The 125,631-nt window shown below is 46.2% G+C and overlaps 7 protein-coding genes across 15 annotated transcripts; 3 read left to right on the top strand and 4 right to left on the bottom strand.

Annotated features, from left to right (window-relative positions):
* Positions 1 to 12,901: 12,901 nt before the first annotated feature.
* On the bottom strand, positions 12,902 to 42,352 carry LOC120308813 (zinc finger protein 260-like). The gene is made up of 7 exons (XM_039345330.1): positions 41,488 to 42,352; positions 34,235 to 34,826; positions 31,658 to 32,115; positions 25,896 to 26,147; positions 22,045 to 23,578; positions 18,688 to 18,697; positions 12,902 to 14,456 (listed from the first exon to the last, which is right to left on the bottom strand). The coding sequence occupies exons 5-7, from the start codon at positions 23,479 to 23,481 to the stop codon at positions 13,501 to 13,503; spliced, it is 2,403 nt and encodes an 800-aa protein (XP_039201264.1). The 5' UTR covers positions 23,482 to 23,578; positions 25,896 to 26,147; positions 31,658 to 32,115; positions 34,235 to 34,826; positions 41,488 to 42,352; the 3' UTR covers positions 12,902 to 13,500.
* LOC120308807 (zinc finger protein OZF-like) lies at positions 41,022 to 46,993 on the bottom strand (the record flags this gene model as incomplete). The annotated part of the gene is made up of 4 exons (XM_039345314.1): positions 46,820 to 46,993; positions 45,385 to 46,110; positions 42,433 to 43,652; positions 41,022 to 41,034 (listed from the first exon to the last, which is right to left on the bottom strand). Coding segments are annotated over exons 3-4 (1,143 nt in total), but the record flags the coding sequence as incomplete, so codon positions are not given.
* A 2,499-nt stretch (positions 46,994 to 49,492) lies between these two features.
* On the bottom strand, positions 49,493 to 101,564 carry LOC120308797 (zinc finger protein 260-like). 4 transcript variants are annotated; one of them, XM_039345294.1, is made up of 3 exons: positions 60,429 to 60,643; positions 53,174 to 53,299; positions 49,493 to 51,738 (listed from the first exon to the last, which is right to left on the bottom strand). In XM_039345294.1, exon 3 carries the CDS (start codon positions 51,649 to 51,651, stop codon positions 49,981 to 49,983), a length of 1,671 nt encoding a protein of 556 aa, XP_039201228.1. In that variant the 5' UTR covers positions 51,652 to 51,738; positions 53,174 to 53,299; positions 60,429 to 60,643; the 3' UTR covers positions 49,493 to 49,980. The 4 variants fall into 4 exon arrangements, with proteins under 4 accessions (XP_039201228.1, XP_039201227.1, XP_039201230.1 ...); XM_039345293.1 differs by having other exon boundaries at positions 49,493 to 51,741; XM_039345296.1 differs by lacking the exons at positions 53,174 to 53,299; positions 60,429 to 60,643 and adding an exon at positions 101,407 to 101,564 and having other exon boundaries at positions 49,493 to 51,741.
* On the top strand, positions 63,227 to 71,641 carry LOC120308809 (zinc finger protein OZF-like). 4 transcript variants are annotated; one of them, XM_039345317.1, is made up of 2 exons: positions 63,227 to 63,442; positions 67,425 to 71,641. In XM_039345317.1, exon 2 carries the CDS (start codon positions 67,709 to 67,711, stop codon positions 68,744 to 68,746), a length of 1,038 nt encoding a protein of 345 aa, XP_039201251.1. In that variant the 5' UTR covers positions 63,227 to 63,442; positions 67,425 to 67,708; the 3' UTR covers positions 68,747 to 71,641. The 4 variants fall into 4 exon arrangements, with proteins under 4 accessions (XP_039201251.1, XP_039201252.1, XP_039201253.1 ...); XM_039345318.1 differs by having other exon boundaries at positions 67,428 to 71,641; XM_039345319.1 differs by having other exon boundaries at positions 63,288 to 63,364.
* LOC120308806 (zinc finger protein 525-like) lies at positions 72,343 to 81,852 on the top strand. 2 transcript variants are annotated; one of them, XM_039345312.1, is made up of 2 exons: positions 72,343 to 72,517; positions 79,755 to 81,852. In XM_039345312.1, exon 2 carries the CDS (start codon positions 79,974 to 79,976, stop codon positions 81,117 to 81,119), a length of 1,146 nt encoding a protein of 381 aa, XP_039201246.1. In that variant the 5' UTR covers positions 72,343 to 72,517; positions 79,755 to 79,973; the 3' UTR covers positions 81,120 to 81,852. The 2 variants fall into 2 exon arrangements, with proteins under 2 accessions (XP_039201246.1, XP_039201247.1); XM_039345313.1 differs by having other exon boundaries at positions 79,758 to 81,852.
* LOC120308796 (zinc finger protein 850-like) lies at positions 94,674 to 101,560 on the bottom strand. 2 transcript variants are annotated; one of them, XM_039345291.1, is made up of 2 exons: positions 101,482 to 101,560; positions 94,674 to 97,562 (listed from the first exon to the last, which is right to left on the bottom strand). In XM_039345291.1, exon 2 carries the CDS (start codon positions 97,275 to 97,277, stop codon positions 95,481 to 95,483), a length of 1,797 nt encoding a protein of 598 aa, XP_039201225.1. In that variant the 5' UTR covers positions 97,278 to 97,562; positions 101,482 to 101,560; the 3' UTR covers positions 94,674 to 95,480. The 2 variants fall into 2 exon arrangements, with proteins under 2 accessions (XP_039201225.1, XP_039201226.1); XM_039345292.1 differs by having other exon boundaries at positions 94,674 to 97,559; positions 101,482 to 101,513.
* Positions 101,565 to 105,576: 4,012 nt separating the features above from the next.
* LOC120308805 (gastrula zinc finger protein XlCGF26.1-like) lies at positions 105,577 to 111,286 on the top strand. The gene is made up of 2 exons (XM_039345311.1): positions 105,577 to 105,842; positions 108,510 to 111,286. The coding sequence occupies exon 2, from the start codon at positions 108,790 to 108,792 to the stop codon at positions 110,092 to 110,094; it is 1,305 nt and encodes a 434-aa protein (XP_039201245.1). The 5' UTR covers positions 105,577 to 105,842; positions 108,510 to 108,789; the 3' UTR covers positions 110,095 to 111,286.
* Positions 111,287 to 125,631: the final 14,345 nt, after the last annotated feature.

A 125,631-nucleotide genomic window follows, 5' to 3' on the forward strand; every position in this document is an offset into this window, starting at 1 on the left:
GTCCCGTCCTCCTGCCTCCCACGCCTTCGCCTTTTCTGGGCATGACCCACTGTAGCGCCTCAGCTGTTGCCACCATCCAGCTCAGAGATGGCTTCTTTGAACTGCTGGTGCGGTGCGACCCCATAATGTGTGGGGTCGAGGGGCATGGACGCTCGCTGGCCCTGTCTGCAGTGTCTGATGGTGTCAGGCATCAGTCCCCCGGCCCTTGCCTTGCCCAGTCAATGGGACCCCCGCCCTGCCTCCACGTCACCGGTCGCAGGAACGAGCCTCCTGCCGACTGCCCCGTCTGCCGGATGACCCCTGGATCTCCCCCAACCCTGCCCACCCCCCTACCTGTGTATCCTCCCCATGAGTAACATAGGGTGACCACACACACCGTTGGCCACACTCAACCCAAGCTGCCATGACTACCACAGCCCACGCCCACCCAGTGGGTCCACGCCCACCCTGTACCCGGCGATAAGTAAGTGGGTTTTGGTTGCAGTTTGAGCACCTCGGTCTCTAAAGGCTCGCCCTCACTGTATCTAGCTGTCCTCTGTTGAACTTGATTCTGAGTGGGTAGACACACCCCCCCTCCAGCATCCAGTCCAGCTGTTGTTTCTTGTTTCTGGTCTAAGGAAAGCTCAACATCTGGGCGGTTTATGCTGTTTCAACAGGTGCACCCGCTATGCGCTGAATACTCTGGGGTTTCTCCTCAGGGAATTCCTGAGCTTCCCATATTATTGGCTCCTTAATGGCAATCAGGATCCTCAACGGCGGGGATGGGCTGGTTGCGGAAGAACCCAGCGGAGCCTGGTCCTCGAAAGGATAACGGAGCGAGGCTTTGCAGCGAAGGGGTCGTTTACGGACGGGTGTCCGCTTGGAGGATACCTGACCCTGTGCCGTCGATGCGGCGAAAGCTTTTCAGAACGCCGTGCAAGCTTCGAATCACAGATCTCCCATTCGGGTCGAAGTCGTCCGGAGTGCCCGAATGCGGGAAAAGTTTCCGGGATCCTTTTCGCATGTGCTCCGCCATCAACCGTCCACACGGGAGAGAAACCTACGCCTGCTTCAATGTGGGCAGAGTTTCACTCAGAAACCAGCACTGAACGCGGCATCGATAAACATCTGGAAAGACAGGATGACTCAGGTACGCGTAGGTGCTCCAAAGGCTGTGGGTGATGTGTAAATCTATCGAGCTTTGCCAAATTGAGCCACGAGATAAGTTCTCAACTTAAGATCGCAACTCTGAGGCTAAGCAGACAGTTGCTAAGCGCCAAGGTTGGCAACACAGATCTGAGCTAACACAAACACCATGCACAAAAATCTTGACGATCTGTGGGAATTCTTAGTCTTTTCCGAGTCACGGTTGTCCCAAAGTTGCTTTTCCGAGAGGCAACTGGACGTTCTGGGTTTTTTTGGAAGATCTTTCACTTCTCTCATCCAAGAAGCTGCTTCCTCTGACTGGATGATGTTTGTGGGTGGATACACAGTGCAAAAAACATCCTGCAGCCCCCCCACCTTTTGTCACCGTTCAGTGCCCTGAGGAAACAAACTCCAGGTGCCTCAATGATCTCCCTCTAAAAACGAGAGGCCTTTCAAACTTGGGCAACTTTAGACTTGTGACTTCAACTCCCAGAATTCTCCTGCTCTAAAAGAATGCAAATGACAGCGGTTCCTGCAAGGATATAAAATCCTTCTATTTACCCACCATCCAGTCAGAGCTGAAGAACTTTGTCTCGGATGAGAAGCGAATACTGCATACTAACTCACTGTGCGCCATGGCTCCTTGTGAGAGAAACATCGGATTATAATAAAGATCACAACCATAAAATATCTCAGTCTGGCAAGGGCTTCTTGCAGGATTTATTATTTATGTATGTATTTAACTAAACGTGTAATGCTGCCTGTTCTCCCCTACAGGTGACTCTGGCGGCTGACAGGTTATAATTTTTTTTATTCTTTATTTTTCCTCAGAGTTGACTGCACACATTCAGTTCATAATCTAACTATAGAACCTTCGTGCCTATAATAAGGCTTATTATTGTTTTACTTTGCCAATGCCCAAGGAGCTTGTATACCAATCTCAATCTAAAGACGTCAAATTCTCCTGCTTAAGTGAGGCTGGACTAGAAGACCTCCAGGTCCCTTCCATATTCTATTCTATCCTATTCCATTCCATTCCATTCCATTCCATCATTCCATTCCTTCCTGTTTCATCCCTGTTCTATTCCTGTTCTATAGTTCTGCTTCCATATATTCTATCTATATTCTATTTATTCCCATATATATTCTATTCTATTCCGTTTCGTTCTCTATTCTGTTCTATTTCTATTCTATTCTATTATTCTATTCTATTCTATGTTCTATTTATTCTATATTCTAGTTCTATCTCTAATTCTATTCTATTTTCTATTCTAGTTCTATATATTCTATTCTATTCTATATTCTATTCTATTCATTCCATTCTCTATTCCAGTGTTTCTCAAACTTTTTAAGGCCGGCGACCCAAACTGGTTGGAAGTCGAGGACTACTCACCGGGTCGTAGTCGAGGACTAATTCGCACTGGTGCATGGACCATTTGCACAATGGGACTTAGGCAGGCTCAGCATGGCAGAGACAGCCTGGACAATTCCTAGTTGGCTTTTGAAAGTCAATATAATTAACTCTATTCAAGAGAGTCTATTCTATGGGCTTTCAAAAAGCAATAGAATAAAAGGAGTAGCAGCAGCTCAGGAAAAGGGGGAAAAAAATGGCGGACTATTGGCGTTGTTTGGCGACCCCCATGAATGGTCGGTCGACCCCAAATGGGGTTCCCGACCCACAAGGTTGAGAACCACTGCTCTTTCTGTTCTGTTCCGTTCGTCTGTTCCATTCCATTCTCTATTATTCTAATTCTATTCTATTCTATTCTATCTATTCTATTCTATTCTGTATTCTATTCTATTCTATTCTATTCTATTCTTTACAACATTGCATAAAAATGTAAATTACAAGGATCTAACATGTACCTATCCAACATTTTGCTGGGATCTTATCATCTCTTCCAAAATGGTTCCCGCTCACCTGGTTGGCTGTTCTGTTAATCCCAAACAGTAAAATGTTGCTGAAACTACTGATACACATATATAAGAGAGATAGTGCATCGGCTTACAAACATTTGTTTGTGACTTGAATTTACAACAGGCACTGCAAAAAGCGGACTTACGGCCGTTTTCACTCTTACAACTATTGCGCAGCCCTGCGGTCACGTGTCCAAATTTGCGAGCTTGGCAACCGCCTCGTGTTATATGACGGTTGCAGTGTCCCGGGAGGGTCCCATGATCCCCTGTTGGCGACTTCTGACGCGGGGGAAGCCAACTTCCATAACACCGTGTTTCTAACTTAACACCGCAGGGATCATTTAAAACCACTGTGGGACGACAGGTGGTAAATGAGGCAAAAACTCCATTTAACGCTCTCGCTTAGCAGACATAATTTCGGGCTCATCCGTCGAGGATGTCTGTATGCTACGGTATTTGGGGGGGGTGGGCTGTTGTTTTTTTTTTCGCCAAACAGGTTTCCACCAAGTATTAAACTCCTCAAGGATGACGTGGGCCGGTTCGTCAAGCGTCCAGAGTGTTTGGCCTGTGGGAAAAGCTTCCGGGACGTTTCCCAGGTCCTTCGGCATCAGACGGTCCATACGGGCGAGAGGCCTTACAGCTGCCATTGAGTGCGGGCAATTTTCACTCAAAACCCGGCCCTGACAGACATAATAGAAGCATCTCAAGCGAAGCCTACGAAGGTATGGATGAAGCGTTTAAGATGAGGATCCTCTCCTTCCATGAAACTAAGCGTGCCTCCTTCCAAGACATGAGTTGGAATGGACCTTGTCGGTCATCTAGTCCAGGTTTTTCAAACCAGTGGTACGGGTACCAACCTTTGGTACATTGGCACCTGGCAGGTGCTATGCGACCATCTAGAAAAGTGGTAGCAGGGGAGGGGAATGAGCTGAACCGGTGGCAACACACGCACAAGCCTGAGCGAGAGAAACGGCCTGGAGCTGCAGGGCTGTCAGGGCTCAGCGGAAGCGCCAGGATCAGTGCCGCTTTCCCGCTGATTGGGTGTGCTCTTCAGGGCTGTCGGGCTCAGTGGAGCGCCAGGCATCACGCAAAGCTCCAGCTGGAGCTCAGCGCTTGATCCTGGTGCTTCTGCTGAGCCATGGAAGAAGCACCAATCAGTGGAAAAGCAGCACTGATCCTGATGCTTCTGCTGAGCCCAGAAGAAGCACCAATCAGCTGGAATGTTGCAGCTCTCCAGGGTCTTGTGATTTACATTCAGATGCTTGGCAACTGATTCATATTTATGACGGTCACTGTGTCCCAGGTCATGTGAAGTGACCAAAACCTGCTGCAACCACCCAGCAGACGGGGGGAATAAAAAACCAAACACCCCACCCCACCCTGTGCCAATCCTCAACAGAAATGCTCACAACAATGAAACCCGGACAGGAGGAAGAGCGCCGTGGGGCAGGCAGGTGGTCTTGCTCGGCTGTGGCTTTGGGGGCACTTTTTTCCAGTCCATTGTAACTTCGAACAGTCACTAGCAAACTGTTTGAAAGTCAGACTACCTGTGCTTCATCAATTTTTTTTCCTTTTTTTTTTTTTGGGTCATCAAGTTTTTGACACCTTGCTAGGCGACTGGTGGTACTCAAGATGTTGCCATATGCTAAAAGTGGTACAGGGTGAAAAGGTTGAAAAGCCCTGTTCTAGTCCCACCCCCTATACCAGAGTCCATCCCCGTTCCATGAGCGTACAGGGGCCAACGGCATGCCAGCAACCGTTACGCACAAACACTATCAAAGCCCCATCTGTGGGATGCAGTCATACACAAAAAACCACAAATTAAAGACGCTCTCCGTCCGTAGAAAAAAACGTTTCTCTCCACGACGGTCCCTGGTGCCCAAAAGGTTTGGGGTCTCTGCCCATACCATTTTCTGACAAGTGTGGTCCAATCTCTTCTTAAAAACTTCTATCGTTGATGCTGGCGACAGGACCTTCTCTGGGTGGCACCCTGCTTCTGCATTTCACTTCACCGATTTCGCACCGGCTGTCAATGTGTAACTTTGCAGTTCCAAGTCCAGTAGGTTGGGGGTTGCACCTGCCAGGAAAATCACTAGGTAGAGGGAGACATTTGACAGGGGGTCTTTTCTGCCACATCACTGCTTTGTATTGGTATAGCAGGGTAGGAGAACCTTGCTCTTTTATGACTTCACTTCGACTTTTTATGGCTTCACTCCATTCCTGAGCTAGCAGGGCTCAGCTTGGAAACCTCTCCCTTTCACCTCAGCATGCTGCTGAGAATTCTGGTATTTGAAGTTCACAAGTCATTAAAAGAGCCTCAGGTGGCCTACCCCTGAATAGAGCTAGATGGTACCTTGAGGTCTTCTAGTTCAGGGGTAAGGCAACCTCGGCTCTTTATTGACTTCGTGGACTTCAAATGCAGAATTCCTGAGCCAGCCATGCTAAGGGAAGGGGAGGTTTCCAAGCTGAGCCATGCAAAGGCTTCGAATACTTGTTCCTAATATTTTTATTTTTTAAAAATATAATCATACGGATATATATTACATCTAATATTATATAATTAAATATTAATATAATTACATTATAATTTAACTATTAATGTCCTAATTAGTATTATATAATTAATAGATTATGATATATTATATAATGCTACTTAACCCTGATTGGGAGCATGGTAAAATGCTGGCTCGCGTTTGATACGGGCTTGTAGCTCCTGTTTGGTTCACCGTATCAAATATAGCTAATATAGTATATGTAGATAGTATTAGTATAATTAATATATAGGTCGTTTGGTTTTTGGTTTATTCGTGTTTTCTCCCGCGTCAAATTGGAAGTGTCTTGGCGCATTTTCGACTGAAGTCTCATTCGTCATCGTTCAGGCTGATGTTTTCAGCTTCGTGCTTTCTAGGGAGCAATGGTGTGATCGGGCTGTTTCTTCTTCCTTTTAACTGAAGCACGAAGCTGAAAACAAACCATCCTGAAGATTGACGAATGAAGACTTCGTCGAACGTCGCAAGACACTCCAATTTGACGCGGGAGAAAACACGAATAACCAAAGACCTACTCAAACACCCTGCGAAAACCTTAGAAAACATTATAGGATTAGTAGTATAGTAATCGTATAGTATAGTATAGTATAGTAATGTATAGTATAGTATAGTAATAGTATGTCTAGTATACGTAAGTTCTGTATATGTATCGTATAGTTAGTAAGCACGTAGACTTATATATCGCCTCACATGCTTGCAGCCCTCTCTAAGCAGTTTACAGAGTCAGCCTCTTGCCCTCAACAATATGGGCCCTCATTTTAACCGACCCGGAAGGAATGGAAGGCTGAGTCAACCCTTGAGGTGTCAGGATCAAACCCCTGGCAGTGAGCAGAGTCACCTGCGACGCTGCATTCTAACACTGGGCCCCAAGGTCTCCTTATTTATATATTACTTATTCTTGTTTCTCAATTGCAGCGTTGTTGGACGTCTTCGTGGGATGCGCCTCCAATGTTGTTCGTTACATCTGGATTCGCATAGTTCTTAGCTACTGATGACTTGTCTGAATGGTCCGAGCCGCTGTAAGTGGGTTGAGGATCTGCTCTTTCTGTCTGTGCTTTTCTTTGGCTGGCATATTTCGACTTCTTTCTTACTGCTGGAGACCGCAACGGTTAACCAGAAATAGCCACCTGATGGGGCAACCCCTTCTTTCCCTGGCCGACGCAAACGTTCCCCCGAGAAACATAGTTGGCCCCTTTGCCGCAGCCTGGGACAGCCGGCCGTGAATGATCGCGTCCCGCGGCTACCTCCCGGCGTGGACCGGAAAAGGCGGAACGGCAAAGAAAACCGTCCAGGCCGTCGAGGGCAGATATAAATCTGTGCTTTATCTGGCTTCAAAGGCTTTCGGGCACGGCTGATTTGGGTCAGGCATACGCGGATCCACACGAGAGAACCTTACCCTGCCCGGACTGTGGACCGGAATTCAGCTACACGTCCAGTTTTACAACCACCATCCCCCGCTGATCCACAGGCGAACAGGCAACTCCAAAGGCACTCAGTGCAGAGAGATGTCCGTAGACTACAATCCGTGGGATTTTCGCCCTCCTCACAGCTCTCCCTCGTCCTCTCTTTGAAGATGCCGAGGGTGGATGGAACGGATAAAGTTGAGTCGGCCTGAGGAAAGCTCACACGGAAAACCCTTATCGGTAGGAAAGGCCTCTGCGATCCATTGACTTATCCTTTGACATTTCAGCACGTACTCAAAGCAGTTTGGCTTATTTCCCTGCACTGGGTATTTTTTGGCAATCGGACTTCAGCCGTCCGTGGCATTCTGCTTGCGTAAGAGAAGAGAAGCTTGGCTAGTAGATGAAGCTTCAGTTCAAACAAACCAACCATGCTGAATTCCCCCTCCTTGCACAGGTGGGCGGGTGGATGGTATACACACAAGACCCTGCCCCACCATATGCCTTCTTGATATATGTACGTAAAGCCTCTTTCTTATCTTTTTGACATCGCTATATTATTATTATTATTAATTTTATGCACATAATACTCATGGACGCTCCGTTGCCGTTTTCCTTCCTCCGTTCATAAAGGATAAGCCAACGTTATAATCACAGTCATGTTTTTAGGAGGCGGGGATGGGGGGTGGAAATCTTATACCAGTGGTGCCGAACCTAGGCACTCGTGCCAAGGCGCCACTCGATCCTCTCTGTGGGCACACGCGCCATGCCCTGAGATGGCAAACCGTCCCTCTTCATCCAGCTGCCGCTAACTCACGCGGGTCCCATGTGCCGATGCATCCAGCACACTGGCCTCTGTGTGCGTGGGCTGATGGTGTCAGCAGCAGTCACCCCGGCCCCTGCCTACCCTTGCCCTGCTACAATGGCACCCCCGCCCCTGGCCTCGCCTCGCCTTTGCCTCACCCCGTAGGACTAGCCTCCTGCCTCCTGCCCCACTGCCATAGATCCCTGGATCTCCCGTCCCCCACCCTCCCCACGAGCAACATCGAGTTGACCACAACCCACCTTGGCCATACCACCCAATCTGCCATGACCACCAAGACACTCCAACCCCCTTAGGCCATGCCCACCTGGCACCTGGTAATAAAATACCTATATTCCGGCATTAGGGCGACCCGGTGTATAACGACCCCACCGTTCGATGTCCCCCCCCCCGGTCCCGCAAGAACGATCGCGCCGAAGTCGTCATGCCTAGAAATTCCGTCTTATACGCCAGAAACTACGTTATTTCCGGCGTATAAGATGATCGACGCGAGTCGCATGCCTAGAAAGTCGTCTTATAACGCGAGAAACTTAACTAGTTATTTCCGGCATCATAAGACGATCGAGCATAGTCGCATGCCTAGAAAGTCGTACTAATACGCCGGAAACTACGTTAGTTTCTGGCACATAAGACGATCGACGTCGAGTCGCTGCCTAGAAAGTCGTCTTATACATCAGAAGCTCCTATGTCCGGCGTATAAGACGCGTATAAACGACTGTGCCGTATAAGACTGACCCCGCGATTTCGTAGGCTTGTTTTCAACGCTCTCAAAGTCTTCTTATTACGCCGATATACGGTAGTGTTTTGGGGTTGCGTTTGGCATTCTTCTCCGCAAGGTTCACCATTACTTTCTTATACTCTCAATGCCAAATATTTCATGTTTTCCGAGCGGTGTGCGGGGGCAGGCGGGGTGCTCAGAAATATCCAAATGATGAACAGAAACATCCTGCTGTTCGTTTTACCCGCGTCCACAACCGTGACCCCTCGAAGGAAAAGTGGCGGGTTTGATTTGGACTCCATCTTACGTTTCTGGAACAGCCATTTCACCCAACGCACACAACTCTGCCAATTGCCACGTCTTGGTGGTACGTGATGCGAAGGCAGCCCCTGGAACTGCCGGAGTTGGATCTCCCTTGCTTGGGGTTTACTCAGCTTGCCATCTTTCTGAGGTTGGTAAAACGAGATCAGATCGATGGGGGGGGGGAACCATACTGGACATCCATAACTGCTTCAAGGGCTATAAACACATGGGGCGGTATGTACTGAGGTGGCCCCAGCAGTGAGTGCAGTACTGAAGGCCACTTAGACTGACTGTTTCAGCAGGTCAGCGGTTCAAATCTCACCGGCTCAAGGTTGACTCGCCTTCCATCCTTCCGAGATAGGTAAAATGAGGACCCAGATTGTTGGGGCAAATGTAATATATATATACATTGCTTACTGGTGTACACCGCTTAGAGAGTGCTTGCACTTAAAGTGGTATATAATCTCATAAAAATAAATGTAGTCTATTCTATTGTTATATCTTTTGGCTCCAGATAAACCAGTGTGTCTCACCTTTTATGCCGTGACCCCCAACTGGTCGTATGTCAAGGACTACCCAACCGGTCGTAAGTCAAGGACTTTCCCGCCCGGGAGTGCCGCGCATGCGTGGTGCCGCCCCCTGCACAGCGGAGGGCGTAGCTGGCAAGCGGCAGAGACGGAGCAGTGCCCACCACCGCTGGGCCACCAGCTGTCCCATCCCTACGGAGATAAGGCACCCGCTGGGCCAATGCCGCGGCCAGCACCCTCCCTGCGCCCGCCGTCCTCCCGCCTCCCACCCCGTGCCCTCTTTTACTTACATTTTTAGTAGTTGCTCACAGGGAGGGTGGAAACTTCGCAGTAGCTCGCTTTCGCTGCAGACACTTGCAAGCACCGTTTTGCAGAATGGGAACTTTTTGGCGGGCTCAGCAGGGCAGAGAACAGCCTGTACATTCCTATTGGCTTTTGAACCCAATAGAATTAGACCCTAGTCAAGGAGTCTAGTTCTATTGGCTTTCAAAAGCCAATAGAATAAAAAGGAGTAGCACAGCTAAGGAAAAGGGTGGAAAAAATGGCGGCTGCGTTGTTTGGCGACCCCTATGAATGTCGTTCGACCCCACATGGGTCGGCGACCATGGTTTGAGAATGCTGCCCTAGGATCATCGTCAAAGGGGTCTGTTTGTATAAATGCTTGGAATACTGTAAAATTCTTCACTATGCTTCAGGAGGCCCTGAAGATCCACAGAAATTGGCATTTGGTGTGCGTGAAATATTTTCCTGGAATGTCTACACTGGGTCTGCAATGTAAAATGCTCACTGAAGAGAAAACCCTCCAGTTCCGGACTACTGGACACTCTTTCCATGTGGACAACCACCTAAGCCCGTGGTTCCTCAACCTGTGGGTCAGGACCCATTTGGGTCTAACAACCATTTCACGGGGTCGCCAAACAACACAGAGTCCTGCATTTCCCCCCCCCTTTTCCATAGCTGTGCTACTTCCTTTTATTCTATTGACTTTGAAAGCCCATATAATAGACTCTCTTGAATAAGTCAAATTCTATTGTCATTCAAAAGCCATAGGAAATTGTCCAGGCTGTCCTCTGCCCTGCTTAGGCCCGCCAAAAGTCCCATTGTGCAACGGTGCTGCACCAGTTGAGTAGTCCTCGACTTAACGACGTTGAGTAGACCTCAGACTTAACGACCGGTTTGGGTGGGTCGCGGCATTAAAAGTTGAGACCACTGTCCTAGGATTTATCAAGGTTTCGTTACAGGTAATCCTCGAACTTGCAGCAAGCATTATCTACTGACCACTGTAAAAGTTTGCTCCTCCGCCCATGTGGGGGGGGGGGGGGGTATCTGACCACATGTTGAGCCTTGGCAACCGTCTGCTTTTACCACCAGTTTCCATGAATAGTGCTCCAATCGATCACAGTTTACAGGGGGTTTGCCATTTTTTGCAGAAATACAATTTGGAAGAATGGCTTTATTTATACTTAGGACTGCTTATTGGCCAAAAATATCCTAAAATCAGATCCTGTCATATGGGTACCCCAACAGATGACTGTGGAAACCTATAATTGGTTAATTGAGGTTATGTGGCACTGATAATGTACCTAGTTGGTAATGAAAACGTCTGCAAGAAACAATGAAGCTCAGAGAGCACCAGGTCCCCACATCAGCTCTGGCGCAAAGACCTTGTCTGAGTGAATGAGCTTTCTCATTCCCACCATCAGCGAGAGGGAACCCCCATCCATCCTCGCTGGACTTGGTTGCGTGGGTCCAAGAAGGGATCTCCTAGGAACATGAAAGCCTTGTCTTTCTACAGCCTTCATCACCACCTCCTATCCAACCCTCCGGGAGGAGGCTGGGAAAGGGCTTTGACCGTCGTTTTAATAAAAGCACTTCTCTGCTGTGGACCTCTCGCTGTCTCTGCCCTGCTGAGCCCGCCAAAAGTCCCATTTGGCAAACGGTGCTGCACCAGTTGAGTAGTCCTCGACTTACGACCAGTTGAGTAGTCCTCGACTTACGACCGGTTGGGGGTTGCGGCATTAAAAAGGTTGAGAACCACTGCTTTAGGTCTTAGCGTGGTCTGTAATAGTCACTGGTGTAGCACTTACGTGAGCCTCCATCATGTGCACTTTAAACTACGCACACAACAGACTCACATTAACTGAATTTTGGGTTGCATGAAATTCAGCCCGGTATCAATTCACAATGTGCACTAAATTGATGACATGGTTCAAAGTCGCACTTCTTGTGACCTACGATGTACCGCAGTGATGGCGAACCTTTTAGAGATCGAGTGCCCCAAAACCGTCCCGTCCCTGCTCCGCCCCTCCTGTCCCCCCCTTCCCACCCACAGGGCCACCCACCACCTCCATGGCCTGCTGCAGATTGCCCAGGCGGCCCTGTAGCGCCATGGCGGCCACGTTCTCCAACTGTGCCCAACAGCATCATCGGCGTGCGACAAAGTGCGAGGGCAGAGTCTTGTCCGTGCTGCCCGGCTGACATGTGCTTGGCTGTGCTGCTCCGTGCAGGCTGCACCGGGGGTCAACTCTCCTCTGGGGGGGGGCTGCTGGTGAGGGGGCCACGGGGGGGGGAGGAGGCAAGGCTGGAGCGACAGTGCACATGCCCACAGAGAGGGCTCTGAGTGCCGCCTCTGGCACGTGTGCCATAGGTTTGCCACCACTGCTCTACCGTATGTCCTAAGTAAGATATGGCCCAATTCATCATGTGTGTCAGTGAGGGAGCAGGAAGTCACAAGAACCAAGATGGTGGCTGTTTTAAAGGACATCACATACACAGCTAAAAAGCAGTACAGTAGAGCACAACTTGACGTCCATCTTGACTTTTTTGATCCCCCCCCCCCAGTACATGCCCTGAAAAAAGTCCTGTTGGTTATTTTGAACAATACTTTTATTAAGGATTATGTTGTTTGTCCATCGATTTCGATGAAGACATCTTGTGGGTTATGGGCCATCAAAGATGTGTCCGTAGGTGGCTGATAAGACCAATGTTAGCACGGAATGTTCTGCCACATACTGAACAAAGAAATGTAGACACTGTTACTTCAGCATTTGCAGCTCTGGCTTTGCAGAGTACTCGCTTTTCTTGTGCCAAGATTGTCCTTCTGTGTTCATATGTCTGGCAACCCTGGTACACCAAGGTGCACCATGTTGGTCGATCATGCGCCGGAAGTTCCCAATGTCCAGGGACTTAAGAGAAGCTTTCAACGTGTCTTTGTATCACTTCTTTTGTCCCCTGTGCGATCGCTTTCCTTGAGACAGCTCACCATAGAAGAGCTGTTTAGGGATGCGATGATCTGGCATCCTTACAACATGGCCCACCCAGCGCATCTGGGCTTTCATCAACAGAGTGTAAACTGATGATAGGCCTTTTTTTTCCCTTCATTTTTCATATATTCACACACACACATACACACACATATATTTGTATTACATTTCTTTCTTTGATCTGTGAATATAATCTTTAATTCATCATCATCAATTAAGGATTATATTCACAGATCAAAGAAAGAAATGTAATACAAATGTATATGTGTGTGTGTGTGTGTGTGTGTGTGAATATATGAAAAATGAAGAAAAAAAGAAAACCCTCCAAAAAAGATAGTAAAAAAAACCTTTCCCTCTCCATCCTCAGCCAGCATATTCAACATCAACACTTTATCACTAAATAAAAAACCAGATGCATCTTCATTCCATCCCTTGCCCCATTTTCGCCTCTCTAAATCTTCTGTTCTCCTTATTGATCAACAGCAGTTTAATTAAAAAAAACACAGAAATACCTGGATGCCTTGAGTTATGACTGTTACAATTTATGGCCAGTTGTGAAATCACTCTGGCAAGTTACTAATGCAGCTGAGCAAGCAAAATACTCTCACACTCCCAAGATTTATACACTTTTGCTCGATTGTGTATTCTAATTCTAAGATGGTATTGAAAGTTAATTGATCAGACAAAGTAACATTTGTACGATTTCCCTTCTGTCACTCTGTGAAGTTCCAGGTGAGCAGTAAGGTGTGAAATTTGAAAAAAAAATGTATTCCACATTGTTCACATACCTCTACTTTGGACTTTCTAATGCATTTTAGCTTTGATTTACAATGAAACATTTTCACACGCTCTACACACTTGTAAGGCCACTCTTTTTAGTGATTTCGGGCGTGCTGGCGAAGTGATGAAACATGGACAAAGTATTTCCCACACTCCAGACATTTGTGTGGTTTTTCTCCACTGTGGGTTTGCTGATGCTTCAAAAGAGTACTTTTTTGAGAAAAACATTTATCGCACTCTGAGCATTTATGGGGTTTCTCTCCTGTATGGATTCGGCTGTGACAGCTAAGCTGACATGACTGAGCAAATGTTCTCCCACAGTCGAAACATTTGTAGTTTTTTTCCCCTGTGTGAATTTTCACATGAGTTCTAAGGGCTGATGTGGTAGAATAAAATTTTCCACATTCAATGCATTGATATGGCTTCTCCCCTGTGTGGGTTTTATGATGTTTCCAAAGATTTCCCTTTTGAGCAAAACAGTTTCCACATTCTATGCATCTGTACGGCTTCTCTCCTGTGTGAACCCTCTGATGCAGTAAAACGTTTTGTTTTCGGGTAAAGGATTTCCCACACTCCCCACATTTGTATGGTTTTTCCCCTGTGTGGATTCTCTCATGATTCTGACACCCATCTCGCGTAAAAAAATTTCTCCCACACTCCCCACATTGATAGGGTTTCTCCCCTTTGTGCCTCCTCTGGTGTGTCCGAAGTTGAGAAGAATTCGTAAATCGTCTCTCACATTCTGGGCATTCATAGGGTTTTTCTCCAGTGTGAATTCTCTGATGTAGCACCAGATTTCCTTTTCTGAAAAAACATTTCCCACATTCGAGGCACTTTTCCTTTTTCTCCCCTCTGTGTGTTTTCTCATGAGTCCGAAGAGTTGAACTCTGGGTGAAACATTTCCCACACTCAAAGCATTTGTAAGATTTGATTCCTGCATGAACCTTCTCATGGACCCAAAGACTTGAGTTCTGAGAAAAGCTCCTCCCACATTCCCAACACTTGTAAGGTTTCTCCCCTGTGTGAATTCTCTCATGGTTTCTGAGACTGCCTCTTTCACTGAAAAAATTCCCACATTCCAGACACTGATAGGGTTTCTCTCCAGTGTGGATTTTCTGATGTCTAAGAAGATTTGACTTTTGACCAAAGCATAAGTCACATTCCTCACATTTATGAGGTTTTAGTCTGGGGGGGCGTCTGAGGTTTTTCATGTGTTTTCCAGAGGATTTCTCACCCCCCAAAGCTTGACTGGATCCACTTCCCACATGGACCTTGCTGTGGGTCAAAAGGAGGGACCTGCGAGCAAAGGATTTCCCACACTCTGAGCATTCATGGTTTTTTTTGTGGTTTTCTGGAGTGCTGTTTGTGTCTGACGGGGCATCCAAGAGTTTCCCACCCTTCATTCTTTCTGGCGACTGCTGCCTTGTGCTGATTTTCTGTTATCTGTTGATAGTTGACTTGCAGGTAAAACTTTGGTTATCTTTTATCTGCCGTTAGAATGAAAAACAAATTGAGAATATTTCCTTTCGAGACATGTAGAGAATCACAAAATCTCAGCTTTGGAAGGGACCTTGAAGGTCTTCCAGTCTCACCCTCTGCCCAGGGTAGGGTCCCCAGTACACCCGAGACAGTGATGGAGGCCCTACATCTGTAGGAGAGATGTCCTCCACTTAGAACCACAGTCGGGACTGGAATTGTGGTCGTTCCTTGAAGCAGTGGTCATGTAAGGGGTCACATGAGCATTTCACTCCACAACCATAATCCCACATTCCTAGTTGCAATCATGAAGTGATCTTGAGGGTTCTTCATGGGGGGAGGGGTCGACAATGGTCTTGGGGGCATCTCGGGGATGGGGGAGGTCATACAGACCAGGAAGAGCCCCCCATGAGTTCAGGGGTGATGAAGTGGCATGCAAAGCTGCAGCCACTCCTGGAAGCCTGAGCCTCCCCAGCCCGGCCATGCAAAGCAGCATTAATTAACAACAATGCTGGGACTGTGTCTTAAGTGGAGGCCTGGGGCCCTCAGCCATTTCAGCCATCTGCCACTGACCCCAGAACTGCACTTCAGCCCACTGTCTCCGCTGCCACTGAGAAATGAGGCCTTAATCCCCAGACTGGAGGCCTTTGCAGCCTTGCGCCTGTTCCATACTGTTGCTAAGCAACGTGTCCCAAAGCATCTCTACCCTTCTTCAAGACCCCCTCAACTTCCACATTTCCTGTGCCAGGACTCACAGGGCCTCCACTGCCCACTTCAGGCAACCCCACATTCCTTAACTGGGACTTCGTCTGCTTGTGAAGTAGCCTAACAACCACAAGAGCAGGATCGCAGTTTTTAACCAAAGCGGTCACGTGACATCTCATTTAATGGCTGTTTCTCTCATAGAGTGAGATTCCATATTATTATTATGGCTCAACGCACAGTCAGCCAGATGTTCAGACTGGATTTGGCATTTTGTCTACCTACCAAGTCCTGGAATAGACAGATATGGATGTTTGATAGTATTACAGATATCGTCGCAGGATGGAAGCAGTTCCTAGTAAGGCCGCCTTGACTAATGGAGAATTTATTATTAATATTATTATGGGTCATCGCACAGTCAGCCAGATGTTCAGACTGGATTTGGCATTTTGTCTACCTATCGAGTCCTTACCCAGGACCTGGGATAGGCAGATGTGGATGTTTGATGGTATTACAGATATCGTTGCAGGATGGAAGCAGTTCCTAGTAAGGCCGCCTTTGCAATTGACTAATAGCGAATTTGTCAATGCCAATGGTGTTCAAGTGGTGCTCCAGTTGTTTTGGGATTGCACCCAAGGCGCCTATGACTATTGGTACTACCCTTGCTTGCTTTTGCCACAGTCTTTCTATTTCTATTTGTAGGTCTTTGTATTGTGTTATCTTCTCCAGTTCTTTCTCTTCTATTCTGCTATCTCCAGGCACTGCCACATCCACTATCCAGACTTTTTTGTCTTTCTTATCGACAATTGTTAAGTCTGGGGTGTTATGTTGCAGGTGCTTGTCTGTTTGAATTCTGAAATCCCAGAGCAGTTTAATTTTATCATTTATCATTTTCTCATTTATTATTATTATTATTATTATTATTATTATTGTTATTGTTATTATTGTTGTTGTTATTGTTATTATTATTATTATTATTATTATTATTATTATTATTTATTATATTCCTTTTTTAAGGCTTTCTTGTTTAGGGACTCAGTTCAGAGTGCCAGTCAGCAGCAATGATCTTCAGTTACTACTGCTAGGAGACTTTACTGATCTTCCCTCCTAAGTGGATGGCCCATATTTCATTTAAGGCCTGGTGCGGGGGTTACATGATGACCGTCCTGGGAATTTAATTTGGGCGGGGGTCTCTTAAGACCATGCGCGTAGTGGGGGGGCGGAGGGTTTCTGCAGAGTCTCACCTTAATTCCAGGTTGCTTCTCTCTTTGATCAGTTTCCAACCATGGTTTGTCGTCCCTCCCTCTGGTGCTCTGGTGAAGAACCCGGCCCCCTCTGCCTTGTGGCGGCCCCTCAGATACGGGAACTCTGCTATCGTGTCCGAGCCGAAGCTCCCCAAGGAAAACCCGGCAAGCCGAAGAGGCGGATCCGCAGCTACCTTTCTCCTGGCGGGGGGGGGGAAGCTCTCCTGGCGGGAGGGGCGCCCAAAAGCCGGAGGGAGAGCAGCCCGACCTGCCCCGAGCGGGATCCAGAAGCCTCTCCCGAGGGATCCAGCGCCGATCCTGCCAGGGCGAAGTGGGACACGGGGAGGGAAGTGGAGATCCAGCGAGTGGGAGGGCGGGGGCGGGGCTTCTGCTCTCCTCTCGGGCTCCGACTTGTGGCTCCTCCCCCTCCCTGCATTCACCAGCCGGGACTCCCTGTTCCTCCGCTGGGCGTCCGCCTCCGGGGTTCCTCTGCCCATGCGAAGAGTGCCCCGCTGTGCGCGGGCGGGGCTCCCTCCTGCTCCAGCATCTGGGCGGAAGCTGAAGCTCCGCGGTGGCCGCGAAATAGTCCAGGAGGGAATTGCGAGGATTGCGGCGTTTCCCGCAGGCTGGAGAAGAGGGCGGGGACGGGATGCGGACACCGAGGAAAAGCCGCTCCCGGGGGGGGGGAAGAAGGCAGGGGCCGCCCCAGACAGCCCGGGGCCCCCTCGGCGGCTGAGATGGGGGCAGAAGGAGAAGCGGGGCAGGGTCCTCCGTGCAGCCGAGGTTGGGGGAGGGCCGGGAAGAAGCCCCGGGCAGATCCTTTCTAGTGGATCCAAAGATCCCCAAAGTGGATCTAGGTAGCTGCTCCCGCCCCCCTCAATCTCTCTCTGCCTTTTCTAGCCTATGGATCCCTCCAGGTGTTTTTTTTTGGGGGGGGGGTCTCTACCGGCATGCCTCCTCCACGGATCTTCGCCCAAATGCAGTTTCCCCGCCTTTTCCTTCGCTTCCTCCCAAACCATCATCCTCTCCTGTCCGGGCGGGGATCACAAGAATCTTCAGCTGATCCCTTCTCGCCACCCGAAAGATTTCTGATGAAGGCACCCGAGTCTCTCGTCCATGGAGGGCTGCTCTTTATGTCCATTTCCCAATGTTTATTGTCTCTCTGGTCCCAGATGCTGCAGAAGCGAAAATTGGACTTTGAAGCAGGACAGGAAGAGGGTGGACAGGTCTTGAACTTTGGTGTTGGGGAAAACTCCTGAGATTACCACGGACAATCAAGAAAACAGACAAATGGATCACACAAAATAAACCAACCAGAATTCTTACTCCGGGAATAAATAGACCAGGCTCAAACTGCCATCAATCAGAGATAGTCTGGAACAATGTTTGCTTTAAGGAGAAAGCTCTGATGCTGAGAAAGATGGGGGGAATGAGAAGAAGAGGGCAACCAGGGGGGGCTATCCAGGCAGTGGCGATAGGGGATCCATCGGGGGACCTGAAGGATCCGGTTGGGGATAGAGATCATTCTGGAGAAGATTCATCGTGCAGTTGGTAAGAGTCGACACAAACTTGATGGCACAGAATAACCAAAACCTCTGGCCCACTTTGTCATACAGGTGGTCCTCGTCTTACGACCACAATAGAGCCCAAAATTTCTGTTGACAGGCAAAACAGTAAAGTGAGTTTTGCCCCATTTTAGGACCTTTCTTGCCAAAGTTGTTAAGTGAATCACTGCACTTGTTAAGATAGCGACACGGTTGTTAAATGGATCTGGCTTCCCCTTGACTTTGCTTGTCAGAAAGTTGCAAAAAGTGACCACACAATCCTAGGACACTCCCACCGTCATAAAGAGGAATCAGCTGCCAATCGTCTGAATTTTGATCACGTGACCATGGGGATGCTGCAATGGCTATAAGTGTGAAAAATGGTCATATGTTGCTTTCTTCAGTGCCGTTGTAACTTTGAACAGACACTAAATGAACTGTTATAAGTTGAGGACTAGCTGCACACTTTTTAACTTGTTTTTTGACCATTTCAGTTTTTAGAAAAAGCTGGTATCTTTTAGCTATTTCATGGTCAACATTTGCACATACAGGACTTCAGTTTCAAATTCTGTCTCCCAATAGGTTGTGTGTAATTCCAAGTGTCCTTTTGTACACTTTCAATCTTTCTCTCAACTCCACAGAGAAAAACTGAGAAACTAAATCCCTCTGCTGATCTCCTGACTTCCCCTTGTATTCTCCCACGTTCCTTTTTTCTAACAACTTCCATACGTGACTGTTCCCCTTTGCCTGCTCTTTTCCTCTCCCATACATGGCCTTCCTCTGCCAGGGCTTTCTCGGGCACCCGCTGGGCTTACATCCCTTCTGTATTCTCACTTCGATGCATCACTTCGATCACAAGGATTGTTGAGGTTGTACCACATCAAAACCAGGCCACCCAAACTTCAGCTCCTGCTCTTGTTATTTTTAAATTCTCTTATTTCTCAGCAAAACTCATTCTTTTTGTCCAAACCGAACAGGCTGCAAAGGAGAATTTCCCAATCAGACTATCCTCTTTTCTTTGCATCCTGAAGAGTTTTAAATTCAACCCCTGGTTTTTACCTCGGCATATAAACCTAGATTGCTTAGGGAGTGCACCTATTATTTGGAGAGGTATTGCTTAAAACAGAAGCACCATGAAAGTACGTAATACATCCATTTTTAATCACAGAAATTCTACCCCAATGGTAACAGTTGTCATTTCCACATCTTAACACATTCTTCTTGATTTCATCCCATGCCTTAACATAATTATTTTCATATACAATTTGTATTTTTTTAATGCTCAAGTTTCTTCCTGTTCCCTCATTTCTTCAAAACACTTTTTACCCGATCAATTATATTTGCTCTCCCATGTTCTTGTTTAGTTTGCCATCTTTGTCTTTCAGCTCTTAATTTTAAAATCAGCTAATAACCAACACAAAAATATTAATTTTTCCATTACCATTTTTGTTCCTTACAAAGAGATTTTTCAAAATTACTATAAAATTATCAGCAAATGCTCTTCTTTTCCCCAGGCTTCTGTCTGCTGCGCTGTAGGATATTTATTCCATGTTTCTATTTATTTCCTGAATTTGTTAATCCTGCCCAACTCCAAAAAGTCGGTCACTTTCCCTCTTTGCAGTTTTTCTCTCAGAAGCTCCTGACTTTTAACTGGGCTCTTGACTTGCCTTAACCCCATCTTGCCAGACCCACAGAGAGACCCTCCCTTTCATTGTCTCAGCTAAGAGGCCACACCTGGCCAGCCTTGGCCACTCCAGGAAAGCTCAGCAGTGCTGCATGGGAGACCACCAGGAGGTCCATGGGCTCTGGGCTGGCTGGGAGGTAAATACACATTCAAGAGGAAAATGGGATCTCCCTGTCATTTTAATAATAATAATAATAATAATAATAATAATAAAGTTGAAAGGTCATCTAGTCCAACCCCCTGCTCAGGCAGGAAACCCTATACCATTTCAGACAAATGGCTGTCCAGTCTCTTCTTAAAAACTTCCAGTGTTGGAGCATTCACCGCTTCTGGAGGCAGGTTGTTCCATTGGTTAATTGTTCTGTCAGGAAATTTCTCCTTAGTTCTAGGTAGCTTCTCTCCTTAATTAGTTTCCATTCGTTGCATCTTGTCCTGCCTTCCGGCGCTTTGGAGAATAGCTTGACTCCCTCTTCTTTGGGGCAGCCCCTGAGATATTGGAATACTGCTATCATGTCCCCCCTCGTCCTTCTCTTCATTAAACTAGACATAATTCCAGCAGCCATTCCTTATATGCTTTAGCCTCCAGTCCCCTAATCATCTTTCTTGCTCTTCTCTGTACTCTTTTCTAAAGTCTCAACATCTTTTTTACATCGTGGTGACCAAAACTGGATGCAGTATTCCAAGTGTGGCCTTACCAAGGCATTGTAAAGTGGTATTAATACTTCACGTGATTTCATTCTATCCCTCTGTTAATGCAGCCTAGCACTGTGTTGGCCTTTTTGGCAGCTGTAGCACACTGCTGGCTCATACTTAAGTGATTGTCCGCTAGGACTCCGAGGTCCCTCTCACAGTTACTACTATTGAGCAAGGTACTCCCTATACTATACCTGTGCATTTGGTTTTTCTTGCCTAAATGTAGAACCTTACTTTTTTCACCACTGAATTTCATTTTGTTAGATGGCGCCCAGTGTTCAAGTCTGTCCAGATCCTTCTGTATCTTAAGCCTGTCTTCTGGAGTGTTGGCTATTCCTGCCAGCTTGGTGTAGTCTGCAGATTTGATGAGTTCCCCATCCCCTAGTCCAAATCGTTGATGAAGATGTTGAAGAACACTGGGCCCAGAACAGAGCCCTGGGGCACCCCACTACACACTTCCCTCCATGTACATGCGGTTCCATTGAGGACCACATGCTGAGTACGGCTGGTCAGCCAGCTACGGATCCATCTGGTAGTGATGCTGTCTAACCCACATTTTTCTATCTTATCAAGTAGTAGGTTGTGATCTACTTTATCAAATGCCTTACTGAAGTCCAAGTAAATTATATCCACAGCATTCCTCTGGTCCACTAATTTTTTCACTTGGTCAAAGAATGCAATAAGATTTGTCTGGCATGATTTGTTTTTGACAAACCCGTGTTGGCTTTTAATAATGACTTTGTTTGCCTCTAGGTGTTCACTGATTTGTTATTTGATTATCTTTTCCAGAATCCTCCTATGTGCAACAGGATCGCAAGGCAATTTCTATCATCTCATATTATTTGAGGAATCTAAACTGAGTTTCCTTCTTCTCTTCGGGACCCCAAAATCTTAATATCCAAAATGAAAAGTAAAAAAATCAGAAATAAAATTTTAAATTCTGCTGAAGCATTTGTGGAATCTCTCCTGTGCGGACGCTTTGATGTACAAAAAGCACAAGAAACTGGGACAATAAATTGCCATGCTGGTTTCCTGATTTTGAAGGTTTCCCCACACCAAAACACTGTAGGATTTCCCTTCTGGGACTGTGTGAAGTTCCTGGTGAATTATAAGATATGATGTTTCAAAAAATGTTTTCCACATTCTTCACAACTGAAGGGGTTTCTTTCTACTATGGACTTTCTGATGCATTTTTAGCTGAGACTTACAATGAAAAGTTTTCTCACATTTTGCACACTTGTAAGGCGATTCCCCTGTCTGACTTCTGATGTGCTTGCGAAGTGATGAGGTTCGGGCAAAACATTTCCCACACTTTGGACATTTATATGGTTTCTCTCCAGTGTGGGTTCGCTGATGTCTCACAAGAGTATTTTTTTGAGAAAAACATTTATCGCACTCCGAGCATTTATGGGACTTCTCTCCTGTATGGATTCGGCTGTGGATTCTAAGGGAATATGAATGAGCAAATGCTCTCCCACAGTCTAAACATTTGTAATTTCTTTCCCCTGTGTGAGTTTTTACATGGCTTCTGAGATGTGATGTGGTAGAATAAAATTGTCCACATTCGAAGCATTGATATGGCTTCTCCCCTGTGTGGGTTTTATGATGTTTCCAAAGGTTTCCCTGTTGAGCAAAACATTTTCCACATTCTAGGCATCTGTACGGCTTCTCCCCTGTGTGGGTTTTATGATGTGTCCAAAGGGCTCCCTTTTGAGCAAAACATTTTCCACATTCTAGGCACTTGTACGGCTTCTCCCCTGTGTGGGTTTTACGATGTCTCCAAAGGTTGCCATGTTGAGCAAAACATTTTCCACATTCTAGGCATCTGAATGGCTTCTCTCCTGTGTGGAGCCTCTGATGCCTTCCAAGGCTTTGTTTTAGGGAAAAGGATTTCCCACACTCCCCACATTTGTATGGTTTTTCCCCTGTGTGGATTCTCTCGTGAAACTGAAGCTCTCTTTGTGTAACAAAACGTTTCCCACATTCCCCACATTGATAGGGTTTCTCCCCTTTGTGCCTCTTCTGATGTCTCTGAAGTTCAGAAGAACACATAAATCGTTTCTCACATTCTGGACATTCATAGGGTCTCTCTCCAGTGTGACGTCTCTGATGCTGCACCAGGGTTGATTTCTCGGAAAAACATTTCCCGCATTCAAGACACTTTTCATTTTTCTCCCCTCTGTGTGTTTTCTCATGAGTCCGAAGGGTTGAACTCAGGGTGAAACATTTTCCACACTCAAAGCATTTGTAAGATTTTATTCCTGCATGAACCTTCTCATGGACACGAAGACCGCCCGTCCGAGAAAAGCTCTTCCCACATTCCCAACACGTGTAAGGTTTCTCCCCTGTGTGAATTCTCTCATGCTTTCTGAGGGTGCCTTTTTTACTGAAAAATTTCCCACATTCCAGACATTGATAGGGTTTCTCTCCAGTGTGGGTTTTCTGATGTGTAAGAAGACTTGACTTTTGACCAAAGCGTAAGTCACATTTCTCACATTTATAGGGCTTTAGTCTGGGGGAGCTTCTGCAATCTTTCATGTCTTTTCCAGAGAAGAATTTTTTGCCCTCCAAACCTTGACTGGATCCGCTTCCCACATGGACCTTCCTGTGGCTCAAAAGGACGGACCGGCGAGCAAAGGATTTCCCACATTCTGAGCATTCATGGGGGTTTTTGTGGTTTTTCAGAGTGCTGCTTGTGTCTGACGAGGGATCCGAGAGTTTCCCGCCCTCCATGAGTTCTGGCGGCTGCTGCCTTGCGCTGATTTTCTACTATCTCTTGAAAGGTGATGAAAGGTGACTTGCAGGTGAATCTTTGGTCAGAGTTGTTTTCCTGCAGTGGAAAAAGAAAGAAGATGAGAATAATGTTTCCTTTTGACAATGGTAGAGAATAACAAATTTGTAGCCTTGGAAGGGATCATGAAGATCTTCCAGTCTTACCCTCTGACCAGGGCAGGGGTCCACAGTATACCCCAGAGAAAACCTCCATTGATTCCATCCCCACAGATCCCTCGGAGGCAAACTCTCCTGCTGTTCACTGATTCTATCTTTTCCTCCTTGGTTCTCGTCCTATGACGAGGAGAAAAAGAAGCCCTGAAACTTTAGGTAGGAGGAAGGCCCAGGCAAGGGATGTGGGCGTGTCTGGGGGTAGGGGAGGTCCAGGAAATCAGGCTCAGGTCAGCCATGTGTTCGGGGGGTGATGAAGTGGGATGCACAGCTGCAGCCACCCCTGGAAGCCTGAGCCGCCCCATCCAGACCATGGAAAGCAGCCCCGAATGACAGCAATGGCGGGGTTGGGCCTTAAGTGGAGGCCTGGGGTCACTGAACCCAGACCTGGACTTCAGCCCACTGTCACCTCAGCCACTGAGAAATGAGGCCTTAATCCCCACAATGGAGGCCTTTGCAGCCTTGCGCCATTCTCCAAGTCACGTGTTCCATACATGTTTCCAAGCAACGTGTCCCAAAGCATCTGTAAGCTTCTCCAGGACCTCCTTAAGTCAAACGTGGCCTGTGCCAGGACTCACAAATACCTCTCCTGCCCACTTCAGGCAACCCCACATTCCTATCTGGGATTCATCTGCTTAACGACATGTGAAATTGTTTAACAGCCACAACCTCAGGAGTAGAGGATTGCAGTGACTGAGCCAAACTCTCACGTGACATCTTTTTTTTAATAAAGATTTTATTGGTTTTTTCATCAATATATGTTAATTTTTCCAATCAACAAGTTGTCTGGAGTTTGCTATGCTAATACATGTTCAATTCCTAATCCTTCATTCTTTCCTCTAGCCAACAATAAAATAGGTCCCAAATTTGATAATAGTCTGTATCTTCTTTCTCTTTCAACCTCATAGTTAATCTGTCCATCTCTGCACATTCCAATATTTTCCTAATTATTTCTTCTTCTGACAGTCCTTCATTCTTCCAGTATTGTGTCAAAAATTATTCTCGCTGCTGTAGTGATGTGTAAGATTAAATATAATTTCTGCTTATTAGACTTTTCAGGCATAATACCTAGTAAAAAAAGTTCAGGTTTAAAATCCACTTGTTCACCCAATATTTTTTCTAACCACATATGTATCTTTCTCCAATAGGCCTTTGCCTTACCACATGTCCACAAATGTGATAGTATGTGCCTATGTTATATTTTCATTTCCAACATCTATCTGACATATTTTTAAACATTTTTGCTAATCTTGCTGGCGGCAGGTGCCATTTATAAAACATTTTATACAGATTTTCTTTGTATGAAGTTGACATTGTTAATTTATATTTTCTCTCCCATAACATTTGCCATTTTTCTAATTCTATATTATAGCCAAAAAAATTTGCCCATCTTGTCATTGTTTCTTTCACTTGTTCACTTTCCATATCCAAAATTAACAAAAAGTTATACATTTTCTTAATTAATTTCTCATCTGAGGTTAACTTAACGACCAAGACTCCAGTGCCAATTGTGGTCATAAGTCCAAGACAAACTGAGGATATACCAAAAACTAAGGCATCGCATAAGCAAAAGGGAAGAAAAGAGAATTCAGAACACATTTCTGATTCTTATCCTTTGTTTCTGCTCCTTGGGACTTTTGCATTTATGAGCTCCATCCCATCATGACTTCTTGATTCCTGCTTCCTTGCAAAACATTTTTTATTTTATAATATATTACAAAAAAAGGGGAAAAATAGATCCAGCAAACCTCAGACCAATCAGCCTGATATCAGTACCTGGGAAGATCCTGGACAAGATGATCAAGCAAGGAATCTGTGAAAGCCTAGGAAAAAAATTACTAGAAGCCAACGTGGGTTTGTCAAAAACAGATTATGCCAGAAAAAACTTACTGCATTCTTTGCCAAAGTGACTAAAATAGTAGAATGGTGAAATTCAATGGATATACTATACTTGGACTTCTGTGAGGCATTTGAGAAAGCCGACCACAGTCAACTTCTTGGTAACACACAAAAAAAATGTGGGATAGACAGCATCACCACCAAAGGGATTCATAACTGCGTGGACCAATCGCACTCACCATGTAGTCCTCAATGGAGCTACATTACGGTTTCACTCAAACACAATTTCTCTTTGGTCCAATAAAATTTTTAAAAATATATGCTTATTCTCCAAACCAAGATTTAACCAAGATTTGTTTACTCACCTTTAAAGTTACAACTAAGAGGTCTCTGGGTCACTTGTTCCACCCTGTGGGTCAAGGTCAGGTATGGCTCTTATTGATGACCAGTTTGATTTCTCCTTAATCCATTGGCCCTTTGTGTAGGAAGCTGCTTCTCCAACTGGACCACGATTTCCAAATTCTCTAAAATGGAGTCCCGGCCAAAAGTTGGTGGGTCCCGATCCAAGAACGCTCGTTCTCCTCTGCGGAGCTCACGGCCACATCCTCATTGGTCTCCTGCAAAAAGAAATGAGAAAGGCTCAGATGCTGACAGTAATCTGAATATAATCTGCAATCCACTTAGAAAAGGGATGAGAATATGGAATTATTTGTTGAGGATATAAAATAATGGAGATAGAATCCTGATTGAAGAAGATCTTGATGAGCCAAAAGGGAAGAAACCAGCAAGATGAAGTCCAACAGGGACCAATGCAGTTGTGAGTAGGAAAACTCAATGGAATGTGAGAGAGATCAGATGGGGCAGAGCATGTGTAGAAAGGGCTGCTCTTTCCTACTCTTGTTGGAGGCTGCAAGGCCATAAAGATTCCAGGTAGGCATTTCAAAAATATTTGCAATTAAGAAAAGCAGCCTTTTGGCCATCGGCTTATTTTATCACCTGCTCACAAGACCAGCCTCAAAAAGACATAGACTGGACACACTGCTTAAAGCAATGGAATTTTTTGGCAATCATAGAGCGATCCTGAACCCAAGAAGCAAGAGGAAATGGCAGCTGAAGGAGTGGCTAAACCAGGGGTGTCAAACTTAATTTCATTGAGGGCCGCATCAGCATGGACAGGATGGGTGTGGCCAGCTCTACATCGTTCGCGTCAAGGGTGCCTGTGCGGGCCTGGGCAGGAGTGGGACAGATCTGAGGGTCTCTGGCAGAAGGGGGTGGGACCAAACCAAGGCACCGTCCACTGGAGGAGCCTCACTGTTCCTCTCAGGCTATGCCTGGGGGCTGGATGGTGGTGCGGGCTGCCCAGAGCCCTGGGCAGCAGAGGTCAAATGCCCAGCCTGGCCCTCCAGCACCTGCGGCACCAAGCCGTTTCCAGACAGCCTTGTGGAGCTAAGACTGAATGCGTTTCAGCATAGATGGCCACCACAAAATTGTACATTGGCTCCTGGATGGCCTGGGCCAGGGCCAAGGCAGCGGGGGGGCCGTTCCCTCACTGTTTCCAGGATGGCTTCGTGGGCCACATGAAACCACTTCGCGGGCCGCATCTGGCCCCCGGGCCTTGTGTTTGACATGTCTGGGCTAAACAGAGGAGGAAGAAGTTAAAAACACATATTCAGAAGGAGCAAGACGGAGAGACCAGAGACAGATACGATCGACTAGAAGACTGAAACCTAGAAATAACTGAAAGATATGGAGGAGATTGGAATTTTATCAATAAATATAAATGGACTGAACTCTCCTTCAAAAAGGAGAAATTTTTTTTACCACAAAAATTAAAAATGGACATAATTTGCCTCCAAGAGAAATATATTAAGAGACATTTTAAACTTTTAGAACATGGGCAAACTTTATTTTACACTCGCCTCTCAAAAGAAAAGAGGAATAGCCCTTTATATTAAAGAAAAGATGAATCCCAAACAAATTTATGCAGATGAAGAAGAGAGAATACTAATGGTGGAAATCATGGTGGATCAAAACCAGATATTGATGGTAGCAATATACGCACCTAGTGATAAGCCTAAGATTGAAAATCAGGCTTGTCAGATGCTATATTTTTTCTATCCTGCTCTATGGAGTAGAGAGCTGATCTCTGACAGAAGGCCACCTGAAGAGACTAGAAGCATTTGAAATGTGGATTTACAGGCGGCTGTTACATATAAGCTGGGTTGACAAGATCAGAAATGAGGTAATAAGCCTGGGAAAGCCAAGGGAAATCATCCAAACAATTAAAAAATGAAAATTAGAATATTTCGGACATGTGATGCGACACCCAGAAAAATACAGCATACTCCATTTAATCCACCAGGGAAAGATGGAAGGCAAACGAGGTCCAGGCAGAAGAAGAACATCGTGGCTTCAAAATCTAAGGGACTGGTTTGGACAAAACTCAGCAGCACTTTTTCGTGTGGCTGCTGATAAAAACAGGATCGCCAACGTCTGATAACGGATATGGCACAAGAAGAAGAATAATGATAAGCAAGAATAATTCTATCAACAACTACACAAGAAAATATTGGACTTAAATTACCAAAATCTTTGTATAACGGGAGACTTCAATGCAATAGTAGATGCGACTCTGGACTACAAAAGCCATAAACAAGGGAGAAAAGGAGGAAATATACCACCTAAAGCGTTTTCAAAAATGAAAGAATTGTGTATCCAAGACATATGGAGAGAGAGAAAAACCCAGAAACCCACAATATACATTCTATTCAAATAGACATAAATCATGGTCTAGAATTGATATGATATGGACATCTTTCGACTTGAAAATGATAATACAACAGGTGGAGACAGAAACTAATGTTTGGGCAGACCACAACCCAATAAAAATAACCTGGAAAGGAACCGAGAAAAAACTACGATGGTCTCTGAATAAATCTACATTGAAGGAAAAAGAATTCTTACAACTAGCAACAAAGGAAATGGATTTAAAAAAAAAAATAAAGAAGGAAGAAGAAACATCCCTCCAAAATGTATGGGACACGGCTAAAGCATATTTTAGAGGGTTGGCCATAACATACACCTCTAAAAAGAATAAAGAAAAGAAACGATTATAGTTAAAGCTGAGAGAAGAACTTAAAAAATTGGAACTAGAGTTACAAGTAGACCCACAAAAGAAAACCCTCAAGAAACAAATGGAGATAATAAAACATAAATTAAACCTGGCTGAGATGGATATAATGGCACAACAGATTAAACGGTCTAAACAGAACTTTTTTGAAAATGCCAATAAGCCGGGGACATAGCATATAGATTGAAGAAAGAGAAGGAAAAAAGAACGATAAATAAGCTACAAGATTCAAAAGGAGAATTACAGTTCCACAATGTTGCAATGAAAAAAATCATTAAAGATTACTATGAGACACTTTATAAAGGCAGAGGAAGTTCCTAAAGAGAAAATTGGCAATTTATGTTCCAGCAGTTGATGGAAATGGACCGGGAAAAACTTTATAAATGCAATTCAAGCAATTTACCATAAACAAATGGCTAGAATAATTCTAAATGGAGATTATACAGAAAACTTTGACATCAAAAAAGGTACAAGACAGGGATGTCCAGTATCCCCACTGTTATTTATATTAACATTGGAAGTATTGACCAGAAATATTAGACAAGACATAGAAATTAAAGGACTGGAGATAAAAGAACAAAAATATAAATTACAAGCCTTTGTGGATGATTTTGTTTTTATCTTGGAGGAGCCACTTGAAACAGCTACTAAACTATTGGAGAAAATAGAAAAGTATGGAGAAGTGGCAGGTTTGAAAATAAATAGAGAAACGACTAAAGTATTAACAAAAAACTTAACAGGTAAACAGAAACTTCAACTTATAAAAAAGACAAATTTACAAATGGTTTAAAAAGTTAAGTATCTAGGAATCTACTTAACTGCAAGATGTATAACATTAAAAGAAGATAACTATGAAAGATTGTTGAAACAAATAAAATTGGACTTGGCAAAGTGGAAAAAATCTTAAACTGTCACTGCTAGGAAGAATAGCCACAGTGAAAATGAATATTTTACAAAAATACTCTTCTTATTCCAAACGATCCCTGTCAATTTGGGAAAGGTCTTTTTTGACGATCTAAATGCAACAATATTGAGATTTATTTGGCAAGGGAAGAAAGCACGAATTAAAGTGAAAATGTTACAAGAAGCTAAAAATAGTGGAGGATTTGGACTCCAGGATTGGAGACTATATTATCAAGCAGCCATCTTACCATGGCTTAAAGAATGGATAACGCTGAGAAACAAAAGACTATTGTACCTAGTTGGCATGCCTTCCTATGGTACGAGAAAAATAAAACACATAGATACTTCCAAAACCATTTTATAAGAAATGTACTTCTTTCTGAAGGGGAAAGAATAAAGCAGAAAATTTATATTAAACTACCTGAGTGGCTTGCAACAATGGAAGCTTTTGTCTACCCAAATTTAATTAATTATAACGAAGTTGTCGCCTATAAAGATATCCGGAACAAGGAAGGAAAATTGAAAGACAGACAAGATTTACAGCGACAAGGTATTGACTTAGCATGGTGGCCATATTTGCAAATTCAAACGAGATATAAAAAAGATGCAAAGACAACGGGATTTTATAAAGAACAGACAGAATTTGATCAAATATTATTAAAAACAGATGAAAATCTGATCAAGAAACTTTACAGATTCCTATTAAACTTGGAAGATGGAAGAAGAACAAGTAAAAGAAACAATGATAACATGGGCAAAAAAACTTTGGATATTCTATAGATTTGGAAGACTGGCAAAAATTATGGGATATGCCCTAAAGCGAAAAAGTTCTGGCTTAAGATACATACATGCCTGGAAAAGATGATTAAAATACAGATAGAACTTAAACCAGAACTGTTTTTGTTAGGAATATTAGCAGCTAAGTACGAGAAGGAGAATGAGTATTTAATATTGCATGTATTGACAGCGGTGAGAATAGTATTTGCCCAATACTGGAAAAATGAAAACTTACCAACTGAAGAGATCTTAATTAAGAAACTTTTAGAATGTGCAGAAATGGATAGATTAACCTTAGAGATAAAAGAGAAAGAAGATTTAGTTTATTTTAAAAATGGCATAAATTTTATCAATCGTTAGGAAAATGAACTAATGAGAAATGAATGTGATATGCCACTTTGAATATATATTAGTAAGAAGAATGATATGTATTGACCAACTGATACTGTTTATGATTATTGTTTATCATATTCACTACAGCTATTTACTATTATATTAATTAGTATTAACTGAACATATGTACCCGGACAATAGTCTGTTTGCTAAAGCTTGAAAATATAACTGGGGGGCAACCCCAGTGTTGTTCCCAATCCTGTCCCAACCCCAATCCCGACCCTAACCCCACCCCGAACCTTAATCCCTATCCTGGTCCTATCCCTTCTCCAACCTTATAAAACTCAATAAAAACCTTTATTAAAAAAAACCCCAAAAACTTTTGTGCTTTGAAAAAGATCCACCAAGAAGGGGCTGCCACATCACAGCCTCTTCAGGGCAAAACAAGGAAAATATAAAAGTTTCTACCCAACTTTTTGAAGCCAGACCAAAGTAAACATTACCTTACAAACAACGGATTTTATTTTTAGCTTTTTACATTGAGCTCAACGAAAGAGGATCTCTTGGGGGGTGAAGAAAATATGAACCGCGTTCTGTTATTTTAAACCTTTTCTTTTCCCATCTAAAACCTCCCCCCCCCTCCCCACTGCAATGAGGTCAGTCTGTGTTAATACCGCATTACAAAGCTCCCTTTTACTCCATTTTCTGCAACTGAAAGTGCGGGATCTGCATGCTCGGAGACCTCCTGCTCTGACAGACCACAGAGAGACCTTCTGGAGTAACTTTTCCAAAACCTTTTACCCGGAACCACCCGGAGCCCCACGCGGATCCTGGGCCGGGCGAGGAGGGGGCAGATCCAGCCCGGGGAGGGACCCCCCTTTGCCCCCCTGGAGGGAAGGGAGGGATCTACTCCCTGCAGGCGACGCCAGAACCGAATCTCCCCAAGAAAAACCCTGCAAGCCGAAGAGCCGGATCCGCAGCTACCTTTCTGCTTCCGGGGAAAAGCTCTCCTGGCGGGAGGGGCGCCCCAAAGGCCGGAGGGGGAGCAGCCCGATCTGCCCGGAGCGGGATCCAGAACCCTCTCCCGAGGGATCCAGCGCCGATCCTGGCGGGGCGACGGGACACGCGGGAAGGAAGCGGAGATCCAGCGAGTGGGAGGGGAGAGGCGGGGGCGGGGCTTCTGCTCTCCTCTCGGGCTCCGCCTTGCAGCCCCGCCCCTTCGCCACCTCAGCTCCTCCCATTCCCTCCCTTTCCCCCAATCTGCCTTCCCAGCTTGAAGCAGGTGCAGCGAAACCTCCTCGGTTCCTCCGATGGGCGTCGCGGTCCAGGTGTCCTCTGCCCATGGGAAGAGTGGCCCGCTCTGCACGCTGGTAATGAGGCTGCCCCTCCTGCTCCAGTTTGTGCTTTTATCAGCGGCTGCTGATAAAAACAGGATCGCCAACCTGATCGTCAACGTCCGATAACGGATAGAGGAGGAGGAGGAGGAAGAAGAGGAGGAGGAGGAAGAGGAGGAAGAAGGAGGAGGAGGAAGAAAAAAGGAGAAGGAGGAGAAGAGGAGGAAGAGGAGGAAGAAGAGGAGAAGGAAGAGGAAGAAAGGAGGAGAAGGAGAAGAGGAAGAAGAGGAAGAAGAGAAGAGGAAAGGAGGAGGAGGAGGAGAAGAAGAAGAGGAGGAGGAGAAGGAAGAGAAAAAAAGGAGAAGGAGGAGAAGAAGAGGAAGAAGAAGAGGAGGAAGAGGAAGAGGAGGGAGAAGAGAAGGAAGAGGAAGAAAGAAGAAGAGGAAGAAGAGGAAGAAGAGAAGAGGAAGAAAGGAGGAGGAGGAGGAGAAGAAGAAAAAGAAGATATATAGACTTTATTGGTCTTTCTTCCCAGCTGAATAGTAAATATTTAATTTAACGTCCAGGAGTTTTTAACTCCTGTATCTTCACATCTTACGTGATCTGTAACAGCCACTGGTGTAGAGGTTACATGATGATCCTCCATGCTGAGAATTTAAATTGGGTGGGGGTCTCTTAAGACCATGAGCATGGCGGGGGGAGGGGTGTTCTGCAGAGTCTCGGACTCTTTGGGTTGGTCATTTCCTAATCCCCAGAGCTCCCTGGAAAGAAGAGAGTTGGGGAGCAGCCCAAATCTCGTGCTTGTTCTCCCTAGAACAGGGGTAGGCAACCTTGGTTCTTTTATGATGGTGGACTTCAACTCCCAGAATTCCTGAGCCAGCATGGCTCAGCTTGGAAACCTCTCCCTTTCCCTTCAGCATGGCTGGCTCAGGAATTATGGGAATTGAAGTCCATAGGAGTCATAAAAGAGCCAAGGTTGCCTACCCCTATGATATATAAATAACACTTAGAATAGCCCTTAGACCAGGGGTAGGCAACCTTGACTCTTTTATGACTCGTGGACTTCAACTCCCAGAATTCCTGAGCCAGTTATGGCTCAGCTTGGAAACCTCTCCCTTTCCCCTCAGCATGGCTGGCTCAGGAATTCTGGGAGTTGAAGTCCACGTGTCATAAAAGAGCCAAGATGGCCTACCCCTGCCCTGGGGGCAATACAAAACAACGGGGAAACCGGCTTGAAAATACCAAGCCACTGCAGAGTAGAAATGATTTTACATTTTATTTTCAATTTCTTTGTAGTGCACCTTTATTAGTTTTAGAAAAAAATTTAAACAGGGAAGATATATCCTGTTTTCCTCAGAAGAACCCTGTGGGTTGGGTGAGGCTGAAAGACTAACAAACAAGGTTACTTAGCTGGTTTTTGTGGTGAAAGCGAGACTTGAACTCATGGTCTACTACTTTCTAGCCCAGTGCCTTAACCACTAGGCCAAACTGCTTCTCCTGATTTATATAGGTGGTGTTTATTCGGAATGACCTTTTAAGATGTGTGGACTTCAGGTCTCAGAATTCATGCTGGCTGGGGAATTCTGGGAGTTGAAATCCATATATGTTAAAGTTGTCAAACTTGAGAAACACTGATAAAGATGTACATAGGTATACACCAGTGTCCATGTAGGCACATAGGTGTGTCTAAGCCAGTGGTTCTCAACCTTTTTAATGCTGCGACCCCCAGCCGGTCGTAAGTCGAGGACTAAACTGGTCGTAAGTCGAGGACTACCCAACTGGTCGTAAGTCAAGAACTTTCCCTGCCCGGGAGTGCCGTGCATGTGTGGTGCCGCCCCCTGCGCCACCCGAGGCGTAGCTGGCAAGCGGCAGAGACGGAGCAGGCCGACCACCGGCTGGGCCACCAGTTGGCCCAGCCCAAGGGAGGTAAGGCACCCGCCGGAAAAGGGGGGAAAAAATGGCGGACAGCCTTGCTTGGCGACCCCCGTGAAATGGTTGATCGACCCCAAATGGGGTCGCGACCCATAGGCTGAGAACCACTGGTCTAAGCAGTGTGCATGTTAATGAAAGTTATCCGGCCTTCAAGGGGAAGGAGAAATGTAAGGATCCAAATACACGTTCAAGACTAGAACTTGTTCTAGGTCAGTGTGGCTGGCAGTGCCCGTGCTCACTTGCAAGGAGCAGCTGAAGAAGGGGAGACAAACCATTATAAAAATGAATAATTCACCCAGATCCTGACCGAGACGATTTGCCATCTCGCCGGAGCAGGAAGGGGGCCCATTGGTTCAAATGGACGGATACTTTCCCAAATAGCGAAACAAAGTCAATCGGTGAGTCAGATGGGTGGTTTCTAAATTTGATAATAAAGAAATAAAAATAAATATGTTCAGGTGGTCCTCGACTTACAATCATAATGGAGTCTGCCCATTATGGATCCTGGTCATAAAGTACCTTTGGGGGGGGGTGTCCGTCATAACTTCAGATTGTTGCAGGCTGATGGCTGCGTGTCCTGAACTTCCACAGCTATGTATGTGCGTCTCTCTCTCCAGCTGTGCCTGGGCTCTTGGCTGAAAGGGGGGGGGGAACGATCCAAACTCAGCCCTTCTCACTTGAGCTGGGAAGGGAAGACGGCAGAGACCCCCACAGGAGGGACCAGGAATAATGAAACCCCTTTTTTTGGCAGAAGAAGCTGAATGCTCACAAATGCACATTGGAGGGCGGTGGAAGAATTAGCAGCAGGAAACTGGAAGAACGGCCCCTTTTCCTAGTATCCGTTGACCTTCCGTGCAGCCCAGGACTGGATCTTCTTCCCAAGGAACCTTAAATCCATAAAGGTAAAGAGCTTCCATAAGACCTGCCAAGCATCAGAATACCAGACGCCTCTGGGGAACCAGGGGTCCCGGATCAAGGTGCTCACACAGGGTGGGGGTGAGAAGATGCCAGGAGCCCCCTGAAGTAGCCAATAGGAGCCGGGCAGATCTCAGCTTCTGAGCACATCAGCAACTGTCATAAAGCAGTGTTTCCCAAACTTGACAATTTTAAGGCATGAGGACTTCAACTCCCAGAATTCCACAGCCAGCAACGCTGGCTGTGGAATTCTGGGAGTTGAAGTCCTCATGCCTTAAAATTGTCAAGTTTGGGAAACACTGCCATAAAGGATATTACAGGTGAAACAAGAGGGAAAAGACCACTTTCAAACTGAAACAGCCAGGAAAACTTTATGCTGCATTCGAATGGGAATGAGATGCCATTTCATGGAGGACAGAGGAGAAGAGAATTAGCCACAGTTCAGGGCAACTGAGGGGTTAAGGTAGGTCTCGTTTGCTGAAGCTAATGAATCCCACAAAAAGACTGCATGAAATGTAGACTATGTGAAGTTTCTCTATGGAAAATAGGGTAATTGGTTCCAGACAGACGTAAACTGGGAAGAAAAATATTGAATATAATACGGTATATGAATCATAATGAAACATCTCAGTAACGAATAACAAGAATATCCTTAAAAGAATTTAAATGTATAGTCAAAAACCACAACTGTATACACAAAAGCCTTAATTGCACACACAAAAGCCTGACATGAATTGAATTTTAGGTCACATGAAACAACAACCTGGTAACCATTTAAAGTTCACACTAAATTGAACATTGCACAATATTCTTACAATATCGCGCCGACTCTATTAGAAACACCAAGCAGTCAAGAAGGATGAGTTTCTTCAATCCCACAAGAAAACTGCTTGCTCCACAGTGGAACCTTTATGAAGGATTCTTGAAAAAGGAGACTGGACTAGATACATGCATTGCTCTCTGTGGGGATCACACCAAACACGCTGGACAAGGATGGAGGATCCAAGAGGCCTCAGCTCCAGAATGGATTATTTGTAGCTCAGGGCTGAACTGCTGGGTCTTTGGTGCTCTCTGAGCTTGGTGGTTTCCATGTAGATGTTTCATTATCCAATTAGGGAACAGCATCACTGCTGACAATATCACCTAGAACTGATAATGTTACGTAGTTGGGTAATGAAACGACTGCAAGAAAACCACCAAGCTCAAAGAGCACCAAGGTCCCTACACCAGTTCTGGCCAAAGAGCCACTTGTTGTCTCAGTGCATCAAGTTACTCATCCCAGCATCAGTTGAGAGGGAACCTCATCCATTCCTGGCCTGGACTGTGGCTGTCAATCAAAGAAGGGATCTCCTAGGAAGCATGAAGCCTGGGGTTTCTGCAGCCTTCATCTATTCCATGACCTTCCTATCCAACCCTCAGGGAGGAGGCTGGGAAAGGGCTTTGACTATCAGTCAATAAAGGCAGCTTCTCTGCTGTGGACCTCTCGCCTGTGTTTCATCTCTCATGGTGGGAACCAACCACTCAGGGACACTTCAAAGTCCCAGCAATCTACAGCTGCCATTTTTGGGAACTGCTAGAAGATTTTGTTGGTGTTCCCTTTTAACTGGAGAGTAAAAATTGTATTTTAAGTCCTCAGAGTTTTTAATTCAGATTATCTTCGGGCCTTAGGGCAGTGGTGGCGAACCTATGGCACACGTGCCAGAGGCGGCACTCGGAGCCCTCTCTGTGGGCACGCACACCATGCCCCGGAGAGGGCAACTCTCCTTCTTCAACCAGCCGCCCGCTAACTTGCCGAGGTCCCACATGGCCGGATGCATCCCAGCACCCATGCGCTCACTGGCCTCTGTGTGCAGGGGCCAATGGTGTCAGGCAGCAGCCACCCCAGCCCCTGCCTCTTTTCCCTGTGACAATGGCACCCCCGCCCTGCCTTGCCTCGCCTCACCCCGCAGGACGAGCCTCTTGCCCACCGCCCCACCTGCCAGAGACCCCCTGGATCTCCCCCAACCCTGCCCGGCCCCCACAGGCATCCCTCCCCACGAGCAACATCGAGGTGACCATGCCTACCTTGGCCACACCCACCCAATCTGCCATGACCACCACAGCCACACCCACCCAGTGGGCCACGCCCACCTGGCACCCGGTGATAAATAAGTGGGTTTGGGGTTGCAGTTTGGCACTTGGTCTCTAAAAGGTTCGCCATCACTGCCTTAAGAGGGCTCTGTGATAGCCACTGGTGTAATGCTTGTGTGACCCTCCATCATGAGCATTTTAAACTACACACACCCACACACACTAGCCTCACACAGGCAGCAGCCACCCCAGCCCCTGCCTCTTTTCCCTGTGACAATGGCACCCCCGCCCTGCCTTGCCTCGCCTCACCCCGCAGGACGAGCCTCTTGCCCACCGCCCCACCTGCCAGAGACCCCCTGGATCTCCCCCAACCCTGCCCGGCCCCCACAGGCATCCCTCCCCACGAGCAACATCGAGGTGACCATGCCTACCTTGGCCACACCCACCCAATCTGCCATGACCACCACAGCCACACCCACCCAGTGGGCCACGCCCACCTGGCACCCGGTGATAAATAAGTGGGTTTGGGGTTGCAGTTTGGCACTTGGTCTCTAAAAGGTTCGCCATCACTGCCTTAAGAGGGCTCTGTGATAGCCACTGGTGTAATGCTTGTGTGACCCTCCATCATGAGCATTTTAAACTACACACACCCACACACACTAGCCTCACACTGAGTGAATTTTGGTTTGCATGAAACACAACCTGATATCAATTTACCATTCGCACTGAACTGATTACATCATTCAAAGTTGCACTTCCTGTAACCCAGTGGTTCTCAACCTTTTTAATGCCACGACCCCCCAACCGGTCATAAGTCGAGGACTACTCAACCGGTCGTAAGTCGAGGACTACTCAACTGGTGCAGCACCGTTTGCAGAATGGGACTTTTGGCGGGCTCAGCAGGGCAGAGACAGCCTGGACAATTCCTATTGGCTTTTGAAAGCCAATAGAATTAGACTCTATTCAAGAGAGTCTATTCTATTGGCTTTCAAAAGCCAATAGAATAAAAGGGAGTAGCACAGCTAAGGAAAAGGGGAAAAAAATGGTGGACTGCGTTGTTTGGCGACCCCCGTGAAATGGTCGTTCAACCCCAAAGGGGGTCCCGACCCACAAGTTGAGAACCACTGCTGTAACCTATTATGTGTTTCTTAAGATGTGGTTCAATTAATCATGAGTGTGTCAGGCACCTGAAGGTAGCCACCAATGATCTGCCCTTAAGAGCATCTCTTCCCCCCCCCACCAGAAAAAACGTTCTCCCATTGTGGGCCCAAGAAGCAGTGGAGCTGCAGGCCTCATTATTAGGGCCATCCCGCCTCCCAGGATGGGAAGGGGGAGAGTTGCTCTCCACCCCCCACTTGCAAAAACGCTCAATTTTCCATTCTCCAGTCCCACTTTTGGACAAGAAGTTTCCCTGCAGTTTGCAAGGAAAGGAAAAGAGGGGGGAGGAAACAGAGAAGGGAAAGCAGGCAAAAGAATCGAGTTCCCCCCCCCCCCCGTTTTCCCTGTAGGGTGAGTTTGGATGAAAGATTGCGTAAAGGCATCGTAAGAGTTGAGGGGGTCCTTGGGGCTCTCTGAGGTTATTTCTTCATTGCTGCCCTGATGATAGTTTGGGTCAGGGGTCTTCAAACTTGGCCCTTTTATGATTTGTGAACTTCAACTCCCAGAATTCCTCAGCCAGCCTCCATTTTGTATGTTAGATTTAAGACAGGGGTCTTCAAACTTGGCCCTTTTACGACTCGTGGACTTCAACTCCCAGAATTCCTCAGCCAGCCTCCATTTTGTATGTTAGATTTAAGACAGGGGTCTTCAAACTTGGCCCTTTTATGATTTGTGGACTTCAACTCACAGTATTCTTCAGCCAGTGTGCCTAGCTGAGGAATTCTGGGAGTTGAAGTCCACAAGTCATAAAAAGGCCAAGTTTGAAGACCCCTGGTTTGGGTAATGAAACATCTCCAAGGAAACACAGAAGCTCAAAGATCACTAAGGGCCACTCAATTCCACCCTGAGCTATTCTCCTTGATTGGTTTCAAAGCTTGTGGTATTTCCAGAGCTGGAGAGGAGGGAGGATCCTGACCCAGAGAAACAGCAGTTCCAAAGGGAACTCCATCTCCCCTCGACATAATAATAATAATAATAATGATGATGATGATGATGATGATGGTGTTGGGAGGGACCTTGGAAGTCATCTAGTCCAACCCCAGACTTACAGGCAACCCTTGTGCTAAAGTGGGATCTGCTTCTGGGGAACCAGGGATGAAAACGATCACAGAGTTGTGCTTGGAGGGGAAGATTCCAGAAGTCCCCTGAAGTAGCCAATAGGAGTCGGGCAGATCCCAGCTTCTGCGCAATTCAGCAACTATGTCATAAAGGATGTTTCTATGGGATCAAGAGGGAAAAGACCACTTTCAAACTGAAACAGCCAGGAAATTATGTTGTGTTGGGCTGGGATTGAGATGCCATTTCACAGAGACAGAGGAGAAGAGAATTAACCACAGTTCAGGTCAACCCAGGAGTTAAGGTAAGTCTCGATCAGTGCTGTGAATAAACCCCCCCCCCCAAAAAAAAATCTCATTAAATCTATACTATCTCAAGTGGTATTTCTATGGAAATTAGGGTAATTGGTTTACAAATTGAGAAAAATAGGAAAGGAGTATATTTAATATAATGTGATATATGAATAACAATGACATATCACAATAAAGAATAAGAATATCCTTAAAAGAATTTAAATTTATAATCAAAAAACTGTGTATACATTAACCTTAATTTGCCCTGCGCTAGCCTGACATTAACTGAATTTGGGATCACATGAAACGCAACGATTCATATTAACCCAAATATTGGATCATTCGAAGTCACACTTCTCACAATCTGCAATGTATGCTCTAAGTAACTTGTGGTCCAACAGTGTGATTTATCCCGAGTGTGTGATGTATCATTATCTCTGTCATCACAACCTGGTGCATCTTCATTCTGTACCTCATCCCATTTTCTACAACTATGTCTCCAAATCTATTGATCGACAAAGATGCAGTAAAGATTAACAAAAATACTCAGCCACATAACTATTTCCTCTTTCCATTTAGTATAAATGTCCCTCATCCCCCACTTAATAATTAAACATTTAACAATTAAACAGTATTGAAAACTATTAAGCCTCATTCTTAAGGCTGTTCAATGGCCTGAAACGTTTTTAAAAAGTCCCACTCCAGAAGATTATAGACTTCCATACAGTTCCATGAAACCTTGAAAGTTTTACTTTACAACCTTAAAGGAGAATTTCCTATCCCAGTTCAGAGCTGATGACCCGGGTCTCTTGGGGGTCTCTTCCAGTGGGAATACAATGGAGGGCGGATAAGGGGGCGAAAGAGACCTTGAGAGGGCTTAAGTGGCATCTGTGACAACTTATGACTGGACGAGGGGATAGATGGGGAACTCATCAAATTTGAAGACGACACCAAGTTGGCAGGAATAGCCAACACTCCAGAAGACAGGCTTAGGATGCAGGAGGATCTGGACAGACTTGAACACTGAGTGCTATCGAACAAAATTAAATTCAATGGTGAAAAAAGTAAGGGTCTACATTTAGGCAAGAAAAACCAAATGTACAGGTATAGTATAGGGGGTACCTTGCTCAATAGTAGCAACTGTGAGAGGGATCTCGGAGTCCTAGTAGACAATCACGTAAATATGAGCCAGCCGTGTGCTGCAGCTGCCAAAAAAGCCAACACAGTGCTAGGCTACATTAACAGAGGGATAGAATCAAGATCACGTGGAGTATTAATACCACTTTACAATGCCTTGGTAAGGCCACACTTGGAATACTGCATCCAGTTTTGGTCACAATGTAAAAACGATGTTGAGACTCTAGAAAGAGTACAGAGAAGAGCAACAAAGATGATTAGGGGACTGGAGGCTAAAGCATATAAGGAAAGGCTGCTGGAATTGGGTATGTCTAGTTTAATGAGGAGAAGGATGAGGGGGGATAGGATAGCAGTGTTCCAATATCTCAGGGGCTGCCACAAAGAAGAGGGAGTCAAGCTATTCTCCAAAGCTCCTGAAGGCAGGACAAGAAGCAACGGATGGAAACTAATCAAGGAGAGAAGCAACCTAGAACTAAGGAGAAACTTCCTGACAGTGAGAACAATTAACCAGTGGAACAACCTGCCTCCAGAAGTGGTGAATGCTCCAACACTGGAAGTTTTTAAGAAGAGCCTGGACAGCCATTTGTCCGAAATGGTATAGGGTTTCCTGCCTGACCAGGGAATTGGACTAGATGACCTCCAAGGTCCCTTCCAACTTTATCATTATTATTATTATTATTATTATTATTATTATTATTATTATTATTATTATTATTAAATCTCTTCACATTTGCCATCATAAGTCAAGGACTACTCGTACTCCACAAAATATTATCCATGCTCCCCAACACTCGCAATGCCTTTCTCTTGTGTAATTATTCAAGTCTTGTTATTGTGTCGTGTTACTAGTGCTGCTGGTTTGTGAGCAAAGATTCTTACCCTCCAACATTTATACACTTTGGATTGATTATGTACTTACTCTCAGCGGTCTCTGTGGATGAGGGGGGGAAACTAAGGCAGAATCTGCCAGGAGCCCCAAACTCCTTTACCTGCCCCCCTGCATAGATCACCCACAGATGTTTGGGGGGGGGTCCTCCACACAAGCTTGTCACATTTAAGCAAACATAATTTCCAGGTTTCTTCACTTCAGGCAACAGGTCCTTCCTCTCTTCTCACAACTCAGCCAGAATTTCACCTCCTATCTGGAATTCCTTCTTCTTCCTGTCGCCCCGTTTTCTCTAAATCTTCAGTTCTCCTCCTCGACCAAAAAAAGGTGTAGAAAAAATTAACAAAAACATCTGGGCGCCTCGACTTATGACTGTCGCAATTTATGACCGGAAGTGCATTCCCAATTGTGGTCATAAGTCAAGGACTACCTGTAGCTTGCAAACTCCACACACACTTGTGACTCTTTTGTGTAATCATTCTGGTCCGTTGCTAATGCTGCTTTGTCAAGAAAACATCCTCACACACCCCCAACATTTACACCCTTTCGCTTCACTGTGTGCGATGTGATGGGATTTGAGGTTCCTTGACTAGGAAAAACATTTTCTCCACGCCAAACAATTGTAGGGTTTCCCTTCTGAGACTGTGTAAAATTCACAGCAAATTGCAAGGTGTCACTTTTCAAAAAAAAAAAAAAATATTCCAACATTGTTCACAACTGAAAACATTTATCTCTACTATGGACTTTCTGATGCCTTTTAACCTGAGATTTACTATGAAAAGTTTTCTCACACTCTGCACACTTGTAAGGCGACGCCCCTGTGTGACTTTGGTGTGCCTGCGACGTGCTGAAGGTGGACCAAAACATTCCCTACACTCCAGACATTTTTGTGGTTTTTCTCAAGTGTGGATTCGCTGATGTCTCACAAGAGTATTTTTTTGAGAAAAACATTTATCGCACTCTGAGCATTTGTGGGGCTTCTCTCCCACGTGGATTCGGGCGTGACGTCTATGGTGAGAGGAATGAGCAAACGTTCTCCCACAGTCTAAACATTTGTAATTTTTTTCCCCCGTGTGAGTTTTTACGTGACTTCTAAGGTTTGATGTGCTAGAAAAAAATTGTCCACATTCAAAGCATTGATATGGCTTCTCCCCTGTGTGGGTTTTTTGATGTGCCAAAAGGTTTCCCTTTCGGGCAAAAGATTTTCCACATTCTAGGCATCCGTATAGCTTCTCCCCTGTGTGGGTTTTAAGATGTGTCCACAGGTTTTCCTTTTGAGCGAAAGATTTTCCACATTCTACGCATCTGTATGGCTTCTCTCCTGTGTGGACCCTCTGATGCCTTCGCAGCTGGTATTTTTGGCCGAAGCATTTTCCACACTCCCCACAATTATAGGGAAGCTCCCCTCTGTGCCCCTTCTGGTGTCTCCAAAGATTAGACGCATCCACAAATCGGGTCTCACATTCTGGGCATTCGTAGGGTCTCTCTCCAGTGTGAATTCTCTGATGTTGCACCAGGTGCGATTTCAAGGTAAAACATTTTCCACATTCGAGGCATTTCTCGTTTTTCTCCCCCCTGTGTGTTTTCTCATGTGTCCGAAGAGATGAACTCTGGGTGAAACATTTTCCACACTCAAAGCATCTGTAAGGTCTTATTCCTGTATGAATCTTTTCATGAAGCCGAAGACTTCCATTGCTAGAAAAGCTCTTCCCACATTCCCAACACTTGTAAGGTTTCTCCCCTGTGTGAATCCTCTCATGAACTCTGAGTTTTCCTCTTTGAAGGAAAGATTTTCCACATTCCAGACACTGATAAGGTTTCTCTCCAGTGTGGATTTTCTGGTGTGTCAGACGGTGTGACTTTTGACCAAAGCGTACGTCACATTCCTCACATTTATGGGGTTGTGGTCTGGGGGGGCTTCTGGAGTCTTTGGGGTCTTTTCCAGAGAAGGATTTCCCACCCTCCAAACCTTGACTGGATCCCCTTCCCACATGGGCCTTCTTGTGAGCAAAGGATTTTCCACACACTGAGCATTCATGCGTTTTTTTCTGTTTTTTCGGAGTGCTGCCTGGGTCTGACAGGGGATCCAAGAGTTTCCCAGGCTCCATGCTTTCTGGTGCCTTCTGCCTTGGGCTGAATTTCTACTATCTATTCATAGTTGTCTTGCAGGTAAATCCTTGGTCGCAGTTGTTCTCCTGCTGGAAAACAGAATACAGAGAATCACAAAATCTTAGATTTGGAAGGGATCTGCAAGGTCTTCCAGTCTCTCCTCCTCCCACAGAATGAGACATGGGTCCTTAGTACACCCAAGACAAAATCTACAGTGATTTCTGTCACCCCACATGGCTAGGAGGCAAATTCTTCTGCTGTTCATTGACTCTAAACTTTTCTCCTTGGTTCTTGCCCGACAACAAGGTGAAAAAGAAGCTCTGAGTGTAGAGGTAGTCCCCAACCTATGACTAAAATTGAGACTGCAACCTCGGTCGTTCACTGAAGCAGTGGTTAGATGAGTGGTCAGGTGACTATTCTCTCAACAACCGTAAACCCAAATTCCTCTTACCGGATATTAAGTGATCTTATGGTTTCTTAAGTGGAGGAAGGCCCAGCCAAGGGACATGGTAGTGTCTCGAAGGTGTGTGTGTGTGTGTGTGGGGATTCCTGGAGACCTGCAACAGGCCCTCCATGAGTTGGGGGTGCTAAAGTAGATGCAAAGCTGTAGCCACTCCTGGAAGTCTGAGTCACCCCAGTCCGCCCATGCAAAGCAACGCCGATTGACAGCAATGCCTGGGCTGGGCCTTAAATGGAGCCCTGGGGCCTTCAACAGTTTCAGCCAGTGGCCACTAATCCCAGGACTGGACTTCAGCCCACTGTCACTGCTGCCACTTAGAAATAAGGCCTTAATCCCCAGACTAGAGGCCTTTGCAGCTTTGCGCCATTCTCAAAGCTGCGTGTTCCATACATGTTTCCAAGCAACGTGTCCCAAAGCATCTCTAAGCTTCTCCAGGACCCCTTCAAGTCAAACATGGCCTGTGTCTGGACACACAAGGCCTCTCCTGCCTACATCAGACAACCCCACATTCCTTACCTGGGACTTCATTTGCTTAATGACAGGTGAAATCACAACCCACCACCTGGAGTACAGGATTGCAGTCACCGAGGGAAGCTCTCTTGTGACATTTTACTTAATGACTACTTTGCTTAACGACCAAGACTCCAGTGCCAACTGTGGTCATAAATCCAGGACAAATTACGTGAAATACCCAAAACTAAGGCATCGCATAAGCAAAAGGGAAGGAAAGAGAGTTCAGGCTAGTGTAATCAAGTTATTCGTGATTGTTATCCCCTTTTCTTGCTTCTTCTGACTTTCTGCACTTAGGAGCTCCATCCGATCATGACTTCTTGATCCTGGACACATTTTATATGTTTTATAAAATATTACAAAAGGGGAAAAAATAGATCCTGAAAATTACAGACCAATCATCCTGACACAAGTACCTGGGAAGATCCTGGAAAAGATAATCCAGAAAGCCCAGAAATAGAGAAACCTTACTAGAAGCCAACATGGGTACGTCAAAAAGAGATCATGCTTGACAAAACTTATTAAATTCTTGACAAAGTGACTAAAATAGTGGAATAGCAAAATTCAGTGGATATAATATGCGTGGGCTTCAGTAAGGTATTTGAAAAAGCAGAGCACAGCCACTTTCTTGGTAAGATAGAAATATGTGGGATAGACAGCATCACCACCAGATGTATTCCTAACTGGCTGACCAATAGCACTCAGTGTGTTAAACCTCAATGGAACTATATTATACATTCATCCAGCACCTTCGAAGCGAAGCCCAATTTTTCTACGTTGCTCAGTTTTCCAATAAAAATAAAAAATGTTTATTTTCCAAACCAAGATTTAAGCAAGATTTGTTTACTCACCTTTAAAGTTGCAGCTAAGAGGTCTCTGGGTCACCAGTTCCCCCTCTGAGTCCAGGCCAGGGATGACCGTCACTTCTGACATGTTTCATTTCTCCTTAATCCATTGGCCTTTTGTGCAGGAAGCTGCTTATCAAACAAGATTTCCAAATTCTCTAGAACGGAGTCTGGGCCAAAAACTTGTGGGTCCCAATCCAAGAACGCCCCTTTTCTTCTGTGGAGCTCACAGCCACATCCTCACTGGTCTCCGGCAAAGAGAAATGAGAAAGGCTCAGATGCCAACAGTGATACTGAACATAATTTATTTATTTTCAAATATTTATATGCCGCCCAATCCCAGAGGACTCTCTGGAAGAGAGATCAGAATATGGAATTGTTTGTTCACAATACAAAATAATGGAGATGGAATGGTGAATTCAAGATCTTGATAAGCCAAAATGGAAGAAACCAGCAAGATGAAGTCCAACAGGGACCACCAATGCAGAGTTGTGAGTAGGAAAACTCAGTGGAATATGAGAGAGATCAGGTGGGGCAGAGCATATGTAGACAGGGCTGCTCTTTCCTGTTGTTTATGGAGGCTGCAAGGCCACAAAGATTCCAGGCAGGTGTTTAAAAAAATATTTACAGTTATGCAAGGTAGCCTTTTGGCCATTAGCTTGTTCTAGTTCCTGCTCAGAAGACCAACTTCAAAACTTCCTTGGTGCTTTGTAAAACACATTGCAGCTTCTTCTGAGTTAAAGAAGGAAAATATAAAGTTTAGAAAGTCTACCCATCTTTTTAAGAGAGAAGCCAAGTAAAGATTAGCATCAAAACAAAGGATTTTATCTTTTGCCTTTTAGAGACAGCACAAAGAAAGAGGATCCCTTTTGTGGGCTAAGACCACAGGAACCCAATTAATTTAAACTTGTTTTTCTTTCCCCCAAACCAGGGGTAGGCAACCTCGGCTCTTTTATGACTCATGGACTTCAACTCCCAGAATTCCAGAGCCAGCTATGCTGGCTCAGGAATTCTGGGAGTTGAAGTCCAAGAGTCATAAAAGAGCCGAGGTTGCCTACCCCTGCCCCAAACCCTCCCCTCCCCGTTGCAATGAGGTCAGGGTGTGTTGATACCGGATTACAAACATCAATAAATGTTTCAAAGCTCCGTTTACTCCATTTGTGCAGCCGCACTTGCGGGATATGCATGCACAGAGACTTCCTGCTCTGACCGACCACAGAGAGACCTTCTGGAGTAATTTCCCCAAAAGCTCCTTCCCGGATCCACCCGGAGCCCCGCGGGGAGCCTCGGCCGGGCGAGGAGGGGGCAGATCCAGCCCGGGGAGGGAGGGATCCCTTTGCCCCCCCGGAGGGAAGGGAGGGATCCGCTTCCTGCAGGCGACGCCAAAGCCGAATCTCCCCAAGGAAAACCCGGCAAGCCGAAGAGGCGGATCCGCAGCTACCTTTCTCCTGGCGGGGGGGGGAAGCTCTCCTGGCGGGAGGGGCGCCCAAAGGCCGGAGGGGGAGCAGCCAGATCTGCCCCAGCGGGATCCAGAAGCCTCTCCCGAGGGATCCGCCGCGATCTTGCCAGGACGAAGCGAGACAGCCGGAAGGAAGCGGAGATCCACCGAGTGGGAGGGTCGAGGCGGGGGGCGGGGCTTCTGCTCTCCTCTCGGCCACCGCTTTCCGCCCCGCCCCTTAGCGATCTCAGCTCCTCCCCCCTCCCTTCCCCTCTCCGCCTCCCCAGCCGAGACTCCCCGTTTCTCCGCTGGGCATCCGCCTCCCGGGTTCCTCTGCCCATGCGAAGAGTGCCCTGCTGTGCCCGGGCGGGGCTGCCTCCTGCTCCAGCATCTGTGTGGAAACTGAAGCTCCGCGATGGCTTTTGCGGGGGAGGCAGGAGCGACAGGAACCCCCCCCCCGTCCCTTCGAGGAGGGCTCCTCTCCGGCTGGGTCTTTGCGGAGCCCGACTGAGGGCGGAGAGGGAGGGGCTGGCCCGGGTCCTCAGGAGTGGGCGGGAGAGACGGAGCAGGTGGCTCCTTGCAATGGCAAAGGGGTTACAGATCCTTTCCCCCCCCCCCCCGTGGTCGTGTGAGATGTTTTGGAAATGGGCCATTTTGGAATTGAGGGGTCCTTGGCGGTCTCTGAGCTTGGTTGCTTTCTCACAAGCTGGCAGGAATAGCCAACACTCGAGAAGACAGGCTTAAGATACAGAAGGATCTGGACAGACTTGAACACTGGGCACTAACTAACAAAATTAAATTCAATGGTGAAAAAAGCAAGGTTCTACATTTAGGCAAGAAAAACCAAATGCACCAGGTACAATATAGGGGGTATCTCACTCAATAGTAGCAACTGTGAGAGGGACCTCGGAGTCCTAGCGGACAATCACTTAAGTATGAGCCAGCAGTGTGCTGCAGCTGCCAAAAAGGCCAACACAGTGCTAGGCTGCATTAACAGAGGGATAGAATCAAGATCACGTGAAGCATTAATACCACTTTACAAGGCCTTGGTGAGGCCACACTTGGAATACTGCATCCAGTTTTGGTCACCATGATGTAAAAAAGATGTTGAGACTCTAGAAAGAGTACAGAGAAGAGCAACAAAGATGATTAGGGGACTGGAGGCTAAAACATATAAGGAAAGGCTGCTTGAATTGGGTATGTCTAGTTTAACGAAGAGAAGGACGAGGGGGGACAGGATAGCAGTGTTCCAATATTTCAGGGGCTGCCAGAAAGAAAAGGGAGTCAAGCTATTTTCCAAAGCGCCTGAAGGCAGGACAAGAAGCAACGGGTGGAAACTAATCAAGGAGAGAAGCAACCTAGAACTAAGGAGAAACTTCCTGACAGAACAATTAACCAGTGAAACAACCTGCCTCCAGAAGGGGTGAATGCGCCAACAATGGAAATTTTTAAAAAGAAACTGGACAGCCATTTGCCCAAAATGATATAGGGTTTCCTGGTGAGCAGGGGGTTGGACTAAGTTGTAATTTCCACTTCTTAACACATCCTTCTTGATTTCATCCCATCCCGTGACATAATTATTGTGACATACAATTATTCCATTAATATTTTTGTTCCTTACAAAAAGTTTTCCAAAATTAGGCCGGAATTATCAGCAAATGCCCTTTTCCTTAGGCTTCTGCCTGCTGTGCTGGATAACATGGATATTTATTCCATGTTTCTACTTATTTCCTGAATTTATTAATCCTGCCCAACTCCAAAAAGACTCTCGGTCACTTAGCACAAACCCTTTCCCTCTTTGCTGTTTTTCTCTGAGAAGCTCCTGACTTTTAACTGGGCTCCTGATTTCCCTTAACCCAGTGGTTCTCAAACTTTTTAATGCCGCGACCCCCAACCGGTTGTAAGTCGAGGACTACTCAACCGGTCGTACTCAACTGGTGCAGCAGTTTGCAGAATGGGACTTTTGGCGGGCTCAGCAGGGCAGAGACAGCCTGGACAATTCCTATTGCTTTTGAAAGCCAGTAGAATTAGGCTCTATTCAAGAGAGTCTATTCTATTGGCTTTCAAAAGCCAATAGAATAGAAGGGAGTAGCACAGCTAAGGAAAAGGGGGAAAAATGGTGGACTGCGTTGTTTGGCGACCCCCGTGAAATGGTCGTTCGACCCCAAATGGGGTCCCGACCCACAGGTTGAGAACCACTGCCTTAACCCCATCTTGCCAGACCCAGACAGAGACCCTCCCTTTCATTGTGCTTGTCTCAGCTAAGAGGCCACAGCTGGCCAGCCTTGGCCACTCCAGGAAAGCTTGGCAGTGCAGGATGGGAGGTCACAGGTCCTTGAGCTCTGGGCTGGCTGGGAGGTAAATACACATTCAAGAGGAGAATGGGATTTTAGGTGCAATGGAATCACAAGGCAAATTCCATCACGTCATATTATCTGAGGCGTCTAAACTGAGTTTCCTTCTTCTCTTCTGGACCCCAAAATCTTAATGTCCAAAATGAAAAGTAAAAAAATCAGAAATAAAATTTTGGTTACTGCTGAAGCATTTGTGAAACCTCTCCTGTGCGGACACTTTGGTGTACAAAAAGCACAAGAAACAGGAACAAAAAATTACCATGCTGGTTTCGTATGTCATGGTTCTGAAAAAAGCAGCATTTCAAAGAACTTTGAGCCTTTGTTTACCTTAAAGAATCCTTTTATTGCTACATAACTTCGGCACGTACATAATGCAGCCAAAAACTGAATCCTCCCACCCCCAATCACCCGTAACAAAGCATAACTCACTCCTTCATTTCACAGTCATCAATCACGTTCTCCAATTAGTTTGAAGTGTGAACTTTCCCTCCCGTAACTCCTCTGGTTACAGCTGACCTTGGCAATACTGTACTGAAATATTGTTTTGGCTAACTATCCCCCGAGTACATACTTTCCCACCCGCTATTCTAACATTGTCTGACTTTAACTCTAGAAGTGATATGCAGCTTAAATAAAACGTGTTTGCTTCTTCATATATGGCAAGCAAGAACATCCGATGTTAGCAGTCTTGACATCGTCATTATGAAGGTTTCCCCACACCAAAAAACTGTAGGATTTCCCTTCTGGGACTGTGTGAAGTTCCTGGTGAATTATAAGATGTGACGTTTCAAAAAATGTTTTCCACATTCCTCACAACTGAAAGGGTTTCTCTCTACTATGGACTTTCTGATGCCTTTTAACCTGAGATTTACTATGAAAAGTTTTCTCACACTCTGCACACTTGTAAGACGACTCCCCCGTGTGACTTCTGCTGTGCTTGCGAAGTGATGATGTTCGGGCAAAACATTGCCCACACTCTGGACATTTATATGGTTTTTCTCCAGTGTGGGTTCTCTGATGTATCACAAGAGTAATTTTTTGAGAAAAACATTTATCACACTCCGAGCATTTATAGGGCTTCTCTCCTGTATGGATTCGGCTGTGCTTTTTGAGGGAACCTGGCTGCGTAAATGCTCTTCCACAGTCTAAACATTTGTAATTTCTTTCCCCTGTGTGGACTGTCTCGTGAAGCTGAAGCTCTCTTTTTGTAAGAAAACCTTTCCCACATTCCCCACATTGATAGGGTTTCTCCCCTTTGTGCCCGTTCTGGTGCCTCTGAAGTAGAGGAGAACACATAAATCGCCTCCCACATTCTGCGCATTCGTAGGGTCTCTCTCCGGTATGAATTCTCTGATGTCGGATTAGGTTTGAATCCCACATAAAACATTTCCCACATTCAAAGCATTGATATGGCTTCTCCCCTGTGTGGGTTTTATGATGCCCCTTAAGGGTTGTCTTTCGAGTAAAACATTTCCCACATTCAAAGCATTGATATGGCTTCTCCCCCGTGTGGGTTTTCTGATGTGTCCAAAGGTTTCCCTTATGAGCAAAACGTTTTCCACATTCGAAGCATTGATATGGCTTCTCCCCTGTGTGGGTTTTCTGATGTGTCCAAAGATGTTCGTTTCGAGCAAAACATTTCCCACATTCTAGGCATCTGTATGGCTTCTCTCCTGTGTGGAGCCTCTGATGAACCTGAAGCTCTCCTTGTGTAAGAAAACCTTTCCCACATTCCCCACATTGATAGGATTTCTCCCCTTTGTGCCACTTCTGGTGTCTCCAAAACACAGAAGGAAACATAAATCGTCTCCCACATTCTGGGCATTCATAGGGTCTCTCTCTGGTGTGAATTCTCTGATGTTGCACCAGGCTTGATTTCGACATAAAGCATTTCCCACATTCAGGACATTTTTCGTTTTTCTCCCCTCTGTGTATTTTCGCATGATTCCAAAGAGATGAATTCCGGGTGAAAGATTTTCCACACTCAAAGCATTTGTAAGATTTTATTCCTGCATGAACCTTCTCATGGGTCAAAAGAATTGCCCTCCGAGAAAAGCTACTCCCACATTCCCAACACTTGTAAGGTTTCTCCCCTGTGTGAATTCTCTCATGGTTTCTGAGACTGCGTTTTTCATTGAAAAAAATCCCACATTCCAGACACTGATAGGGTTTCTCTCCAGTGTGGATTTTCTGATGTCTAAGAAGGGTTGACCTTTGACCAAAGCATAAGTCACATTCCTTACATTGATAAGGTTTTAGTCTGGGGGGGCTTCTGAAATTTTTCATGTCTTTTCCAGAGAAGGATTTCTCACCCTCCAAACCTTCACTGGATCTGCTTCCCACATGGAACTTCCTGTCAGTCAAAAGGAGGGACCTGTGAGCAAAGGATTTCCCACACTCTGAGCATTCATGGGTTCTTTTGTGGTTTTCCGGAGTGCTGCTTGTGTCTGACGGGGGATCCGAGAGTTTCCCAGGCTCCATCCTTTCTGGCACTGGCTGCCTTGCTCTGATTTTCTACTATCTCTTGAAAGGTGACTTGCAGGTGAATCTTTGGTCAGAGTTGTTTTCCTGCTGGTGGAAAAATAAAGAAGATGAGAATAATGTTTCCTTTTGAGAATGGTAGAGAATCACAAAATCTTAGCCTTGGAAGGGACCATGAAGGTCTTCCAGTCCACCCTCTGACCAGGGCAAGGGTCCGCAGTACACCCCAGACAAAACCTCCATGGATTCTGTCACCCCAGATTCCCTCGGAGGCAAACTCTCCTGCTGTTCACTGACTCTATCTTTTCTTCCTTGGTTATCGTCCTATGACGAGGTGAAAAAGAATCTCTGAAATTTTGGTAGTCCTCAACTTATGATCAAAATCTGGACTGGAATCTCGGTGTGTCCAGGGAAGTAGGGGTTATGTGATGGTCACACGGCCACTTCACTCACCAAGCGCAATCCCACACTGCTTACAGTCATTAAATCATCTTGAGGGTTCTTAAGTGGAGGAAGGGCCAGGCAAGGGATGTGGGGGTGTCTGGGGGTGGGCTGGTCCTAGACACCAGGCACAGGCCCTCCACCATGAGTGGGGGGGGGGGGCTGAAGTGGGATGGAAGCCTGAGCCGCTCCATCCAGGCGTTGAAAAGCATCCCTGATTGACAGCAATGCCAGGGCTGGCCCTTAAGTGGAGGCCTGGGGCCTTCAGCCATTTCAGCCAGTGGCCACTGACCCCAGGCCTGGACTTTAGCCCAGTGTCACCACAGCCACTGAGAAATGAGGCGTTAATCCCAACACTGGAGGCCTTTGCAGCCTTGCGCCATTCTCCAAGCCGCCTGTTCCATACATGTTTCCAAGCCATGTGCCCCAAATTCAGCGCCAGTCTGCCCGAGGCTATTTATCAGACAGCTTCGAGTGGCAGGAAAAAAATGGAGATGGTGTTACTTTTTACCTTTTGTGGCTTGTGCAATTTACATTGGGTTTTCTATGTCTAAAAAGACTTTAGTTATAAACGGGGGGGAGGCTTTTTCAAGGGGGGGGTGCGTTTTCGTCCTACAACCATACACACAAATTTTTCGCCTTTTAAATTGAACTCAAAGAAAGGGGGATGTTTGTGGGTTAAGAAAACAATGAACTCCATTCCGTTAATTTAACCCTTTTTCTTTCCCCCAAAGACTCTTTTCGCTATCGCAAAGAGGTCAGTCCGTTTTAACAATCACATTACAAATCTCACTAAATCTTTTAAAGCTCCGTTTGCTACAGTTTTTGGAGCTGCACGTGCGGGATATGCATACGCAGGAGACCTCGTGCTGTGACGGACCACAGAGAGACCTTCTGAAAGCAACGTCCCCAAAAGCTCCTTCCCGGATCCATCTGGCGCCCCACGGGGAGCCTTGGCCGGGCGAGGGATCCCCCTTTGCCCCCCTGGAGGGAAGGGAGGGATCCGCTCCCTGCAGGCGACGCCAGAGCCGAATCTCCCCAAGGAAAACCCGGCAAGCTGAAGAGGCGGATCCGCAGCTACCTTTCTCCTGGCGGGGGGGGGAAGCTCTCCTGGCGGGAGGGGCGCCCCGAAGTCCGGAGGGGGAGCAGCCAGACTTGCCCCGAGCGGGATCCAGAAGCCTCTCCCGAGAGATCCAGCGCGATCGTCCTATGGAGAAGTGAGACACGCGGAGAGAAGAAATCCAGCAAGTGGGAGGAGAGAAGCGGGGCGGAGCTTCTGCTCTCCTCCTGGGATCTGCCCATGCCTTACCACCCCGCCCCTTAGCAGCCTAAGATCCTCCCCTCTCCTTTCCCCTTTCCGCCTTCCCAGCCGGGATTTCCCGTTTCTTCGCTGGGAATCAGGCTGCAAGGTTCCTCTGCCCATGCGAAGAGTGCCCTGCTGTGACCGGGCGGGGCTGCCTCCTGCTCCAGAATCTGGGTGGAAACTGAAGCTCCATGATGGCTTTTGGGGGGAGGCAGGAGGGACAGGAACCCCCCCCCCGTCCCTTCGAGGAGGGCTCCTCTCCGGCTGGGAGTTTGCGGAGTCCGACTGAGGGCGGAGAGGGAGGGGCTGGCCCGGGTCCTCAGGAGTGGCCGGGAGGGAGGGAGGGAGGACCGGACAGGTGGCTCCTTGCAAGGGCAAAGGGCTTACGGAGCCTCCTCCCTCCCTCCCCGTGGGTGTTATTACATTTTTCAGCAAAGCCACAGGTAGTCCTCAACTTATGACCACAATTGAGCCCAACATTTATGTTGCTAAGTGAGACATTGGTTATGGGAGTTGTGTGTTTTCCCCCATTTTACAAGCTTTCTTGCCACAGTGGTCAAGCGAATCGCTGCAGTGGATAAGTTACTAACCCGGTCGTTAAGCGAATCCTGCTTCCACATGGACTTTGTTTGTCTTTGGGAGGTCGCAAAAGGGACACAGCAACGGTCGTAAGTATGAACCAGTTGCCAAGCATCCGAAATTCAGAAAGCACTTTCTTCGTTCCCCTTGTGACTTTGACCGGTCACTAAATGAGATTTAAGTCGAGGATTGCCTGTGTTTTGGGGGTTATACTTGTCCCGTAAGCCAAATGGAGTGAAATGCTTTGGGCAGAAGCTTTTACGAGGCAAGAACCAGAAGGAATTCTGGAAGGAAGGTGAAAGTCTGGCTGAGTTGGGAGGAGAAGAGAGGAAGGACACGTTGACAGATGACAAGAAACTTGGAAATTATGTTTGCTTAAATGTGACAGCGCCCACGGGGGGGGGGAGAGAATCTGTAATCCCTTTGCCATTGCAAGGAGCCACCTGCTCAGTCTCTCTGCCCACTCCAGAGCACCCTTCTGGGGTGGGGAGGGGGAGGGAAGACCCTGCAGGGAAGCTGAAGGGATCGGGTAGAGCCAGGATGACATTTACCCACCAACAGGGAAGCTTCACTGAAAGAATAATAATCCCCCATATCACATTTCTGCATGCCACAGAAACATCATGAAAGTGGGTAATACATTCATTTTTAATCACAGAAATTCTCCCCAACAGTTGTAATTTCCACTTCTTAACACATCCTTCTTGATTTCATCCCATGCCTTAAAATAATTACTTTAACATATAATTTGTATTTTTTTAAATAATGCTCAAGTTTCTTACCGTTGCCTTTCTTCAAAATACTGTGTGTGTGTGTGTGTGTGCGCGCGTGCAAGAGAGATTGAGCCAGCAGGGTGTTGCAGAGTAAGCAAACTTACAAAAAGGGGATCTCTCTCTCTCTTTCTCTCTCTCTCTGTCTCTCATACACATACATTTGTTTCTTCTGCCTAATTTATTAAATCAACATCTAATTTGAAATTAAAAGTTTCTGAGAAATCCAGGGTGGTTTACAAGAAAACTCTCAAAGACCGCTATTGTAAAGCATCCTGCCTAAAACAATATTAAAAGTATGTATTTTAAGAAAGAAAAATAGTAGTAGTAATTCACTTAGTGCTGTTTGACCATAAAATGTGTTGTTGTTTTACATATGCCTGGCTGAACAGTGTGTTTGGAGTTGCCTCTAAACGGGTGTCAGAATCCAATTATATTTCATCTTTAATCATCAAATATAGAAAACCCCAATTCTGCCTTCTCTGGATTCTGCCATAAGAGGGAGAGGAGGGGGAGAACAAAGGGGCTTTATGGCCCTCGCTTCCTTCAGTATACTTCTAAGGAATTGAATGTGTTTATTGCAACCTCAAAGAGGTTGAATGTAACTAGCACCAAAGAACCTTACCATAACAAAGGGGGCTATTTACCTTTCATGTAGTTTATCTGAAGTCTCCATCCAGATGGAAGAAAGGAACAAAGGGGTGGAATTGTGATGCCTGAAACTATCACTGGAAGGGGGGGGGGGTGATTGGGTGGGACTGCTGGGGAACCCCTTAAAACCTTGAATGGGAGAGCTTGGACCCCAAGTCCTGTCTAGCACGCCTGCAACCACTTCTTCTTAATAAAGGATTCCTGTTGGAAGAATTATTCCAAGAGTTCTGTCTTCTTAAGATGCAAAGTGGGGTGGTGCTGCGTGCGACCATTGGGATGGTGCATATGAATAGCGGGAGACTTTGGACTCGGCCCTGTCGACCAGTCTGCTTTTCTGGCGAGGCTTGGGCTGTGGGGATCCCTGTGAGCTCTCTAGAAACTTCTTGCGTTCCTTGTTTAGTACCTTGAGGTTGTGCATCTTGCTATCAATTCTTGAGTCTCTTAATTGTTCCTGAATATCCTTTAGTTGCCGTTCAGAGTCCGTCCATTGCACATAGGCATCTTCCTTATCTCCTTCTACTGCGTGTGCGCATTCTGGGGAGAGTTTGTACAATCTCTCCCAGCCTCTTTCATGGCGCTTGTAGATTGACTCCCATCTTTCCATCAGATGTGAGTGCATGGCTGCAGTGGGCTGGTTGGTGTATCTCAACTAGGCTGATAGGTTGAACCCCTTCTGCTAGACCAGTAGCTCAGCTATGGCTAGGATAGGTTCAGTGTCCTTCTCAGCTATTTTGAAGAGAATTTGAAGAACTTCTCTCTTTGACCACTAGGGGTCGCTACTTGTAGATCAGGTTCTGAGGTGCTGTCTGTGGGTGGAGATGCCACTGGGTGCGTTCTCCTGTGTTTGTGGGTACTTCAGTGCAGTTCACCCCTTCACCACTAGGGGTCACTTGCTGCGGGTCAGCTACCAGGGTGCTCTGGCTTCGAGGTTCACCCTTTGTCCACTAGAGGGGCTTCTCTGGGTGCGGTTAAAGCAGTGGTTCTCAACCTGTGGGTCGGGACCCCATTTGGGGTCGAATGACCATTTCACGGGGGTCACCAAACCATGCTGTCCGCCATTTTTTTCTCTTTTCCCTAGCTGTCCTACTCCCTCTTATTGGTGGCCACACCCACTTAGGGGTCACCACAACATGGGGAACTGTATTATGGGGTCACGGCATTAGAAAGGTTGAGAATCACTGGGTTAAAGGCTTGCGTGTAGAGCTTCCTTTAACCACTAGGGGGCGTCTGGAGAAAGGCTAGCCAAATTCTTCCTATTGCCACGTTACTGCTAGTGAGCCACTGAGAGAATGTAGAGGTACAAACTCCCACCTGGCGAGTTGCAGGCTGGAACTCCGGGTCATCAGCTGTGATAACAGGCGAAGGCAATTGGCTCTTGCTTCCTGTCTCTCAAGCTGGAACAGCTTAGCCTTCAGCTTGAGTGAGTGAGTGAGTACTTTTGGAAAGTTCACTCTGTGCCCTCTAGGGGGTGTTAAAAAGGCTAGCCAAATTCTTCCTATTACCACGTTACTGCTAGTGAGCCACTGAGAGAATGTAGAGGTACAAACTCCCACCTGGCCAGTTGCAGGCTGGAACTCCGGGTCATCAGCTGTGATAATAAGCAAAGAGACTTGGCTTTGATTTCTTCTGCCTAAATTCTCTCAAGCTGGAACAGCTTAGTGCTCAGCTTGGGTGAGTGAGTGAATGGTTCTGGTAAGATCACTCTGTGCCCTCTGGGGGATGTTGGTAGCTTGGGATAACTTTAAGTAGCTTGCACTTTAACTAACAGATTTGCTCTGTTGTGTGCTGAATTAATTGTGGCTGTTGTGACTCAGCTAGGAAAAAAAATTGCATGACCACCATGGGGTGCTTCTGCGATGATTCCTCCTTATAACACTGGCTGAAATTCCGAGCATACCTAGGGCTGTCACTATGGCAACAGATGAGTTCATTGAAAGGCAATAAACCTTGCTTTTGTCTGAACTTTAGAGGCAGTCATTAAACAGTTCTTTGTTTCAGGCTGTGTGATTCACTGGCAAAGAGGGGAGGGGGGAAAGCCCAAGCTCCTTTTGGTGTTAAAATTCAAACTTTTCATGCAAGGAACAAAAGTGTAGATTTTTTGTTTTTCTTTCTCCCCGCTATAAACATTAATTTGAGAACAGGTCTAAGGTAATTTTGAATCAGGTCCAAGGCACTTTTTACTTTGAAGGTTAGCTAGCAAGCGAATTAGCATAACAAAACCTCTGAATCACTCCTTGAAAGCTGTTTTTTACACAGACACGCTGGCTTTGCTTTGCAGGCATTTAAAGGCATCAAGAGAATCTCTTTCTTCAAACTGTTGCAGCTTTGAGAGGAGAATTAATCTTTGCCAATTTACTATTTGCTTTCAAAAGATGGCACAAATGAGGGTTGCACTGTCCATATTTTCCTTGGGAGAAAGTTTTATAATGGGGGTGCTGTCTCTGAGAAAGCTCTGCTCGTGGCCACTGCGCTATAAACCAAACCAGGGGGACCATCTGGTCTAAATGGATGGTAAACATAGATGATTAGGGGGCTGGAGGCTAAAACATATATGACAAATGTTTGTGGGAATTGGGTATGTCTAGCTTAGTGAAAAGGACTAGGGGTAGTGCCATGATACCAGTGTTCCAATATTTGATGGGCTGCCGCAGAGAAGAAGGGGTCAACCTATTTTCTAAAGCATCAGAAGGCAAATAATGGATGGAAACTAATCAAGAAGAAAACCAGCCTAGAACTAAGGACTTGTGAAAACAACTAACCCATGAAAAGTCTTCCCTTCAGAAGTTGTGGATGCTCCATCACTGGAGGCTTTTAGTAGAGACTGGATATTCCATTGTCTGGAGTGGTCTATGTCCCCTGCTTGAGCAGGAGCTTGGACTAAAGACCTCAAAGGTCTCTTCCAACTCTTATTCTTTGGGAGAAGGGCTGCCAACCTCTCCCCCTCCCCCTGTCCCTTCCTGGGCACAGAGAGAAGGAGGGAAGGAAGGAAGGAAGGAAGGAAGGAAGGAAGGAAGGAAGGAAGGAAGGAAGGAAGGAGGGGAGGAAGGAGGGAAACAGGAAAAAAGTAAGGGTAGAAAGGAAGGAGATGGGAATGAAAAGGAGGGAGGCAGGGAACAAGGGAAGGGAGGAAAGAAGGAAAGAGGGAAGGAAGGAAGGAAAGGAAGAAAGAGAAGGAAAGAGAAAGAAAGAAAGAAAGAAAGAAAGAAAAAGAAAGAAAGAAAAAGAAAGAAAGAAAGGGAGGGAGGGAGGGTCTGAGGGAAGTCCTGCTTTAGCACTTGGCCACCAGCAGCCCTGTTGTTCTTTTGCCATCCCCTGGTGGTCTCCCATCCTATTGCTGAGGATGCTTTGGTTACAAAGCCAGGTTTCCTCGCATGGAGAGGGAGTGGGCCTCCCTCTGACCCACACACTTTGTCCTCCTGCACTCACCATGAGCAACCTGGCCAAGGAGAATGAGCATAGCAGAAGCAGCATTGAGGAGGAGGAGGTAAGTGCAACCGGGCGCTCCCTCGGGGGAAGTGCGGCTAGGCTAGGCAGGGCTGTGGGATCCTGATGCCATGGGAGCTCAAGGGCCGGGCTGGGCACTTGATCTTTGCTGTCCAGGGCTGTGGGCAGTCCATGCCACTGTCCAGGGGCCCCGTGCACAGCCTGAGGCTCAGTGAGGCTCCTCCAGTGGACCATGCCCTGGCGCTCCGCCCCCGTCACACCCACCCTTCTCCACCCTCGGATGCGCCTCATTCCTGCCCAGGCCCCCACAGGTGCCCCTGACATGAGTGACATGGAGCTGGCCATGCCCACCCAGTAGACCACGCCCATGCCAGCCACAACCACCCGGGAAACCAGGATGCTGATGCCGCCCTCAATGAAATTGAGTTGGACACCCCTTCTCTCTAGCCGGTCTAGAGCCTCTGGAGAACCATTTCTGCACATTAACAGGCTACAGTCCTTGTTTCTGCTTTCACAACAATTAAAGCTATTCAAGACCTCTGATTGAAACATTTCAGCTTTTTTCTTTAGGCTAAAGTCAGCGCCAGTCTGCCCGAGGCTATTTATCAGGCAGCTTCCAGTGGAAGGGAAAAAAAGGGAGATGGTGTTACTTTTTATACCTTTTGTAGAGGTGGGGGCCAGGTAGAGGTCGTGTGCAGAAAGCTGCCCCTCCAAAGCCTGTGTGCCTCTTCTCTCTGCATTATCTCATCCCTACCCATCACCATGGCAATGTGGGAAAGATCTTGCCTGCCTGATATCAGCTAGCTTTCACCAACAAGATGTTATTGCCAACTGCTCCCTGTTTTGGGCCTCTGGCTTCTTTATTTTTAAGGATTGGTAGGAGTTTAACCAATGAAATGCTATTGCCATGTAAAACTTTGGTGCTTGTAATAATGTATATAAAAGGCAATAAACACTGCATAGGGGCAGCCATATTTGCACCCTGCAATTTGCACCCTGCACTGATTACTACAACCTTTTGTGGCTTGTGCAATTTAGTGTGGCTTTTCTATGTCTTCAAAGACTGTTGTGATAAACGGGGGGGGGGGCTTTTTTCGGAGGGGGGGTTGCGTTTTCGTCCTGCAACCCTACACACAAAGGATTTTCTTTTTCGCCTTTTACACTGAACTCAAAGGAAGGGGGATGTTTGTGGGTTAAGAAAACAACGAACTCCATTCAGTTAATTTAACTCTTTTTCTTTGCCCCAAAGTCTCCTTCGCTATCGCAATGAGGTCAGTCCGTTTTAAAAAATCACATTACAAATCTCTCTAAATCTTTTAAAGCTCCGTTTGCTACATTTTTGCAGCTGCACGTGACGGACCACAAAGAGACCTTCTGGAGCAAGTTCCCCAAAAGCTCCTTCCCGGATCCACCCGGAGCCCCGCGGGGAACCCTGGTCGGGCGAGGAGGGGGCAGATCCAGCCCGGGGAGGGAGGGATCCCCCTTTGCCCCCCTGGAGGGAAGGGAGGGATCCACTCCCTGCAGGCGACGCCAGAGCCGAATCTCCCCAAGGAAAACCCGGCAAGCCGAAGAGGCGGATCCGCAGCTACCTTTCTCCTGGCGGGGGGTGGAAGCTCTCCTGGCGGGAGGGGCGCCCCAAAGACCGGAGGGGGAGCAGCCAGACCTGCCCCGAGCGGGATCCAGAAGCCTTTCCCGAGGGATCCAGCGCCGATACTGCCAGGGCGAAGTGAGACACGCGGAGAGAAGCGGTGATCCAACGAGTGGGAGGGGAAAATCGGGGGCGGAGCTTCTGCTCTTCTCCTGGGCTCCGCCCTCGCCTTACAGCCTCATCTCCTCCTCCCCTCCCTTCCCCTCTCCGCCTTCCCAGCCTTCCCCCCTCCCTTCCCCGTTTCTCCGCTGGGCATCCGCCTCCCGGGTTCCTCTGCCCATGCGAAGAGTGCCCTGCTGTGCCCGGGCGGGGCTGCCTCCTGCTCCAGCATCTGGGTGGAAACTGAAGCTCCGCGATGGCTTTTGGGGGGGAGGCAGGAGGGACAGGAACCCCCCCCCCCCGTCCCTTCGTGGAGGGCTCCTCTCCGGCTGGGTCTTTGCGGAGCCCGACTGAGGGCGGAGAGGGAGGGGCTGGCCCGGGCTCCCTTCCCCGGGGGAGTCTCCCTGGGTGGGGGGGGGATATGCAGAAGCCCCCAAACGCCTTTATCCCCCCCTCTCCATCCCCCCCTGCCTTTCCCAGCCTATGGATCCCTTCAGGGATGTTATTGGGGGGGGGGTCTCTGCCGGCATCGCCTCCTCCACACCCGGGGCCAGATCTTCGCCCAAGTGCATTTTCGCCGCCTCTTCCCTCGCTTCCTCCAACCCATCATCCTCTCCTCTGGACGGGGGGGGGGCACAAGAGACGTAGCCAGTTCTGGCAATCTGCCCACATCGGATTCTGAGGGCTGATAATGCGGGATCTCTTTTGGATCTTTCCCGACATGGGGGATTATTATTCTTCCAGTGAAATAAACCTGAAGTTGAAAAAGGCCTCTGGAGAAGCCCCGTCAAAGGACGCTTCCCTGCTGGTGGGTGAACCTCATCCTGGCTCCATCCGGTCCCTTCAGCTCCCCTCCAGGGTCTTCCCTCCCCTTCCCCATCTCTCCCCAAGGCTTCTCCGGAGTGGGCAGGAGGGACGGGGAGAGCGAGCCACGCTTGCAATGGGAAAGGGATTACAAATTCTCCTCCCCCCCCCATCCCCGTGGGCGCTGTCACATTTAAGCAAACATAATTTCCAAGTTTCCTGTCTTCTCTTTTTTTAACAAGATTTTATTGAGTTTATAGATATAAGGAAAAAATAGGAACAATACAGGTATGGTAAAGGGAGGGGAAGGGGGGAAGGGAATAAGGGGTGTAGGATAAAATAAGGATAGGTACAATCATGTATTTTAACAAACAAGCTACTGTCCAGATCATAATAAATATCATATTGAACCATTTTTAAAATAAGCTTAACTATAGCATATTAAAAACAATTGATAAACAAATACGTTCATCTATTAAATAAACACTGTTAATAAAATCTCAAGAAATCCTAACAGTCAATAGTAACAGGTAAAAATCAGTAAATCGCAAAAAATAACAATATCATCAACGTATTAATTAGAGCTCGCTTAAGAATCAATCATCTGTTCTAAGGCACTGGTGGCGAACCTATGGAACACGTACCAGAGGCAGCACTCAGAGCCCTCTCTGTGGGCACACATGCTGTGCCCCGTAGATGGCCAGGGACTGGCCCCTGCCACCGTGGCCCCACCCATCCAGTCTTCCAGGACCAGTGCCCACGCCCACCCGGCACCCGTTGGTAAATAAGTGGGTTGCAGTTTCGTCACTGAGTCTCTAAAAGGTTCCCCATCACTGTTCTAAGGTATCCCCGTGGGCGCTGTCACATTTAAGCAAACATAATTTCCAGGTTTCTTGTCATCTGTCATCCTGTCCTTCCTCTCTTCTCCTCCCAACTCAGCCAGACTTTCACCTTCCTTCCAGAATTCCCACTGGTTCCTCTCTACTAAAAGCCTCTGCCCAGAGCATTTCACCCCATTTAGCTTACGGGACAAGTATAACCCCCAAACCACAAGCAATCCTAGACTTAAATCTCATTTAGTGACCGTTCAAAGTCACAAGGGCAACAAAGAAAGTGACTTCTGAATTTCAGATGCTTGGCAACTGGTTCATACTTACGATCATTGCGGTGTCCCTTTTGCGACCTCCCGACAAGCAAAGTCCATGGGGAAGCCGGATTCACTTAACGACCAGGTTACTAACTTGTCAACTGCCGCAATTCACTTAACCCCTGTGGCATGAAAGTTCGTAAAATGGGGGTAAATGCACAACTCCCATAACCAATTACTCACCTAGCAACACACATTTTGGGTTCAGTTGTGGTCATAAGTCGAGGACTACCTGTAGTTTTGTTGAAAAATGTGATAGCACGCACGGGGACGGAGGAGGAGGATCTGTAACCCCTTTGCCACTGCAAGGAGCCACCTGCCCGGTCTTCCTCCCTCCCTCCGGCGCACTCCTGAGGACCCGGGCCAGCCCCTCCCTCTCCGTCCTCAGTCGGGCTCCACAAACTCCCAGCCGGAGAGGAGCCCTCCTCGAAGGGACGGGGGGGGGTTCCTGTCGCTCCTGCCTCCCCCCCAAAAGCCATCGCGGAACTTCAGTTTCCACCCAGATGCTGGAGCAGGAGGCAGCCCCGCCCGGGCACAGCAGGGCACTCTTCGCATGGGCAGAGGAACCCGGGAGGCGGATGCCCAGGGGAGAAACGGAGAAGGGAGAGGGGGAGGTGGGAAGGTGGAGAGGGGAAGGGAGGGGGGAGGAGCTGAGATCGCTAAGGGGCGAGGCGGAAAGCGGTGACCGAGAAGAGAGCAGAAGCCCCGCCCCCCGCCTCGACCCTCCCACTCGGTGGATTTCCGCTTCCTTCCAGCTTTCTCGCTTCGCCCTGGCAGGATCGGTGCTGGATCCCTCGGGAGAGGCTTCTGGATCCCGTTCTGGGCAGGTCTGGCTGCTCCCCCTCCGGCCTTTGGGGCGCCCCTCCCGCCAGGAGAGCTTCCCCCCCCTCCCCGCCAGGAGAAAGGTAGCTGCGGATCCGCCCCTTCGGCTTGCCGGGTTTTCCTTGGGGAGATTCGGCTCTGGCGTCGCCTGCAGGGAGCGGATCCCTCCCTTCCCTCCAGGGGGCCAAAGGGGATCCCTCCCTCCCCGGGCTGGATCTGCCCCCCCCTTGCCCGGCCAGGGGTCCCTGCGGGGCTCCGGGTGGATCCGGGAAGGAGCTTTTGGGGCAGTTGCTCCAGAAGGTCTCTTTGTGGTCCGTCACGTGCAGCTGTAAAAATGTAGCAAACGGAGCTTTAAAAGATTTAGTGAGATTTGTAATGTAATTTTTTAACACGGACTGACCTCATTGCGATAGCGAAGGAGACTTTGGGGCAAAGAAAAAGGGTTAAATTAACTGAATGGAGTTCGTTGTTTTCTTAACCCACAAACATCCCCCTTCCTTTGAGTTCAGTGTAAAAGGCGAAAAAGAAAATCCTTTGTGTGTAGGGGTGTAGGACGAAAACGCAACTCCCTCTCCAGAAAAAGCCCCCCCCCCGTTTATGACAAAAGTCTTTGAAGAGATAGAAAAGCCAAAGTAAATTGCACAAGCCGCGAAAGGGAAAAAGTAACACCATCTCCATTTTTTTCCCTTCCACTCGAAGCTGCCTGATAAATAGCCTCGGGCAGACTGGCGCTGACTTTAGCCTAAAGAAAAAGCTGCAATGTTGCAATCAGAGGTCTTGAATAGCTTTAATTGTTGTGAAAGCAGAAACAAGGACTGCAGCCTGTTAATGTGCAGAAATGGCTCTCCAGAGGCTCTAGACCTCAGCATCAGCATTGGGGTTGCCATTGGGGGGCCGGGTCAGTGTGGCTGGCATGGCCTATTGGGTGGGCGTGGCCAGCTCCATGTCACTCGTGTCAGGGGCACCTGTGGGGGCCTGGGCAGGAATGAGGGGCATCTGAGGGTAGGGAAGGGTGAGTGGGACAGGGGGTGAGGGCCAATGCATGGTCCACTGGAGGAGCCTCACTGAGCCTCAGGCTTTGCACGGGGCCCCTGGACAGTGGCATGGACTGCCCAGAGCCCTGGGCAGCAGAGGTCAAGTGCTCAGCCCGACCCTTGAGCTCCCACAGCCCTGCCTCCTGCCTCAATGCTGCTGCTTCTGCTATGCTCACTCTCCTTGGCCAGGTTGCTTATGCTGGGTGCTGGAGGACAAAGTGCATGGGTCAGAGGGAGGCCCACTCCCTCTCCATGCGAGGAAACCTGGCTTTGTAACCAAAGCATCCTCAGCAATAGGATGGGAGACCACCAGGGGATGGCAAAAGAACAACAGGGCTGCTGGTGGCCAAGTGCTAAAGCAGGACTTCCCTCAGACTCTCCCTCCCTTTCTTTCTTTCTTTCTTTCTTTCTTTCTTTCTTTCTTTCTTTCTCTTTCCTTCTTTCCTTCCTTCCCTCTCTTTCCTTCTTTCCTTTCTCCTCTTCTTCCCTGCCTCCCTCCTTTTCACTCCCATCTCCTTCCTCCCTTCCCTTACTTTTTTCCTGTTTCCCTCCTCCCTCCCTCCCTCCCTCCCTCCCTCCCTCCCTCCCTCCCTCCCTTCCTTCCTTCCTTCCTTCCTTCCTTCCTTCCTTCCTTCCTTCCTTCCTTCCCTCCTTCTCTCTGTGCCCAGGAAGGGACGAGGAGAGGGGGAGAGGTTGGCAGCCCTTCTCTCAAAGAATAAGAGTTGGAAGAGACCTTTGAGGTCTTTAGTCCAAGCTCCTGCTCAAGCAGGGCACATAGACCACTCCAGACAATGGAAGATCCAATCGCTACTAAAAGCCTCCAGTGATGGAGCATCCACAACTTCTGAAGGGAAGCCTTTTCACGGGTTAGTTGTTTTCACAAGTCCTTAGTTCTAGGCTGGTTTTCTTCTTGATTAATTTCCATTTATTGTTTGCCTTCCGATGCTTTGGAAAATAGGTTGACCCCTTCTTCTCTGCGGCAGCCCATCAAATATTGGAACACTGGTATCATGGCACTACCCCTAGTCCTTTTCACTAAGCTAGACATACCCAATTCCCACAGACATTTGTCATATATTTTAGCCTCCAGCCCCCTAATCATCTGTGTTTACCATCCATTTAGACCAGATGGTCCCCCTGGTTTGGTTTATAGCACAGTGGCCACAAGCAGAGCCTTCTCAGAGACAGCAGCCCCATTATAAAACTTTCTCCCAAGGAAAATATGCACAGTGCATGGAGGCAACTCCAAACACACTGTTCAGCCAGGCATATGTAAAACAACAACACATTTTATGGTCAAACAGCACTAAGTGAATTACTACTACTATTTTTCTTTCATAAAATACATACTTTCAATATTGTTTTAGGGAGTGCTAGTGATGCTTTACAATAGTGGTCTTTGAGAGTTTTCTTGTAAACCACCCTGGATTTCTCAGAAACTTTTAATTTCAAATTAGATGTTGATTTAATAAATTAGGCAGAAGAAACAAATGTATGTGTATGTGAGACAGAGAGAGAGAGATCCCCTTTTTGTAAGTTTGCTTACTCTGCAACTCTCTGTTGGCTCAATCTCTCTCTCTCTCACACACACACAAACACCACACAGACACACAGGTTAATAAAAAAAAAGGAGGGGGAAGAAAGTTGGAAGCTCTCCTTTTTTGTAACACCTCAGCATCCTCCTCCCCTCTCAGCTCTTTCTCACTGTCTCTCTCTCTCTCTTACACACACACACACATACACACACACACACACAGCTTTCCTGTTTACTCCTTGTCCTCTTCCTCAGCTGCATCTGAATGAGTGGGAGGAAGTTAAAAAAAAGAGAGAAGGGGTGTAAGAATGGGGGAAGCTCTCCTTTTTTGTAACACCTTGGCTTCCTCTGCCTCCTCCTCTTCCACTCCTGACCAGGCCTGACCAAGGCACCCAGCTGGGTTGATGTGGGCCAGGGCTGGGGCAGCGGGGGCCGGTCGCTTGCCATTTCTGGGACAGCCCCGGGGGGGCCAAATCTGGGCCCTCCCTGGGCTGCATCCAGCCCACAGACCTTATGTTTGACATGTCTGGCCTAGAGATAAAGGGATAAAGTGAATTATATCTGTTTCAGCGGTTTAAGCCAAGGAAGCCGATTTCACATGTCGTTAAGCAGAGGAATGTGGGGTTGTCTGCAGTGGGCAGGAGACGCCATGTGAGTCTCAGCACAGGCTACTTTTCACTTCAGGGACACATTGACTTTGGGGCGCATGGCTTGGAAACATGTATGGAACACGGGGCTTGGAGAATGGCGCAAGGCTGCAAAGGCCTCTGGTATGGGGATTAACGCCTCATTTCTCAGTTGCCGCGGTGATACCGGGCTAAAGTCCAGGCCTGGGGTCAGTAGCCACTGGCTGAAAGGGCTGAAGGTCCCAGGCCTCCAATTAAGGGCCAGCCCCAGGATTGCTCTCAATCAGGGATGCTTTTCATGGCCTGGATGGGGCAACTCAGGCATCCATGGGTGGCTGCCCCTGTGCATCTCACTTCAACCTTCCCCAACTCATAGGGGAGGGCCTGTGCCTGGTCTGTAGGACCCGCCCACCCCTAGACACCCCACATCTCTTTCCTGGCCCTTCCTCCACTTAAGAACCCTCAAGATGATTTAATGACTGTAAGCAGGAGTGTGGGATTGTGCTTGGTGAGTGAAGTGGCCGTGTGACCCTCACATAACCCCTACTTCCCTGGACACACCGAGATTCCAGTCCAGATTTTGGTCATAGGTTGAGGACTACCAAAATTTCAGAGATTCTTTTTCTCCTCGTCATAGGACGAGAACCAAGGAGGAAAAGATAGAGTCAGTGAACAGCAGGAGAGTTTGCTTCCGAGGGAATCTGGGGTGACGGAATCCATGGAGGTTTTGTCTGGGGTGTACTGCGGACCCCTGCCCTGGTCAGAGGGTGGACTGGAAGACCTTCATGGTCCCTTCCAAGGCTAAGATTTTGTGATTCTCTACCATTCTCAACAGGAAACATTATTCTCCTCTTCTTTCTTTTTCCACCAGCAGGAAAACAACTCTGATCAAAGATTCACCTAGAAGTCACCTTTCAAGAGATAACAGAAAATCAGCCCAAGGCAGCCAGTGCCAGAAAGGATGGAGCCTGGGAAACTCTCGGGTCCCCTGTGAGACACAAGCAGCACTCCGGAAAACCACAAGAGAACCCATGAATGCTCAGAGTGTGGGAAATCCTTTGCTCGCCGGTCCCTCCTTTTGACTGACAAGAAGTTCCATGTGGGAAGCGGATCCAGTGAAGGTTTGGAGGGTGAGAATCCTTCTCTGGAAAAGACATGAAAAATTTCAGAAGTCCCCCCAGACTAAAGCCCTATAAATGTGAGGAATGTGACTTATGCTTTGGTCAAAGGTCACACCTTCTTAGACATCAGAAAACCCACACTGGAGAGAAACCCTATCAGTGTCTGGAATGTGGGAATTTCTTCAGTGAAAGAGGCAGTCTCAGAAACCACGAGACAATTCACACAGGGGAGAAACCTTACAAGTGTTGGGAATGTGGGAGGAGCTTTTCTTGGAAGGCAAGTCTTTGGGCCCATGAGAAGGTCCATGCAGGAATAAAATCTTACAAATGCTTTGAGTGTGGAAAAGGTTTCACCCGGAGTTCAACTCTTTGGAGTCATGCGAAAACACACAGAGGGGAGAAAAACGAAAAGTGCCTCGAATGTGGGAAATGTTTTATCTCGAAATCAAGCCTGGTTCAACATCAGAGAAATCACACCGGAGAGAGACCCTATGAATGCCCAGAATGTGGGAGACGATTTATGTTTCCTTCTTTACTTCAGAGGCACCAGAAGGGGCACAAACTGGAGAAACCCTATCAATGTGGAGAATGTGGGAAAGGTTTTCCTACACAAAGAGAGCTTAAGCTTCACGAGAGAATCCACACAGGGGAAAAACCATACAAATGTGGGGAGTGTGGAAAATGCTTTTCCCTAGAACAAAGCCTTGGAAGGCATCAGAGGCTCCACACAGGGGAGAAGCCATATCAATGCTTCGAATGTGGAAAATGTTTTGCTCAACAGGGAAACCTTTGGAGACATCATAAAACCCACACAGGGGAGAAATTATACATATGCCTAGAATGTGGAAAATGTTTTGCTGACCAGGGAAACCTGTGGACACATCATAAAATCCACACAGGGGAGAAGCCATATCAATGCTTCGAATGTGGAAAATGTTTTGCTCAACAGGGAAACCTTTGGACACATCATAAAATCCACACAGGGGAGAAATTATACAGATGCCTAGAATGTGGAAAATGTTTTGCTCAAAAGGGAAACCTTTGGAGACATCATAAAACCCACACAGGGTAGAAACCATATCAATGCATTGAACGTGGATAATTTTATTCTACCACATCATATCTCAGAAGTCATGTAAAAACTCACACAGGGGAAAGAAATTACAAATGTTTAGACTGTGGAAGAACATTTGCTCATTCATATTCCCTTAGAAACCACAACCAAATCCATACGGGAGAGAAGCCCCATAGATGCTCGGAGTGAGATAAATGTTTTTCTCAAAAAAAAAAATACTCTTGTGATACATCAGAGAACCCACACTGGAGAAAAACTGTATAAATGTCCAGAGTGTGGGAAATATTTTTGCCCGAACATCATCACTTCGCAAGCACACCAGACGTCAAACAGGGGAGTCGCCTTACAAGTGTGCAGAGTGTGAGAAAACTTTTCATAGTAAATCTCAGGTTAAAAGGCATCAGAAAGTCCATAGTAGAGAGAAACCCCTTCAGTTGTGAGGAATGTGGAAAACATTTTTTGAAACGTCACATCTTATAATTCACCAGGAATTTCACACAGTCCCAGAAGGGAAATCCTACAGTTTTTTGGTGTGGGGAAACCTTCACAATGACGATGTCAAGACTGCTAACATCGGATGTTCTTGCTTGCCACATATGAAGAAGCAAACACGTTTTATTTAACCAGCATATCACTTCTAGAGTTAAAGTCAGACAATGTTAGAATAACGGGTGGGAAAGTATGTACTCGGGGGATAGTTAGCCAAAACAATATTTCAGTACAATATTTCCAAGGTCAGCTGTAACCAGAGGAATTACGGGAGGGAAAGTTCACACTTCAAACTAATTGGAGAACGTGATTGATGACTGTGAAATGAAGGAGTGAGTTATGCTTTGTTACGGGTGATTGGGGGTGGGAGGATTCAGGTTTTCGCTGCATTATGTACGTGCCGAATTTATGTAGCAATAAAAGGATTCTTTAAAGTAAACAAAGCCTCAAAGTTCTTTGAAAAGCTGCTTCTTTCGGAACTATGACACACGAAACCAGCAGGTAATTTTTTGTCCCAGTTTCTTGTGCTCTCCAATGCGTCCGCACAGGAGAGGTTCCACAAATGCTTCAGCAGTAACCAAAATTTTATTTCTAATTTTTTTACTTTTCATTTTGGATATTAAGATTTTGGGGCCCGAAAGAGAAGAAGGAAACTCAGTTTAGATGCCTCAAATGATAAGAGGTGATGGAAATTGCCTTGTGATTCCGTTGCACCTAAAATGACAGGGAGATCCCATTTTCCTCTTGAATGTGTATTTACCTTCCAGCCAGCCCAGAGCCCAAGGACCTCCTGGTGGTCTCCCATCCAGCACTGCCAGGCTTTCCTAGAGTGGCCAAGGCTGGCCAGGTGTGGCCTCTTAGCTGAGACAAGCACAGTGAAAGGGAGAGTCTCTCTCTGGGTCTGGCAAGATGGGGTTAAGGCAAGTCAAGAGCCCAGTTCAAAGTCAGGAGCTTCTGAGAGAAAAACTGCAAAGAGGGAAAGGGTTTGTGCTAAGTGACCGAGAGTCTTTTTGGAGTTGGGCAGGATTAACAAATTCAGGAAATAAATACAAACATGGAATAAATATCCATGTTATCCAGCATAGCAGGCAGAAGCCTAAGGAAAAGGGCATTTGTTTATAATTGAGGCCTAATTTTGGAAAACTTTTTGTAAGGAACAAAAATAATGGAAAAATTGTATGTCAAAATAATTGTGTGAAGGGATGGGATGAAATCAAGAAGGATGTGTTAAGAAGTGGAAATTATAACTGTGGCTGCGGTGAATTGATGTGAGTAAAAATGAATGTATTACCTATTTTCATGATGTTTCTGTGGCATGCAGAAATACGATATGGGGGATTCTTATTCTTTCAGTGAAGCTTCCCTGCTGGTGGGTAAATCTCATTCTGGCTCTATCCGATCCCTTCAACTTCCCTGCAGGGTCTTCCCTCCCCCTCCCCACCCCAGAAGCGTTCTCCAGAGTGGGCAGGAGGGACGGAGAGACTGAGCAGGTGGCTCCTTGCAATGGCAAAGGGATTAGAAGATTCTCTCCCCCCCCCCCCAGGCACTGTCACATTTAAGCAAACATAATTTCCAAGTTTCTTGTCATCTGTCAACCTGTCCTTCCTCTCTTCTCCTCTCAACTCAGCCAGACTTTCACCTTCCTTCCAGAATTCCTGCCTCCCAAAAGCCTCTGCCCAGAGCATTTCACCCCATTTGGCTTATGGGACAAGTATAACCCAAAAACACAGGCAATCCTCCACTTAAATCTCATTTAGTGACCGTTCAAAGTCACAAGGGCAACGAAGAAAGTGAATTTCGGATGCTTGGCAATTGAATTCTGAATTTTGGATTCTTGCCAACTGGTTCATATTTATGACCGTTGCTGTATCCCTTTTGCGACCTCCCAAAGACCAGAAAAGTCCATGGGGAAGCCGGATTCACTTAACGACCGGGTGACTAACTTATCCACTGCAGGGATTCGCTTAACCACTGTGGCAAAAATGTTCGTAACATGGGGAAAAACTCACCACTCCCATAACCAATTTCTCAACATAAATTTTGGGCTCAATTGTGGTCATACGTTGAGGACCACCTGTAGTTTTGTTGAAAAATGTGATAGCCCCTGAAGGAAATAAAAGTTACTTTTATAAAATGTCAAAATAAAGCCCCAGTGTAACAATGTATGAAACTGTATGTTTAGCGCAAATGTATTAATGTTGTGCTAATGTCACAATGCAAAGCCAATGTACGAGAAGGAATGTTTACTGCTTCCTCTTTATGTAGAGTGACCACAAATGGTAACCACAAATGGTAAACGGCAAAGATAATGAATTATGACCCGGATGGACGGAAACCGGAAGGAAATTGTCAGGATGAACTATTAAGTGTAAAAACAACTTCGAAGAATAGCTATAGAGTGGAAAGAGCTTCTTAGATGTGACCTGCATTGTAAAACGTATAACATGCAAAGCTTGGAAACTGTCTGTTGCACTCCGGGAACCCAATCCATTGGGAAGAATCCAGGAGGCCACTTTTGCAAATGCCTTTCTTTTCTTCTCTTTATTCTTTTTATGTTATTCTCCAATAAAACTTTGTTTTGTTAACCAGACTTGTCTTCGTATTGTGAGTATCAAAATTTGGGGGTTTTACATCTCACACGACCACGGGGGGGGGGGGGAAAGGATCTGTAACCCCTTTGCCATTGCAAGGAGCCACCGGCTCCGTCTCTCCCGCCCTCCCGCCCGCGCACTCCTGAGGACCCGGGCCAGCCCCTCCCTCTCCGTCCTCAGTCGGGCTCCGCAAAGACCCAGCCGGAGAGGAGCCCTCCTCGAAGGGACGGGGGGGGGGTTTCCTGTCCCTCCTGCCTCCCCCCCCAAAAGCCATCGCGGAGCTTCAGTTTCCACCCAGATGCTGGAGCAGGAGGCAGCCCCGCCCGGGCACAGCAGGGCACTCTTCGCATGGGCAGAGGAACCCCGGAGGCTGATGCCCAGCGGAGTAACCGGGAGGCCCGGCTGGGAAGGCGGAGAGGGGAAGGGAGGGGGGAGGAGCTGAGATCGCTAAGGGGCGGGGCGGAAAGCGGTGGGCGAGAGGAGAGCAGAAGCCCCGCCCCCCGCCTCGACCCTCCCACTCGGTGGATTTCCGCTTCCTTCCGGCTGTCTCGCTTCGCCCTGGCAGGATCGCGCCGGATCCCTCGGCAGAGCCTTCTGAGTCTTACTTCTGGGAGGTCTGGCTGCTCCCCCTCCGGCCTTTGGGGCGCCCCTCCCGCCAGGAGAGCTTCCCCCCCCCGCCAGGAGAAAGGTAGCTGCGGATCCGCCTCTTCGGCTTGCCGGGTTTTCCTTGGGGAGATTCGGCTCTGGCGTCGCCTGCAGGGAGCGGATCCCTCCCTTCCCTCCGGGGGGCAAAGGGGGATCCCTTCCTCCCCGGGCTGGATCTGCCCCCTCCTCGCCCGGCCAGGGTTCCCCGCGGGGCTCTGGGTGGATCCGGGGAAAAAGGTTTTGGAGAAGTTACTCCAGAAGGTCTCTCTGTGGTCCGTCACAGCACGAGGTCTTCTGAGTATGCATATCGCGCACGTGCAGCTCCAGAAATGTAGCAAACGGAGCTTTAAAAGATTTAGAGAGATTTGTAATGTGATCTTTTAAAAGGGACTGACCTCATTGCGATAGACCAGTGTTTCCCAAACGTGACAATTTTAAGGCATGTGGACTTCAACTCCCAGAATTCCACAGCCAGCATTGCTGGCTGTGGAATTCTGGGAGTTGAAGTCCTCATGCCTTAAAATTGTCAAGTTTGGGAAACACTGCGATAGAGAAGGGAGTCTTTGGGGGAAAGAAAAAGGGTTAAAATAACTGAATGGAGTTCGTTGTTTTCTTAACCCACAAAAATCCCCCTTCCTTTGAGTTCAGTGTAAAAGGCGAAAAAGAAAATCCTTTGTGTGTAGGGTTGTAGGACGAAAACACAACCCCCCTTCCGGAAAAAGCCCCCCCCCCGTTTATGACAAAAGTCTTTGAAGAGATAGAAAAGCCAAAGTAAATTGCACAAGCCACAAAAGGGAAAAAGTAACACCATCTCCGTTTTTTTTTTTCCTTCCACTCGAAGCTGCCTGATAAATAACCTCGGGCAGACTGGCGCCGGCTTTAGCCTAAAGAAAAAGCTGCAATGTTGCAATCAGAGGTCTTGAATAGCTTTAATTGTTGTGAAAGCAGAAACAAGGACTGCAGCCTGTTAATGTGCAGAAATGGCTCTCCGGAGGCTCTAGAGCAGAGGTTCTCAACCTTCCTAATGCCGCAACCCTTTCATACAGTTCCTCATGTTGTGGTGACCCCCATCCAGCTGGCCGGGGAGGGGGCAGGAAGGCCGCTCTGTGGGTTCCGCCCAGCCTGGTTGGAGAAGCGCCATTTCTCTCCCTCTTTCTCTCTTTCTCTTTCCTCTCTCTCTTTCCTCTTTCTCTCTCTCTTTTCTCCCTCTTTCTCTCTTTCCTCTCTTTCTCTTTCCTCTCTCTCTTTCCTTTCTCTCTTTTCTCCCTCATTCTCTCTTGCCTCTCTTTTTCTGTTTCTCTCTTTCCTTTCTTTTTCTCTTTCTTTTCTCCTTCCTCTCTCTCTCTTCTCTCTATCTCTCTTTCCTCTCTCTTTCCCTTTTTCCTCTTTTTCTCTTTCCTCTCACCTTCTCTTTCCTCTCTCTCTCTCTCTTTCCTCTCTCTCTTCTCTCTATTCCTCTTTCCTCTCTCTTTCCCCTTTTTCTCTTTCCTCTCCCTGTTTCTCTCTTTCCTCTCTTTCCCCTCTCTCTCTCTCTCTCTCTCTCTCTCTCTCTGTTTCCTCCCTTTCTCTTTCTTTCCTCTCTCTTTTCCTCTGTTTCTCTCTCTTTCCTCTCTCTCTTACGGCAGCATCGTCGGGGGTCCCCACCGCTCGCAGCCGCCCTCCGCTGCATCCTCAGCTGAACGGGTGGGGAGAGGGAGCAGGATGGGAGGAAGCAGTGGCGGTGGCCACTGCTGCATCGTCGGGGTTCCCCGGCCCGGCCACCCCCCCCCCGTCGGTACTCTGCACTGCCCAGCCTCGTCCTCTGTCCATCGATGGAGCCGCAGTGGGGGCTGGTGCCGCACGGCCTGCCAGCTCCTTCACCAGCCCAGCTGCTTCCCCCCCCAGGCACCCTTCTTCCTCCCGGTGCCCGCCCGAGCCGCTTGGGGGCAGCAGGAGGAAGAAGGAAAGGAGAAGGGCGAGAAAATCGCTGCCGCCGTCCCAGCCGGGACTCTGCGCTGCCCAGCCTCGCCCTCCGCCCATCATTTATTTATTTATTTATTTATTAGTAAAATTTATATGCCACCCAATCCCTAGGGACTCAGGGCGGCATACAAAATTAAAAACAACAAATATAACAATTAAAAATAAATACATTCACACAGCATGTCCCAATTGAATCCTGGCCCCCCCCGGGGACATCAACCCCAGGCCTACCGGAACAGGAGAGTTTTAATAGCTTTCTTGAAGACCGGCAAGGTGGGAGTAGTTCATATCTCGGGGGGAAGTTGATTCCACCACGTCGGAGCCACCACAGAAAAGGCCCTTCCCCAAGGGCCAGCCAGCCGACATTGTCTGGTCGACGGGACCTGAAGGAGGCCCAATCTGTGGGACCTCACCGGTCTCTGGGAACTGTGCGGCAGTATGCGGTCCTGTAAGTAACCTGGTCCTAAGCCATGAAGGGCTTTAAAGGTGATAACCAACACCTTGAATTGCGTCCGGAGACCCATAGGAAGCCAGTGCAGCTCGCGGAGGATAGGTGACATGTGGGTGTACCTTGGTGCACCCACAGTCGCTCTCGCGGCTGCATTCTGAACCAACTGCAGCCTCCGAACGCTCTTCAAGGGTAGCCCCATGTAGAGCGCATTACAGTAGTCCAATCTTGAGGTGATAAGGTCATGAGTAACCGTGAGTAGAGCCTCCTGGTCCAAATAAGGCCGCAACTGGTGCACCAGGCGAACCTGGGCAAAGGTCCCCCTGGCCACAGCCGATAGATGTTGTTCCAAATTTAGCTGTGAGTCCAGGAGGACACTCAAGTTGCATGCTTGCACTGAGGGAGGTAAATTCCCCCCCCCCCAGGACTAATGATGGACCATCAGAATGACCCTTGGGGGCAAGACCCACTCGGTCTTGTCAGGGTTGAGTCTAAGCCTGTTCAACCCCATCCAGACCCTCACATCTTCCAGGCACCGGCACATCACGTTGACTGCTTCAGTGAAAGGACACGGAGTGGAGATATATAATTGGATATCATCCGCATACTGATGATACCTCACCCCATGTCGCTGAATGATCTCACCCAGCGGTTTCATGTAGATGTTAAAAAGGAGGGGGGACAGGACCGAGCCCTGAGGCACTTCATAATCGAGGCGCCTAGGGGTCAATCTCTGTCCGCCCGCCAACACCGACTGCGACCTGTCAGAGAGGTAGGAGGAGAACCACCGCAATATGGTGCCGCCCACCCCCACCGAGACGACGCCGAAGGATACCATGGTTGATGGTATCGAAAGCCGCTGAGAGGTCAAGAAGCACCAAGATAGAGGAATGACCCCTATCCCAGGCTCGCCAGAGGTCATCAGTCAGTGCGACCAAAGCAGTCTCAGTGCTGTAACCGGGCCTGAAGCCAGATTGAAAAGGGTCCAGATAATTCGTTTCATCCAAGGATTGCAAGGGTTGGGACGCCACCACCTTCTCTACAACCTTCCCCACAAAGGGGAAGTTGGAGACAGGACGAAAATTCTTCAAAACAGCTGGGTCCAGGGAAGGCATCTTGAGGAGGGGCCTCACCACTGCTTCCTTCAAAGGTTGCAGGAAAGACCCCTCCATCAAAGAGGCGTTGATTATCACCTGGAGCCAGGCTCGTGTCACCTCCCTACTGGTAGAAACCAGCCAGGAGGGGTACGGGTCCAATAAACAGGTGGCGGCATTCATCGCCCTCAAGGCCTTGTCCTTCAGGGGGTCACAGGCTCAAACTCGCTCCAGATAACATGACTAAGACCAGCCCCCGGCATCTCGGCTGGCACTGCCCAGTCGGAGTCCAGGTCTCTCTGAATCTGAGTGATTTTGTTTGAAAGAAACTGAATGAACTCCTCAGCCCTCCCCTGCAAGGGTTCCTCCACCTCCTCCACTTTAAGAAGGGAGCGGGTCACCCTAAACAGGGTGGCCGGGCAAGATTCTGCGGACGCAATAAGTGCGGAAAAGTGAACACGCTTTGCCGCCCTTATCGCCACTAAGTAAGTCCTAAGATAGGCTCTTAATAGTGATCGGTCAGATTCAGAGTTACTGGCCCTCCAACGGCGCTCTAGACATCTCTTGTGGCGTTTCATCTCCCGGAGCTCCTCAGTAAACCAAGGCGCCCTCCGGGGACCACTACCACAGAGGGGTCGCAAAGGCGCAGTTCAATCCAGGGCCGCAACCAGGGACCCGGACGAGTTGTGGACAAGGGAGTCAGGTATTTCCCCAAGCTCTTCCTGGGTCCATTAGGCACCTGGGGCGGAACCACCTAGTCGGCTCCACCTCCCTGCGGCGGGGGAGTGATGCTCTGAAGTTCAGCCTCAATAGAAAATGATCTGTCCATGACAAGGGAGAGATCTGATGGAGCCGTGGTGGGGGCTGGTGCCACGCGGCCTGCTGGCCCCGCTGCCAGCCCAGCTGCTCCCTCCCAGGCACCCCTCTTTTTCCCCGGCACCCGCCCGAGCCGCCTTGGGAGCAGCAGGAGGAGGAAGGGGAGGAGGAAGAGGATGGCAAGGAAGCCGCCACCAGTGCTGGGCCCCAGGAGGCGGCTCTCCTCTCCTACCTTTGCTGAATCTCCTTCCTTCCCGGCAGCCTGGACTCCGGCGCGCCTTCCTGGCCAGCGGGTCCAATGGTCGGGCTGGCTGGGGATCGCAGGAGCTGGTCTCCCTTGGGCCGCGGCTTGCGGGAGGGCTGGCCCGCTCAGCGGAGCTTCCAGCGGGGATCCTGGGGCTTCTCCGGGCGGCTCCAAGGCCACGAGGCCCTGGCCGCGCTTCTTCCAGGGGGTGGTCCATCCGGGCGCAGGGCCAATCAGGAGCCCTGCAGGAGGTAAGTCCGCCTGAGAGAGAGAGAGAAGGGAAGCGAAAGTGCCTCTCTGTCTCCCTCTCTGCAAATGGCGGAGGAGGCCGTGCGAAGACGGATGCGGAGCGGTGTCTCGCTTCCTAAGACCATCGGAAATATGTGTTTTCCGATGGTCTTAGGCGACCCCTGTGAAAGGGTCGTTCGACACCCAAAAGGGTTGCGACGCACAGGTTGGGAACCGCTGCTCTAGAGCAGAGATGTTAAACTCAATTTCATTGAGGGCCGCATCAGCATTGGGGTTGCCCTCGGGGGGGGGTGGGGCAAAGGTCTGGCCAGGGGGGGTGTGGCCTACTGGGTGGACGTGGATGGAGTGGGTGTGGCCTACTGGGTGGGTGTGGCTAGCTCTACATCCTTCTCGTCCAGGATGCCTGTGGGGGCCTGGGCAGGAGTGGGATAGGGTCTCTGGCAGAAGGGGGTGGGACCAGGGCAAGTGCCAAGGCATGGTCCACTGGAGGAGCCTTGCTGTTCCTCTCAGGCCATGTGTGGGGGGGCTGGATGGTGTGCGCTGCCGGGAGCCCTGGGCAGCAGAGGTCAAACGCCCGGCCTGGCCCTCGAGCACCCGCGCCACCAAGCCCAGGGGGCACCCAGTTGCCCTTGCCTCCTCCTCAAGGCTGCTGCTGCTGTGCTTGCTCTCCTTAGCCAGGTTGCTCATGATGGGTACGAGGGCAAAGTCAGAGGGAGGCCCATTCCCTCTCCATGGGAGGAGACCCGGCTTTGTATCCCTAGCTTCTTTAGCCATAGAATGGGAGACCCCCAGGATAGGCCAGGAGGAGAGGGCAAGGGGATGGTGAAAGGCCAGCAGGGCAGGAGTAAGGCAGGACTTCCCTCAACCCCCCCCCTCCTTTCCTTCTTTCCTTCCTAAGTACAGAGTGGTGGGAAAATATTTGAGATGAGGGAGAAAAACAGGCAAGAAATGCAGCTGGGCAAGTGTCACCCTTTGTGAGGAAATAGGAAATGCACCATCGCCTGGAAGTGGCCAGCACCTGGCTCTCACCTACTTCACATATCTGGCTTGGTGGGCTCTGGGGGAGGGGAAGCCATGAGCAGCATGAGAGTGAGCGCAATGCCAACTAGCCCCCAGCCAGCCCGGTTTTGGCAGGTAGTGGGGCGCTTTCCTCACAGCGCCAAGAGGTTGAGCCGGGCAGGGCTAAGCTTGCCAGCTTTGCACTTTGCTACCTGCTGAAACTGGGCTGGCTGGGGGTTGGGCTTCTTTTTGGATTTGGGCCGCCCGGTTCAGCTCTCGGCGCTATGAGGAGAGCGCCCAGCTGCCTGCTGAAATGGCCTTGTGGAGCTAAGACTGAATGCGTTTCACCATAGTTGGCCACCACAAAATTGTACATTGGCTTCCGGCCGGGCTGGGCCAAGGCAACAGGGGCCATTCCCTCACAGTTTCTAGGATGGCTTCACGGGCCACAGGAGACCACTTCACGGGCCGCATCTGGCTCCCGGGCCTTGTGTTTGACAGGTCTGCTCTGGAGTCTAGATGGGCTAGAGATAAAGGGATAAAGTGAATTACATCTGTTTCAGCGGCTTAAGCCAAGGGAGCCGATTTCACATGTCGTTAAGCAGACGAGTGTGGTGTTGTCTGAATTGGGCAGGAGAAGCCATCTGAGTCCCAGCACAGGCTACTTTTCACTTCAGGGACACATTAACTTTGGGGCACATGGCTTGGAGAAAGGCGCAAGGCTGCAAAGGCCTCCGGTGTAGGGGATTAATGCTTCATTTCTCAGTGGCCGCGGTGACACTGGGCTAAAGTCCAGGCCTGGAGTTAGTGGCCACTGGCTAAAATGGCTGAAGATCCCAGGCCTCCACTTAAGGGCCAGCCCCAGAATTGCTCTCAATCGGGGATGCTTTTCATGGCCTGGATGGGGCAAATCAGGGTTCCATGGGTGGCTGCAGCTGTGCATCCCACTTCAGCCCCCCCACCCCCCACACGCATGGCGGAGGGCCTGTGCCTGGTCTCTAGGACCAGCCCACCCCCAGACACCCCCACATCCCTTGCCTTCCTCCACTTATGAACCCTCAAGGTGATTTAATGACTGTAAGCAGGAGTGTGGGATTGTGCTTGGTGAGTGAAGTGGCCGTGTGACCCTCACATAACCCCTACTTCCCTGGACACACCGAGATTCCAGTCCAGATTTTGGTCATAAGTTGAGGACTACCTAAAGTTTCAGGGCTTCTTTTTCTCCTCGTCATAGGGCGAGAACCAAGGAGGAAAAGATAGAGTCAGTGAACAGCAGGAGAGTTTGCCTCCGAGGGAATCTGGGGTGACGGAATCCATGGAGGTTTTGTCTGGGATGTACTGCGGACCTCTGCCCTGGTCAGAGGGTGAATTGGAGGACCTTCATGGTCCCTTCCAAGACTAAGATTTTGTGATTCTCTACCATTCTCAACAGGAAACATTATTCTCCTCTTCTTTCTTTTTCCACCAGCAGGAAAACAACTCTGACCAAAGATTCACCTGCAAGTCAACTATCAACAGATAACAGAAAATCAGCCCAAGGCAGCCAGTGCCAGAAAGGATGGAGCCTGGGAAACTCTTGGATCCCCTGTGAGACAGAAGCAGCACTCCGGAAAACCACAAGAGAACCCATGAATGCTTAGAGTGTGGGAAATCCTTTGCTCGCCGGTCCCTCCTTTTGACCCACAGGATGTTCCATGTGGGAAGTGGATCCATTCAAGGATTGGAGGGCGAGAAATCCTTCTCTGGAAAACACATTAAAAATCTGAAACACCCCCCCAGACTAAAACCTTATCAATGTGAGGAATGTGACTTATGCTTTGGTCAAAGGTCAACCCTTCTTAGACATCAGAAAATCCACACTGGAGAGAAACCCTATCAGTGTCTGGAATGTGGGAATTTTTTCAGTGAAAAAGGCAGTCTCAGAAGGCACGAGAGAATTCACACAGGGGAGAAACCTTACAAGTGTTTGGAATGTGGGAGGAGCTTTTCTCGGAAGTCAGATCTTTGGGCCCATGAGAAGGCTCATGCAGGAATAAAATCGTACAAATGTTTGGAGTGTGGAAAATGTTTCACCCGGAGTTCAACTCTTCGGACTCATGCGAAAATCCACACTGGAGAGAAACCCGTACACATGGGGGAGAAAAACGAAAAATGCCTCGAATGTGGGAAATGTTTTACCTGGAAATCAAACCTAGTGCAACATCAGAGAATTCACACCGGAGAGAGACCCTATGAATGCCCAGAATGTGAGAGACGATTTATGTTTCCTTGTCTACTTCAGAGGCACCAGAAGGGGCACAAAGGGGAGAAACCCTATGAATGTGGGAAATGTGGGAAAGGTTTTGTTACACAAAGAGATTTTCAGCGTCACGAGAGAATCCACACAGGGGAAAAACCATACAAATGTGGGGAGTGTGGGAAATGCTTTGCCCAAAAAGAAGGCCTTGGAAGGCATCAGAGGCTCCACACAGGAGAGAAGCCATATCAATGCTTTGAATGTGGAAAATGTTTTGCTGAACTGAGAACTCTTTGGATACATCATAAAACCCACACATGGGAGAAACCATATCAATGCATCGAATGTGGACAATTTTATTCTACCACATCAAACCTTAGAAGTCATGTAAAAACTCACACAGGGGAAAGAAATTACAAATGTTTAGACTGTGGGAGAGCATTTGCTCATTCACATTCTCTCAGAAGCCACAGCCGAATCCATACAGGAGAGAAGCTCCACAAATGCTCGGAGTGCAATAAATGTTTTTCTCGAAAAAATACTCTTGTGATACATCAGAGAATCCACACTGGAGAAAAACCATATAAATGTCCATAGTGTGGGCAATGTTTTACCCAAACATCATCACTTCGCAAGCACACCAGACGTCACAGAGGGGAGTCGCCTTACAAGTGTGCAGAGTGTGAGAAAACCTTTCATAGTAAATCTCACCTAAAAAGGCATCAGAAAGTCCACAGTAGAGAGAAACCTCTTCAGTTGTGAGGAATGTGGAAAACATTTTTTGAAATGTCACATCTTATAATTCACCAGGAACTTCACACAGTCCCAGAAGGGAAATCCTACAGTTTTTTGGTGTGGGGAAAGCTTTATAATGACGATGTCAAGACTGCTAACATCGGATGTTCTTGCTTGCCATATATGAAAAAGCAAACACGTTTTATTTAACCTGCATATCACTTCTAGAGTTAAAGTCAGACAATGTTAGAATAACAGGTGGGAAAGTATGTACTCGGGGGTATAGTTAGCCAAAACAATATTTCAGTACAGTATTTCCAAGGTCAGCTGTAACCAGAGGAGTTACGGGAGGGAAAGTTCACACTTCAAACTAATTGGAGAACGTGATTGATGAGTGTGAAATGAAGGAGTAAGTTATGCTTTATTATGGGTGATTGGGGGTCGGAGGATTCAGTTTTTGGCTGCATTATGTACGTGCCAATGCTATGTAGCAATAAAAGGATTCTTTAAGGCAATGATTCTCAATCTTTTTAATGCCACAACCCCCAACCCGTCCTACGTTGAGGACTACTCAACCGGTCGTAAGTCAAGGACTACTCAACTGGTGCAGCACCGTTTGCAGAATGGGACTTTTGGCGGGCTCAGCAGGGCAGAGACAACCTGGACAATTCCTATTGGCTTTTGAAAGCCAATGGAATTAGACTCTATTCAAGAGAGTCTATTCTATTGGCTTTCAAAAGCCAATAGAATAAAAGGAAGTAGCACAGCTAAGGAAAAGGGGGAAAAAAATGGACTGTGTTTGGCGACCCCCGTGAAATGGTCGTTCGACCCCACATGGGGTCCCGACCCATGGGTTGAGAACCACTGCTTTAAGGTAAACAAAGGGTCAAAGTTCTTTGAAAAACTGCTTCTTTCGGAACGATGACATACGAAACCAGCATGTTAATTTCTTGTCCCAGTTTCTTGTGCTTTTTGTACATCAAAGCGTCTGCAAAGGAGAGTTTCCCCAAATGCTTCAGCAGTAACCAAAATTTTATTATTTTTTATTTTTCATTTTGGATATTACAATTTTGGGGCCCGAAAGAGAAGGAAACTAAGTTTAGACGCCTCAGATAATATGAGGTGATGGAAATTGCCTTTTGATTCCATTGCACCTAAAATGACAGGAATATCCCATTTTCCTCTTGAATGTGTATTTACCTCCCAGCCAGCCCAGAGCCCAAGGACCGCCTGGTGGTCTCCCATCCAGCACTGCTGAGCTTTCCTGGAGTGGCCAAGGCTGGCCAGGTGTGGCCTCTTAGCTGAGACAATGAAAGGGAGGGTCTCTCTCTGGGTCTGGCAAGATGGGGTTAAGGCAAGTCAGGAGCCCAGTTCAAAGTCAGGAGCTTCTCAGAGAAAAACTGCAAAGAGGGAAAGGGTTTGTGCTAAGTGACCGAGAGTCTTTTTGGAGTTGGGCAGGATTAACAAATTCAGGAAATAAATAGAAACATGGAATAAATATCCTACAGTACAGCAGACAGAAGCCTGGGGAAAAGAAGAGCATTTGCTGATAATTTTGTAGTAATTTTGGAAAACTTTTTTATAAGGAACAAAAATATTAATGGAAAAATTAATATTTTTGTTTTGGTCATTAGCTGGTTTTAAAATTAATAGTTGAAAGACAAAGATGGCAAAGTAAACATGAAAATGGGAGAGCAAATAGATTGGATTGGAAAAAAGTGTTTTGAAGAAAGAGTGAGAAACCTGAGCATTATTTTAAAATACAAATTGTATATCAAAATAATTATGTTAAGGCATGGGATGAAATCAAGAACGATGTGTTAAGATGGGGAAATTACAACTGTAGTTGGGGAGAATTTCTGTGATTAAAAATGAATGTATTACCTACTTTCATGATGTTTCTGTTTTAAGCAACATCTCTCTAAATAATAGGTGCATCCCTTAAGCCAGGGGTGTCAAACCTATGGCACGGGTGCCACCGCCCCAGCCCTAGGCCTTCAGGTGGGTTTTATTAAAAAACCTTTTCACTTTAGGGCTCCATCACCGTATGCAAAAAAAAAAAAAGTTCAATCAATTTCAACTTTTTGCAGGAAAAAAAAGATCTCGCAAATTTGGAATTGATTGATTCAACTTTTTAGTCCCACCCAGTGCCGTTACCACCGCAGCCACGCCCATCCAATGGGTCACGTCCACCCAATTGGCCACACCCACCCAGCACCCGACGATACATAAGTGGGTTTTGGGTTGCAATCTGGGCACTCGGTCTCTAAAATGTTTGCCATCACGGCCCTAAATGGAATTTTCCTCCAATGGGATTTTCCCATGTATTTTAGCACGAAAGATAGATAGGTCAGGCTAGAAAACTCAGTGCCCTGCTAACTATACCCAAGCACTCCGAATTTGTTGGCAATGTCCCTTTTGCTCTCTGAGTTCATGGTGACATAACCCTACCCCTGAGTAGAATTTTTCTCCAATGCAATTTTCCCATGTATTTTACCAGGAAACATAGATGGGGCAGCCTAGAAATGTCTGTGCCCTCCTAACCATACCCAAGTACTCCGAATTTGTTGGCAATGTCCATTTTGCTCTCTGAGTTCATGGTGACCTAACCCTAACCCTACGTCCGTGATGGCGAACCTATGGATGCGTGCCACAGGTGGCATGCAGAACCCTCTCTGTGGGCGCATGCGCCGTCACCCCAGTCCTAGGCCTTGAGCTGGTTGTACAAAACCTTTTTGCTTTAGGCCTCGACCATCGTGTGAAAAAAAAAAAAGTTAAATCAATCAATTTCAACTTCTCGTGAGAAAAAAAAAGATCTCGCAAAGGTGGAGCTGATTGGTTGAACTTTTCAGTTCCACCCAGTCTGCTGTTACCACTGCAGCCACGCCCATCCAATTGGCCACGCCCACCCGGCACCCAATGATATATAAGTGGGTTTTGGGTTGCAGTTTGGGCACTTGGTCTCTAAAAGATTCGCCATCACTGCCTTAAGCAATCTAGGTTTATATGCCGAGAGAAAAACCAAGAGTTTAATTTAAAACTCTTCAGGATGCAAAGAAAAGGGGATAGCCTGATTGGGAAATTCTCCTTTGCAGCCTCTTCAGTTTGGACAAAAAGAATGAGCTTTACTGAGAAATAAGAGAATTATAAAATAACAAGAGCAGGAGCTGACGTTTGGGTGGCCTGGTTTTGATGTGGTACAACCTCAACAATCCTCGTGATGGAAGTGATGCATTGAGAATACGGAAGGGATGTAAGCCCAGTGGGTGCCCGAGAAAGCCCTGGCAGAGGAAGGCCATGTATGGGAAAGGAAGAGAGCAGGCAAAGGGGAACGGTCACGTATGGAAGTTGTTAGAAAAAAGGAACGTGGGAGAATACAAGGGGAAGTCAGGAGATCAGCAGAGGGATTTAGCTTCTCACAGTTTTTCTCTGTAGAGTCGAGAAAAAGATTGAAAGTGGACAAAAGGACACTTGGAATTAAACACAACCTATTGGGAGACAGAATTTGAAACTGAACTCCTCTATTTGCAAATGATGACTATGAAATGGGTAAAAGATATCAACTTTTTCTAAAAACTGAAATGGACAAAAAACAAGTTAAAGAGTGTGCAGCTAGTCCTCGACTTACAACAGTTCCTTTAGTGTCTGTTCAAAGTTACAACAGCACTGAAGAAAGCAACATATGACTATTGCAGCATCCCCATTCACACGATTGGCAGCTGACTCCTCTTTATGATGGTGGGAGTGTCCTAGGGTTGTGTGGTCACTTTTTGCGACTTTCTGACAAGCAAAGTCAAGGGGAAGCCAGATCCATTTAACAACCATGTCGCTATCTTAACAAGTGCAGTGATTCACTTAACAACTTTGGCAATAAAGGTCCTAAAAATGGGGCAAAACTCACTGTCTCGCCTGGCAACAGAAATTTTGGGCTCTATTGTGGTCGTAAGATGAGGACCACCTGTATGACGAAACGGGCCAGAGGTTTTGGTTATTCTGTGCCATCAAGTCTGTGTCGACTCTTAGCAACTGCATGATGAACCTTCTCCAGAATGATCTCTATCCCCAACCGGATCCTTCAGGTCCCCCGATGGATCCTGTATCGCCACTTTACCTGGATACCCCCCTGGTTGCCCTCTTCTCATTCCCCCCATCTTTCTCAACATCAGAGCCGCCTTCTTAAAGCAAACATTGCTACAGACTATCTCTGATTGATGACAGTTTAAGCCTGGTCTATTTATTCCTGGAGTAAGAATTCTGGTTGGTTTTTTGTGTGATCCATTTGTCTGTTTTCTTGGCTGTCCAGGATCACCTCAGGAATTTTCCACAACACCAAAGTTCAAGACCTGTCCACCCTCTTCCTGTCCTGCTTCTTCAAAGTCCAATTTTCGTTTCCGTAGAAGGTCACGGGAAATATCTGAATATTGTGATCTTAGGTTTATGTTCCTCTAGCCTCCGTCAATAAAAGGGAGTTCTAGAATTCTTCTGGGTTTTGTTTCCTGATTTAGCCTCCGTTTGAGGAGCTGAGATCCAGCTTCAAGGCCTGGTGGCCTTTTTTCTTTCCTTTCTAAAAACAGGCAAGCAACTTGGCCACTCTAGGAAAGCTCGGCAGTGCTGGAGGGGAGACCACCAGGAGATCCTTGGGCTCTGAGCTGGCTGGGAGATAAATACACATTCAAGAGAAAAATAGGATATTCCTGTCATCCTTAGATTCTTGTAACAATTTACATTTGGTTCTCGCTTTCTTTTTTTGCCATATAAATCTTAGAATCATTGCATTTAAATCATCAAAAAATTCTTAGTAAGTTTAATAGGCACTGTTTGAAATAAGAAAATTAGCTTTGGTAAAATGTTCATCTTAACCGTCGCTATTCTTCCTAAAAGTGATAGTTTTATTTATTTATTTATGAGACTTATATACTGCTTTAAGTGCAAGCAATCTCTAAGCCAGCGGTTCTCAACCTATGGGTCGCGACCCCATTTGCGGTCGAACGACCATTTTACGGGGGTCGCCAAACAACGCGATCCGCCATTCCCCCCCTCAGGGGGCGCTGTGCATGGGGGGAGCGCCGCCGCGCATGCGCGCCGCACATGGGGGGCCGGCGCTGTGCATGTGCGCCGCACGTGGGGGGCCATTGCTGCGCATGCACGCCACGCATAGGGCGTGCATGGGGCGGCGGTGCGCATGCGCGGGACGCATGCGCGGCGCATCCGTGTGACGGGGATCGCCGTCACACAAACATTGAGAAACACTGCTCTAAGCGGTGTACACCAGTAAGCAATGTATATATATATTTACATTGCCCCCAACAATTTTACCTACCCGGGAAGGATGGAAGGCTGAGTCAACCTTGAGCCGGTGAGATTTGAACCGCTGACCTGCTGAACACAGTCAGCTAAAGTGGCCTGCAGTACTGCACTCTAACTGCTGCGCCACCTCGGCTCATTACAGATTAGTTGAAGATTTTCCCATCTTTCCAAGTCTATTTTTATTTGTTTCATTAATCTCATAATTATCTTCTTTTAGTGTAGTTTATTTCGCCGTTAAATAAATACCCAAATATTTAACTTTTTTAACTATTTGAAGATTTGTCATGTTAGCGAGTTGGGTTTTCTGTTTATCTGTTAAGTTTTTTGTTATTACTTTAGTCTTTTCCCTGTTTATTTTCAGAGCAGCAACTTCTCCAAATTTCTCAGTTTTCTGCAGGAGTTTATCAGCTGTTTGCAATGGCTCCTCTAGAATGAAGACCAAGTCATCCGCAAAAGCCTGTAGTTTATATTTCTGGTCTTTAATCTCCAGACCTTTAATTTCTGTATCTTGTCTAATATTTCTTGCCAGAACCTCTAATGTAAGAATAAACAACAGAGGGGACAACGGGCATCCCTGTCTAGTGCCTTTTTAAATCTCAAATCCATCTGTGTAATCTCCATTTAAAAGTATTCTTGCTGTTTGTTTCTTATAAATTGCTTGAATTGCTTTGTTAAAATTTTCACCAAAGTCCATTTCTTGGAGTTGTTGAAACATAAATTTTTTTCATTAAATCATTGTGACATTGTAGGTCACCATCATTAAAACATTCTCGTTTAATCTCTGGCGTATATTCTCAGGAACCTTTGGGAGATTTGCTTCTTTTAAATAAGCCTGAATTACATCCTTAGAAACCGTCTCCTCCTTATACAGTGTCTCATAATACTCCTTCGTAATTTTTTTCATTAAGTCATTGTGACATTGTAGGTCACCGTCCGTATCCTGTAGCTTAGTTATTAATCTTTTTTCTCTTTCTTTTTTTAATCTATATGCAAGCCATCTCCCAGGTTTATTGGCATGTTCAAAAAGGTTCTGTTTGGACCTTTTAATCTGTTGTACCATTGTATTTGTCTCAAGTAAGTTTAACTTATGTTTTAATAGTTCCATTTGTATTTTCAACCTTTTCTTTTGAGGGTCTGATTGTAATTCAGCTTCCAACAAACTAAGTTGTTCTTTCAATCTATGTTGAGCAAATTTATTTTCCTTATTCTTTTTAGCAAGATAAGTTATGGCCAAACCTCTAAAATATGCTTTTGCCGTGTCCCACATAGTTTAAATAGAAGTTTCTTCTTTTTTATTGACTTTAAAAAAGAATTCCATTTCTTTTATTGCAAATTGTAAAAACTCCTTTTCTTTCAATATTGATTTATTCAAGGACCATCTTGGTCTTTTCTTAAGTCTTTTCCAGGTCATTTTCATTGAATTATGGTCTGCCCAAATATTAGATTCTATTTCAATTTCTTGTATCATGGCCTTTAAGTCCAAAGAAGTCCATATCATGTCAATTCTTGACCACGATTTATGTCTGTTAGAATAAAAGGTGTATTGTCCTTTTTCAGGGTACATCTCTCTCCAAATGTCCTGTATACAGAGTTCATCTTTCATTCTTAGAAAAGATTTAGGTAAAACATTACTTCCTTTTTTCCCCTGTTTGTGACTTTTATAGTCCCGTACTGAATCAACAATTGCATTAAAATCTCCAAGTGTGCACAACCTATGGTAGTTTAAGTCCACAAGTTTATCATATAATTGCTGAAAGAATTGATCTTGTTTCTCATTGGGAGCATATATCGACACCATCAATATTTGTTTTTGATTCCATGTAATCTCAACTATCAGTATTCTTCCCTCTTCATCAGCATAGATTTGTTTTGGATTCATCTTTTCTTTTATATAGAGAGCTATTCCTCTTTTCTTTTGTGATGCCAAGGAAAAATAAAGTTTGCCAAGTTTTAATTGTTCAAGTATTCTAGAATGTTGTAGTTTAATGTGTGTCTCCTGGAGACAAATTATATCCATTTTTAACTTTTGTAGCCTATGAAATATTTTACTCCTTTTTGATGGGGAGTTAAGACCATTTATATTTATTGAAAGAATTCCAATTTCCTCCATAATTTCAATTGTGTCGAGATCTCAATTTTCTCCAGTACAGGAGATGGAGAATCCACCAATGGGTTTTCTCTGTCTGCCTGCTCTTGAGACCAAGTAGCCAAAACTTGACACACCCCCTCTTGCTGGAGCATCCATTCTTAACTTGGTCTCAGCTCTTGAAGACTCGTTTTGGCTTGGCTCTCAGATATTTCAGGTTAGTCAGAGCAATTCATTGGTGGATTCTCCCTAAATTATTGGCTATTTTAAATTGGATACTTTCCCTTAACAAATTCCCCACAGGCACTGAGATCATTTGTGATCTCAAATTAATTAAAAGGTGGGGTGTGGGGGGGAATTCCTCCAGCTTCCCATCCCATTCCCAGGGCTCTGGTTGGGGGGGGGAGAAGGCATCAGCAGAGACTACTTGCTGTGCCTTTCTCCCCAGCTTCCCAGTCTTTTTCCCCAGTTTTGGGGGGAAAATAGCAAGCTCCAGACTCGGATTCAAAAATTGAATCCAGATCACCGGAGCTCGCTCCAGCAGCCCAGGGCAACCGCAGACGCCATTTTGGTTGCCTTTTCAGGCAACAAAGGCTGTTTTTTCAGCTAAATCAAGCCCTAAAACGGCGAAATCGCAGCGCACAACCCGCGCTGCATCCACGATCCCCCCAGATAGAAAAAATTGCAAGAAGGCCGCGGAGCCCATTTTCGGAAGGAAACGGGCTGCGGCCACCATTTGCCAAGCCATAGCGATCACACCCCACACCAGCTTATCTGCCTCTGATCTTTAGGCCTCACATCTTCCTCTGGTTGAGTCTTTTTAGGCGCATCTTTCTCCATTTGTTTCTATGTTCCTGCAGTCGTTTCCTCTGGTTTCTTAGGTTCCGCCTCACCTCTCTCCAAGAAGTCTCTATGATTATTAAAGAAATCCTTGCTTGTTGTGGGGTGTTCAATCTATATCTTTTTGTGTCCCAAAAAATTAATAGTCCTTCTGGGACCCACCATCTGACGTTGACTCCTTTACTGATCAATTTCCTCGTTAAGAATTGGTATTCTCTTCGAGCTTCTCTAATTCTTCTTGGGATCTGTTTGAGAACTACCAAATCTTTATCTTTATATTTCAGAGGTTGGTCCCTCACTAATCTCAGGATCTCATCCCGAAGTGCTCTTTTGCTGAATCTAACATGAACTTCCCTGGGCACTCTATCTCTTCTTGCATAATATGAATTCACTCTATAAACTTGATCGACTTCTCTTTTAATTTCATCCGTTTCCATTCCAAGCAGATCCGCCAATAGTTCAGTCATCAATAGTAATAAGTTCTCATCACTCTCTTCTATCACATTTTGGAATCTTAGAAAATGTGATGCGCGTTCTAGCTCCATCCTTGCCATGCTTTCTTCCAGCTCTGCGTTGGATTGCGCCAATCTCTGATTTTCATCTTGGAGAGCCTCTAACTTCTGGTCTACTACTACTGACTTGTCTTCAATATTTTGCATTCATTGTTGAGTGTCTGACATTGCCTGTTGAAAGGATTCCATTTTTTGATCCATCTTAAGCAAGATCCTTTTTCATTTCCATTTTAGAGTCCATAATTGCCTGGAGAATGGCTTGCGTATCCTTCTGCGTGTCAGGCTGTAAAAAAGTTGTAATCAATTTTTGAAGCGCTGGACTAACTGAGGTTGATGCGGGAGTAGAGGATCCCTTCCTCGCCCCTTTCGCCAAATTTGAAACACTTATCTTGTATTATATTTGTTGTATTCATTTATAATCCAACATCAAGCCCGATGGCCCAATTAATTGTAATCCAGGGATAGGGCCCAATGGCCAGTTATAATCCACCAAAAAGCTCAGAAGAGAGGAGATAAAAAAAACCAAAAATATATATGTAATCCAGAATCCACGGAAAAAAATAAAAGTAAAAATAAAAATATCCAGCAATAGTAATATCAAAAAGTAGGAAAAAATATAAAAAAGATAGCAGATCTCTAGGCAAAGAAAAAAGCAAGTAGAAAAAGAAGAAAAATAAAAATATGTTTATATCCATACAACAAGGCTGACACAAAAAGAGTAACTAATAAAAAAGAACAAAAAAGACAACAACAAAAAAAAGAATATTTAATTTATAATGCAAAAGTAGACATAAAAAAAATAAACCTTCTTCTATGGTTCCCTTATTTTAAAAAGAATATAATCAATCAAAAAAGGGAATCAAATACCAAGCAAGGACACAAAAACAAAAACAGAATAGAGAGCAGTCTCTCTTAGTAATTATTCTGACTCTGATATAAAACGCCTTCTTTAAATCAAGTCAGATAGATAACTCAAAAGAAACGATCTCATAATAAACAAAAATATATTTTAATCAGAAAGATTACTTGCATTTATGGTGTGGTTGATATTCCTGGAAAATACATCTTTGTCCATTTCTTCAGACCATTTCTTTAGGTAAAAGTATGATGCTCTCTTCCATACCATCTTTATAATGATTCAAGCTCATTGTGTGACCTTCGATGGTCTATGCTTCTTTCAGACAAAGAGATTCTACCCTGGCTTGTGTCCAGGAAGTCTCCCAATGACCTTTTGAGACTTCTCCCACTGACCCATCAACATACCTAGCATTTAACCCAATAACTGCCAGATATTCTCACATACTGATACCTGCTCTCTAGTTAGGGTTACATACGTTCCAGAATACTCCCCGCTTGGAAATTTATATTTCCACTACTAACTAAGTGAAATAGCAAAAACATAGCATCAAGGCATGCAATACTCATTGTTAACTAACTTGTGACTAAATAGCTAAAAACTTGGTATCAAACATGCATAACTATTGGTAAGTATAAAACATGCACAATTATGCAAAAAAGCAAGTGTTACATCAAACAATGCATAAGACAATACATAATTTGAAGTTTGATCTTCTGGTTCAGTCTACATCAGCAACGGGAACAAATTGATGATCAGCCTGGTACAAGAGTCTTTGAGTCACGACCTGACTCACGTGGTTTCACAATCTGGACCTCAGCTGGGCAAACTAGTTCATCAAGTGGGTAGACCTGGTACATAAGTCCCATGGGCCAATAGTTCTGGTATGCAGTCTTGTCTCCCAGAGAGACAAGGTCTTCTTTCTGTAAAGGAAACTGGAACCAAATCTGGAACAGAAAAACTGGAACTGAAAGTTTCTCAGGAATGAAGGGAACTGTATTCACAGGATACTCAGGAACTGAAGAACCTGGAAAAACATGAACAGCTGGATCTGGAAACACAGGAACAGCTGGGGCTGAAGAATCAGGATCAGGAACATCTGGAAACTCAGGAACAGTTGGAGCTGGAAACTCAGGAACAGCTGGGGCTGAAGAATCAGGATCAGGAACATCTGGAAACTCAGGAACAGCCTGAACTGCAGAATCAGGAACAACAGCTGGAATTGAAGAATCAGGAACAACAGCTTGAACAGAAAACTCAGGATACTCAAGAACCGAAGGGTCTGGAACCACCGGTGGAGTATTGAAGAGGGCTGCTACTGTTGTCGTCAGGGTAGTGAGGACTTCATGTGTGGGTGTGGGTGTCTTTAACGACATGGAGTCCGTGAAAGTCAGTAAGTCCTTGCAGGATGCTACAAGGCTAATTCTTGGGGTGCTGAGACAAGTGATCAAGACGATCAAAAGTAAGCCTAATTTCAGGTGTTTTTGCTTAGACAGGGTTTTGAAGCGGATTGGTTGAAGTTTACTGGGTGTCTGAGGTAGAAGGTTGGCACTTTGATCTGAAGCTGGAAGTGCATAACGTTTTGGTTTCTGTGGCATCTGTCTGTTTGGACAGGCCAAGAACTCAAGACTTTCTAGCCAGATCAATTCTGTTAACTGTGTGGCAAGGGTGGGCCACTTCACTTGGTTAACAAAGTTCTTATTTGTAGGCACATGTTGCCATTGTTCAGGGCTTAAAGATGTTTCAATCCTTTTCTCTCTGTTGCTTACATAGAAGCGTCTGCTTTGTTTGCAGATGTAGCTTGACATCACCTTGCTGTCTGCATAAAATGTGGTAGACTGTAGTTCAAGGCACAAGGTCTTCACTGTCAAGTTGGTAAGCTTTACAGCCAAAGTGGTACCACATAGTCCTAACCTTGGTACGGTAATCTTCAAATGAAGTAAAGATGTCTGGGCAGTCAGCCAAGTGTCTTGGCATTAAGCCAAACACCACAGCTGTATCAACAGAGATAGTGATAGTGTAGCAAAAAGAGATACTGTGGCAAGAAAACAAAAAGAAAAAATGGCAAAAATAACCACCAGGGGACATTGTTTACTTAGGGAGAAAGTAAAAAAAGAGAAAGTTCTGTGAGAAAAAAAGAAAAGCTCTCCGCCTTTCTCTCACCAGTTCCAGAGGCAACTTTGAGTTTGGGTAGCTGGCTACCACCAGCTCCCTTTCCTCAAAAGAGTTCACCTCTCGGTGGCCACCCCTCCAGCGTGGCCCTAATGGGCCTGCCAGCGACAGAAATTCGGACCTTGGGTACGGAGAGTTGTGTCCCAGGGTCTAGGACCAACGTCATCCAGGAACTCCCACAAAAATTGTCATTAAAAAAAACACAATTATACGGTTGTGTACAGCCATATTCTCACACATATAATGCTGACTCTACTAGAAACACAGAGAAGTCAAGAAGGATGAGTTTCTTCAATCACACAAGAACTCTGCTTGCTCCACTGTGGAACTTTTATGAAGGACGCTTGAAGGGGGAGACTGGACTGGACACCTGCGTTGCTCTCTGTGGGGATCACACCAAACAGGCTGGGCAAGGATCCAGGATCCAAGAGGTCTCAGCTCCAGAATGGATTATTTGTAGCTCAAGGCTGAACTGCTGGGTCTTTGCTCTCTGAGCTTGGTGGTTTCCTTGCAGATGTTTCATTACCCAACTAGGAAACAGCATAATTGCTAACGTCACCTAGAACTGATAATGTTCCCTAGTTGGGTAATGAAATGTCTGCAAGGAAACCACCAAGCTCGGAGGACACCAAGGTCCCCAAACCAGCTCTGGCCAAAGAGCCCCTTGTTGTCTCAGTACATCGAGTTACTCATCCCAGCATCAGTTGAGAGGGAACCTCATCCATTCCTGGACTGCACTGTGGCTGTCAATCAAAGAAGGGATCTCCTAGGGAGCATTAAGCCTTGGTTTTCTGCAGCCTTCATCCATTCCATGACCTCCGTATCCAACCCTCAGGGCGGAGGCTGGAAAAGGGCTTTGACCTTGGGTCAATAAAGGCAGCTTCTCTGCTGTGGACCTCTCGCCTGTGTTTCATCTCCCAGGGTGGGAACCAACCACTCAGGGACACTTCAAAGTCCCAGCAATCTACAGCTGCCTTTTTTGGGAGCTGCTAAAAGATTTTCCTGTTGTTCCCTCTTAACTGGATGGCAAATATTTTATTTTAACCTTTGGCAATTTTTAATTCTGATACCTTCAGGACTCAGAGTGGTCTGTAATAGTCACTGGTGTAGTGCTTATGTGACCCTCCATTATGAATACTTTAAAGTTAACTACACACTAGCCTCACACACTGATTGAATTGTGGGTTGCATGAAATGCAACCTGGTATCAGCTAACTGTGCATACAAACAGATTACATAATTAAAAGTCACACTTCCTGTCACCTATGTGTCCTAAGATGTGGTTCAAGTAATCACGAGTGTATCAGGCACATGTAGGTAACAATCTGCCTTTAAGAGCAGGGATCCATCCAAATCACCAAGATCTTTTTCCTAAAGTGCATCCAAAAGCTGCCTCTTTCAGCTCAACCCTGGAAGTCAGAGATGCCCAACTAGAGAAGATGGAGTCAAAAGAATAAAGATGGCAGCTGTTTTAAAGGGCATCCCATGCACAGCTAAAAAGAAGCGGGACTTTGACTGCACAGTATTGGGCAATTTGACTGCCATCTTGAAGTGTTTTTTTTTAACTCCCATCCAAGCCCTGAAAACAGTCCTCTTGATTATTTTGAACAATAATATTAATGATTATAATTGCAGATTCAACATAGAAACAATAAAAGTATGTGTAATGATACGGTATGTGGGTGTATATATGACAAATACAATCTGAATTTTTTAAAAAACAAAAACATAATAGGAAAAGAAACTCCTATTTTCCTGCATCTTCCTTCTACATCTCAAACCCATTTTTTCATCCCTAAATCTTCAGTTCTCCTTATTGATCAACAAAGGACCAGTAAAAAAATAACAAAAACAACTGGGTGCTTTGACCTATGACTGCAACATAACCAGAAATGCATTCCCCGTTTTGGTCATCAGTCAAAGAGTTCCTGTACACTGCAAAACATTATATATACTCCCCACTCTTATAACCCATTGTCTAAAGATTCTTGAGAACAGTCAGGTATGTCTTTTGAAAAAAAAAATGTTTCTCACATTCTTCACAATTGAAGAGATTTATCTCTGCTATGGACCTTATGATGCACTTGCGACACTAGTTTCCTGATTGTGAAGGTTTCCCCACACCAAAAAACTGTAGGATTCCCCATCTGGGACTGTGTGAAGTTCCTGGTGAATTATAAGCTGTGACATTTAAAAAAATGTTTTCCACATTCTTCACAACTGAAGAGGTTTCTCTCTACCATGGACTTTCTGATGCATTTTTAGCTGAGATTTACAATGAAAAGTTTTCTCACTCTGCACACTCGTAAGGCGATTCCCCTGTGTGACTTCTGGTGTGCTTGCGAAGTGAAGGTTGGGCAAAACATTTCAAACACTCCAGGCATTTATATGGTTTCTGTCCAGTGCGGATTCGCTGATGCATCACAAGATTATCTTTCTGAGAAAAACATTTATCGCACTGTGTGGGTTTTATGATGTCTCCAAAGGTTTCCCTTTTGAGCAAAACATTTCCCACATTCTAGGCATCTGAATAATTTCTCCCCTGTGTGGATTTTATGATGTCTCCAAAGGTTTCCCTTTTGAGCAAAACATTTCCCACATTCTACGCATCTAAATGGCTTCTCTCCTGTGTGGATTATTTCATGAACCTGAAGCTCTGTTTGTGTAAGAAAACCTTTCCCACATTCCCCACATTGATAGGGTTTCTCCTCTTTGTGCCCCTTCTGGTGCCTCTGAAGTAGAGAAAGAAACACAAATCGTCTCCCACATTCTGGGCATTCATAGGGTCTCTCTCCGGTGTGAATTCTCTGATGTTGCACCAGGCTTGATTTCCAGGTAAAACATTTCCCACATTCGAGGCACTTTTCGTTTTTCTCCCCTCTGTGTGTTTTCTCATGACTCCGAAGACCTGAATTCTGGGTGAAACATTTCCCACACTCAAAGCATTTGTAAGATTTTATTCCTGCATGAATCTTCTCATGGGCCCTAAGACTTGCCTTCCAAGAAAAGCTCCTCCCACATTCCCAACACTTGTAAGGTTTCTCCCCTGTGTGAATTCTCTCATGGTTTCCCAGATGGGCTTTTTCATTGAAAAAATTTCCACATTCCAGACACTGATAGGGTTTCTCTCCAGTGTGGATTCGCTGATGCATCACAAGATTATCTTTCCGAGAAAAACATTTATCGCACTCTGAGCATTTATGTGGCTTCTCTCCTGTGTGGATTCGGCTGTGCTTTTTGAGGGAATATGAATGAGAAAATGCTCTTCCACAGTCTAAACATTTGTAGTTTCTTTCCCCTGTGTGAGTTTTTACATGACTTCTAAGGTATGATGAGGTAGAATAAAATTGTCCACATTCGAAGCATTGATATGGCTTCTCTCCTGTGTGGATTTTATGATGTGTCAAAAGGCTTCTCTTTCGAGCAAAACATTTCCCACATTCTAGGCATCTGTACGGCTTCTCCCCTGTGTGGGTTTTATGATGTGACCAACGGGCTCCCCATTCAGCAAAACATTTCCCACATTCTACGCATCTGTATGGCTTCTCTCCTGTGTGGAGCCTCTGATGCCTTCCAAGGCCTTCTTTTCGGGCAAAGCATTTCCCACACTCCTCACATTTGTATGGTTTTTCCCCTGTGTGGATTTTCTCGTGAAGCTGAAGCTCTCCTTGTGTAAGAAAGCCTTTCCCACATTCCTCGCATTCATAGGGTTTCTCCCCCTTGTGCCTCTTCTGGTGCTTCCCAAGCGCAGAAGGAAACATAAATCGTCTCCCACATTCTGGGCATTCATAGGGTCTCTCTCCGGTGTGAATTCTCTGGTGTTTCACTAGGTTTGATTTTGAGATAAAACATTTCCCACATTCGAGGCAGTTTTCGTTTTTTTCCCCTCTGTGTGTTTTCGCATGACTCCAAAGACATGAACTCCGGGTGAAAGATTTTCCACACTCAAAGCATTTGTAAGATTTTATTCCAGCATGAACCTTCTCATGGGCCCAAAGACTTGCCCTCCAAGAAAAGCTCCTCCCACATTCCCAACACTTGTAAGGTTTCTTCCCTGTGTGAATTCTCTCGTGGTTTCTGAGACTGGCTCTTTCACTGAAAAAATTCCCACATTCCAGACACTGATAGGGTTTCTCTCCAGTGTGGATTTTCTGATGTCTAAGAAGGTGTGACCTTTGACCAAAGCATAAGTTACATTCCTCACATTTATAGGGCTTTAGTCTGGGGGGACTTCTGAAATTTTTCATGTCTTTTCCAGAGAAGAATTTCTCACCCTGCAAACCTTCACTGGATCTGCTTCCCACATGGAACTTCCTGTGGGTCAAAAGGAGGGACTGGCAAGCAAAGGATTTCCCACACTCTGAGCATTCATGGGTTCTCTTGTGGTTTTTAAGAGTGCTGCTTGTGTCTCACAGGGGATCCAAGAGTTTCCCAGGCTCCATCCTTTCTGGCACTGGCTGCCTTGGGCTGATTTTCTACTATCTCTTGAATGGTGACTTGCAGGTGAATCTTTGGTCAGAGTTGTTTTCCTGCTGGAGGAAAAAGAAAGAAGAGGAGAATAATGTTTCCTGTTGAGAACGGTAGAGAATCACAAAATCTTAGCCTTGGAAGGGACCATGAAGGTCTTCCAGTCCACCCTCTGACCAGGGCAGGGGTCCACAGTACACCCTAGCTAAAACCTCCATGGATTCCGTCACCCCAGATCCCTCGGAGGCAAACTCTCCTGCTATTCACTGATTCTATCTTTTCCTCCTTGGTTCTCGTCCTATGATGAGGAGAAAAAGAAGCCCTGAAACTTTAGGTAGTCCTCAACTTATGACCAAAATCTGGACTGGAATCTTGCTGTGTCCAGGGAAGTAGGGGTTATGTGAGGGTCACACGGCCACTTCACTCACCAAGCACAATCCCACACTCCTGCTTACAGTCATTAAACCATCTTGAGGGTTCTTAAGTGGAGGAAGGGCCAGGAAAGGGATGTGGGGTGTCTAGGGTGGGCTGGTCCTAGAGACCAGGCACAGGCCCTCCCCTATGAGTTGGGGAAGGTTGAAGTGAGATGCACAGCTGCAGCCACCCATGGAAGACTGAGTTGCCCCATCCAAGCCATGAAAAGCATCCCTGATTGACAGCAATCCTGGGGCTGGCCCTAAAGTGGAGGCCTGGGGCCTTCAGCCATTTCAGCCAGTGGACACTGACCCCAGGCCTGGACTTTAGCCCAGTGTCACCACAGCCACTGAGAAATGAAGTGTTAATCTGCACACCAGAGGCCTTTGCAGCCTTGCGCCATTCTCCAAGCCGCCTATTCCATACATGTTTCTAAGCCATGCGCCCCAAAGTCAATCTGTCCCTGAAGTCAAAAGTAGCCTGTGCTGGGACTCACATAGCTTCTCCTGCCCACTTCAGACAACCCCACATTCGTCTGCTTAAGGACATGTGAAATCAGTTTCCTTGGCTTAAGCCGCTGAAACAGATATAATTCACTTTATCCCTTTATCTCTAGGCCAGACATGTCAAACATAAGGTCCGTGGGCTGGATGCGGCCCTGGGAGGGCCCAGAATTGCCCCCCCAAGGCTGTCCCAGAAATGGCAAGCGACCGGCCCCCGCTGCCCCAGCCCTGGCCCACCGCAATCCAGCTGGGTGCCTTGGTCAGGCCTGGTCAGGAGTGGAAGAGGAGGAGGCGGAGGAAGCTGAGATGTTTCAAAAAAGGAGAGGTTCCAACTTTCTCCCCCCTCCTCTTTTTTATTAACCTTTGTATGTGTGTTTGGTTGTGTGTGTGTGTGTGTGTGTGTGTGTGTGTGTGTGTGTGTGTGAGCAAGAGAGATTGAGCCAGCAGGGAGTTACAAAAAGGGGATCTCTCTCTCTCTCTCTCTCTCTCTATCTCTCTCTCTCTGTCTCTCACACACATACATTTTTTTCTTCTGCCTAATTTATTAAATCAACATCTAATTTGAAATTAAAAGTTTCTGAGAAATCCAGGGTGGTTTACAAGAAAACTCTCAAAGACTGGTATTGTAAAGCACCACTAGCACTGCCTAAAACAATATTAAAAGTATGTATTTTATGAAAGAAAAATAGTTGTAGTTATTCACTTAGTGCTGTTTGACCATAAAATGTGTTGTTGTTTTACATATCCCTGGCTGAACAGTGTGTTTGGAGTTTCCTCTAAACGGGTGAGGGTTGCACTGTCCATATTTTCCTTGGGAGAAAGTTTTATAATGGGGGTGCTGTCTCTGAGAAGGCTCTGCGTGTGGCCATTGTACTATAAACCAAACCAGGGGGACCATCTGGTCTAATGGATGGTAAACATAGATGGTTAGGGGCCTGGAGGCTAAAACATATGACAAATGTTTGTGGGAATTGGGTATGTCTAGCTTAGTGAAAAGGAACAGGGCTGGTGACATGATAGCAGTGTTCCAATATTTGATGGGCTGCCACAGAGAAGAAGGGGTCAACTTATTTTCCAAAGCATCAAAAGGCAAACAATAGATGGAAACTAATCAAGAAGAAAACCAGCCTAGAACTAAGGACTTGTGAAAACAACTAACCAGTGAAAAGGCTTCCCTTCAGAAGTTGTGGATGCTCCATCACTGGAGGCTTTTAGTAGAGACTGGATCTTCCATTGTCTGGAGTGGTCTATGTCCCCTGCTTGAGCAGGAGCTTGGACTAAAGACCTGAAAGGTCTCTTCCTACTCTTATTCTTTGGGAGAAGGGCTGCCAACCTCTCCCCCTCCCCCTGTCCCTTCCTGGGCACAGAGAGAAGGAGGGAAGGAAGGAAGGAGGGGAGGGAAACAGGAAAAATGTAAGGGAAGGAAGGGAGGAGATGGGAATGAAAAGGAGGGAGGCAGGGAACAAGGGAAGGGAGGAAAGAAGGAAAGAGGGAAGGAAGGAAGGAAAGGAAGAAAGAGAAGGAAAGAGAAAGAAAGAAAGAAAGAAAGAAAAAGAAAGAAAGAAAAAGAAAGAAAGAAAGGGAGGGAGGGTCTGAGGGAAGTCCTGCTTTAGCACTTGGCCACCAGCAGCCCTGTTGTTCTTTTGCCATCCCCTGGTGGTCTCCCATCCTATTGCTGAGGATGCTTTGGTTACAAAGCCAGGTTTCCTCGCATGGAGAGGGAGTGGGCCTCCCTCTGACCCACACACTTTGTCCTCCTGCACTCACCATGAGCAACCTGGCCAAGGAGAGTGAGCATAGCAGCAGCAGCACTGAGTAGGAGGTAAGTGCAGCCGGGCGCACCCTTGGGGGCAGTGCGGCTATGCTAGGCAGGGCTGTGGGAGCACTTTACCTCTGCTGCCCAGGGCTCTGGGCAGTCCATGCCACTGTCCAGGGGCCCCGTGCAAAGCCTGAGGCTGAGTGAGGCTCCTCCAGTGGACCATGCCCTGGCGCTCGGCCCCCATCCCACCCACCCTTCCCCACCCTCGGATGCGCCTCATTCCTGCCCAGGCCCCCACAGGTGCCCCTGACATGAGTGACATGGAGCTGGCCACGCCCACCCAGCAGGCTAGGCCCATGCCAGCCACAACCACCCGGCCCCCCAATGGCAATCACGATGCTGATGCCGCCCTCAATGAAATTGAGTTTGACACCCCTTATTTCTACCCGGTCTAGATCTTCCGGAGAGCCATTTCTGCACATACACAGGCTGCAGTCCTTGTTTCTGCTTTCGCAACAATTAAAGCTATTCAAGACCTCTGATTGCAACATTGCAGCTTTTTTTTTTTAAGGCTAAAGCCGGCGCCAGTCTGCCCGAGGCTATTTATCAGGCAGCTTCGAGTGGAAGGAAAAAAAAACGGAGATGGTGTTACTTTTTCCCTTTTGCGGCTCGTGCAATTTACTTTGGCTTTTCTATCTCTTCAAAGACTTTTGTCATAAACGGGGGGGGGCTTTTCCGGAGGGGGGGTTGCGTTTTCGTCCTACACCCCTACACACAAAGGATTTTCTTTTTCGCCTTTTACACTGAACTCAAAGGAAGGGGGATGTTTGTGAGTTAAGCCAACAACGAACTCCATTCAGTTAATTTAACCCTTTTTCTTTCCCCCAAATTCTCCCTTCGCTATCGCAATGAGGTCGGTCCGTTTTAAAAAATTACATTACAAATCTCACTAAATCTTTTTAAAGCTCCGTTTGCTACATTTTTGCAGCTGCACGTGACGGACCACAGAGAGACCTTCTGGAGCAACTTTCCCAAAAGCTCCTTCCCGGATCCACCCGGAGCCCCGCGGGGAGCCGTGGCCGGGCGAGGAGGGGGGCAGATCCAGCCCGGGGAGGGAGGGACCCCCTTTGCCCCCCCCAGAGGGAAGGGAGGGATCCACTCCCTGCAGGCGACGCCAGAGCCGAATCTCCCCAAGGAAAACCCGGCAAGCCGAAGAGGCGGATCCGCAGCTACCTTTCTCCTGGCGGGGGGGGGAAAGCTCTCCTGGCGGGAGGGGCGCCCCAAAGGCCGGAGGGGGAGCAGCCAGACCTGCCCAGAACGGGATCCAGAAGCCTCTCCCGAGGGATCCAGCGCCGATCCTCCCAGGACGAAGCGGGAAGTGCGGGAAGGAAGCGGAAATCCACCGAGTGGGAGGGGAAAATCGGGGGCGGAGCTTCTGCCCTTCTCCTGGGCTCCGCCCACGCCTTACAGCCTCATCTCCTCCTCCCCTCCCTTCCCCTCTCCGCCTTCCCAGCCTTCCCCCCTCCCTTCCCCGTTTCTCCGCTGGGCATCCGCCTCCCGGGTTCCTCTGCCCATGCGAAGAGTGCCCTGCTGTGCCCGGGCGGGGCTGCCTCCTGCTCCAGCATCTGGATGGAAACTGAAGCTCCGCGATGGCTTTTGGGGGGGGAGGCAGGAGGGACAGGAACCCCCCCCCCGTCCCTTCGAGGAGGGCTCCTCTCCGGCCGGGTCTTTGCGGAGCCCGACTGAGGGCGGAGAGGGAGGGGCTGGCCCGGGCTCCCTTCCCCGGGGGAGTCTCCCTGGGCGGGGGGGGATATGCAGAAGCCCCCAAATGCCTTTATCCCCCCCTCTCCATCCCCCCCTGCCTTTCCCAGCCTATGGATCCCTCCAGGAATGTTATTGGGGGGGGGGTCTCTGCCGGCATCGCCTCCTCCACACCCGGGGCCAGATCTTCGCCCAAGTGCATTTTGGCCGCCTCTTCCCTCGCTTCCTCCAACCCATCATCCTCTCCTCTGGACGGGGGGGGGGGCACAAGAGACGCAGCCAGTTCTGGCAATCTGCCCACATCGGATTCTGAGGGCTGATAATGCGGGATCTCTTTTGGATCTTTCCCGACATGGGGGATTATTATTCTTCCAGTGAAATAAACCTGAAGTTGAAAAAGGCCTCTGGAGAAGCCCCGTCAAAGGACGCTTCCCTGCTGGTGGGTGAACCTCATCCTGGCTCCCTCCGGTCCCGTCAGCTCCCCTCCAGGGTCTTCCCCCCCCCCATCTCTCCCCATGGCTTCTCCGGAGGGGGCAGGAGGGACGGAGAGACCGAGCCACGCTTGCAATGGGAAAGGGATTACAAATTCTCCTCCCCCCCCCATCCCCGTGGGCGCTGTCACATTTAAGCAAACATAATTTCCAAGTTTCCTGTCTTCTTTTTTTTTTTAACAATATTTTTTTTATTGAAAGTTTTTTAAAATTTTACAAAACAATACAACCCGTCCCCAAACCTCCCCAACCCTCCCCCGACCTTCCCAGAGCTGAATATAGGCTTAATTAAAATTTCTTCAAAAAATCTTTAAAAAAATATAAAACATGAATAAATCTAAATACATTAATTAAACAAATTATAAAATACTTAACAATAATATATATATAGAAAAACATAAGTACAAAAAAATACTTAAAAAGAAAAAAATAGGAAAAGGGAAAAAGATAGAAAAAATGAAATAAAAATAAAATCTATAAAATATTTTAAATTTTAAATATGAGTTATTAAAAAACTAAATAATATTTTTATATCCAACTTGTATTGTATAAAGTCAATCCATTTTTTCCACACCACAAAATACTTCTCTTGCGATTGATCCTTCAAGAAAGCCGAAATCTTTGCCATTTCCGCCAAATAAGAAACTTTAAAAAACCACTCTTGCAAAGTAGGCAAAGATTCCTTCTTCCAACATTGCCCTACTAACAACCTTGCGGCTGTAATTAAATTTAACATCAATGTAGTCTCTTTAGTATCACAATCAGTAACAATACCTAACAAAACAATTGTGGGGTAAATTTTACCCTCCTTCTAAAAATTCTTTGAATATTCCACCATATCTTAATCCAAAAAGCTTTTATATTTTTACACGACCACCAGATATGATAATAAGTAGCATCCAAACATCCACATCTCCAACATTTAGGCTGTAAATCAGAATACATACAAGACATTTTTTGTGGATCAAGGTGCCATCTATAAAACATTTTGTAAAAATTCTCCCTTAAATTCTGGGCTTGTGTAAATTTGACATTCCTCACCCAAATAGTTTCCCAAGTATCTAGTAGAACTGGTTCACCAAAGTTTTGTGCCCATTTAATTATACATTCTTTAACTAATTCTGCTTCTGAATCTAATGCTACTAACACCCCATAAATTCTCTTAATGTGAGTTCGTCTTTGATCTTTTACTTGTTTAAAAAAGTTCTCATCTTCTCTAAGCAAACCCACATTACGATCTATCATCCATCTATCCACTATTTGTCTATACTGAAACCATGAGTATGTAATATTTTCTTGTGCTAAATCTTCCAAAGATTTTAACTGCCAATTTTTGCCATCCCATCTAAGTAGTTGTGCATAAGAAACACTATCCATCTTAACTCCTCTCTTTATCCCCTCAATCGCATGCCATGGTATAGCCCATAATGGAATTTTAGAATCACTTCTATGATATTTCCTCCAGACCCGAAGTAAAGAAATCCTTATAATATGAGATTTAAAAACCCTATCCACCTTTTTATTAAAAATTAAATAGGCATGCCATCCGAAAAGTAAATCCCAACCCTCCAAGAGGAGTATTTCTACATTTGTTAAATTAACCCAGTCACTTATTAATGTTAAAACCACAGCGTCGTAATACAGTTTCAAGTTTGGTACCGAACTTTTTAACAAGATTTTATTGAGTTTATAGACATAAGGAAAAAAATAGGAACAATACAGATATGGTAAAGGGAGGGGATGGAGGGAAGGGAATAAGGGGTTTAGGATAAAATAAGGATAGATACAATCATGTATTTTAACAAAAAAGCTACTATCTGGATCATAATAATGAGTAAATATCATATTCAACCATTTTTAAAATAAGCTTAACTATAGCATATTAAAAACAATAAACAAATACGTTCATCTATTAAATAAATACTATTAATAAAATCTCAAGAAATCCTAACAGTCAACAGTAACAGGTAAAAATCAGTAAATCACAAAAAATAACAATATCATCAATGTATTAATTAGAGCTCGCTTAAGAATCAATCATCTGTTCTAAGGCAGTGGTGGCGAACCTGGCCCCTCCCACCATGGCCCCACCCATCCAGTCTGCCAGGACCAGTGCCCACGCCCACCCGGCGCCCGGTGATAAATAAGTGGGTTTTGGGTTGCAGTTTCGTCACTGAGTCTCTAAAAGGTTCCCCATCACTGTTCTAAGGTATCCCCATGGGCGCTGTGACATTTAAGCAAACATAATTTCCAGGTTTCTTGTCATCTGTCAACCTGTCCTTCCTCTCTTCTCCTCCCAACTCAGCCAGACTTTCACCTTCCTTCCGGAATTCCCACTGGTTCCTCTCTCCTAAAAGCCTCTGCCCAGAGCATTTCATCCCATTGGGTTTACGGGACAAGTATAACCCCCAAAACACAGGCAATCCTCGACTTAAATCTCATTTAGTGGCCGTTCAAAGTCACAAGGGCAACGAAGAAAGTGACTTCTGAATTTCGGATGCTTGGCAACTGGTTCATACTTACGACCGTTGCTGTGTCCCTTTTGCGACCTCCCAACGAGCAAAGTCCATGGGGAAGCTGGATTCATTTAACGACCGGGTTATTAACTTGTCAACTGCCGCAATTCATTTAACCATTGTGGCATGAAAGTTCGTAAAATGGGGGTAAACGCACAACTCCCATAACCAATCACTCACTTAACAACACACATTTTGGGTTCAATTGTGGTCATAAGTCGAGGACTACTTGTAGTTTTGTTGAAAAATGTGATAGCGCCCACGGAGAGGGGGGGAGGAGGATCTGTAACCCCTTTGCCACTGCAAGGAGCCACCTGCCCGGTCTTCCTCCCTCCCGCCCGCGCACTCCTGAGGACCCGGGCCAGCCCCTCCCTCTCCGTCCTCAGTCGGGCTCCGCAAACTCCCAGCCGGAGAGGAGCCCTCCTCGAAGGGACGGGGGGGGGGTTCCTGTCGCTCCTGCCTCCCCCCCAAAAGCCATCGCGGAGCTTCAGTTTCCACCCAGATGCTGGAGCAGGAGGCAGCCCCGCCCGGGCACAGCAGGGCACTCTTCGCATGGGCAGAGGAACCCGGGAGGCGGATGCCCAGCGGAGAAACGGAGAAGGGAGGGGGGGAGGCTGGGAAGGTGGAGAGGGGAAGGGAGGGGGGAGGAGCTGAGATCGCTAAGGGGCGGGGCGGAAAGCGGTGACCGAGAAGAGAGCAGAAGCCCCGCCCCCCGCCTCGACCCTCCCACTCGGTGGATTTCCGCTTCCTTCCGGCTGTCTCGCTTCGCCCTGGCAGGATCGGCGCTGGATCCCTCGGGAGAGGCTTCTGGATCCCGTTCCGGGCAGGTCTGGCTGCTCCCCCTCCGGCCTTTGGGGCGCCCCTCCCGCCAGGAGAGCTTGTCCCCCCCGCCAGGAGAAAGGTAGCTGCGGATCCGCCTCTTCGGCTTGCCGGGTTTTCCTTGGGGAGATTCGGCTCTGGCGTCGCCTGCAGGGAGCGGATCCCTCCCTTCCCTCCAGGGGGGGCAAAGGGGGATCCCTCCCTCCCCGGGCTGGATCTGCCCCCTCCTCGCCCGGCCAGGGCTCCCCGCGGGACTCCGGGTGGATCCGGGAAGGAGCTTTTGGGGAAGTTGCTCCAGAAGGTCTCTTTGTGGTCCGTCACAGTCACGTGCAGCTGCAAAAATGTAGCAAACGGAGCTTTAAAAGATTTAGAGAGATTTGTAATGTGATTTTTTAAAACGGACTGACCTCATTGCGATAGCGAAGGAGACTTTGGGGGAAAGAAAAAGGGTTAAATTAACTGAATGGAGTTCGTTGTTTTCTTAAGCCAGAAAAATCCCCCTTCCTTTGAGTTCAGTGTAAAAGGCGAAAAAGAAAATCCTTTGTGTGTAGGGTTGTAGGACGAAAACGCAACCCCCCCTCCGGAAAAAGCCCCCCCCCGTTTATGACAAAAGTCTTTGAAGAGATAGAAAAGCCAAAGTAAATTGCACGAGCCGCGAAAGGGAAAAAGTAACACCATCTCCATTTTTTCCCTGCCATTCCAAGCTGCCTGATAAATAGCCTCGGGCAGACTGGCGCCGGCTTTAGCCTAAAGAAAAAGTTTTTCCTCATTTTTTAATCTTTTAGTTATCCTATCTAGTTCTGCGCAATACATAATTTTCTTTATTAGTGCTTCCCCACTCGGTACTTCCATTGCTTTCCACTTCTGAGCAAATAGTATCCTTGCTGCTGTGACCACATGGATAATTAAATATGCGTCCTCTTTATTTACATTTTTCTCTAGTATTCCTAATAGTAATGTCTCCGGTTTGTATTGAATGTTTTGCCTAGTCATTTCTATTGCCCAATCCCAGACTATACGCCATTACACCTGTGCTTCTCTACAAGTCTACCTTACATGAAAAAAGGTGCCCTTTTTTTTGCATTTCCAACACTCCTTCTCTCTCTTTTTTTTAAACTTCCTCCCACTCCTTCAGATGCAGCTGAGGAAAAGGACGATGAGTAAACAGGAAAGGGGTGTGTGTGTAAGTTTGTGTGTGTGTAAGAGAGAGATAGAAAGAGCTGAGAGGGGAGGACGAAGCTGAGGTTTTACAAAAAAGGAGTTTCCAACTTTCTCCTCCTTCCTCTTTTTTTATTAACCTTTGTGTGTTTGTGTGTGTATTGTGTGTGTGTGTGTGTGTGTGAGAGAGAGAGAGAGAGAGAGAGAGAGAGGAAAGAAGGAAGGAAGGAAGGAAAGAGAGAAAGAAAGGAAGGAAGGAATAAATTTTATAGATGGAGGGAAAAAATGGAGGTCACAGTAAATATAAACTGAGATAGAGACTAGAAATGTATACTTGTATTTAGGTATATTATATGAAATTAACGTACAATATGGACTGAGATGTCAGTCAAAGACGATTTACCATGTTCAATGTTTTTAATCCTTTTTTTTCTTTGTACTTAATAAAGATTTATTTAAAAAAAAGAGAGAGAAGGGGTGGAAGAATGGGGGAAGCTCTCCTTTTTTGTAACACCTCGGCTTCCTCCGCCTCCTCCTCTTCCACTCCTGACGGGCCTGACCAAGGCACCCAGCTGGATTGCGTTGGGCCAGGGCTGGGGCAGCGGGGGCCGGTTGCTTGCCATTTCTGGGACAGCCTCGGGGAGCCAAATCTGGGCTCTCCATGTCTGGCCTAGACATAAAGGGATAAAGTGAATTATATCTGTTTCAGCGGCTTAAGCCAAGGAAGCCGATTTCACATGTCTTTCAGCAGAGGAATGTGGGGTTGTCTGAAGTGGGCAGGAGAGGCCATGTGAGTCTCAGCACAGGCTACTTTTGACTTCAGGGACACATTGACTTTGGGGCGCATGGCTTGGAAACATGTATGGAACAGGCAGCTTGGAGAATGGCGCAAGGCTGCAAAGGCCTCCTGTGTGGGGATTAACGCCTCATTTCTCAGTCGCCGCGGTGATACTGGGCTAAAGTCCAGGCCTGGGGTCAGTGGCCACTGGCTGAAATGCTGAAGGGCCAGCAACTTAAGGGCCAGCCCCGGCATTGCTGTCAATTGGGGCTGCTTTTCATGGCCTGGATGGAGTGGCTCAGGCTTCCATCCCACTTCAACCCCCCCAGACTGGTCTCTAGGACCAGCCCACCCCCAGACACCCCCACATCCCTTTCCTGGCCCTTCCTCCACTTAAGAACCCTCAAGATGTTTTAATGACTGTAAGCAGGAGTGTGGGATTGTGCTTGGTGAGCGAAGTGGCCGTGTGACCCTCACATAACTCCTACTTTCCTGGACACACCAAGATTCCAGTCCCGATTTTGGTCACAAATTGAGGACTACCTAAATTTTCAGAGATTCTTTTTGTCCTCGTCATAGGACGAGAACCAAGGAGGAAAAGATAGAGTCAGTGAACAGCAGGAGAGTTTGCCTCTGAGGGAATCTGGGGTGATGGAATCCATGGAGGTTTTGTCTGGGGTGTACTGCGGACCTTTGCCCTGGTCAGAGGGTGGACTGGAAGACCTTCATGGTCCCTTCCAAGGCTAAGACTTTGTGATTCTCTACCATTCTCAAAAGGAAACATTATTCTCCTCTTCTTTCTTTTTCCTCCAGCAGGAAAACAACTCTGACCAAAGATTCACCTAGAAGTCACCTTTTAAGAGATAACAGAAAATCAGCCCAAGGCAGCCAGTGCCAGAAAGATTGGAGCCTGGGAAACTCTTGGATCCCCTGTGAGACACAAGCAGCAGAAAACCACAAAAGAACCCATGAATGCTCAGAGTGTGGGAAATCCTTTGCTCGCAGGTCCCTCCTTTTGCCTGACAGGAAGTTCCATGTGGGAAGCGGATCCAGTGAAGGTTTGCAGGGTGAGAAATTCTTCTCTGGAAAAGACATGAAAAATTTCAGAAGCCCCCCCAGACTAAAACCCTATAAATGTGAGGAATGTGACTTATGCTTTGGTCGAAGGTCACACCTTCTTAGACATCAGAAAATCCACACTGGAGAGAAACCCTATCAGTGTCTGGAATGTGGGAATTTTTTCAGTGAAAAAGTCATCCTCAGAAAGCACGAGAGAATTCACACAGGGGAGAAACCTTACAAGTGTTGGGAATGTGGGAGGAGCTTTTCTTGGAAGGCAAGTCTTTGGGCCCATGAGAAGGTTCATGCAGGAATAAAATCGTACAAATGCTTTGAGTGTGGAAAAGGTTTCACCCGGAGTTCAGGTCTTTGGACTCATGCGAAAACACACAGAGGGGAAAAAAACGAAAAGTGCCTCGAATGTGGGAAATGTTTTATGTGGAAATCAGGCCTGGTGCGACATCAGAGAATTCACACCGGAGAGAGACCCTATGAATGCCCAGAATGTGAGAAACGATTTATGTGTCCTTCTGCATTTGGGAAGCACCAGAAGAGGCACAAAGGGGAGAAACCCTATGAATGTGGGAAATGTGGGAAAAGTTTTCTTACACAAACAGGTATTCAGGGTCATGAGAGAATCCACACAGGGGAAAAACCATACAAATGTGAGGAGTGTGGGAAATGCTTTACCCGAAAAGAAAGCCTGGGAAGGCATCAGAGGCTCCACACAGGAGAGAAGCCATACAGATGCCTAGAATGTGGGAAATGTTTTGCTGAATGGGGAACCCTTTGGTCACATCATAAAACCCACACAGGGGAGAAGCCGTACAAATGCCTAGAATGTGGAAAATGTTTTGCTCAAAAGGGAAACCTGTGGACACATCATAAAACCCACACAGGGGAGAAGCCATATCAATGCATCGAATGTGGAAAATTTTATTCTACCGCATCATACCTTAGAAGTCATGTAAAAACTCACACAGGGGAAAGAAATTACAAATGTTTAGACTGTGGGAGAGCATTTGCTCATTCACATTCCCTTAAAAATCACAGCCGAATCCATACAGGAGAGAAGCCCCATAAATGCTCGGAGTGCGATAAATGTTTTTCTCGGAAAGATAATCTTGTGATGCATCAGAGAACCCACACTGTAGAGAAACCATACAAATGCCTGGAGTGTGGGAAATGTTTTGCCCGAATGTCATCACTTAGGCACACCAGAAGTCACACAAGGGAGTCGCCTTACAAGTGTGTAGAATGTGAGAAAACTTTTCATTGTAAATCTCAGCTAAAAATGTATCAGAAAGTCCATGGTAGAGAGAAACTCCTTCAGTTGTGAAGAATGTGGAAAACATTTTTTTAAATGTCACAGCTTATAATTCACCAGGAACTTCACACAGTCCCAGATGGGAAATCCTACAGTTTTTTGGTGTGGGGAAACCTTCACAATGAGGAAACTAGTGTCGCGAGTGCATCATAAGGTCCATAGCAGAGATAAATCTCTTCAATTGTGAAGAATGTGAAAAACATTTTTTTTTCAAAAGACACACCTGACTGTTCTCAAGAATCTTTAGACAATGGGTTATAAGAGTTGGGAGTATATATAATGTTTTGCAGTGTACAGGAACTCTTTGACTGATGACCAAAACGGGGAATGCATTTCTGGTTGTAAGTTGTTACAGTCATAAGTCAAAGCACCCAGATGTTTTTGTTATTTTTTACTAGTCCTTTGTTGATCAATAAGGAGAACTGAAGATTTAGGGATGAAAAAATGGGTTTGAGATGTAGAAGGAAGATGCAGGAAAATAGGAGTTTCTTTTCCTATTATGTTGTTTTTGTTTTTTTAAAAATTCAGATTGTATTTGTCATATATACACCCACATACCGTATCGTTACACATACTTTTATTGTTTCTATGTTGAATCTGCAATTATAATCATTAATATTATTGTTCAAAATAATCAAGAGGACTGTTTTCAGGGCTTGGATGGGAGTTAAAAAAAAACACTTCAAGATGGCAGTCAAATTGCCCAATACTGTGCAGTCAAAGTCCCGCTTCTTTTTAGCTGTGCATGGGATGCCCTTTAAAACAGCTGCCATCTTTATTCTTTATTCTTTTGACTCCATCTTCTCTAGTTGGACAATTCTGACTTCCAGGGTTGAGCTGAAAGAGGCAGCTTTTGGATGCACTTTAGGAAAAAGGTCTTGGTGATTTGGAGGGATCCCTGATCTTAAAGGCAGATCGTTGGTGGCTACCTACGTGTGCCTGACACACTCGTGATTACTTGAACCACATCTTGGGACACATAGGTGACAGGAAGTGTGATTTTTAATTATGTAATCTGTTTGGTATGAACCAGGTTGATACCAGGTTGCGTTTCACGCAACCCAAAATTCAATCAGTGTGTGAGGCTAGTGTGTAGTTAACTTTAAAGTATTCATAATGGAGGATCACATAGGCACTACACCAGTGACTATTACAGACCACTCTGAGTCCTGAAGATATCAGAATTAAAAATTCTCAAAGCAGGAAGCTGAAAACACCAGCCTGAAGATGACGAATGGGACTTTGTCGAAACGTCGCCAAGACACTTCCAATTTTACGCGGGAGAAAACCCGAACAACCAAAGACCTACATATATATATATATATATATACACACACACACACACATACATATCTACACACACTTACCATTTGATGTTTTGCAGAATCTGCAATAACAAGGCTTTATAAGTTTGTTCTCTTCAATTAAACTGTATAACTCAGGTCCTTTTCTTATTTTGAGCCCACGCTTGGGTGGTTTGGGGGTCAAATTTACATCAAACAAATCTCCATCAGAGGCTGCCATCTTCAAAAGACTGCTGGGATTAAATCGCTAGCTGTTCAGGCCTGTCCACACAAACTCCCCTGCCCCTTGCAATGACACGCCCTTGAGCATTACGCATGCCCAGATCACGGGGAGCATGACATGCCCGGGCACGTCCCAAACAAGGCCTAACCCCCCTTTTTTACTAGCAGACAGACAGAAACACGCATGCCCAGAATCACGGTCCTGACATGCCTGAACAAGCTTTAAAACCCTACTGCAAGGCTGCTTGCCTCTTGTGAGCCTGGTTGGCTGCTTGCCTCTTGTGAGCATTTTAAGTCCTGTTAATATTCCTTGTCTTTTGCTATAGTGGGGAGGGGGACAGAATAAATTTTATTCAGGGTGCAAATGGCAAAATACGTGTCTTTAGATTTTTTTACAAAGGTAAAAACCAGCTGTGGGTTTTAAAAGGGGCTGTGGTTCGTTTGTTTTTTTTCCCCTGCACTCGAGGATATGCTTTTAAAGCCACCTAGAAATAAATACCTTTTAGAAAAACATATCTTTTAGAAAAAAAGGGGTTAAATGCAGGCTCTGTCTGCCTTTCAGGGTCTTCTTTTTCCCCAGCTTTTGAGGCACTGATTTTTAAAACTCCACAAAAATTAAAAGCATCATTAGGCTAGAATGATTAGAAATAAAAAGCCTTTTTTATTTTTTATTTCACAGCTCCCCAAAGTAGGGCTTGTTTCCCAAAAACACAGGCCTCTGCTAATTATTCACTTTATTGAGCTCTTTTTGGTTTTGAATGTCCATAGAATTAGTCTAGGGTTAACCTAATCATGTACCCAGAGGATTGACTGCCAATCTTGATGGGATTAGGCCAAAACGTCACATCCGGAGGGTGGGGGCTGAGCATGTCACTTCCGTTTAGGCCCATGACCTGCTGATGTAATCAGCACGTGGGTTTGTTTACTTTGATGATGTCACTGATCAAAAGTGCTGATAATTTTCATTAAAAAAAGGAATACACTACTTCTACTCCTCTTGGATCCTGCATCCTTGCCCAGCCTGTTTGGTGTGATCCCCACAGAGAGCAACGCAGGTGTCCAGACCAGTCTCCCCCTTCAAGCATCCTTCATAAAAGTTCCACAGTGGAGCAAGCAGAGTTCTTGTGTGATTGAAGAAACTCATCCTTCTTGACTTCTCTGTGTTTTTAGTAGAGTCAGCATTATATGTGTGAGAATATGGCTGTACACAACCGTATAATTGTGTTTTTTTAAATGACATTTTTTGTGGTCATTTTTGTGGGAGTTCCTGGATGACGTCGTTGGTCCTAGACCCTGGGACACAACTCTCCATGCCCAGGGTCTGAATTTCTATCGCTGGTGGGCCCATTAGGGCTGAATGCCACCCTGAAGAGGTGACCACCTAGAGGTGAACTCTTTGAGGAAAGGGAGCTGGTGGTAGCCAGCTCCCCGAACTCAAAGTTGCCTCTGGAACTGGTGAGAGAAAGGCAGAGAGCTTCGCATCTGCCGCCATCTTCAACAGATCATCGGGGACAGGAGCCAGCTGTTTAAGGAAACAAGCAACTGATCCGGGTGAGATGACAGTAGTTTTTGATGCAAAGTGGACCTTTAAAAAAATTTCCTGCCTTTAAAGATAAGCTGGAAGCCTAAAGGGAGGAGGAGGAGGGGGATTTTTTGCTCCCAAAAAGCGGCGGTTTCAGCATTTTAAAAGGTTCTGAAAGTTCTTTGAATTGAAGCTACATTGAAGGAACCAGCTTGTCTCATTATAGAGAAGAAAGACCTATTATTATTATTTTAATGGGGAAAAGCCACCTTAACTGCTCTTTCTGAAAACGTTTTTGGATCGTTAACTTTGTGTATTGTCTCACGGAACTTTCTCTTTTTTTACTTTTTTTACTTTCTCCCTAAGTAAACGGTGAGGGAAAAAACAGTGTCCCCTGGTGGTTATTTTTGCAATGTATTCTTTTTGTTCTCTTGCCACATTATCTCTTTTTGCTACACTATCATTATCTCTGTTGATACAGCTGTGGTGTTTGGCTTAGTGCCAAGACACTTGGCTGACTGGCCAGACATCTTTACTTTGTTTGAAGATTACTATTCTGGAACGTATGTAACCCTAACTATAGAGCAGGTATCAGTATATGAGAATATCTGGCAGTTATTGGGTTAAATGCTAGGTATGTTGATAGGTCAGTGGGAGGAGTCTCAAAAGGTCATTGGGAGACTTCCTGGACACAAGCCAGGGTGGAATCTCTTTGTCTGAAAGAAGCATGGGCCATCGAAGGCCACACAATGAGCTTGAGTTGTTATAAAGATGGTATGGAAGAGAGCATCATACTTTTACCTAAAGATATGGTCTGAAGAAATGGACACAGATGTATTTTCCAGGAGTATCAACCACAGCGTGAATGCAAGTAATCTTTCTGATTAAAATATATTTTTGTTTATTATGAGATCGTTTCTTTTGAGTTATCTATCTGACTTGATTTAAAGAAGGTGTTTTATATCAGAGTCAGAATAGTAAAAGTATGCTCATAATTCATGCCAGCTTTGTAAAGGCAAATAGTAAATTGATAAAGATTAATTCTCCTCTGATCTCCTGCAACAGTTTGAAAGCAGAAAAGTAAATTTGTTAGCCTTCTCTACATCACCCTTAAGGAAGTAAAGTAAAGATTCTCTTGCAAGTAAATGAATGCTCAGAGTTCATATCAGCTTTGTAAAGGCAGACAGCGTTTCAGCTCTGCTCTCTCTGTGGCTTTTCACACTTGAAAGGATCAAAGGAATTCCAAGCAGCAGCCCCCTTTCTCCCTTCCCCCGCCGAGGCAAAACGTTTTGAGGAAATGTGGGATGCTTGCAAAAGATTGTCTGTGAACTCAACTCAGTATGCCTCTAAAGCGAGGGAGCCAGTAAGCCTTGAAGAGTTTTGATGTTAGCACATGGATTCAATTAGCTTGTTTTGGGATGCTTTGATATGTGTGAGTCTGATCCTTTTTAAACGAACGGAGCAGGCTAGAAAAGTTCCTCGGCTAGAAAATTCAAACCTTAGCAAATTTCTGTGGTCTTTGTTTAATGCTCAGAAAGGACAACTCCCCCTTTCTTTCTGGCCCCAACAACAGGCAATAAAGCCATTTGTTGCCTTAGCAACCAAACCTACGGCTGTCATTAAGGAGAGCAATAAAAAGGCAATCAACCTCTTCACTCAGCCACCCTTTGGAATTTCAACAATGCCAATAGGAGATGGTGTTCAGAGGTCCCAATAGCATCGCAGCAACACCCCCTAGAGGGCACATAGTGAACTTACCAAAAGTACTTACTCAAGCTGAAGACCAAGTTTTTCCAGTTTGAGAGAAGTTAGCAGAAGAAAGCGAAGCCAAGTGTCCTTGCTTATTATCACAGCTGATGACCCAATGTTCCAGCCTGCAACTTAACGGCCAGGTGGGAGTTTGGTAGCTCTACACTCTCCCAGTGGCCACAAGCAGTAACGTGGTAATAGGAAGAATTTGGCTGGCCTTTCTTCAGACACCCCCTAGAGGGCACAGAGTGAACTTCGCCAAATTACTCACTCACTCAAGCTGAAGACCAAGTTGTTCCAGTTTGAGAGAATTTAGGTAGAAGAAAGCAAAACCAAGCGTCCTTGCCAAAGAATTTGGCTGTCCTTTCTTCAGACGCCCCCTAGTGGTTAAAGGGGAACTACACGGAAGCCTTTAATCACGCCCAGAGCCAGCCCTCTAGTGGACTAAGGATGAACCTCGAAGGAAGAGCACCCTGGTAGCTGATCCGCAGCAAGTGACCCCTAGTGGTGAAGGGGTGAACTGCACTGAAGTACCCACAAACGCAGGAGAACGCACCCAGTGGCATCTCCACCCACAGACAGCACCTCTGAAGCTGATCTACAAGTAGCAACCCCTAGTGGTCAAAGAGAGAAGTTCTTCAAATTCGCTTCAAAATAGCTGAGAAGAACACTGAACCTACCCTAGCCATGGCAGAGTGTCCCACTGGTCTAGCAGAGGGGGTTCAACCAACCAGCCTAGTTGAAATACACCAACCAGCCGGCCAAGGAGAAATGCTGCCAACAGCCAACCTTGACCTGCACACAGAGGCTGAAGCTCAAGCCTCAACAAAACCAAAAACGTCTCAGGGTAAATACGATCTAAGACAACAAAGAAAGCCCACAGCAGCCATGCACTCACATCTGATGGAGAAATGGCACACCATCCACAGGCGCCATGAAAGAGGCTGGGAGAGACTGTACAAACTCTACTACGAACAGAAGGAGGAACTCTCCGCAGAACATGCGCAAGCAGTGGAAGGAGATAAGGAAGATGCCTATGTGCAATGGATGGACTCTGAACGGCAACTCAAGGACATTCAGGAACAATTAAGAGACTCAAGAGTCAATAGCGAGATGCAAAGCCTCAAGCTACTAAACAAGGAACGCAAGAAATTTCTAGAGAGCTCACAGGGTCCCCCACAGCCCAAGCCTCATCAGAGAGGCAGACCGGTCAACAGAGCCAAGTCCGAAGTTTCCTGCCATTCACATGCACCATCCCAACGATCACATGTGGCTCCATCCCATGTGTCTGGAAAGGCCTCATCTTTTCGCCACATATCCAAAGCACATTCCAGTGTGTCCCAACAATCACCTGTCAGAGGCGCCTCCTGCCTTTCAAAAGCATTTTCCCATCATAGCCGAGCATCCAGAATTTCACATGCAGAGCAAATGATCATCGATGCTAAAGCTGCCGAAGCAGTCTTTCGCGTGGCATAGGAGGAGCGGCAGAAAAGGAAGGTATTGGCAGTCATAGAACTTGAAGAAGCTGAAATAGAGGCCAAGCTAGAAGCTGAAGCAGTCAAAGTGAAGGCCGATCAAGAAGCCAAACGAAAGGCTATAGCGGCTAAAATGAAGGCCAAAAGAAAAGATGCCCAAGAAGAGCTTGAACTTGTTCAAAGTCAAAGAGATATGGCAGACAAAATGGCTAGAGTGGAAGGCCTTCAGAGAATACTCCAGAACACTATTTTCTTGCCAAATAGGACAGATCCACCTGCAGCGCCAACGGCCCTACAGCAGAACCAGCTGTCACTCAGGGAAGAGGTTGAAAGAGCTCGAGCCACACTAGAGTCACTAGAGTCCCTAGCAGAGGAGTTCAGACCAAGCCAACAAGGTCCCTTGCATGTGACATGGCAAAATACCCTCAGCCAGCAATACACCGAAGGAAGTTACCAGCCAGCCATAGTGCACGCCCCCGCTCCCAGAAGGGATGCACCACCTCCACCAGTACTCCAACCACAACTACAACACTGCACGCTTGTGACAACCAAACCTGTTTTGGAAGCAACAGTGTTCCAGACAAGCAACCATTACAACAACTTAGCATTGTCCGTAGAGGACAAACAAGACAAACAATGTCTTCAAGACTGGGAGTCATGGAGCGTACTCCCAAGATGTCTCCAAAGCATGCATGTGCAGCACATGTATGTCTCCAGCTCACCCGCCACAGTGCAGAAGAAAGAATTGTATGCTTCCTTAGATGTGTCTACGAAGGTGACTGCAGCCTTAAGATACATCTCACTCTACAGCGGGGAGAGCCACACTTATGTCGTCTTGTTTGCAACCATAAAATACATCAGAGTCTACAGCGGGGAGAGCTGCAGTCTCTGTGTCTTCTTTGGAAAAGCGAGATTAACAATGCAAGAAGGCCACACCGTACCAAGGTTAGAACTATGTGGTACCACTTTGGCGGTAAAGCTTACCAACTTGACAGCGAAGACCTTGTGCCTTGAACTACAGTCTACCACCTTCTACGCAGACAGCAAGGTAATGTCAAGCTACATCTGCAAACAAAGCAGATACTTCTATTTAAACACCAGAGAGAAAAGGATTGAAACATCTTTAAGCCCTGAACAGTGGCAACTTTGTTAACCAAGTGAAGTTGCCTAACCTTGCCACACAGTTAACAGAATTGATCTGGCTAGAAAGTCTTGAGTTCTTGGCCTGTCCAAACAGACAGATGCCACAGAAACCAAAACGTTGTGCACTTCCAGCTTCAGATCAAAGTGCCAACCTTCTACCTCAGACACCCAGTAAACATCAACCAATCCGCTTCAAAACCCTGTCTAAGTAGAGACACCTGAAATTAGGCTTACTTTTGATCGTCTTGATCACTTGTCTCAGCACCCCAAGAATTAGCCTTGTAGGAGCCTGCAAGGACTTACTGACTTTCACGGACTCCATGTCGTTAAAGACACCCACACCCACACATGAAGTCCTCACTACCCTGACGACAACAGTAGCAGTCCTCTTCAATACTCCACTGCTGGTTCCAGACCCTTCGGTTCTTGAGTATCCTGAGTCTTCTGTTCAAGCTGTTGTTCCTGATTCTTCAGTTCCAGCCTGATTCTGCAGTTCAGGCTGTTCCTGAGTTTCCAGATGTTCCTGATCCTGATTCTTCAGCCCCAGCTGTTCCTGAATTTCCAGATGTTCCTGATCCTGATTCTTCAGCCCCAGTTGTTTCGGTGTTTCCAGATCCAGCTGTTCGTGTTTTTCCAGGTTCTTCAGTTCCTGAATATCCTGTGAATCCAGTTCCCTTCATTCCTGAGAAACTTTCAGTTCCAGTTTTTCTGTTCCAGATTTGGTTCCAGTTTGCTTTACAGGAAGAAGACCTTGTCTCTCTGGGAGACAAGACTGCATACCAGAACTATTGCCCATGGGACTTATGCACCGGGTCTACCCACTTGATGAACTAGTTTGCCCAGCTGAGGTCCAGATTGTGAAGCCACGTGAGTCAGATCGTGACTCAAAGACTCTTGTACCAGGCTGATCATCAATTTGTTCCCGTTGCTGATGTAGACTGAACCAGAAGATCAAACTTCAAATTATGTATTGTCTTATGCATTGTTTGATGTAACACTTGCTTTTTTGCATAATTGTGCATGTTTTATACTTACCAATAGTTATGCATGTTTGATACCAAGTTTTTAGCTATTTAGTCACAAGTTAGTTAACAATGAGTATTGCATGCCTTGATGCTATGTTTTTGCTATTTCACTTAGTTAGTAGTGGAAATATAAATTTCCAAGCGGGGAGTATTCTGGAACGTATGTAACCCTAACTAGAGAGCAGGTATCAGTATGTGAGAATATTTGGCAGTTATTGGGTTAAATGCTAGGTATGTTGATGGGTCAGTGGGAGAAGTCTCAAAAGGTCATTGGGAGATTTCCTGGACACAAGCCAGGGTGGAATCTCTTTGTCTGAAAGAAGCATGGGCCATCGAAGGTCACACAATGAGCTTGAGTCGTTATAAAGATGGTATGGAAGAGAGCATCATACTTTTACCTAAAGAAATGGTCTGAAGAAATAGACAAAGATGTATTTTCCAGGAGTATCAACCACAGCGTGAATACAAGTAATCTTTCTGATTAAAATATATTTTTGTTTATTATGAGATCATTTCTTTTGAGTTATCTATCTGACTTGATTTAAAGAAGGCGTTTTATATCAGAATCAGAATAATTACTAAGAGAGACTGCTCTCTATTCTATGTTTTTGTTTTTGTGTCCTTGCTTGGTATTTGATTCCCTTTTTTGATTGATTATATTCTTTTTAAAATAAGGGAACCATAGAAGAAGGTTTATTTTTTTTATGTCTACATTTGGATTATAAATTAAATATTGTTGTCTTTTTTGTTCTTTTTTATTAGTTATTCTTTTTGTGTTTGTATGGATATAAACATGTTTTTTATTTTTCTTCTTTTTCTATTTGCTTTTTTCTTTGCCTAGAGATCTGCTATCTTTTTTATATTTTTTCCTCCTTTTTGATATTACTATTGCTGGATAATTATTTATTTATTTATTTATGAGACTTATATACCGCTTTAAGTGCAAGCACTCTCTAAGCGGTGTACACCAGTAAGCAATGTGTGTGTGTGTGTATATATATATATATATATATATATATATATATATATTGCATTGCCCCCAACAATCTGGGTCCTCATTTTACCTACCCCGGAAGGATGGAAGGCTGAGTCAACCTTGAGCCGGTGAGATTTGAACCGCTGACCTGCTGAACACAGTCAGATAAAGTGGCCTGCAGTACTGCACTCTAACTGCTGCGCCACCTCGGATCTTTTATTTTTATTTTTACTTTAATTTTTTTCCGTGGATTCTGGATTACATATATATATATTTGGGTTTTTTTTATCTCCTCTCTTCTGAGCTTTTTGGTGGATTATAACTGGCCATTGGGCCCTATCCCTGGATTACAATTAACTGGGCCATTGGGCTTGATGTTGGATTATAAATGAATACAACAAATATAATACAAGATGAGTGTTTCAAATTTGGCAAAAGGGGCGAGGAAGGGATCCTCTGCTCCCGCATCAACCTCAGTTAGTCCAGCACTTCAAAAACCGATTACAACTTTTTTACAGCCTGACACGCAGAAGGATACGCAAGCCATTCTCCAGGCAATTATGGACTCTAAAATGGAAATGAAAAAGGATCTTGCTTAAGATGGATCAAAAAATGGAATCCTTTCAACAGGCAATGTCAGACACTCAACAACGAATGCAAAATATTGAAGACAAGTCAGTAGTAGTAGACCAGAAGTTAGAGGCTCTCCAAGATGAAAATCAGAGATTGGCGCAATCCAACGCAGAGCTGGAAGAAAGCATGGCAAGGATGGAGCTAGAACGCGCATCACATTTTCTAAGATTCCAAAATGTGATAGAAGAGAGTGATGAGAACTTATTACTATTGATGACTGAACTATTGGCGGATCTGCTTGGAATGGAAACGGATGAAATTAAAAGAGAAGTCGATCAAGTTTATAGAGTGAATTCATATTATGCAAGAAGAGATAGAGTGCCCAGGGAAGTTCATGTTAGATTCAGCAAAAGAGCACTTCGGGATGAGATCCTGAGATTAGTGAGGGACCAACCTCTGAAATACAAAGATAAAGATTTGGTAGTTCTCAAACAGATCCCAAGAAGAATTAGAGAAGCTCGAAGAGAATACCAATTCTTAACAAGGAAATTGATCAGTAAAGGAGTCAACTTCAGATGGTTGGTCCCAGAAGGACTATTAATTTTTTGGGACACAAAAAGATATAGATTGAACACCCCACAACAAGCAAGGATTTCTTTAATAATCATAGAGACTTCTTGGAGAGAGGTGAGGCGGAACCTAAGAAACCAGAGGAAACGACTGCAGGAACATAGAAACAAATGGAGGAAGATGCGCCTAAAAAGACTCAACCAGAGGAAAATGTGAGGCCTAAAGATCAGAGGCAGATAAGCTGGTGTGGGGTGTGATCGCTGTGGCTTGGCAAATGGTGGCCGCAGCCCGTTTCCTTCCGAAAATGGGCTCCACGGCCTTCTTGCATTTTTTTCTGTCCGGGGGGATTGTGGATGCAGCGAGGGTTGTGTGCTGCGATTTCGCCGCTTTAGGGCTTGATTTAGCCGAAAAAACAGCCTTCGTTGCCTGAAAAGGCAACCAAAATGGCGCCCGCGGTTGCCCTGGGCTGCTGGAGCGAGCTCCGGTGATCTGGATTCAGTTTTTGAATCCCAGTCTGGAGCTTGCTATTTTCCCCCCAAAACTGGGGGAAAAGACTGGGAAGCTGGGGAGAAAGGCACAGCAAGTAGTCTCTGCTGATGCCTTCTTCCCCCCCCCCCAACCAGAGCCCTGAGAATGGGATGGGAAGCTGGAGGAATTCCCCCCCACACCCCACCTTTTAATTAATTTGAGATCACAAATGATCTCAGTGCCTGTGGGGAATTTGTTAAGGGAAAGTATCCAATTTAAAATAGCCAATAATTTAGGGAGAATCCACCAATGAATTGCTCTGACTAACCTGAAATATCTGAGAGCCAAGCCAAAACGAGTCTTCAAGAGCTGAGACCAAGTTAAGAATGGATGCTCCAGCAAGAGGGGGTGTGTCAAGTTTTGGCTACTTGGTCTCAAGAGCAGGCAGACAGAGAAAACTCATTGGTGGATTCTCCATCTCCTGTACTGGAGAAAATTGAGATCTCGACACAATTGAAATTATGGAGGAAATTGGAATTCTTTCAATAAATATAAATGGTCTTAACTCCCCATCAAAAAGGAGTAAAATATTTCATAGGCTACAAGTTAAAAATGGATATAATTTGTCTCCAGGAGACACACATTAAACTACAACATTCTAGAATACTTGAACAATTAAAACTTGGCAAACTTTATTTTTCCTTGGCATCACAAAAGAAAAGAGGAATAGCTCTCTATATAAAAGAAAAGATGAATCCAAAACAAATCTATGCTGATGAAGAGGGAAGAATACTGATAGTTGAGATTACATGGAATCAAAAACAAATATTGATGGTGTCGATATATGCACCCAATGAGAAACAAGATCAATTCTTTCAGCAATTATATGATAAACTTGTGGACTTAAACTACCATAGCTTGTGCACACTTGGAGACTTTAATGCAATTGTTGATTCAGTACGGGACTATAAAAGTCACAAACAGGGGAAAAAAGGAAGTAATGTTTTACCTAAATCTTTTCTAAGAATGAAAGATGAACTCTGTATACAGGACATTTGGAGAGAGATGTACCCTGAAAAAGGACAATACACCTTTTATTCTAACAGACATAAATCGTGGTCAAGAATTGACATGATATGGACTTCTTTGGACTTAAAGGCCATGATACAAGAAATTGAAATAGAATCTAATATTTGGGCAGACCATAATTCAATGAAAATGACCTGGAAAAGACTTAAGAAAAGACCAAGATGGTCCTTGAATAAATCAATATTGAAAGAAAAGGAGTTTTTACAATTTGCAATAAAAGAAATGGAATTCTTTTTTAAAGTCAATAAAAAAGAAGAAACTTCTATTCAAACTGTATGGGACACGGCAAAAGCATAATTTAGAGGTTTGGCAATAACTTATCTTGTTAAAAAGAATAAGGAAAATAAACTTGCTCAACATAGGATGAAAGAACAACTTAGTTTGTTGGAAGCTGAATTACAATCAGACCCTCAAAAGAAAAAGTTGAAAATACAAATGGAACTATTAAAACATAAGTTAAACTTATTTGAGACAAATACAATGGCACAACAGATTAAAAGGTCCAAACAGAACTTTTTTGAAAATGCCAATAAACCTAGGAGGTGGCTTGCATATAGATTAAAAAAAGAAAGAGAAAAAAGATTAATAACTAAGCTACAGGATACAGACGGTGACCTACAATGTCACAATGATTTAATGAAAAAAATTTATGTTTCAACAACTCCAAGAAATGGACTTTGGTGAAAATTTTAACAAAGCAATTCAAGCAATTTATAAGAAACAAACAGCAAGAATACTTTTAAATGGAGATTACACAGATGGATTTGAGATTAAAAAAGGCACTAGACAGGGATGCCCATTGTCCCCTCTGTTGTTTATTCTTACATTAGAGGTTCTGGCAAGAAATATTAGACAAGATACAGAAATTAAAGGTCTGGAGATTAAAGACCAGAAATATAAACTACAGGCTTTTGCGGATGACTTGGTCTTCATTCTAGAGGAGCCATTGCAAACAGCTGATAAACTCCTGCAGAAAATTGAGAAATTTGGAGAAGTTGCTGCTCTGAAAACAAACAGGGAAAAGACTAAAATAATAACAAAAAAATTAACAGATAAACAAAACCCAACTCGCTAACATGACAAATCTTCAAATAGTTAAAAAAGTTAAATATTTGGGTATTTATTTAACGGCGAAATATACTACACTAAAAGATAATTATGAGAGATTAATGAAACAAATAAAAATAGACTTGGAAAGATGGGGAAATCTTCAACTATCATTTTTAGGAAGAATAGCGACGGTTAAGATGAACATTTTACCAAAGCTAATTTTCTTATTTCAAACAGTGCCTATTAAACTTACTAAGAATTTTTTGACGATTTAAATGCAATGATTCTAAGATTTATATGGCAAAAAAAGAAAGCGAGAACCAAATGTAAATTGTTACAAGAATCTAAGGATGACAGGAATATCCTATTTTTCTCTTGAATGTGTATTTATCTCCCAGCCAGCTCAGAGCCCAAGGATCTCCTGGTGGTCTCCCGTCCAGCGCTGCCGAGCTTTCCTAGAGTGGCCAAGTTGCTTGCCTGTTTTTAGAAAGGAAAGAAAAAAGGCCACCAGGCCTTGAAGCTGGATCTCCGCTCCTCAAGGGAGGCTAAATCAGGAAACAAAACCCAGAAGAATTCTAGAACTCCCTTTTATTGACGGAGGCTAGAGGAACATAAACCTAAGATCAGAATATTCAGATATTCCCTGTGACCTTCTACGCAAGCGAAAATTGGACTTTGAAGAAGCAGGACAGGAAGAGGGTGGACAGGTCTTGAACTTTGGTGTTGTGGAAAATTCCTGAGGTGATCATGGACAGCCAAGAAAACAGACAAATGGATCACACAAGAAACCGACCAGAATTCTTACTCCAGGAATAAATCGACCAGGCTCAAACTGTCATCAGTCAGAGATAGTCTGTAGCAATGTTTGCTTTAAGAAGAAGGCTCTGATGTTGAGAAAGATGGGGGGAATGAGAAGGGCAACCAGGGGGGTATCCAGGTAAAGTGGCGATACGGGATCCATCGGGGGACCTGAAGGATCCGGTTGGGGATAGAGATCATTCTGGAGAAGGTTTATCATGCAGTTGCTAAGAGTCGACACAGACTTGATGGCACAGAATAACCAAAACCTCTGGCCTGTTTCGTCATACAGGTGGTCCTCATCTTACGACCACAATAGAGCCCAAAATTTCTGTTGCTAGGCGAGACAGTAAAGTGAGTTTTGCCCCATTTTTAGGACATTTCTTGCCAAAGTTGTTAAGTGAATCACTGCACTTGTTAAGATAGCGACATGGTTGTTAAATGGATCTGGCTTCCCCTTGACTTTGCTTGTCAGAAAGTCGCAAAAAGTGACCACACAACCCGAGGACTAGCTGCACACTCTTTAACTTGTTTTTTTGTCCATTTCAGTTTTTAGAAAAAGTTGATATCTGTTACCCATTTCATGGTCATCATTTGCAAATACAGGACTTCAGTTTCAAATTCTGTCTCCCAATAGGTTGTGTTTAATTCCAAGTGTCCTTTTGTCCACCTTCAATCTTTTTCTCGACTCTACAGAGAAAAACTGTGAGAAGCTAAATCCCTCTGCTGATCTCCTGACTTCCCCTTGTATTCTCCAACGTTCGTTCCTTTTTTCTAACAACTTCCATACGTGACCGTTCCCCTTTGCCTGCTCGTTTCCTCTCCCATACATGGCCTTCCTCTGCCAGGGCTTTCTCGGGCACCCACCGGGCTTACATCCCTTCCGTATTCTCAATGCATCACTTCCATCACGAGGATTGTTGAGGTTGTACCACATCAAAACCAGGCCACCCAAATTTCAGCTCCTGCTCTTCTTATTTTAAAATTCTCTTATTTCTCAGCAAAGCTCATTCTTTTTGTCCAAACTGAAGAGGCTGCAAAAGAGAATTTCCCAATCAGGCTATCCCCTTTTCTTTGCATCCTGAAGAGTTTTAAACTCTTGGTTTTTCTCTTGGCATATAAACCTAGATTGCTTAAGGCAGTGATGGCGAATCTTTTAGAGACCAAGTGCCCAAACTGCAACCCAAAACCCACTTATATATCGTTGGGTGCTGGGTGGGCGTGGCCCATTGGATGGGCGTGGCTGCAGTGGTAACTGCAGACTGGGCGGAACTAAAAAGTTCAACCAATCAGCTCCAACTTTTTTTTTTTTGCACACGATGGTCAAGGCCTAAAGCAAAAAGGTTTTGTACAACCAGCTCAAAGCCTAGGACTGAGGTGACGGCCCATGCGCCCACAAAGAGGGTTCTGCATGCCACCTGTGGCACGCATCCATAGGTTCGCCACCACGGACTTAGAGTTAGGGTTACGTCACCATGAACTCGGAGAGCAAAAGGGACGTTGCCAACGAATTTGGAGTGCTTGGGTAAAGTTAGCAGGGCACTGAGTTTTCTAGCCTGACCTATCTATCTTTTGTGGTAAAATA

The sequence above is a fragment of the Crotalus tigris genome, unplaced genomic scaffold, assembly GCF_016545835.1.
Source record: "Crotalus tigris isolate CLP2741 ecotype Arizona unplaced genomic scaffold, ASM1654583v1 scf7180000017950.1190679, whole genome shotgun sequence".
Taxonomy (NCBI): Eukaryota; Metazoa; Chordata; class Lepidosauria; order Squamata; family Viperidae; genus Crotalus; species Crotalus tigris.

What these genes read in the sequence shown, in the direction of transcription:
- LOC120308813 (XM_039345330.1), bottom strand. Translation starts at nt 23,481, where the DNA reads ATGGAGGGCGGGAAACTCTCGGATCCCTCGTCAGACACAAGCAGCACT.
- LOC120308809 (XM_039345317.1), top strand. Translation starts at nt 67,709, where the DNA reads ATGAAAAATTTCAGAAGTCCCCCCAGACTAAAGCCCTATAAATGTGAG.
- LOC120308806 (XM_039345312.1), top strand. Translation starts at nt 79,974, where the DNA reads ATGTTCCATGTGGGAAGTGGATCCATTCAAGGATTGGAGGGCGAGAAA.
- LOC120308805 (XM_039345311.1), top strand. Translation starts at nt 108,790, where the DNA reads ATGAAAAATTTCAGAAGCCCCCCCAGACTAAAACCCTATAAATGTGAG.
- LOC120308796 (XM_039345291.1), bottom strand. Translation starts at nt 97,277, where the DNA reads ATGAAAAATTTCAGAAGTCCCCCCAGACTAAAGCCCTATAAATGTGAG.
- LOC120308797 (XM_039345296.1), bottom strand. Translation starts at nt 51,651, where the DNA reads ATGGAGCCTGGGAAACTCTCGGATCCCCCGTCAGACACAAGCAGCACT.